Source organism: Excalfactoria chinensis, chromosome 3 (genome assembly GCF_039878825.1).
Source record: "Excalfactoria chinensis isolate bCotChi1 chromosome 3, bCotChi1.hap2, whole genome shotgun sequence".
Taxonomy (NCBI): Eukaryota; Metazoa; Chordata; class Aves; order Galliformes; family Phasianidae; genus Excalfactoria; species Excalfactoria chinensis.
Window position 1 is genome coordinate 46,968,063 of NC_092827.1, and position 121,896 is coordinate 47,089,958.

Sequence of the window (121,896 nt, forward strand, 5' to 3'; positions counted from 1 at the left end):
CACCTAGCTCAAGTCTCTACAATTTTCTACTCAGTCAGACACAGGCAGTAATTTGTTCAGCTGGTTCTGTGAAAGTGAGATGCCTCTAAAACTGCCAGCCCTTCTGTTCCCTGCATCACTCCAGCTGACCTTTCGCTATGCTTTTACTCCAGGTTATTGTTTTAATTCTGGAATGAAAAGCTGGTCGGTCAGATCTTGTTTCTTCATTACTTTGTGGTTTTTTTTTTATACTTCAAGCTCTGCGCAGTATGTTGGAGGGACGCGCTGCATTCACATGTTTTGTGTCCTTTCTTCACTTTTCTGAAATGAGTTTCTTGGCATGCAAAAGAAAATGTCAAAGAAAAGAGTCTCATTGTTTGGAAAAAAAAAAATAAAATTGCATTTATTAAGTGAGCAATTTATCCTTTTTTTCTCCTCTGAGTAAAGGTTACTTTTTTGGCCAAACATCATGTCATGCAAAAATAGGCATAGAAGCTAACTAACCTGCTTCAGAAATAGTACAGTACATATTAGGGCATTGCTACTAGCCCTGCCCTGGGCTTTCTAGGTCATGCAGTATTTTACTGCTCTTATGAGTCCTCATTTTCACAAGAGAAAGTGATCAACCATTTCAACCCTTCTCATCTGTGATATGCCTTAGACTTTCCAGATCAAATCAGCAGCTTGCTGGTTTGTTTACCACCACACTGGGTCTCAGATATTCCTAAGTTATCCATTGGATAATATCTCAGCAAGCATTGATGAACACAGGATTTGGATCTCCACTATCTCTTATGGCCGATCTTTCTCATTAAGGCATAAGCAGGATCTCCTTTTCAAAATAATGCAGGTTCTCAGTATATAAAATACATGCAGATGCCTGATCTGTCCATCCATTATTCTGCAGCTTACGTAACAAGTAAGATGTCAGTTTCTGCTAGTACATAAGTAGTGGGTTTAAGTTTTCAGTCAAACTGCTGTCATTAGACTTGGGACCATTTTGTTCAATTTCACTATTTTGAAATTTTATGAGGTAGAAAATAGGCAGCTATTTTGAAAATAAAATAAAATAAAATAAAATAAAATAAAATAAAATAAAATAAAATAAAATAAAATAAAATAAAATAAAATAAAATATTAACACAATATTTAATTTTCATACTTTTTTCCCCCACAATTAGTTGTTCTGGTTGCACTTAACTGCAAGCATGCCTGTGAGTCTACATCTCGTGTCTGCCATGTCAAATGCACTATGATCTAAAAAATCACACAACGTGTACAATCCAAAATGGTACAATCAGCTTTGCGTAATGAAACAAAATACACACATTTTTCCAGCTAACAAAATAATTCTGTGCACACTTTTTTCCAAGAGAACAGACTTTGTAATGAGTTAATATGAGCAGTTTAACTCAACTTGGCCTGTATTTATTTTCAGCATCTGTGACAAGGCTTAACAGCTTTCTCAATGTCATTGCTCACTGAAGTCAGAAGAAAATATCTCTGTACCTCAGATTTTTCTTTCTCCAAGTGGTCTCCATCTTTTCTTCTGCTTTTTTTCTGCAACACATTATAAATCACTAGGTTGGCCTACAAACATTTCTCTCTTCAGTTGATAATACAGGTGGAAAAATGCTGCCCAAGCTACTGCTGTTCCCATCTTCAACATTTTGTCTATTGGGTTTCATCTGAGCTGTAGCAATGGCACTTTGCTTGTTTGTCCTCCACTTGAGGATAGGCAAGAATTTATAATGCAATCTAGATCTGCTGGCTTCCTTGACTTTCTATTGAATGGTTGTGAGAATATGGTTACATCTACCAAATCTTCCAAGATTCATTCAAAAACATGAAATCTCGTACTGAATGCATTTACACTCAGAATAACATTCTCCATAGTCTTGTATTTCAGCTAGGTATGTTCCTTTCTTGGGAAATTCTGTCAGGAGTTAATTACCAAAAACCTGGTATTCCTTTTTTGTTTTTTTATTTTTGTTTGGGTTTTGTTTTGTTTTGTTTTTCTCTATAGTAGTTCAAAACAAAAATCCTATCATTTTACCCTCTTTTGTCCCCTTTCACTTTAACTGTGAAATAGCTCTGTCAACCTTAATTTAGTCACTACATAAGTTATGTGATGGAACATCAGTACTCCAGATACCTCTGCAGAAAAAATTCACTGTTATCTTTAAAATGTAAAAACATCCAGGCATTAGAAACAACTACTATCAGAAATAAACAATCTTTTGTCAGCATGCTTTTTGTTTATGTGCACATGTAGCTCTCTGTCCAGACATCTTAAATGTTCTCCAGATACTCAACTGTATTTTGTTTTATTTTAGGGAAGGAGGATGCTGTTTTTCAATGTGTCAGTGTATAGTGCTTCTATTTACAAAGAAAACCTCAAAAATGTAACTTACTGTCTGAATTTACAGGACACCCAAAATAACAAGTCAAGGTGTAAGTGGATTTTATTTATTTCTACCTGTGCTAACTCTGATGATAATAAGGGCATTTTAAATGTTAGTAAATCAACTGTTTATCAAACCATGTAAGAGATGAGGGGATAGTTCATACAGGAAGAGCTACGTACAATTTTTGAATGATTATCCCTTTCAATAGATCTTCAGTGATGTAATAATTAAGTGGTTGCCAAGAAATGATGCAAAAGGGGTCATTTTTTCCAGAACAGGGATACAAAACTAAGAACATTTGTCTCACAAGTTTTGCTTTTGTTCCTAATCTTTTTGCAATATTATTCAGAAATGAGTAGCCAGAAATTTGCACCTCGAAACTGGTTTGCTTACAGTGCTTGTAAAGAAGCATCTCTGCCACTGGAGATTTTTGCTTTATTTAATAATTTCCCTGCTAAGATATTCCTGCATGAACATTTTTCCTGTGCTACTTTTCACCATTACATTGTATATGGGGTTTCTTAAGGCCTCTGACATTTTTATTTATATTTTTTTATTTCTGCTTAGTCTTGCCAAAATAAGTGGTTTTAAAAGCTTTTAAAACTTATCTGTGTTACTGACCATCAAGCACAAATTGCTACTACTGGAAAGCATGAACATCAAAACATTTTGCCTGAGATGAGTACAAATCTACTTGTACCATACTTTGTTGCCTCTTAGCTAGGTACATGCATTCAAGTAATCAGAAACTAGGAGACAGAAATGGAAACATCAAGCACCTCTTTGCTGCCCTAAAAAATGGCAATTCTACTGAAATGGAGGAAGACTGTAGGGCAACACTTAATGATGGGAGGACACCTCTTCAAGAGCTTCAAATACCTCTGTAAAAATGAAGCATTGTGCCTCCAGAGGTTTCCAAATGTTTCCAAAGCATTCTTTACAATTCATCAGGAAGGCAAACCTCATATTTTTATGTTTAACCTTTGCAAAAGTGCCAAAGCTTTGTGCTAGCAGAACCCGTGGAACAGGGACCAAAACAGTATTTTAGTTATGACCAGTCACATTCTGTGAGATATACAGAAATGAAAGTAAGAAAGATGGGTGTGAAGCTTGGTCAGTCCAATTCACCATTCTGAAAAAATAAATCCATTTAGCTGCCCTTTCAATAAAGAGAGAACTATTTCTCTGCAGCAGATCACAGTTGATGACTGCTGATTATTTGTTGTGCCCAGTTATGAGCAAATGTGATACCCCACAGACTTCTTTTCTGCAAAAATGTGGGGAAGTCTGCTGAACATTTTTAATAACTTATAATTAAAGTTAACTTTGCAAACATAGCGTTTTATGTGCTAATGCCTGTGTGCCAGATGAATGATTACTGTAAATGTGTCAGTTAAAGAGTCCAGTGACAGCTCCATATGTGCTCTATAAAGAAATTAGTAAAGCTTGCCCTGATCAAAAACAGAGTGATTGACTCAATATTTCAGGAGCTCAGAAATATGAAGGCTGGTTAGAGATCTGAAATAGACTTAAGCAGATGACCTAATACCTTTTGTAATCCTCTCTGTACTGCATTGACATCCATGTCCTCCAGACCATTCTCTGTCCCTGAATGCACATGCTTACTTTGTATAAAACCAAATATTTGCTTTGTAGAAGAACAAATAACTTGAAGACCTCACTGCTACTGGGTTGCTTTATGACCACCTTTCTAAAGGAACTGTCACTGATGGGGACTGATGAATGATTGGACAGAGCTCCTTACGCAAGCTTCATGCAAAATCACATATCTCTGCAGAGGTGAGGGCTTTCTCAAATAGTGGTATGGCATAGGAGAAAGGTAACTCTGAAAGCAGTATCCTGTGCACTTAAAGGTAGGTCATTCAGACTTCCCTGTGCAGCTCCGCCACTCTCAAAAAGCACTTTCTGGTGGGAAGTACTTCAGACTAAGAGAACGCATGTATCTTCAGTCTCATTGTATTTCTTCCAACAGAAAGCAGAGATTTTACAAAGATGGTATTGTGTTTTGGGTCAGCTTTGGGTTAAGTTTTTGAAGTAGAGTAGGAGATAACATTAACTGAAATAGTTTGGTATTAGTTCCAGAGGTAATTCGTTTCTCTCATATCATCAGCTTCAAGTGCTTCAATATGTTATTAATTTCCAGCCACAGAGCATGGCCTTTTCAAGGAATCAGATGATGAAAGAGCTTGTGCATGTTGCTTTTGTTCAACAACAGACCTGTCTTTTATATACTTGAAGACATTTGTACGGCATAATTTATTTTCAGAATTCTCAGACTTTGCTTTTCAAACTACAGTGATCTCTTGAAGGTTAATTCTCTCTCCATCACCTCCTGAAAACCAATGATTTCTATTCATCTTAGCACGGAAATGAGAGACCATAGACTGACTATATATTCGTTCGCATTACCATGCATAGTGGGTTTAATTGAAAAAATCTGCAATAGCTGCAAGGCCTACTGAAAAGCACAAGCTCAGAACTAAGTTAATTCAAAGTAAGTTTCACAGCCATTTAGATTTGATACTGACCAGTCACCATCAACTAGTCAGAACCACCTTCTTTGTATGTATCTTAGCATTGGTGTTCTGGAAGCTATTTGCCTCCTGACCACTGAAAGACAGAAAAAGAAAAAAATTTGCATAATCAAAAGAAATGAAGAACTAATTAAAAGCCTCTGTGTTTCTAACTGGTGAGAAAACTCTAGCAAGTATTCTCCATTCCTGTGCCATGGCAGGACCTACTCACAAAACGCCCAGAACAGGCTCAGAACAGGTAGGAATGGTGCTTTGCTTGTCCTCAGCCTGTTTGAACTTATTTTTTTTAATCATGCATGCTAAATTAGATGAAGTAATCAGTTCTGAAGCATTACCATGATTCTCTTTATAAATGAAATAAGACTGTGCAGTAGGGGTAACAAAACACAGTTTACTGCCAATATGCTCACTAGGTCCAGAGTCTAAATAGGCAAATAATTTCTCTCTAAGGTATTGTTTTACAATGAGCAAAGGATTGTTTTAAAAATAAAATTAAAAAAAAAAAAAAAAAAAAAAAAAAAAAGTGGATTCACACTTGACTTCTGTACTTCATTGGCATGTCTTCAAGCACCACGTCTTCCATGGCTGTGAAATGAACAGCTGCTGCAACTATAGACTTGTGGCTTGGCTTGTTATGATTTCATGAAATTGCAACATTTTTCCAATAATGTCTGTTTCTGTGTTTGCTGATTATGGTTTCTTTTGAGATACCTCCACATTTTTATATCCTTCCCTAGCGTCTGGTATTTCCATATATTTACTTAGCTGTGGTGTCTCCTTATTCTGAAAATTGACTTCTCATCCTCTCTAAGCAGTACTCATGTATTCTAAAGTACAGTCAGTGTTTAGGTCTTTAGATTTATGAATTGTTGAGTTCTTTCTGACTCTAGCAACAAGTACTCTTCTGTTTCTGCTTTCTAAATTTTAGCATAGACCAGCCCTCAGCATCTGACTTCTGAAGAAATAACAGCAGCAAAGAACTTGGTTGTTCTGTTCTGTGCTTTCTTCGTGACTTATTTATGGTGACGGTTTTTTTGTTTGGTTTGGTTTGGTTTGGTTTGTGTGTGTGTGTGTGTGTGTGTAAAGTTACAGTAGCTTTAAAGACCTCCAAAAAAATGATGGTCCCTGAATTAAAGAGTGTATGACTCATAGTGTGAGAAGTATGACAAGCGATAAGCAACGTCAAAACATGTAGTAGACAAGTTGCTAAATGACAGAATCATAAAAATAAAGCAAAGGCAGTGGGTGAAATCTTGATTCTGTTAAAAACTGTATCATCACATAGGAAGCCTGAGGTTCCCTTTTAAGGAGAACAACATGACTAAAGCAATGTTGTAATAAAAATGCTAACATGATCCTTAAAATTATTCTAAACAGATAATTTTAGATAAGATATGGAAGTATTAATGCCATTGTACATAGCAGCAGTGAGGCTTTATCTAGAGTACTTAGTACTGCTCTGTTTACAAGAAAAAAAGTAAACAATTTTAACTTGTTTAGGTGAGCAGAATAAAAACTGAAGGAGTAAGTGTGCTGCCTAAAATATAAATTATTATGAGGACAAACATAAAGGAGACAACAGTACTTAGCCATTCAACTGAAGGACAGTAATGGATTATGGATAAATGTGCAGAAGATCAGCAGGACAAGCTGTAGACTATAAGTTGTAAGAGGCTACAAGCCAGCAGAGCAGGGATACTTTGCAAACTTAGCGACAAGACAGAAAGGGGACTATCATTAGGGGGAAATGGGAGGATAATTTTATGACAGTCTCTGCAAAATAAAGCACCGCAACAGCAGATGTAATTTCATCTCTGATCTAAATACTGGCGGCAACAGAATCACTTCTGAAAGCTTTCTTCTTTCTACATGGAAATTTTGCTCTGATGAGCTCTAAATGATTCCTAGATGAAGAGGCCACATAACAGACAGTTGTTCATAGTGCTGAGCTTAACCTTATGATCAAGTGAGAAACAAAAGCACTCAGTACACTGCAGAAACTGCTTAGCTTTTTGAAGATTTAGCACCTTCTAAATAAATGATTTCTCTGTTACTGTTCAGTCCTAGCCTGCTGACATAAAAGGTAGTGTTTTCACTGATGTCATCAACAAAGGGACAGGGCAATTTTTTAAATTATTAAGTACACAATGAATCAAGTGATTGATTCCACCGTTCATTATTATTTCAAGCCAGATGCAGTGTTTCATTCAAAAAACATTATTTCTTCTTCTGTGATAAATGTCCTGCTTCTGAACTCCAAATCTTCATAAAAAGCTTTGGTGTCATATCTGGGAAGTCCTACTGCAGGTAGCATTTTTGGGAATTTCCTAAGATCTCAAAAAATGCTTGATTGATCCAGTCACACATACACACAATTTCCTTCTCTTCCATTTGGAAATGAATTGTGATTATCAAAAAGAGCACCCTCTCACATTTTCTAACACTAAAGAATTCATTACCTTAGGAAAAATCATATAAATTACTTATGAATGGCAAAGACAGGCAATCATTAACATTGCATTTCAGTTAATTACTAAATTACTCCTAATTAATTGCTAAATTACTCCTAATTAATTCAGTTACTCCTACCTGAAAGTACTGCATAACATCAATAAGGAGATTTAACAGGTCTACAAAGGCCTGAATTTCAAAAGACTGGTAACATAGAACATCCTTGAAACTGAGAAGCCTTGTGCTGAGAATTTTGGTTCAGGTCTACCTCTGCTAGTTAAAAGGTGCTGAGCATCAGAGCCTGGGAGGAATAGGCTTAGCAGGAGCAGATCTGCTGGTGCACTGGTGTCAGATCTATACAACTCTGAGAGCGCTTCCCTTTTCATTACAAGAGGTAATCCCTGAACGGGTTTATAAACTGGTCAGATGTGATGCTGAGGGACACAATTTAGCAGTGGGTTGTTACAATTAGGGTAGTGTGGTTAGGTTGCAGTTGGACTTGATCTTTAAGGTCTTATCCAACCTGAACAATTCTATGATCCTGTGATTTTCCCAGAATAGGGCAAGGGTAAGGAGGTTGGCAGTTACTGAGAATCACAGATGATATTTCTAGCTTGCTTGCCTCAAGCCAGATAGATGGCAGCACCAATATTTCCAGAAAACCTATCTGTGTAATGATTAATAAGATTATAGTAAACATCCCAGAGGTAGAATTGTTTTTGAAAAATGATAAACCATTCCCATAAAAATATCCATAAAATCCTGAAGGTTGTGAGTAGTATAAAATTCTGTATTTTTATTCAAAGGAATAAAGATTGCGTTCACACAAAAACAGCAATTCATAATAAAGGCCAAGGGGGATGGAATATCTGAAAACCATAAGAAATATTTTTTTTAACCTATTAATCATTCAAATTGTTTCTATGTGCTTTTGAAGTAGAATCCTGTTTTCCAAACCTACGTTTTTCTGCAGTTTCCATTCTTTCCATTCTTTCTGAAATTTGGTCTTTTTTTTTTTTTTTTTTTTTTTTTTTTTTTTTTTTTTTTTCCCCTGGAATTACATGTATTTTATTCTTGGAACTTTTAAAAAAACTCCCAGCATTTGTGATGCAAATGGACAGAGGACAGAACACTCAGGGTAAATTAATAAGTTCATTTCATCTGAGTGTGCCACTGACTTAGTTCTGTCTTCATCACAGACTGCTGTGGTTTAACCCAGCAGGTGGCTTGGCACCAAAGTCATTCACTCACTCCTCTCATTCCTAGAGGCACAGGGGAGAGAATCAAAAAATTGTAGAACTTATGGGTTGAGACAAAACTATTTACTGAGATAGAGAAAATGAAGAGTGAAAATGACAAATATACATGACTGCATATAGCAAGTAATGCGCATGCAGTCTACCAATGGATGCCCAGCTACCCCCTGAGCAGTGGAAGGAAGTCTGACGAACTTCCAATACTTTCAAAACTTTCCTCCCACATGATGTCATGTGGTATGAACAGCAAGTTTACATCATCTGCACTAATTCTATCCCCATATCATCACCAAGAAAACTAAAATGTCATCAGCTTTATAGAGTGCTTCTGAGTAACAATTAGAAACATCGATGTGCTATCAATGCTACTTTTCTCCTTAAACCAAAACATAGCTTCATGCCAGACACTATGAAGAAAAGCAACTGTGTCCCAGCTGATACTAAGGCAGAGATTTAGGATAATAGAAGCATATGGCACAGAAACCATAGGGTGCTATGAGGCAATACATTCATAGGCATGTGGGCACAGCCTGAATAGGATACACAAAATGTATGAGACTCCAGATCTGAATCAGCATCTTTTGTTCCAGTCTTTGGAATTTTTAACCTTCTTTCTTTCTGAAGCAGGGAAGCTATCCATACATCACCTCTGCTCTCCTCTTCATTCTCTTCACTTTCTTTAGGCTGGTGGACTTCCCTTTGCGGGATGAGACCTCTTTTCAGAGTAGCTAGATAGTTAAACATTCTCCCACATTTATATTAGTCCTTCAGTAAGCTACAGCCTAAACAGTTTCACAGTTTTCCACACTTTCCACAGTGTCATTGGGGTTTCTTCAGCCTCCTTGCATTACCCTTCAACACCTTCAGATTTCCAGCTTTTCCAGTTTTGGAGCCCTGAGATGTCAACATATCTGTAGTCTCTTTTCTATTGTTTCTTTACAGCTGTGTCTACTTTAAACTTATACAGTATTTCTCAGTCATGTGCTCTATCTGGATATTACAACACCCATAGAAAACTAGCTTTGGCGAAGTTATAACCCCCATAAAAAAAGCAAAAGAACAGACAGAATTATGGGTTACAAGCCGAAAAGACATCATTATACCACCCGCATACCCCACACCTTACCAGCTTCACTCAGTAACTCATGAAATTACCCACTAATTGCTGGTTTAGCAAGAGTGCAACTTCTAGAAGGCTTGGGGCTACCTTTCATAACTGCAGTTTCCCTCTCCCACAGAGACTTTCATTCTAATCAACACGGAGCAATGAATAAAATTGGTTCATTTCAAGTATGCATAGACACATTGGTCTCATAAAGGAGAACACATCAAAATGCTTTTCAACAAACATAATAGCACAAAAAAGAAAGAAAAAAAGAAAAAAACAACACATTCTTTTCTTGCCTGTAACAATTCTGGACTTATCACTTCGACTTCTGTTAGACTTACCTCATAATTTATTGAAAAGAGAATTCATTCCAGTAATGAATTAAAGTATTCATAAGCACACTGGGATCCTTTAGGCTGAAAGACATTTCCATAAATATAACACATACGCTCCTAACAAGACAAACTGCTTGGATATATCCAACTATGTGCAGACAGATTTAGATGCAAAACAAATTTAATAAGCTCCTGTAAGTTAAAAAACAGCCCTTCTCTTCTAAACATAGTTTAAATTGGCATTTTTTCAGCAAAAGGCAGATTACCTTCTGATTTTGTCAAGAACAGGAATGGCAGTTTTCCAAAGAAGTGGTCATCCTAACTGACTCATTCATTTCATCTAAGTAAACTGTTCTGTTCTAAATTTTCACTTTTTTCTTTATTTCCAGCAAGACTCAGTTTGGCTTTAGGTTGATAGAACTGAGCTTGTGACAGCGTATACTCAAGCAATTAGCCTGTGCTAAGGGTTTTACAGCTCACCAAAAGTGAGCACAGTGTTAGAGGAATAGTCTTTGGGGATAGGTAGCATCTAGAAAGTAGCTTAATCTTCCCAGTAGCATAGAAGTTAAGGAAGTACTGTTAAGGAACAAAACTTGATGAGTTACAGGGCTGTTTTCCACTATACAAATGAAAGACAATAATTCATTTTAAAGATGTGAACTGATTGTGACTAATAGTTCTGCTAAAATTCCAAATGTAATTGAGGAAAAAAAAGTGTCAAGTTTTGGAAAGAAAAAAAACAACAGAAAGAAACCTCTTGAAATGCTGTTAATAAAAGCAAGAAAGTTTTAAACTGGTACCTCTCTGTACCTTTTTCCATTCATTACAAGTGCCCAGCAATGGAAAATCCACTGACAGCATTTTCCAGAACAGTCGTTATGCCTGCAAAGACAGGACTGGTAACATACAAGAAAATATGTTTACATGAACATATTTAAACAAAACATTGGAATTAAATCTTGCTCCTTGAAACAGTCTATTCCTATTCCGCTGTTCCCTACACTATATAGTTCTTCCACAGATTAAACATGCATGACAGTTGAAATGTTACTATCATGAGAAATCCACAAGATTCACATACCTGTCACAGATTAATAAATAAATAAATAAATAAAAGGGGAAAAAGAAAAAAAAAGGGGAAAAAAAAAAAAAAAAAAAAAAAAAAAAAAAAAAAGACAGACATGAAGCTGAAGATGAAAACCAGAGTGAAGAAAGAATTTTTCTATTTCAGGCTCAGCTCAGCCCCAAAAAACTTACCACAGGAACTTTGCTTTTCTGCTTCCTACAAGCTTTGCATGGGAGCAATTAGCTTAAAGCATGTGACTCTGCACAGCGCAATTCAAATAGCACAAAATGTGGAAGCTGAGAATTAGCTTGCTGTTCAAAAGACATATGTCAAAATCTCCTGGTTAATTTCTCTGCAGTTTTTTCCCCGTCCGGGAAGGTGTGCTGCAAGATGTTACATTCAGATACAGCATTTTTAATAACGTAAGTTTTCAGAACCACACACAGAATAGAAGGAGTAGCAAAGAGTGCACTTTTGGTAGTAAACCAGACGAATTCAGGGTACAGGGTTAATATGAGACAAACTGTAAATGAAATTGTATTCACATAAATCACACAAGAATAATGCAGGATCGTACTGTTCCAAAGGAAAATGAGAAACATCTCAAGTAGAGAAATATTCTTCAAATTGTACATTGTACATTGTTAGGACATCTGGAGATTCTTTGTTCTTTGCAATTCCCAGTTCTCTCCTAAACATCATTATTAAAGTGTCTAATAAAAACTTCTGGCAAGCCCTAAGTATTTCGTAATAGATTGTGCTATCTTATAAGATAATATCTTGTTAGGGTGTGAGGGGATGAAAAACAATATGTGGAAAAACATTCAAATCAGAGGAGTCAATACAAAGCAGAACAAAAGTAGGAAAAGTACTCTTTTTGCTCAGCTGCAGCATTCAGACAAGCTCCTAGAGGAAATGGTAGGAGCCTCCATGAGCTGAACAATGCTCTGAAGAATACACTGAGGAAAGAGCAGTGATGAGCTGAGGGAAAGATAAATAGATGCTCGGGAAAAAAAAGTCCAGACCTTACTTTCTGTATCTCTTATTTGATAAAGGTCTCCAGAAATATTCATGTCTTGGGAAAAAATAATGACAACAAATAAATGAATAAGAGCTGCCTATCGATTTTCCAGATTTGGTGAATTTTTTTGATGGTCTCTATTTTTCAGCTGCTGTGTTTCACTCACTGGTCCTTTAAATCATTTCAACACCAGCATGACTCTGTTGAAACCAGCAGGGTTACATCATAACATAGCATAACTAGGCCTACTAGTGTGATTGCTGGTTGCTAGACTGAAGGAAAAACAACTTTGTTTAAGCTTCACATAAGATCTTTTAATCACTATGTGAACTAAACTAATCCAAGAGACATCAGGCTGTTCCTGTGTTTGGAGGACATCAAGTGAGCTGTATTTATGGTCTCCCAGTAAGAGACGCTATTGAACTAAGACAAAAAAATGGCCTGGACATCACAGATCTCAAAAGACATTTATAATCCCATTGATGTAATAAGCAAATTAGTAGAAGGGGAAGCCAGGAAGAATCATCTGGCCATCTTATCTGCTCTTTTGCATGTCCTGTGCCAAAAAATGTCCTCCAGACTTGCATGTCTAAAATGGCATTCTTCATGCTTTAGTTAAAGCACGTTTACCCGGATGATAACTCGACAGATATTCAGATATTCACTAACTCCTCATGGTTACATTTCTGTTAAAAAATAATAAAAAAATTAATGTTAAAATAATAAAAAATAATACAAAAGAGATTGAGAGAGAGAGACGCTTTCCAGGAACATCAGTGCTGTACAGAGATAAATCTGGAAAGTGTGCCAAATCACAGATGACTTTTACATGCCAGCAATCAAGCTAGCAAAAAGTTGAAAATCTAAAAGATGGCTTCTGTCCTTAGCAAACAATGCTTTGTTGAAGGTGGATGGCACCAGGAGGCTTCCAGGACTGCAACTGTGAAAAATAAAATCCCAATTCAATCCCTGAACCAACATCTTGCTTGCAAGCTAAGTAATTCTCTGCAGCTGCTCAGGCTCCATGACACCAACTTATAATTTGGAGTTCCCAGAATTAAGTAGTTTGCTACAGCTGCTGACAGTCATGTGGAGGAACAGCCAGGGCTGAGAGATTGTTAAATCTGTAGAAGTGCCAGCCTTGTACCTTTCCCCAGCATTTGAAATCCACATGTAGATGTTGCATTGTTAAAAATCTGCGTTTCCTGGTCTGTTAAATCCATTATTTCTCTCTATGTATCTAAAGATACTAGCTTGTTCCCCCTACACAATGATAACAGATTTTTATGTTTCTTAGTTTTTCCAGGCACACTAACCCAAAATGGCAGAAAGCTCAGCCAAAGACAGGAAGACAACCTGAGTGCTGATATACTTCTAGTGCCTGCAGATTGTGTGATGGTTTTCTTTTTTTGTCTTTTTCCCTTTACAATAAAGACTGTAAAAGGCATTTACTTGTTTGATGGTACTGATTTCATTTCATAAGCTCAGATGCAGGGCAACTGCATTTTTAAAACGTAATATGTGATAAATAGGAAACTGCCACTCTTCCCACTTGTTTGGAACACTCATTACTGAATGCAGGCAAGTCTCTCTCCTCGAGCTTGCACAAAGTAATTACATATTATTGCATAAAGTTGTGTAAATTATTGTAAGAATGTGACAAGTGGCTTAAAGGAACTCATATCAGTAAGCTGCTTTAGTAAATCCTACTGTTCAAGTTCTGGTAATAGCCATGCTACAGTGCTCTATTTGGATTAAGGTATATGAGGCTGTATAAAAACTCAGGTAAGGTTATGCCAGGCTTACAGAAAAAATTCTGAAAAAGAAAAAAAAAACAAGTAATCAATTTACACAGCACTCTGTAGGAACTGTGTGCCAGGTCATTTTAATATGCCATAAAAGAAATTCAACCTAAAATTTGTCATATTTACTTTCTTAAATAAGATGCTTTTTGGAAGATCTAAAGAAAAATTGCAACCAAAAAAAAAGTAGCTCCGATTATTCTTGTATTTAAGAAACAATTGCATTGGTGGCACATATACTCACTTTTGATGACTCCAACAGAGTGATATGAGCAGGTCTGGCTCTCATAAAGCATCAGACTTACAAGCTTGTCCCTGCCTTGTTATTCCCTGTGAGAAATCCCAACTGTACAGCCACTGACAGCTTGTCCTGTGAGACAAGGATGGAGTCAGCACTGGCTGCCACTACAAGGCCTAGATCTTTATACCTGGCAGGTTTGGGAATGGAGAAGGTCTTCAGGATCTTTTCCTGCCCTCCACTGTCCACTCAGATGTGGAAACAGCTGTAGCTAGACAGGTGACACTATGAATTCTAGAAGATGGCCAATCTCAGTACCTTTTTCAGTTTCTGAAATTGAAATATTGCTGTTTTTCTGTTTATCAAGAATTATGGAAAAGAAGCAACATACAAGTACCTCTCAGGAACTGTGGAGTGATATAGGAAGTTTCTTACGTGCTGCATGATTATATTAACTGAATAACCTGAAGACTGCCCAACAGATTTTACTAAAAATCCTTGATAAAATCTTCATAAATTGTGATTGCATCCATAATTTTCTCTAAAGGTTGTTTTTATCTTTGCCCATTGATTAACCATAGGAGATTACCGACTAATCAACTTCAGAGTGAATTCAATATTCCTTAGTTTACAAAACATTCTCTGAAGATTTTGTGGGTTTTCAATTGCAAAGGAGAAATATGAATATCTGATAAAGGGCATGAGGTCCTTCTCACTGGCATGAAGAGCAAAGGCCTTCTTAATAGCTAATAGAAAAGAAAAAGAAGAAGAAAAAAAAAAAAAGAAGAAAAAAAAATAATGGAAAGAAAAAGATGAAATACCTTAAAACTGGAAATGTTTTTGGAAATTAGGTACTCAAAACTGGTGTATTGATTAACATGCCTAAAACTTCCAGATTTAGAAATTCTAAAGATGATTCTTTCAATCAGGTTGGTATTTTGGTTTTCTAAGTAAAACTGAGCTCAGATTGCAATCTGAAGAAGAAATAAATTTGCAGAAGGCTGCTAGCCAGGTGAATACGTTTGCACGTTTCCTGTAATATATGTTACATTTTATACCAAAGATTAGCAAGAAAACACTGACAGCTCTTCAGATCATGGCATGTGCAGTATCATTTCACAGTAAGATCTAAAGATGAAATTCTCCAGAGTCAAAGTTCATAAGGAGCTCTAAGGATCCTTCCAGGTGTTTTCATGGAAAATGATACAATGGAGCATAGAGATGAAAGAGCAAGTATATATTATTTTAAATCATAGCTTCAGGGCTTAAAGTTAAGCTCAGCAAGTACTAGGAGACCCAGCATGGATTTCAAAGCAAATGAACATCTAAAGAAAGTAATTTTTCATTACAGTCATATTTTACACAGTATTGACGTTTTTCCCCCCTCACAGTTTTCTCTTTCTGCACTATCACAATCTTTTCTTCCAATACTTCTTTAAGAAAAAAAATAATAATAATTCAGAAAATGAAAAAAAACAAAAAAAAACCAACAAAAAAAAAAAAACTTCTGTTTGTCTTTGTGGCCTCTTCATTTATTGTTTCCTGAATATATGCAGAATTCAGATATAATTCTGTTTGTAACTGGGTATGGCAACATTCCATGCTTTCCATTAAAAATAAAAACAAAAATAGTGCTGTAGAAATAGTAACTAATGCAAGGTTTCCTATTTCAGATGTGTGTTATGAAAAAGTGTAATAAGTTCCAGTCACACCTAAGGCCTAAGGTTTAGAGAAAGCAGGATTCTGAAAGCTCCTTCTGTGAGGATATGAGAGTTGTGTGGTGTTTTGTCAGCCACATATGCAAAAATAATACACTCTTCTGGACTTTTGAGAGAAAATACTTAATTTTTCATATGCTGTCCTGCTCCTTACAGACTGAATAAAAGAGAGTGGCATCTAAGAGCTGTTTGCACAACTCCTCAAACTTCTAGGCAGCCATGCAAAATTCTCCAAACTCAAAATGTACACTTCATAGTTGGACAGATAACTGTTACAGCAGGTCTGGTGAACTCTTGTTTGTGTATGCAGGCAAGGATTTTTCTTTGAAAAGCTCGTAGAAAAATGTAACTATGGTTCAAATTGATTTCAGTGAGCGCTTTATTGATACTTCTGGGTAACCGACTCTGTCTCTTTGATCACTATGGATACTTCCAAGATGTTAATGTTTTTTTCATATAGGTGGCAGGTAGTGTGAACATGAATATTATGGAGCTTTGTATTACACAGAAGAGACATACAGCCCCATAAATACACTATGTTGTTGGGTTGGTTTTTGTGTTTGGTGGGTTTGGGTTTTTTCCCCCAAATTGTAACTCTCTTTTTCTGTTATCAAATATTGAACAAATAGCATTCATTTCACCTGGCTAAGTTAACACAATCCAGTCTTTTGTTCAGTTACCAGCACAACCTTTTTACAACTGTTCCTTGGAATTTATAGATTTTTCCATTCTCAAGTAAACTTTTAAAAAGTTGTAAAAAAACAAACCTTTGAATAATTAGGAACTGAATGCCTAAGAAAAACTTCTTTGGAAACACTGAAGACAGAAACTATGATTTTATCACATTTTCCCCTGGGTTTCTGCTACCTTTGATGCCAGAAACAGTAATATCAGGAAACATCAACTCTACAAAAGGGAATACATAGAGTAGTTCTTTCCAATTCCACTTTTATATGAGTCAAGCACCAATATGGGGAAGTTTTATTCATCTACAGGTCTCAACATAGAAACAATTTTTTGTGTTCTAATTAAATGCTGGGTGTATTTCCATTACCATATTCTGTTTCTAATATTGGCAAAGTTATGATATACATAGAATATTATTTGGGTATAAGTAAAGAAGCATATAAAAACTTGGTTGCCCCAGATGGATGCATGTTGTGTTGTGGCAGACCATAATACTGTACACTGGTTAGCAAATGCATCTACCCAATAAACTCCACGCTGTATAAGAAGCTGTAGGTTAAAAGCAGAATGGGAAAAAAAGTAAGAAATCAAGAAATCAGAAACATATACAGGCACAAACAAGATATTTATCATCATTATTGTTGAATACCACAGTGTTTCAAATTTCTTAAAACCTTTCTGCTAAAAGACTCTGAAGCATTAGCAGCCTTTTAGGAATTAATGAAGGTGAAAGGCAAGGCCACTGGAAGGAAAATTGAACTGTTCAACAATTATGGAATTTCATCAAAGGTCAAGTACTGAATTGATGATATGGAAATAAAAGCATGAAGTTTCCATTCCAACACCCTCACCTCACTGCTATACATCACATGAAAGTTTTGCTACTTTTCATGGACATTCTGGAAGAAACTGAGGAACCTGAATAGAGAAAAGCAGAACCACTTGCAAGGTTTGTTTTTTGTATTTGCCTGCCTTGCTATATATATCTATGTGTATATATACACATTTATTTAATATTTGGAAACAAGATCAAGAAGAACTACCTGTAAAGATGTCAATTCCACATGGGAGTTGGAAGTCAGTGCTCTTTAAGATCTCTTCCAACCTAAGCCATTCTATGATTCTCAAATGTTCTTGCTTCAGTGTCAGCTGAACTACCTACCACGGAATTTTTAGGCATGTTACCAGAGTAACCAAAATAGAATCTACCAAAATAAGAGATACGTAAAACCACCTCTGCTTATGAATTTAACTTCAGAATATATATACAAAATCTTAGGCACAGCTGCACATAGATATAGATCTGTTTTTACATTCAACATCAGTTAAATTATCTTCTGTTTTCCCTAAGTATGTCTCACTGGCCACTTTCCCACTAATTACCCCTTCTATTGGCCTGATCTGAATATAAGAAAAAAAGAACAAGTCACATGAACTGAGGCTACTAGTGATATCATGTGACATGAGCACTGTTGCATCTCCACTTAACACAAAGAAAAGCCAAGGTCTGTTCAGAGGTAGTGCTGAGCAATCCAACCACATTTGCCATTTCTGCTGACAGAGAGCACTGCACCACAAAGTTACCCATAAGTCTGTTTCTGAGCAAGAGAAGCTGCATTCAGCACAGCAGATTGCTGTGGCTGACTGGAAGAGGATCAGTGTCAAGGGTCAGGAATAGAAACCTCAAAATGCACCACATATCTTGGAAATTCACAAAATCAAAATTTTTTCAAGATTAAGTGAGCCAGATCAGTTCCTTAATTGACTGTGGTTTGTCTGTCATCATTTTCACATGCGCCACGACTACTCCATAAAAAGTTGCCCATTAGAAAAGCAAAACTCTTTATTAAGGGGCAAGCCTACACCACGTATTTGAACATGGAACAAACAGAATCTATTTTCAGCTTTTAAATGAAGTCTAAACTGCCTCTTGTAATTTTCATGTTAAACAACAAACACAGAGTATTGTCCTTTGTACATTGCCAGGGCAATCTCCAGAACCTTCCCGTGGTATATCAAAGACTCTTGTTGCACATACTAACATGTATCTCAATTCACACACACACAAAAAAAAAAGATTAATTGTCTTCAAAACTGATGCATGGTGGCTGATTTAAACAACCAGTGCTTACTGGAACCCTATTAGAAGATACACCATTATCATTACAGATATTTTGACTGCAATTTACACACTTGGGACTCCAGTTGAATCTAGTTGAATTTTCTGTGTGCTCCTACAGCAATAAATTGACAACCTGTAGTGAGAGAGTAACTGGCATATAGTGTGGTGTCTCACAAGCAATGCTGCATTCAGCCACTGGTAATACATGCCAGCAGATTGCATACTCTTAGCTTAATGTGGCTTATTGCTATTTAAATAGGTATCATATGTGTAGTTACAATGCTTAACTGCCCTCATAAAGTGTTTGGGAGATCTGTGGGAGGAAAGGTCGTGTGATTTCAGGACTACTCTCCACAAACAAAGGCCCATTGCACAGCCACCTGTGATTGCAGGGGCCTGGTTCTGCAATCCAAAGCATTGCTGAGAATTCTGCACACTTCTAATAAAACAAAATCTCTATTTTTAGCTCCTCCAGAGAATATAGGGATACTGTTACTAAAAGGTAATATAAAGCAGAGGTGAATGGTGCAGCCGTAGTCTCATGTTTTTAGCATATGCACTTAGTGTTTTAAAATTATGCTACAGAAATCAGCACTGGTTAGGTAGCCAAACTGATCCTCACTGATAATTTAAATAACTTTGATGAAGTTACATTTGTCCTAGCAAATAAGATCAGCACCATCTCCTTTAACAGAGCAGATCCCCACATGGTGTTATTAGCATAGCTCTGAAATTACTAATGTTGACTAATGTTCCGTCTGCCTGTAGTTTTAGTCATAGTACTAAGGTGTTGACAGCTCTTTACCATCCAAATAATTAGGCTAATCAAGATATAAACTATTGATCCACTCACATTCATCTTTACTACTTTTTAGGAAGTGGTGTTTATTTACTGACGAGTGTAAATCAGTGACGTACCCACATGAATGACTTCACCACTGATGTCACACACCACTGAGTTTAAACAATGACGTCAGTGGCAACAGGCACTGACCAGGATGTGTGTGTGAGTCACACAGAAGCAAAAAACAACTCTGTATAAATATACATCTTTACATCATCCCTTCTCTCACTAGGATTTTCAAGTTGTAATGATAGAGATTCACGCAATCAGGAATATTTGTTGTGGCTTGTCATTCCTGAAAGTTAACTGACAAGGTGTTCTGCTTTGAAAAATATATAAATATATATATATATTTATTTTGGTTACTTGGATCACTGCCTGGACAGGAAACTATGAAACAGATGTCAGGGAGTTGGATGAATAATAGAATAAGTTTGAAGGGTGATTCGAGCTGCTAAGAAGATGACAGTTGAGAGGTCAGAGGCACAAAACACTTTCCACTTTCTTTCCATCAGAACTCAGAGCTTGAAGCACAAGCTGCATGTGATTCAGCCTTGTGGAGCTGGTGAGGTCAGGGCAGTTACTGTTTAGATCTATTCAGCCATTGTGAAGGTCTTCAGCAGAACCATCTCAGAAAGTAATCTTTAAAATAAAATCAAAAATGAAAAGTAGATTGATACATTACAGCTAGCTAAACTGTTTTATGCACTGTTGCACTGTTGTGCTATTACAGACTCAGATCTACCCAAGGGCCTGAGAAGCTATTAGCTACCCAGTCTGTCCCCAGCAGCACAGCCTTCGCTCTCACAGCTGTGCAACTTCCCCCTCCCTCTCATTTACAGAGGAGTTGCAGTTGGGGCTGTCCTAATGTTAAGTGGATATTGAATCACTATTTATGTTACAAAAGTAATCATAGGGTTTCACAGTCCAGATGAGGAACTTTCCCTCCCGGTACTTGTTCCTGGCCAAACCATGGAGGCACACCTCCTGCTCCCAAAGTGTTCAGCATAGGCTGGCAGGTCAGAAGAAAGGAATGTGTGAGACCATATTGCTGTTTCTCCTCATGAATTGGGAAAGAGAGGCACCCAGTGCAGAATTCCCAAGGGAGGGTTATGTGAGGATAACCAAAAAGTCCCAGTCTGTGGATACTTTGATCACAAAACCATTATTTTGGAACAGAAGTGTGTAAAACTGACAACTCTTTAACCAGGGGCAATCGGTCTGGGTTCTCAAGTTGATGAATCACGTGAAAAGACAAAAATGCCTCTGCTGAAGGATGATGGGACCACTTCCAGGTCCCCCCATCCTGATAATGCCGAGCAGCCAAAACCTGAAGAGTTGCAGTTGCAGTACTGCAAGAAGGGTACCCCAAATGTACACACTTCTTTGTGGGGTCATAGCAGTTGCCATCCTATACGAGTGTTCTGGGGAAGTGGTAGCTGCAGTCAGGGAACTTCTGTGACAGTATTACAGCAGCAGTAAAATGTAAGTAGCTAAAGATTCAGCTCCTTTGCTTTTATTACTCTACGTTGCAAGTTATCTGTAGGCAACTATTAGTAAACATGCAAGGGATGTTCTGTCTCACAATGAAAGCTCTTTGGTCCAGAAAGTGAGCACAGAGTACATCTCCATTTACTTGGCTAGGAGTCTAATGCACAGAGCCTAGACAATAATAGGATTAATCTACACAGCAACAGACTTAAATTTTCTATTGAAGGGAGTTGCTGCCACCTTCAGGCAAAATTGCGGACTAGCAGAACACCTACAGAAATAGAATATGTTCTGGAAAACTGGAAGTCCGAGTAAAAGGTGAGAAGCAATAAGTCTCACAATGCTGTATCAGTATTACTTAGTTACAGGTTTTAATAATAAAACAGTTACCTTTATGTTGCAAGATGTCAGAATAAATCATAGGCAGGCTTCCTTCAGAGCTTAACACACACGTTTTGTTTGTTTTTTTTTTTTCTTATTCTGTACAATGTGGTTTTGGTTTTTTTTTTCCTTATAAAGAAAGGTTTACAAAACGATTTAGAATACGAACATGTAGGTTCCGTGTATTGCTGCTAACCAATGAGAAGCCTTTCTCCTAAGGTGAAAGTCAATAGAAATGAGATTAAGAATTATAGGTAACTGAACTTTAGTTATTCAGGTCAGACTTGGGCTAAATTATGGAGCACAGACGGTTTTCTTCTTCATTACAAAGATGGCATGGATTTGTTCATGGCTGTATCTTGAATGAGTAAAATGAACAAGAAGAAAAACATTAAGTAAATTTTCCCTTGTTGTATGCTGCAATAGTTCGACTTCCCTGGGAGACCGCAGCTTGGCCAATTACTGAGGTGACACCAATATGGGGAGCAGTAAAAGGCAATTTTATTGAAGCCTATACACACTTATATATTCTATGCCTATCATGTACACCCACTAGGAATGTACATGTTACTAATCCTTATCGCAAGGAGAAGGGCCTAAGTGTCACAACCCAAGGCCGTACGCCCACTGGGGCTGCACAGTCACTAATACTTATCACATGGGGAGAGCCTATCACATTACAATCCGAGGTCGGTGCATTGCCTAATACAACAAATTTTCCCTAAAATAAACCATAGGAAAACAACAGTCTGTTTTTCCTTTTCACCTTTACTTCTGAGACACTCCACAGGTTCCTCTGATATTTCTACAGGTTTTAGGGATCTGGTGGAAACTCAGAGCTACCAAAGTTCAACAAGAGAAGATACCCCAGGTTCTGCACCTGGGGCGGAGATATGGCTGGGGATCATTTCAGCAGGGATGTACTTGGGGGTACAGGTGGCAGCAGCTCAGAGAGAGCCAGCAATGTGCCTGGAATCCAAGGGGCAAATTGCATGTTGGGGTACATTAAACACAGCACAGCCAGGTGGTCAAAAGTGGTGATAGTCCCACTGCATTTAGCACTGGTGCAGCCTCACCTTGAATACTGTGCACTGTTCTGGACTCCAAAATATAAAAAGTATTGTAAAGTCCTTGAAAATATATGGAGGACAGCAACAAAACTGGAAACAATGCTGGAAGACATGTACTGTGAGGAGAGACAGAACACTTAGGCTGCCCAGACTATAGAAGAAGAGGCTGAGAGGTGACATCACTGCTATCTGCAGCTCCTGGAGGAGGGCAAGCAGAAGGTTCTGCTCCTGGTTACTGATGGCAGGGCAGGAATGGTGCAGAAGGCACCACTGAGGGTCAGATGGGCATTGAGAAACATTTCCTTACCATGAGGGTGGTCAAACACTGGAACTAGCTCCCTAAAGATATAGTTCATGTCCCATCTTTGTCAGTGTTCAGGAGGCATTTGGGCAATACCCTCAATAATATGATGTAATGTCTGGTTAGCCCTGAAGAGGTCAGGCAGTTGTACTGGATGATCTTTGAAGGTCCCTTTGAACCTGAGGAAGCTGTTACCTCACCTTTGAGGCTGGAGTGTCCCCCCTCTGCCATTCTCTTGACAGTGTTCCTCCACTGGAGACAGGATCTCAGCACCTCACCAGATAAGGAATTACAGAGCTTCTGAAAAGTGAAGAGGGTGTGCAGTAAATTTACTGAAGTCTTAGACTGTATTTACTTAAAGTGTTTGCACAGAGCTAGCATTTGTCAATTAACTCTGTACAGGATAGCCCAGAGAACTCTAAGCTGCTCTTCAAGACAGAAGTATGTCATATCACAGATATGGCTGTCACCCTTTACAAATAGGTCAAAAAAATAAGCTATCAAGATTGTTCCAGTGGTTTAGATCAAGCAGGCCTCACTGTAAGCCACAGGTGATCAGCACCTTAGAGTCCACAAGATGGTACTCACAGCACTGCCCAGAAAGGGCCTGCTGTATAAATCCCGACACTGTTCCTGGCAGGCTTCAGAGAATTGTACTTAGGTGTAAGATCAAAGCACGGGGAGCAATCTGTGCCTTCCAAAGGAACATAGCCAAGCATCAATACTGGGTTTCTTCCTGAAAATTAGGATCATGTCTGCAGATGCACATGCAAGACTTTGCAAAGAACTTTTTATTCAGACATAAATACTTTTATAAAATATACAGTTTTTGTTAGCAGGATTTTTTAACAATGATTTTAACTTGTTCTCAGACTTCAGTTATGCTAAAAAAAAAAAAGTTAGCAGAGCAAAGATCAGGCTGCATGAAAGTCTCCCCCAATCTTTTTATGCACAGGAACACATCAAAGGGCTTCAAGGGTTTTAATAATGGAACTATGACAGCCTAAGGAATAAACAGAATTTGAGTGGACAGTTGCACAGGACTTAGAGCTTAATCTAGGGAGGCTGCAACTTGCTGAAAGGAGCCAATATTAAAGTAATTATGTATTTAAAACAATTACTATTTATTCTTCAAAGAGACATACTGAAGTGAAGTAACCCACTTTAAATTATTTCTGGTAATTACTCTGCACCCCCAAATTATATGTCTACATTCTCTTTGAACTAGGCTTTCCAAAAGAACCCTTGCATTTTTGCTTAAAGACTAACCTCCTTCTTGAATACTTCCTCTCTAACTTATAATTTCCTGCAATTGTAATATAAGGTGTTAAGCCTGAGTAAATATCTGTAATTTCACTTTTTCTATTTAGAAAAGAAATATGTTTAATAATGAACAATCACATATCATAGAAGCATAGGATGGTTTGGGTTTGAAGCAATTTTAATTTGACTTTACCAACTGACTTTTGATAACCTGGGAAATTCTGTGAAAGTATCAGCACATTCCTATTACAACTGCAGTAGCTCACCAACACATAATTGCACACAGCAAAGTGACTGAGCATAAATTTAAGAGGAATCACTGTTTTGTTTCTTAAGCACCTTTTGCTTTCCTTCATTTCTCTCTCACCTCTACATGCAAAATCTGATGGAAAGTAATTCCCAGTGTCCATCATTTCTACTGAGATACAATCACATTATTCTTGTGTAACAGAACCTAAGGAAAAAAACTCCACCTGTGTCTTCTCCTCAGTTTAAAATGATGTAAATTTTACTTCTATTTAACAAAGTTAATGGTAGCTTGTGGGGAGATTTCCGGTGCTACACTTAAGAATATATCTTGCTCATGCATACATGCAAACGTTTAAAAGAAAGCAGCAGAACAGACTCAGCACAGACTGTACTCATGGAATAGGGTCATTTGGGGCATCTGATCCATGCCAAGATCTAGCTTACAGCCACCCACATTGCAAGCAGTACCCACCCTTAACAAGCTGACAGATGTCCCATGAGCTGCAGTCCCTCTAGCAGTTTCATATTTGAACTGAATGCAGACCTGGTTCTAGAGGAAATTGTTTGGCTTTCTCAGATATGACGTTCATTCCAGCCTGCCTTGAATCAACTAGGTCTGTTCATCCTATCTGAAGATTAACTCCTTTTGCTCTCCACGCCTTGTTATACTTCCCATTCTCTTTGGTTCTATTTTGGGACGGTGTCTAGGCAAGATTTATCTCACATAGCTATGCACAAGCTCAGCTACTTACCTATTCTAGCTATATCTACTACTACATCAAAAAAAAAAAAAAAAAAAAAAAAAAAAAAAAAAAAAAAAAAAAAAAGATCAGCGTCTTCCTGAGGGAAATGTTACGTCTACCTCAGACCTTGTCTGAGAATAGGGAGATCTGCCCACTGAAAAGCAGCTTCCACAACACAGAAAAGCTTTGAATCAAGATTAAGGAGACTTATTTCTGTAATATCTTTGTTTTTGTTTTTGTTTTTTGTTTTTGTTTTGTTCTACTCTGATCCACTCTTCTTCATGAAAGCACTCCATGTCATAGAATGACTTGGATTGGAAGAGACCCCAAATATAATCAAATTTCAAACCCCCTGTCGCAGGCAGTGCCACCAACCTCCAGATCTGGTACTAGTCCAGGCTGCCCAGGGCCCCATCCAACCTCATCTTGAACACTCCTAGGGACAGAGCATCCACAGCCTCTCTGAGCAGCCTGTTAAAGCACCTCACCACTATTTCTGTAAAGAACTTCCACCTGACAACCAACCTAAACCTTCCCTCCTTGAGCTTAAAACCATTTCCTGTTATCACTGCCTAACCTTGTATAAAGTTGATTCCCCTCCTGATTATAATCCCCTTATAAATTCTCTTCTCCAGGCTAACCATGCCCAACACCCTCAGCCTGTCTTCATAAGGGAGGTGCTCCAGCCATCTGATCATCTTTTTAGCCCTCCTCTGGACCCTCTGCAAGTGCTCCACATCTTTCCTGCATGGGGACCCCAACCTTGACCCAGTACTCCAGATGGAGCCTCAGAGGCAGAGTGGAGAGGGACAATCACCTCCCTGTTCCTGCTGGCCACACTTCTTCTGATGGAGTCCAGTGTTACCACTGCCTTTATTTTAAGGTGAAAATACACAATCCATGCTGCTGGAGGAATTATGCACAGGGCAGATTGCTCTTCTAATTCAATTTTTAAAGCAGACTACTTCTCTTGGTCACCTGGTTTTCTCTCCAGAAAGTATCACATCTTCCAAGACTCTTCTGGGTCAAAAATTTCTATTTGGTCAATTTCTGGCTGCTCCTGCAAGGGTGGATGGTTACCAGCACCCTTATCCACATCCCAAGTTAGTCATGTCCTAGTGGCCAACTCCAGGCATCCAGGGATAGCAGAAGGTCATGCTGGTGGGCATCTCTTCCTGCCTGAGGTCACTGCTAATCTTAGAACACTGCTACTCTTCCAGCACTTCAGGCTAACTGGCTGCATCTCTTCAGTTTTCTATAATTCAAATTCCTCTCAACAACTTCTTGGGATGATCTTTCCCATGCTGTTTATAACTCATCTTATTTTCTCCACTCTGCCTTTTCCTTCTGCCTTCTGGAAAAGGATGCAAGAAAACAAATATTTTTCATTTGATTTTTCTTTCAGCAATACTGGTTTTTATTAGCACCACTTTTTTCCATTAGTCAGACGGCACTTATTAAGAATAACAAAACTCAGTGTTTTCCTTTGAAAGAAAGAGTTTTGCATAGAGCTCAGAGGCATCCTGCTGTGCAGAAAAAGTGTGAAGCATCCATCTGGGCACCAATGGAACCTAGGCCCCATGGGCTCCCCAACCTTCCCAGGGCACAAGAATCCATTTCAGCTCTCAGTACCATCAGTCCCTGCCACTGTTGCTCCACAGTAGGTCTGGTTTTCAGCCATGGCCCCACCAGTGGACTAGGCCATACCTTCCCTCTTCTCTGGGGTGCAAGTGAGACATGAGAGGAGCTGGTGGGAAAAGTACCGATCAATGTGCAGGTGATGCCACTAGAAATACTTTCCAGGTGAGCAACATAAGTAGGACTGCTGCTTCTCCTTTGGTACCATATCACACCGTATTTTCCCCATACTTTCCAGCTTTTGGTTGATTGACCAAGACCTAAAAGGAATTTCTTTTCCTCTGTTTAACTGCTGTTATTACCATGTTCTGGACAGAGTCCAATACACTGTCTGCTACTTAAGGAGACAACATTGGTCTACTTAAGAAAAGAACAATGTAACTCAGTGTCCCACACCTCATACAGTAAAGCCACCTAGGGAACAAAGTAATTGTACAAAGATACTTAAACTTACAGCTGGCAAAAAACGTGTACCTCAGGACATCATAATCCACAACTTCTATCCTCATATTTGCATTTAATAGCTCTAGGAGAATTTTCTACCGTTGATTCACCCAGTTGGTATTTTTGGCTCCTACAGTATTCTGAGTTCCCCTATTAAACTGTGCATGGCAAGAAGTACTTTTGTTTACTCATTCGCTGTTATCCTCAGAGCTCACAAAAAGGTAGTAGTTACCAAACAGCACAACTGGGGCTAGTTCACAGCTAGAATGCAAACTGCCCCAAGCTTGGTCTGCATCAAGGAGAGACAACACTTATAACATGCTTGTGAGATGTGGCAACTAATAGAATGTCCCCTTTCAGAGGAACTCTGTTCAGCTTAAAGAAAGAAATACTGAATTTTCAGACTGAAACATCAATTTTATATTACATCATAAACGAAGAGATGCATTACACCATCTTCCTATCAGAGGATGGAGTACTGACATGGATGCAGGCAGGAATTGAGATAAGATGTGCAGCTGATGTAACTGCCATTCTCAAAACTTTATCTCTTCAGTAATATCTCATATGCACATTGGAGAAGGGAGTGAAAGTCTCCAAAATAACATAAATGCAGAAAACCTCTTATGAAAATACATAAGCAGTTGTGTACCAAAATAAATTCACAAACAGCCTGAAAACTTGCAGACAAGGAAGGCCATAAGAATGAGTAATCAGCAAGAATACTTTGTGATAAGTTTGCCTAACACTGCAATGTTGACAGCAAAAAAATGAACTGGAATCTGTATAGTCCCAAGAACTAAATAACACACTAGGCTGATGATTTCCATAACAAAACTGTGAGTAATGTTAAGGTCACAATTTGAGAATAGTTGTGTTGTATCTTTCATTTTAGGCATAAAATGATTGTTTTCTTCTAGCATGAAAATGTGAAAATGATGTGGTACTTTAGAGCACCTGTTTATAATTGAGAAATATCACTGCTTCTCTCTAACAGTGCACGCTGGGTATACACTGCTCTAATTATTACTGTTATTTATTCATTGATTAAGTACATTTTAGGCTCATTTCCATAATTGTATGCCAAGAAGACATCTGTGTGAGTATCAATACCATATCAAGTGTGGCTAAAAGTGATTGCAGAACATACCAACATCCTTTGTAGACAACCAGGAAATTGGCACTGTACTGTCAGCTGAAGCAAAAAGGATGGCTTCTGCAGACTTCTCTCCTACTCAAAGAAAAGAAAAGTCAAAGATGCGTACTTATGAGTCTTGAGTTGCACAGTTCAGCATTTCCACTAATATTTAAGCTGCCTCAACATAAAGCATGCATAAGGGTTCAGTCAAGCTTATTTCTATGTAAAATGAAGTTCAGAATAACATCCAAAAACTTTGCTCCAAGGTCAGCAAGCAATGCTGTTCAGTTGCCATCTCCAGACCTAGCATATTTTAAATAAAGCTGATGAATATTCATCTGAGAGTCACAAGACATACATCAGTACTTCCAAAGTGGTGAGAAGGGAAGGAGTTCTCAGAATTGCTTGCAAATGGGATAGAGAAATTGTTCCTTAAGATACCACTCTGAGGTTTGGTTTGGAAGCTGGAAGAGCCATTGCCTCCTCAGAACATTCATATCATAGTACTTGAGAACTCATTTCATCCTTCAGTAAAACTGATTCCTTTGAGAAGCACTTAAGTACATATGAAACATGCTTGGCACTCAGTAAGTGCAAGCAGACAACCCCTACTTTAAAGTAAGAGAAAGACTGAACATCAGCTTTTACAGTGCTTAAGGAATTTTAAAAGTTTAACTCTAGACAAGTTGGGACAAAGACTCCTTTCTTATAAATAATTTTTAAAGCCCCAGTATTTCCCACTTGAATTTATTTTTCTCAGAACTCTTCTGGGGAAAAATGGTAATTTAATATATATGCATCAAGGGACTAAAAATATGCAGTTTAGTCACTTTGTAATCAACTTTTAGACAGTGTATTTTTCTTATCTTTATAAGAATTGACTTTTGAAAGAAATGCATTGTGACGACTGTGAGTGGAATACAGTTGAGGTAGTGGTACAAAGTGCCTTGTGAAAAGTACTCTCACCAGGATGTTCCTGTTGTCCACACTGAGTGACCTTCTTTTGCTTGCATTTATAAGGAAGATCAATTAGAGTGATTTATGAACAGAACTTTTTCTTTTCTTGTGTTTGTATAATCATGTTTACTCTGTCATGCTAAATGTGGCACCACATCTCAGGTCAGAGCTAGCTTCTAAGGTTTTCAGCAAAAGTTTAAATCTATCACCTAAAACTGATTTACTTGGAACAGCAAACTAGGAGCTAGAAGGTGAGACAGGCTTATCAGGGAGCTCCCAGAATCCAGACACGTGATCCTGCTGTTCTTCACTGAGGAATAACAAACGTTTACCCAAGCAGTTGCCTTCTCACACATTCCAAGACTGCTCTTTGCAGTGAATTTTATTTCCCCAGGCTACAATGCAGGCAAGCTCATTTGTGGAAACAGCATTTTTTTCCAGAGCCTTCAATCATAGGTGACTGACTACCTGCCCCTTTCCAGAGCTGACCTGCCTTCCTGTCTGCATAGGAGATAGCCAAACAGATACCACTCCTCAAATATTGCACTGTATTTGCTTTTCCTTATACATCTTTTCCTTGAAGGGACAGGTGAGAAAGAATCCATCCACTTGCACTACTTCAGAGCTTTTATATCTTTACTCTCACAAGAAGCACAGTAAAATGTCATCAGTGGAGATGTGAAAATAAGTAGCTACCTTGTCTTCTACTAGTCACTTAAGGCAACTCAGATAAGCTGGCAATGGAAAATAATACCATGGAAGGTAAATATACTGACATGTAACTTTCCCTCCAGAACATACCCTGACTCACAGACAAGGCATATATAAAGGAAAAAGAGTATAGATGGGCAGGAACAGCAATATTTTAGAGATAAGAAAGAGAAAGAAGAGAAAAATGAAACATTTCCTTTTCTACCCAAACCAACAAAGGGGAAAGAAGCAGAAAGGGAAAGATCCCTGTTACAACCCAGGAAGTGGAGGACAAATCTAGGAAAAGCCACATAGATGTCATATTTTAGCTTCTATGTACAAGATACTAGGGAGTTCCAGAAGCAATTTTTCAACATTAATTATCTTCTCTGAAGCAGATCTGCCCCCTGGGGAATACATCCAAACATATGTTGTGACAGTTAAAATAAATAAATAAATATTTTTAACAACTAACATAACTAAAAAGCCTCAAAATGGGGTCCAAGGGTTTCCCAGGTACAATAATGTAGACTGCAAACATAAGACATGCTGCAAAGGAAATAACACATTTTACAATTCTTACAGTAAAAGAAAAATTCTTAAAGAAAAAGCCTGTTTCTTTAAAAGGAAGCGTGTTGCTTGTTTTAAACAGAAATAACTGAAGTACCCATTTGTGGATACTGTATTGGCATATGTTGTGCTATACTTTGATGCCATACTGCTTTACTACACCTTTGAGCCATTGAGCAAACCTAATTACCGGCTGTTATCTATTTTGAGATCAAAGCAGCTTCAGAGTAAGAAAGAAGTTTCTGACCATCACTATTAACATGCAAATTTTTATTCTTAAACATGTTTCAGAACCACCCACTCCAAGTTGACTGTTCTGTCACAGCACAGACCATAGGAATAGCACATATCAGACACAGCAGAAGTATCTTCATACAGTTTCTTTATGAGAGCAATGAAAATCAACAGCCCTAATAGGTTCTATCCCAGCAGGAGGAAGCTTCTGGAGAGGTCTGGAGAGGAGGTGGGCCTTCCTGTGATTTCAGGTTAAGCAAATTGAGAAGAAATACTCAGGATCTACATGGGTACCCTTGAATGAAATACTTGGATAAACCACCAAACAAACAGAACTACAATTTACCATTCTGCCTGTATAAATATTCCATATGCCCAAAGACAAGCTTGTCAGTGACTCCACCTACCTCTGAGTCACTGTTTTGGGAGTTCTTGCCAGTGGAAAACACAGAGCAGTTTTTATGAACAGTAGCTAAACTGTAGCAAGCATATTCCAAACTCCTGTCAGTGACAGCACCTCCAAAGACACTATGAATATCAGTGATGTTGAGAATAGCGGGTTATGGATGTGGAATTAAATTCTGCGTCAATAAAAGAGTGATTCAGCTGCATGTCCAGTCATAATCATTCACTTACACAGGCACACTGACATCACAACATCCAGATGTTTGCCAAAAATCACAAACGCTACTTTGGAATGAGAAGTTTGTAACTGGGGTATGACACATATGTAAATGAAATAACTAAATGACAGAAAGCGGGTAAGTAAAACACGAATTAATTAAAGTTCTGCAAAACTAACTGTTCCATAATAGCTTAGAACTATATTTTGAACTACAGAACAAAATTTAGGTAACATTAAATCTTTCCTTGTTGTTTGTTCTCTGAGAACATACTATAACATACAAAAGTTTCAGGAGAATGAATACTAATGCTGCCATGACCAGTATTTACTTTTTTTCTATAGTTGGATATCATGCATAAGTGAGTATATTAATTTCAGACTGATATTACACTCTTATCTCAGCCGAACAGATCAGAGTTCAGTCCATGAGTATATAACTACCAACCAGATAGATAAACACACAGAGCATCTGCAAGCACGTTCTAGATGTCCTAGACACTGATCAGTGATCCAAAAACTGAGTAATTAAATCATTTAGCTGAAGTCATACAGCAGTCTAAGAGAGCAATTTTATCACTGTGAGAGGCATCAGTGAAGAAACAGCTACAGGTTATAACTCTGGATCCCTTTCAACACCTGGATCAGAACACTTCACTCAGAAGCACTTCTTTCACTTAACTTTATCTTACACACTCAGAATTTTGAGCAATATGCACAGCAATTAGAGTCCTTTGCAAGATGCATGAATTTCATGATTGCTCCAGCAGTAGGCTTTTTTTTTTCCTGACAATTAGTAAGACTTTCCTAGTTTTACTTCCACTTCCTTAAACAAATGAATCAAATCACTGACAAGTTAGCAGCTCTTTTTACTCCTTATTGTGCTTTGTTTGACTTACTGTATTTTAGTTGCTCTGAGGAAAACGACCTTTTGATTTTGTTTTAACCTAGCAAAATTCAAAATTAACCTCCACTGGTTTCTTTTGCTTTCTACAAGCTTTAAGCCTGTTAAAGTCAATATGTTCTTTAAAAAGAGACATAGGTGATCCAGATACCTTCTTCTAAGTGCTTTTCATGAATGCCACACACTGAAGTTACAGGACTGTCAGATAAACACTCTTTGAAATTTTTTGTTCTGAATCTGTAACAAAGCACAGCAGTGGCTCATTTCCAGCAGCTGTCTATCATATTCCGTTCTGACAGTTGTTTTCCAGCTACATATACATCTAGAATCTATAACTTAAACAAGAGGGAAAGAACAAAAAAAGATACTAGAAGATTAATGGTCTTTGGAACTATACCACCACAATCCCAGCTTCAGTTGCCATAAGCAGAAACACATGAACACATGAACAAAAATCAATATATCATGTTGGCCTAGTGACTGAATATGCTTTCTATAAACTTCAGAAGAATAGCACTAAGCTAACTTAGGCCTCTAAGCACCATGCTGAAAATCAAGCACAGCATATTAAAGAATCTTCTCAGAAATGCCTCATGATGCAGAACTTCTTCCCCAATTATTTATTCCCATAAGGAGTGAACATTATTCTCTTGAACAAAGAATCATTGCAAACTTGTTTTTGCTAGCATGACTGCACCAGTTGAGACGCCTGAGGGATGCACATTTACCCTATTTTCCATACAGCTAGCACTAAAGCTCTTCTCTGGTTTGCTATCTCTCCACTTGCAAACTGGACATGTGAGTGCACAAGGAATAAGGTTAGGTCTCATTCTTCTGTTTCAGAGGCAGTTTAAAAGAGAGTTATCTGTCATGAAATATGCTCACCTTCATCATGGGGGAAAGAAAGTGAGAAACAAAGAGCCAGAGAGGAAGCTCAAAGGCCTAAATCAGTCAACCCTGCAGCACAAATTCATAGGCATTGGAATATTTAAGATTCAAAGCATGCAAGTTAGTGGAAGGCTCTACTTCCCTTCCTGGCATGCGCTACCTTTGAAAACAGTAACAGTTACATAGTGAATACTGCACAGTATTCAGTAATACAGCTCCTCAAACTCAAGCTAAAAAGCATTGCTTAGTAAAAATAACAATATTGCATTGACTGACTTAAACATACTAGGAAATTCTTAAGTATGTTTGAGCAATTGGAGATCTTTTCTTATATCAAAGAATTCAATCCATATAAGGCTTCTGACAGACCAGAATGTTGGTCTTTGGAATCAGTAAAAATGCTTCTGATAAATTCTTTGTACTACAAGGCAAAGCATCATTACAAATATCAATAAACACATATAGGAAGAAGGTAACACACCCAACTGGTGATAACGGTCTACAACTGTAAAAAACACTCCTTCTCAGAAAGCAGCCTTCATCCACAAGACCCTTAGAGGCTAGCCCTTAAGTGAGCACCAGGAGCCTTCCAGTCATGTGGGAGGCACAGGAGAATTACTTGCCCCTGTGCTTCCTGGATCAGCCAACCTCTTCACCAGGTGTTCAATCATCAATTCAGGTCATGACAGAACGGTTCCCTTACTGAGAGAAAAAGAAAACATAATTAGATTGTATGCGAAATCTTATTCCTAATTAACCCTGCTGATGGAATCACACACAAGGTAAACATCCACAAACAAATTTAATCATAGTGACAGAGAATAAAATCCTTGCAAATGGATATTGATGTCCTGCCTTCTATGTCTCCCCAGATGTTTTTATGTTCTGTATGTGATGGCATCTGATGACTCAACAAGAGTTAGTTAGCAATTTAAAAGAACAGAGGTGTTCCTATGATGCAGCAAATCTTGCCCCAGTGGAAGTATATCTCTTTTTGCTGTGGTATGATACTTTGGTTCTGTCTGCTACTACTAATAGAGCAGAAAGAACAAAAGTAGTGTGCACATGGGTACATTATTTTCCTTTCACCTGAGTGAGACTAAGCAAACTAGAATTAAACTAGATGAAATTTCCATAGAAAATTCTCCATCTTTGCATGTGAATATTGTGACAGAGAGCCAAGAATACCTGACTGGTACTCAGCTAGAAACTGCAGCTTTGGATAGTCATGCTGAGTTTATACACAGTGGCTCACAATACCAGCATAGCAGGAAGACCACATAAAAAGAAACAACATTTGATTTTCTTTCTTGTTGTATTTAATTCTCAAAGACTTTCAGTGTTTCTGCTGTGTTTGATCTAAAGTTTAAAGATTTCCAGCAGTGACAACTTTTAATACTTTGCCTGTATGCAATATAGAGGTTGGACTGTATGCAGTATAGGGGTATATGTAGGTTTTATTGACTGCTCTTCTTGAGAAATGATAGAAGAGATTCATATACTATTTCCAGATTTATCTGCCCAGTACATCATGTACATTCTCCTTGCCCCAGTGCATCTTAGATTGTTCCCTGCTGAGTCTCTCCTAGGACTTGGGCTGCTGTGGGAGATATCGTAGGGGAGTATCTGCCCCAAATCTTCACTCTTGATTATTTGACTGGAAAAGGAAGAAGAAAACCAGCATTTTCAAGAGAGTGCATACCTTCCTTCATTCTACTTAAAAAGAAAATTGCCATAGTCTGTAATTGACACACACACACACACAAAAAGCAAACAAAAACAACACACGCAACAGTTTTCAACAGTTACTGCAGTGATTTTCTTTTATTTATTTATTTACTTATTTATTACTATCACTGTTAGTTTTCAACATCCTTGTAGTGAATTTTAACAAAAGAAAGATTCTGGGGTAAGATTCAAATTGTATGCAATGGCTCTGGTTCGCCCTTCTCTATAGGGTAGTTGATTGCCTCAAAGCAAATGAAGGAAAGACATTGGCCAGTTTGCTAAATAAAAAAGTGTTATGAGACTCATAGTTACATATTATTTATAGGAACTACACAGTACTGTTTTCCAGAGAAAAAATAAATAAATAAATAAATGTAAATTTTAAATGATGTTTTTATCCTGAAGAATCAGTGCAATAAAAGTAATCAGACTGGCACTGGAAATACTTTTACTTTTCATTATTCAGTTTGTGCTCCCAGATTCATATAAGTAAAGATTAGAAATTAGTAGATCCATTCCTGTAAAACTGAGAGTATTTTCTTCTGTGTATGAATTGGTCATAGCTTAAAATCTGTTAGTTTTTTCCTCTGTAGGCATAGCTTATCCCACCTGTAAAGTAACATTCCTGAGTTTCTTGCATGTGGACCAAGAAGGTTTCTTGTATAAGACCTTCAAGATGTCACATTTCCAGAAATTAATGAATTAGCCGAAGTTATATAAAGGGAAGGAGAAGGAGAGCATATGGTTCCCTTCAAACTTTTATATTTGGATTCAGAGGAACAAAGACTTGTTGAAGTAAGATGAAACACTGTCATATAAAAAGTCTAAAAACCATTTTAAATACCCCTGTAATCATAATCATGCTTTGGTACCAGTGTGGTATACAGACAGAAAAGGACTTTTTGTCACAAATCAAAGAATGAATAGGGAATTTTTGAGCTTACTTGTTGTAACTTAAATGTAAATTCTTTTTTTCTGAGTATGATACTATCTCACAGAGAATTTACTACTACAATCAAAAGATACCAAGTAAGTACACTGACTTGGAATTTTAGACTGAAAAAAAGGAGATGGAGATACATATATGAGAAGCCAATGTTTTATTTTTTGTTCCAGGTACCCTTAAGCAGCAAGTGATAAAAGAAAATTCTGTTATGGAAAAGTCTAAGCAATATCCTGGTATGAGAACACTGTAGAAACATAGAATGGCTTAGTTGGGAAGGGACCTCAAAGATATCTTGTTCTAGAAACAGACAGAGTTGTCATCCACTAGATCAGACAGTAGATCAGACTGCCCAGGGCCCTACCCAAACTGGCCTTGACTGTAATTTCATATGTACACAGCCACTGAGCTTTGTGTTACAGAGAACCCTAGAGCTAGTGGAAAGGGCAACTTTAATAATGTTTTTTGACAGTTTGTCTCTGTTTAATGCCTTAGATTAAAAGAAAAGAAAAACAACATACCACAAACAAAAGCTGAAAAGAAACCAGCCCAAATTCCAGCATGTGGCTCCATAATCAGACCCACATGTTCCTTTTGTAGGGCTGGAACCTTTCTCTCTTCCCTTCAGACATCCGCCACTAACCAGCTCTCTGAGGCACAATCTGGAGTGTCCATGCACTTCTGCTCCAGTTTCCTCATGTTTCCCAGTCTATCACCTCATCCTGCAAGTCACATTCTCTGCAGCCCTAAGCCTTTCTCTGTCACATTCCAAAAAATGTGCATTTTCCCAGTCCCTCTCCTTTGCTAAATGTCTTCTGGTCTAAATGTCAACTTAGAGACATCATCTTCCACTTTCAGATAACTATCCCCAAGCCCCTAAACACAGCATCTTCACAGAATATGCACCGGCCTCTGTCTTACTTGCCCTTTCTCCTCTGGATCCCAGCCCGAGTCAGTTTTTTCTTCTTGTTAATGAAGCTTTTGTCTACTCCTATCTGTTTTATCTCTTCTTTCTCTTTTTCCTACATAGTATTTTTCCCTTTCTGCATCTGAATCAGGTAATGTCCTTCTGCGGATTTCCTCATTACGTAAATGTAACCAGTTTCTCCTCCTCACCATATGACCTAGCTGGGGGAATAATTCTCCTCCCCTCCTCCCCCCCATATTAAACTTTCAATGAAGAAATACTTATCCAATATAATTAAGAACAGTAGAGCACAGCATTTTTATGCCCTAACAATGAACATCTAGGTAGGCTATTTGTTTTTGCTGGTTTTGGTCTCAAACAGGCTTTATTCTTGTTTTGCATGTGTCACCAACCATGTGACCAACCACTTTTGGACCACTGGCTTATACTTTCTGCTTTTGTAAAATTTCCTCAAGTTCTCCTGCTGTTACTGACTGGTAACAGCCAAGGCTCTGGCAACAGATTTGGAGACCACATGTATCTTGGAAGGCTTGAAATTGGTTTCCTTCAGGACTTTCACCATGTTCCAGCCTCTGTTGATGCCGTTGCGTCAACTCCTCTTCATCCTTCCTGTGCAGACAAAATGGCCTTGATCATTGCCATGATGCTGGAAGCAACAGGGCTCCAAGCACAAAAGGCAGAAGCCACATGAGAGCAGGACTCAACACAAGTCTGGGTTTACCTCACCAAGTTCATGTTTTCCATCTGTGATACCCACTCGTCTCCCAGCAGGGGAGGAGATGCAGTATAGTCAGTGACCACATAAATTTAGAGGTTTCAGAGTGATGCATATATGAACATAAGCAGAGATTTTTACTTCATTAAATGCTTTTTCCCAAATCACATTCTCAATAGTAGCCAAAATACTTTGATGGCACTTTCTACACATGCATACACAGCAGCAATCTGCCAGTTTAACTAGCTATTGAGAATCATCATCTTAGACAAAAGTAGAGCTTCATAACATAAAAGTGGAAGAGATTTCTTGGATTGCCCTGCAGGCCAAACCATGCATTACTCCTTCATATTATGAGATATTTAGGTTTATTTTTGCACCAGCCACACACGTAAAAAATACTATACTTCCCTGCTTTCTCTGCAGGTCTCCCTGAATCCAGGCAAAGAATGAGGGAGGCTGAGAGGAAGAAGCAGTGATGCACATGTAGGTTTAGGTCTGCAGCCGGGACTGGATGAATGCACGTCATCCCTTTTCCTGTTCTGGGGAGTTTCCCAGAATAGAAAGATGCTCTATGACTCCAGAATGGACTTTTCAGCTAAATGAGCATCTAAAGTTGGCTCTGCTGAGAGGAGTGACACATACCACTGACTGCCAAAACTCCCAAAGAGGACTTTCTCTTCACTGTGGAGACAGTTCACTATCCAAAACTTTTTCAGGAAAAAAGTAAAAAAGATAGAAAAAAAAAGAATACTTTCTGGGGTGAGTGGAATCTTTAATAAGTATTCTTAGTGACCAAATCTTCACCACTAATCTCTCTCACTTTGGTTTTAATCTAATAAAAACTGACTCAATAATTAATCTTTGTATTATCATATGGTTCATAATTGCTAAAGGTCATGAACTAAGCACAGCTAAAATACTTCACTGCAAGGGAAAATATCATCACAGATGTTTCACAATAAGCTGGAGGGTTTTCTTGCCTTTTTTTTTCCCTTCTTACTCCAGGTTATTAGAAAATAGGAAACTGTTAAGAGGAACATAGAAGCAGCAGCCAGGACATTCTGTTCACTTGCCCTTTATAATCTTTTCCCTGTAATGCTAGCATGATAATTGATATCAGTTATTTTCATAATTCTGCTAGCAATATTGTATGTATCGACCAGATTAATCTGGTCTGCACTAAATAATAATAATAATAATTTTAAAAAAAGAAAAGCATTTTATAAGTTCAGTAGTAGGCCAACTAAAAACACAAAAAAGTAAAGTCCTATCCAGAGAAGATGAATGACACATAACAAAATGAACGAGTAAAATGCATTAATTGACATAGCCACAGAAACACTGAATTACCATTTCCATCCTGGAACTATAGAGTTACAGAGTGTATATAGATATGAAGGTATATAACTGCAGTGTTACAAGAATGTTCTCAAATTCTGTTCCACATCACAATTGCAAAGTAATCCTGGCAAAGAAGACCTGTAATTATTTCTACAACTTTCTACAGGATTAACAACTTGCCTAAGTGAATTCTCTCAAAAATCTTTAATAGATTCCAGAAATTATAGAATATGAAGAGAATACAACAATGAATACAAAAATGTATAAAACCAAAGTTGGTGCTGAATGTCTTTACTTTTTCACTTATACATTGCATTCTACCTTTAATTATAAGAGCATACAGTGATATATCTGTGTTGTACTCTTTTGCAATTAGCCACATATGGATAATCTATTTCAGTATGCATATTGCTTTGTATATGCCATGCTAGACCGCAAAAGCTATTTATATGAAATGGAAGTATAAATTACATTTAAACAATATGCTATAAATTAAGGATAACAATAAGAAAAGCAGTGAATATCTGCTAGCATATTAGGCCAAAAACATATTCAGCCAACAGTTGTCTGGATGGAAATTTATATGCTTTTATTTAAGGTTTGCATGTAATTTAGTTAAACTGATACAAAAAGCAATAGAAAAGGTCATTTCATTTTACATAAAGCTTATCTCTCTTTGGCTTTTATCAATTAGGAATGTGTTGAAGCCTAAAAAGAGTTTGAACTATGTGAAAGAAAGTAAATTTCAGAAAGTAAATTTTGCATAATGAGCTTTATAGGCAACTTCTTTATTCTACAAAATAATGTTTACATTTTTGCTGTATGTTGTGGAATTTACTTGAATACATATAAACAGGAAAACACAGGAATACATATACACGTATATACAGGGGGAAAAAGAAAAAAAGCATTCTTTTTCTAATATACTGTTCAGTAAAGACAGAGTGAGGAATGCAAAAAGGTATATGAGAAACATAAATCCTAAAAAATTAATTTGACTTTAAAATTGCAGTAGAGTTGACAGTACAATTTATTTCTTGTAACATGCGTACAAGCTATAATACAACTTGTGAGCTCTCTAATAACACCAGATGACTGCAAATCACTACATACTCTGTAATCCACTGTCATTTTCAGCTACCTCAGATACCTAAGAAATAAATACAATCTTTAGAAACATACTGAACAACTGAGAAAACAAGTGAAAAATCTTAAACTTGTCTAAAATGTGAACAGTTCATGACAGGTTCCTATATTCATACTTACGTACATTTCAAAAACTAATAAAAATGCACAGATACACACACACCATATATTCATATAAGTGGCACGGCAGAAGAATTCAAAAGAATGCTATACAAAAGTCCATCTACATACAAGAAGGGGGAGAAATGCTGTGCAAAGTTAAAAACTCCTTTACTAGCTAGCATTTTTTGAATGAAGAGTTAAGCTTAACTAATCCTCAGCTTTTAAAATGTCTTTTGCTGGATAAACAAAATATTGGTATCACATAACTTTATTTGCTATTCTTTTGAAAACCCAGCTTCCAGTTGAAATTTACAGTGAAAAAGTAGAAAATTATAGGCTGATTTACAAATGGATTCTGATTTATTCTTCTGTTAAGCATGCAAATACACTACCTAAAGCTTTCTCCTTCTAGCCCTAGCCCTCATAAGAAAACACGGAGAGTCAAATGGATTTCAGGCTAGCACAGTCAGTGGATATTGCTCTCTATAACTACCAAAAAAGAGGTTGTAGCAAGATAAGGGTCAGCCTCTGAAACAGGGGAAGTTTAGGTTAGATATCAGGAGGAAGTTTTAAACCCAGAGGGTGGTGACATACTGGAACAGGTTGCCCAAAGAGGTTGTGGATGCCCCATCCCTGGAGGCATTCAAAGCCAGGCTGGATATTGCTCTGGGCAGCCTGGTCTGGTGGTTGGCAACCCTACACATAGCGGGGGGGTTGAAACTACATGATCTTTGAGGTCCTTTTCAACCCAGGCCATTCTATGATTATGTGATGATTCTCTTCACTCAGGTGATAGCGATAGGAGAGGGAATGGCCTCAAGTTGTGCCAGGGGAAGTTCAGTTTGGATATTAGGATGAATTTCATCTCAGAAAGAGTGATAGAGTGATGATGCATTGGGACAGACTGCTCTGTCCCTGGAGGTGTTTAAGGAAAGGGCAAATGTGGTACTCAGGATGTGGTTTACTGGGTAATATCGGTGATAGGTGGACAGTTGGTCTGGATGATCTTACGGGTCTTTTCCAACTTCGATGATTCTATGATTCTAGATACATTTCCTCAGAGTCATTCTCATTTGCCAAATATCATGAAGCATTTTCTGAGGAAGAAACTTTTCTGGAGCAAATAAATAGGAAGGGAGAAAAATAAAACAAAGGAAAAAACGCCATATATCCCCAGAGCAAATACATTTGTGTATTAACACTCCCTATTAATACAAGATAATCAATCTTTCAAGCTTTCTGCCCATCCATCTGGATTGCTTTGCAATCATTGCTTTGTGACATCCACCTCAGTAAGAAATGGAGCAAATCTGATGTCACACAGCTGAAAATCAAAACTTTAATCATGGTCTACCATGAAAAGTCTGACTGTAACTCAAAGAGTGAACTCCTGTAATAACAACAGGAGTGGTTTGATATTTAACAAGTCTTTACAGCTTCAGATCTATGCTGCCTGAAGGTCACAGAGCTCTCATTCAGATTCAGATCTGAATCCAGAAATCCCAAAAGCTCAGCACTAATAGCACTGAATACTCAAGCTTTCCTCCTGCTTACTTCTGAGATACAAAGTGGATATCTAAGTCAGGATCTAGGCAGAAATCTCTGCCTGTGGCTACAGAGCAGCCAAATAAAGAAAGGTACTGTAATTGCAATGCAGGTGCATTGAGCTCAGATTTAAAACATGAGAAGATTATATCCAAAGAAGTTTTTAAAATGGTAGTTTTATTAACTCAGATTTCTTTCTTGTTAGATCTCACAAATAAAATAGAAAAGGAAATACTGGTGGAATCATTAGCAACACTCTTTCCTTATATGCCAATTAGAGAAGCTAAGAAGGTGCTTTTTAAACAAAGGGATGCTACTGCCTGGCAGATGAGGCATAGAATTGAAACCATTTTTATTTGTGTTCATAAAAATATCTCTCTGCAGAGATATCGACCCCAGTGCCCTGGGGTCAAATTTGGATAACTATGATTTTCTGTATTTCTGAAATGTTGTTTCCTTCAAAGTAGTACCATGGAATACATATCCTAAAATGTTGCACAGTGTTGCTCTTTTTTCTTAAGCATCTCTTCAGTTCCTTCACTTTAATGACAAGCTACAGTTAAAAATGTTAACAGATCTTAATATTATTAGAGCATTTCTCACAAACTGTAATCCAGAGTCATCTCCCCACAGCACCAAAACCTATGATAAAAGTTATCTGAGGAAACAGTTGGGGCTGCATCTGCTGCAAGTCCCACCCTCGAGCCCTAGCAAATCTGCTTATGAAAATCCAACAAAGGTTGCCACTAGAATTCTCCAAATATCTCGTGATATCTTCTTTCTAGATGGTAGGTATTATCATGATATGATATATGATATATATGACATATGCACCATATATATCATATAGCATAATTTGCACTACAGGACTTGGTCTTCAAGATAGACCAGAAGCTATAGGCTACATTTCCTTTATTTTAACCCTTGATAGCAGTAGTGTGAGTACAGGCACTTCCTCCTGCAGTATGAAAAAACTTCTATTGGTGCTGTTTTTAGAGAACACGGTCTCAAAAATGTTCATGGCATGGGCAATCAGCCTGTGCTGCTGATTTCAGTGTTGCTGCCACCCACAGAGCTTCTAAGACCGTTACTTTACTGGGAGAGCAAGAATAAATGAGAAGGCTAAACAGACAAATATCAGTCATATCCAAAACCAACCACTGACTCTGATAAGCATTCAGTCCACATTTTATTGTTTGCATTGTATTTTCCTTCTGCTGCATTCTTGAGGGATAATTGTGTTTGTATTTGTCCTAATGATGTGATTATGTGTTGCATTTGCCCTTTTCATGTGATGCTGAAGGAGCTAATGGCATCCCCTAGGGATTAAACAAAACAGCAAGCAAATCCCAAACCAATGTGGCTACTTCTCTGAGAATAATACAAGAGAGAAGGGTAGAAAAATGAGAAAGGCCAAGCATCCTATCACAACTAGTGGAAATAACTGGATTTTATGCATGTAGGATCTCGTCAATGGAGTTTTGAACAGTGGAAAGATTCTGATTTTTCCTATATTTTTTAAAAAACTAGTTTGGATGTTTATTTAGGTAGTATATCAGCAATGATTTGAACAACAGAAATACTCTAATTTCACTAGCTATATCTCCAAATCCTAATTGTTTTTTAAGGATTTTCATCTGAGAAAGCATTGTATAAAAATCAATACTCTTTCTCAGCTTGGAAGTCTTAAAATCAAATCAAAACCTGCATTAAATAGTATTGACTCGATTCTCCCTTTTCTTTCCCGTATCAGGTGAATTGGAATCTATATTTCTATAACGAAGGATAATATAAGTGCCAATTAAAAGGATTTTCTTTGGCTTGCCTTCACATCAAGGCAAAACTGCATAACTGAACAGCTTCACAATTGAGGGGTTTGAGTTTTTTTAAATTAACAGCTATTCTATTTTTTTATTTTTTCAAGTGAACGGAAATTGACCTTCATTGTCTCTTTAGTCAGTCCAGCTCAGAATCAAAGAGCAAGTTAATTATAACCATTTAAAACTTAACAGTTGAAGCCTTTTGATGTAATATCACATTCATTTCTAATTAACTGTACATATGTCTTGCTGGTTTATCCAATAACTCTTGAAATGTGTCAGCATAAAACATTAATAAAAGCACGAACACTTCAGGATGAAGATTAGACAATCTTTATATAAGAAGGAACAGAAGGTGATGGAACAAAACTGACAATAGGACAAAACCCCCGTCTAACTGCTTTCCCTAATGTTCTTTAATATACAGCTTCTGCTGCATAGAGGCTCAGTGTCAGGAATGGCTTTTTTAGTTTTACAGGTACGAACAAAATACAAGTAGCTTTATGTTTCAGATTTTCCAGAGAACTACTGTATAATGTTTCAATTTTGTCAAGCATAAACATTTTCATTCTGTGACTGTTTAGGTACCCTGTCCTAGAACCTGATCATCAAAAGCAGTGAAAACCAGTCCAGTGTCCCACTAGAACAAAGAGAAGTCAAGCAGCCTCTGTCCTCAAATACTGTGATTGCACAGACAACCCTCTCCCCATGAGACTCTTCAGTGACAAGATTCACTGGGCATAGAGTTTGAGTTGGGTCATGGACTTTGCAATAAGAACCCAGCAAGGTGCTAGCAGAATCTGGGATCTTAATTTTAATTTTTCTGGCAATGAAGCTTCACTGTTTCTTAGTTCATAGTATATTATCATCATTATTCTTGCCTAACACCCTTTTTCCTCCACAGTTCATCTCACAAAAGGACTTTAGAACATAGTCCTAAATGCATTCCATATGGCTCTGAAAATGGCAATGACATAAATAGCAGAGCTGTATCTATCGTCCAGCAGATAAATTTGTGCTGCGCTTTGGGATTTTGGTTTGTTTGGTTTTTATATCTGGTGTGGAATGAGAAGAGCTAGTTGATTATTCACTCTTATTCTTCAGCTTTGTACTTCGTATCAGATTAGTAGACCAGCAAACGGCACTGGACACACCTGTCTGTGGCAGAGAATACAAGACTGAGTGCAATCTCTCTGTTCACAGTAGGTAAAATGCAATAATGGCCTCTTGGCCAACAACTGTAACAGTAAATCAGGGTAAGAATGACTACTGTGTGGGGGAATATAGAAACCAAAAACAAATGGCTGGAAACTCTTTTGGAAGAGTGGGTGCAAATCTGAGGAAGGATGTTGGAAAGACCAAACCATGAAAAGCAGGAGGAGAAGAAACTGTGTGTGTTTATTTGTTTCTTGTGATTGGTTTTGTTATTGATTTTTTTTCTTTTTTTTCTCCTTTTTTTTAATTTTTTTTTTCTAATTATAATTTAAATGTTATTCGGATATTACTGTGTGAAAAAAGTTCACAAAACTTATCCCTGAAGAAGATTCAGGAAAACTGAAATAAAGTTGTGAATCTGCGTTATTACAGGGGATGTATTTAATTATGAGCTATACTGTTACTTTGCAAAGGAAGAAATTGAATTACTTACCAGATAATTAGAGGAGTCAAGAAAAAAGGGTTTTCTGTATGTCATTTATCAATAATTCATTGTACTCAGTAGATAGGTACAGCACTTTGTTTTCAGTTCACTAGAATTCTTGCCCACTGAAAATTGTAACAAGTAAGCTTATTCTTGCCAAGGTCTGGGAAGAATCAGACAAAAGGACTTCTGTTGCATAATTCTGTATCCAGTTAGACCTAAAATAAAAGCATGTAATTGACCACAGAAATTAGTTTTGTCCTCAAAAAATACTGAAAGGAAATTCTGTTGCTGAGAGTGTATTGTATTCAAATGTTTTTGTTTTGTTTTTCATCACAGCCAGCTAGCTGTCATGAAAATACTTTTATATTTACAACGTTTCTCAGCATGAATGATCCCAAAAAGTTTTTGGTGTTGTTTTCATTTGTTTGTTGTTTCTTTTTTTCAAATGGGAAAATATTCAGTACTAAAATGCAGCCCCTTTGGATAGAAGTAGGCAAACAACTGAACAGATGGGATTTGAAAAGGCTATGCAACTATAAAATGAAGTAAATTATGGCAAGTGTTTATAAAACAAAGCTATGTACCATAAAAGAGCAAGCAGAAAAAAAAATTAATATCCATAAACTGTTTCTATTTTTAGGAGCTCCACTGACTGTGTTGTGCACAGTGAAGCAAAACTTAATTGGTATTCACCTGAGAAATTATAATCTTTCGGTCTAGGGGTCTGGGATATATGAAACTAAATTTATCGACCTTTAAGGTCTCCTTGCTTTTGGCCTAAACAGTTGTAAGTTGAACTTGGGAAAAAGTCAAATGTAGTTCTCCAACATGTACTACTTGTAGTCCAAGAAATTGCTATAACTTAGCAGCATATTGGCCATTTCCTCTCTGTAGCTGTACTGGGTATCTGGCAAATGTGTGGCATAATTTAGCTTTCACAGATCTAAACAAGCACACTAACAACTCACTCTGCAGGACTTTGAGGTTCTTTCCACTCTTTCAGCTCCAGCAACAGCAGCCAAAATACTTGCTCTTCATGTATGCCTTCATAGACACAACTAGTTTAATTTTGTTCTTGCTTCCAATGGATTTAAGTAGACACTGGAAGTAGTCATAGGAAAGCAGTTTCAATGATTTACAACATTCAGTTTTAGCCCAGTCAGCCTTAAGGGACTGGCATCAATCAGCTGTGAAATGTGATGGTCAGTTTACTGTGGAAGTAAAAGCTCAAAAACTAAACTAAAAACTAAAACCTTTTAAACACTGTGTGAAATCTTGTTCAGGGTATCACAACCAAAACAAAGCAGAGGCCATCGGCTTGCACTATCAGCAACTTGCTGCACAAAAATGAGTTCTACACAGAAATTCAGCAACTACGCATTATGAAAACCTGAAAGATCAAGATGATAGAACCGAACATTCAAAACAAAAGAAACCTGTATTGGAAAGGAGTTATACAGACATTCTTTATATTTAATGAATGTGAAATCTCCAGTCTATGCCCCCCTGTCATGGGTGCAGGTAGATTTTAGGTTAACCTATGACAAAGAGCTATGGGATCACAGAATTACAGAATCACAGAATTGTAGGGGTTGGAAGGGACCTCTAGAGATCATCGAGTCCAACCCCTCTGCCAAAGCAGGCTCCCTACACCACGTCGCACAGGTAGGCGTCCAGGCGGGTCTTGAATATCTCCAGAGAAGGAGACTCCACCACCTCCCTGGGCAGCCTGTTCCAGTGCTCCGTCACCCTCACTGTAAAGAAGTTCCTGCGCACATTCATGCGGAACTTCCTATGCTGAAGTTTCAGCCCATTACCCCTAGTCCTGCCCCATGAACTACTGAAAAGAGACCAGCCTCACCACTGTGATCCCCACACCTCAGGTATTTATAAACCTGGATCAAATCCCCTCTCAGTCTTCTTTTCTCAAGGCTAAACAGACCCAGTTCCCTAAGTCTCTCCTCATTGGGGAGATGCTCCAGGCCCTTCACCATCTTTGTGGCCCTCTGCTGGACTCTTTCCAAGAGATCCCTGTCTTTTTTGTACTGGGGAGCCCATAATGCTCTTTTGAAACTCTTAGTCTTTTCAAGACAATAAAAGACAAAGCTGGGAAAGGAAGTCTGGGGCCCAAACATCTGCTATTGCGCCCTGTCATATAGTTCTTCTCAGAAATGCAATCTGAAGCACTGTGGTTTGTGGTCTGTGTTACTTGCACTACCAGGTTATTCCAGAGCATCAAGCTCATACAGTTGGAAGCCTGATTCTCAATTCCTTCTTAAGCTAAGTGTAGTTGTGGTCTATCAACACTTAGTTGTTTTTCCAGAAACTTTATCACTTACCTTACACATTTTTCTCCCTTCTTAATATTTACTGCCATGGTGTCCTTACTGGCAACACAAATACCCTCTCTCGTCCTTTTTCTTCTTGAGCAAAGTGATGCTAACTTTTTATCTTTGAATAAAGGTGCAATATGGATCACAATGTATTCTTGAAGAAAAAAAAAAAAGCAACAACACAATAATTCAAAACCATGTGGAAAACCAAGTCAGATAAGTCCATCAGAGTCTAATACACTGTACTGGGTGTAAGAGACAAGGTTTTCCTAGTGGCATGGCCACAGCGCTACTCTCTCTGAGATGAGGCCAGGGCCTGCCTGTCTGGCAGGTGCTGGCCTCCATCTGGTTCACCAGATGTCTCCAATGAATCCACCGCAAGACAGAGATGAGCCGAGCCAGCTGGTGACACCTCTGGGAAGACGTATTTAGGAAAGGGCAGAAATCACTGGAGAAGGATGAAACAGATGGCGAACTAGAAAATGAGAGAATTGAGGCAAACAGCAACTAGAGCACCTGGTTCAGGAGGAGATAGGTGCTCTGTAGCAGAGGAGATACTCCTGAAGGAAATGCAGCCTTCAAGAGACCAACACCTGATTGCAGGAAAAATGTGAGAAGGAAGGAGCAGCAGAGAGAAACTGCTCTATCTTGACAGCAAATGCCTCATGTGCTGCTTACTGCCTCACTGAAATTATAACAAGAGGGAAGGAGAGGAGCCTTGGTAGGAGTGAAGCTGGGCTCAGGAATGGACAGGTGTTATAAGTTTTCCTTTTTTTGTGACTTTCCCAACACTCAGATCAGTACTCAAAATATTTATATTAATTGGTAAAGAATTTCCTTGACTGTATGTGAACTCTTAATCTCCTTATTCTCTCATTTTTTATATTTTCTTCCTTCTGTGCTGCTGCCAGGGCAACATGCAAGCAGTCGTGGGTGCTTGACTGTGTTCTGGGGTCAACCCACTGTATATAATCAAGTTGCATTTCTGAGGTAAAACAAATTTCTCAGACTGTCACAGAAAATCCATTTTAACTTCTAAACATTTCAGCTTCAGATTCTTGCTTATATCCATCTGAAAAGAGCCTGAAGAGAATAGTAAAGTCAATGCAGAGGATCCCCAGCAACAAGGATTTATTAAAGTCTCTGTTTTGGTCACTGAACACTATATGCATATCAAGAGAGACGCCTTACCTGAAAGCATATAAATAGCACTGGAAACAAATGAAAGGTCAGAAAATAGAAAAATGTGAAAGTAATATTTCTTTCACAAAATTGTAAGGAGAAAATGTCAAGGCTAGCAATACTTCTCAGGAATGACTCCTGATGAAGTATGTATCAGATGATCAAAGACTGCACAGATCAAAAAGATCTGGTAGATAAGACAAGAAAAAGCAAAGCTTGCAATCCTCAGAATAAGAAAGTGGAAGAAAAAGGTGTGTGTGTGGGGGAGAATAGCCTCCAAATAATGTCCATAGAAGTTTGACATTTTCAGATCTTTTAGATTTGCCTTATGGAGCTCATTCTGAGGTAAAAGAAGAGCAGTCTGCTGAAGTATTTTATTGGATCTCTGAGAACTCTTGAAGGAGTTGGGAGGAATCAGAAGCTTAGGAAATAAATAATAGTGTGTGAAGAGTGAAGCCAGCTTTAATCCTGTTTCAAAAATCAAGCAAAAAATAGATAATAATCCACTACCTAGAAGAAAAGCAGAGGAATATTTAAAGAACACATTGTTTCAATGCATTCTAATCTCCTTCTGGGGCAATGTAATATCTGATTTTAGCAAAATCTATGTTTTCTACTTGTTGCTACTAAACATAATTTGATGAAATGTCTATAGGATGGAAGAGCACTGGCAGATAGCCATATCCATATTTTCCAGTGAGACACTGTAGGAATGGAAAAATGACTGAAGTTCTGTAAGGGTGTTCTGGAGATGCAGTAGGTTCTGTATTTACATCAACCACATCAGTGATGGAGCACACTTATTACAAATGCCAGTAACACAAAGCTGAAAGGGACTGCAGCCATGTTAGAGGATGAAATACCAATTAAAGTGTTCGAATTCAAAAAGTAATTTATTCCTTATAAAGAATCACAGGCTAAATACCAGTTAACAACATCATGCTGTTGCAATAATTTAAAAAAAAAAAAAAAAAAAAAAAAATCAATATGCTAGACTTCTAATTAGGATCACACATTGCAAGATTTATAAAGGACTCCTTCTCTTCTGTCCAACATCAGTTTAGATCTCTGGTATAAAGTGAAGCTCTCAACCATAATTCAAGGAAGATGCAGAATAACCAGGTAATGTCGGGCAGAGTAACAAGACCAGTGAGAGGGTTAGAAAAGACCCTTGCTTAGGGAAGACAGACAAAGTTAGAAGAGAGACTGAAATAAACAGGAAAGTATTATTTTATTCTCTAGTGTCATTTTAGATGCTCTAATGAATCCCACTTGGCCTCGTGGATGCTATTGCCTTTCCAGGATAACATCCTTTAGAATTGTTCCATACTCACCAAGACTCCAGAGATAGCACAGGGCATCTAATACATCAGTAGGTTCCTTTGACAGTAGTTTCCTATGTGAGAGAAGATGACTGACTTAAATTATGCCATGGGCAAGAGACCTCAAGGCTAAGTTACTCCTGGGCAGCACGCTTACTCCCTAAGCTTCACTCACTTTTGGAAATGACTAATTTCATCAAAAAGTCTGAAATAAATTAGATTACTTGAACACTAGAAATGTTTCTTTTCTTCCATTCTCCACAAGGAGAGAGGACTAAGGTAAGTGTTGATGTGAGTGTATTATATGTACCTAAAATTACATGAAATTAATTTTCCTCCATTGTACAAATACTAACTCCCAGGTCACTCAGTATTTTCACTCCATCACAAATAATGGTCTTGATGTAAGAAGTACAGACTGAAGTTCTGTGACCAATGCTAAAAAGGTCAGACCATAAATCCCCTGTTTATTCTTATAACCTACTCTTTAAAAGCTACACCTATCTTCCGGTACACTATTCCAAGAAACTTCTTGAACTCTGATAAGAATCACCATTACAAAATAAAGATGTAATAAATAAAGAAAATAGCATGCCTGCCATGAAGGTAATATAATTTATAAAAACCAAAGAAAGGGAAATTTTACCTGGTTATTCACTCAACAAAGAAGGCAACAACTGCATGTTAATATGATTATACCTGGTATTTTATCTGTATATTGTGCTTTAAGTCTCACTGTGAAAAACATTCAAGATAAAATGAAGACAATATTTCAGTAAAAAGTAAAACGTTCTCTGTCTCTGAAAATGGAGAAAGTCATCCACAGTCACTGGCCATCCACCTAGGAGGAAATAATTCGAAGTATTTTCAATTTGTACATTTCGTCTTTGTTTTGAGGGAGGGAGAACAATATAGAAAAGAAAGCAAACAATTGTTTCTCTGCAGAAATTTGGTTTCAGCTTCCTCATATCTCGTTGCTTTGTTTCAGGTAGTGTACATAAGGAAAAACAGTGAGACTGTTGTTTGACTTTTTTCTCATCTTGTGATTCAAGGAAATAAAACCAGTACACCCACTAAACATTAACTTCTACTGGCAAGGACTTCTTCAAAGATGTAAATTCCTAAAGTAGTCTATATAAAAAATCTAATTGTCTGTGATCCTCGTTTGTGTTAGCAGGTCTTGGGTGATAAAATAATCACCGTTATTTTCAGGAGACTTTCTCTGCCAAGCATTTCTGGAATGTACTGCACTATGACTTGCACTGGGAGATAAAGCTGTGTATGTCTGCAATCTACCAAACGGCTTTATCCTCTACACTTTGATTCTTTGAAACTTTAGTAGGCTTACTTATGGAGAAAATAAATAGCTATTTGTTTCTGATGCTTCCGTTTCTGGCACGCTAAATGGTGAAGTTTATAATATTTACTAAGATCCTTGCAGCATAAATACAAAGGGAGGATACAAGCAGAGAAGTTCAGTGAAACAGAATGGATTATGCAAGCGAACTCCTTGCAGGTGTGCAGTAAAAAATATAGGATCTTCTAGCAAACTTGCATTTTGCATTTCCACTCTACATGATTCAACACCATCCATTATGCAGTGTCATATTCAAAGATAAGTTATGTCTAAACCAGAAAATAGCTGAAAGATTCACACAAGTGTTTACAAGGTTTATGTCATATTATGGAAAAATTCATGTACAAACAACTGTGCCTATTAATTTATCTATCATATCTCATATCTCCTGGATATCTATGGATCTGAACAAGGTCTCAAACTGGGTACTATTTTCAATATTCTGACTGCACATAGCTCAGTGTGAAACTGTATAATAGGCAATTTAAATAAAACTGATTTAACTCCTGTGGATTCTCTCACACCCACCTGCTCATGTCTCAAAGGAGTCTGACCAGGGTCACTTTGGTGGCAAGGAGGAGAAGGAACACAAGCTATTGAGTATTCATCACATCACTTGTCATAGAGCAGTGACCACATGCTGTTTTTCTGCTGTGATTTTTTTACTCTTTAGGGTTTTACAGGAATGGTAGCATTTTCTTTCCCACTGGATAGCACCTCTGTAAATTGTCAAGTAATATTGCTGATTTTCTCATTGTTCTTTTGACTTCTTTTCTGCATGTAGCTTTGTCCTTTATCTTATCTTGTCCTTTGTTTACCTGGTCCAGATGTCTTGAGAAGATGGAATTAAATGTGCTGTGATATTTGCCAGCTGGTAATCTGGGAGCCATCAACACAGGAAAATCTTTTCCATTTCTCTTTTCCGTTGTTGTTTTAGTTTTCTGGTACTTTCAGACCAGTCTTAACATCTCATTAGAAATCTCTACATTCATAATGATGTAAACCACTAGGAAAAGCTAATAATAAGTAATCTTATTAGCACCCTCCCTATTTATGCATAAAACAGCAGACCAAATCTCTTTCCTCACTTGAATGCACAATTCAAATAATACACAACAATCATGTATACCCAGAGAGAGAGAATGACAGGGTGAAAATAAGAGTTAAAATTCACATCCATTTCAAATATGGAAATTCTTTTGAAATTAAATAGAAGGCATAGAAGTGTTTATTCTGAAATTTTCAACACAAACACTTACTGTAATTTCAAGTATAGGATTAAGAAAAAAAATAAAAAAGAAGCAATCAACGTTTTTTTCATAACGGCCACTACCACTTACTGTAACAAAACCAGATGTAAGATGAACTCCATTACTTGCTTGATACAACAAAGCAGCATAAGGTAATCATACACATCCAACAAACTCACGATACATAGGCTAATTTTACTATTTCTAACCCTCTACTACAGAAAATGCAATGAGCATAGTCTTGTAGAGTGCATTTTCTTCCTGTGGCTGATAATTTATTGCATCTCATAGTGGTCAAGTGGATTAGGCAGAGTTTCCTTCGTCCTACACGTTAGATCAATAGCCATTTTCAAAGACAACAGATCAATGATGGACAAATGTTCTACTATAAAGTAAGAAATCTTATGAGGCTTTGTCCTGTACTCTGTTCATCCCTTCTAATATGAACATTTGCCTGGCTCCTATGGCTTACTTGCAATGCTTGTAACATTTCAGCATCTACAGATCTTCACAGCCTTCATAGTGATTTAAGAGAAAGCTTTTATTTTTTTTAAGTACAACTATTTTTTAAGCAGTGATATATTTGAGACAATTATGAAACCTATTTCATAAGGATAAAGGTGGGAGGTTCAAAACAGTCCGTATTGATTTTCAGTGGGCTCCAATTGCCTTAGTTTCTCTAGAGAATCCCAGCCTAACATATTCCAAAAACTTTTTCTTTCTTTACATATCAATTTATTTTCTGTAATGGGGTAAGCACGTCAGAAATTATTTTTGCAAGTTTTGACTTTATTACTAATTATCCATTATACAGAAATAAATCTTAAGGCAAACAATTTTATCAAGTAATCTCACTATGGGAGGGGAGGCGAGGAAGGAGGAATTATAGTCAAATATAGAAGGCAGTCAACTACAGAATATAGGTTTTCAGAGAGACTGCAGTGAGTACAACTATGAGGTTGCAAATGTTCTCAGTGTATATAAAAAGGAGCAAAGGGTTTATATAACAAAGTAGATTCAGCTGAGACATTAAGGAGATGAAAAAAAAAAAAAAAAAAAAAAAGGTCGTAACACAATGAAACACTGAAATAAGTTGTCAGGGGAACCTGTGCATCCTCCAAAGTCCATCAGGTATACACGCATCTTGAGGAGAAATCATCTTGATGAATGGAGTTGTCTGTATCCTCTCCTGGTACTTCCTGCCTCCTCATTCTTTCTACTAAAATACTAAAACAGAGCTAGATAAAGTGCTACATATGGGATCAGTGGAGGAGAAAAAGTGGCAATTCTGAGTAAGGGAAAAGGTCTGCTGAGTTATGGCATCCTTTATCATAAAAACCTCTTGGGAGGTGTGTTACATGCATGTATATCCCAGCAGAAAGGAGAAAGAGGATTGCTATCACGGAGACAAACTTATCTCCCCTCAGAGTGAAGGAGAAAAAGTTCAAGTAAGCCCATCACCACCTTAAGCTGCTGTCTCCACCATACTGTGAAGTCTTAGAAAAAAGGATCCAAATGCTGAAAAAGTCTCGAGGATCCTAGCATCCATGGTCATGGCATAGCTTGCAATACTTGATGTGGCAATGTATGATTTTGATCACTTAGATGATTAAAATTGTAGCATCTGCCACTGTGTGCACCCATATGTATCTGGAATGCCCTGACACAAGCAATACAGGTTACTCTTTGTAGAATACTATGAGCAAAACAGGAAATCAAAGGAATAGGGGAAGTGCAGGCATTAAGAAATTCTTATAAATTTAAGATTTAAATCTTATTTCAAACATGTCCTAGTACTAAAACTTGAATCAGGAACAGGTACTTGGTCTTCAAACGCACACTCTTTGTACTCCTTATTCTTCATGTAGATGAGTATCTCTGGTTACTTGAAATGACAGATGGCATTCATGTGGAAGGAAAGAGTTTCTTTTTTCACTGCTACCTCATTGTATATACAAAAACGTTGTTCTTAGATATGATGTGACTTGACATAAAGTGAGGCAACAGTAAAAAGAATTTTTAGAGGTTTCTTTCAGCTCGGGTGATTCCTGTCAATTTATACAACCACCACAAACCAAAATGTTTTATGAATAATTAGCAGGTTAATTACCCATAAGCAGTGAGTAATTTGTATTACCTATGTGGTTAGTTCACCACACTGAAACATGTGCTGATTGCGTGTCTGTGTTGCCTTACAAATTAAAGGATAAACCCTGCAAGGCACTGTCTGTCCCCAAGTCCTACTGTTACTCCAACAAAGCACAATGTCTAATATCAAAAGATATTCCTAACGCATAACTAGTGCTTGATGTATTTCAGATTGGATCACCTATGGCAATATGCTTTAGAAAATAAAACAGTCAAGTAAGACAAAGAAAAAAAAATAAGTAACTGAAACACACCGGACTAAAATTAAATATTTCTTGTTACATTTATAATATTTTCTTTTGTCATCTATTCAGCATTCATGAAATGACATGAATCACCTGTCTGAGGTGGGACAAACCTTAATGCAGGAGTGGCCATTGCTGCAGACAGTATGCAGGTCTTCTTGACCCATCCTTAGTGAAACTTGGAGAAATTTTTCATTTCATCCAGAAAAATATTCCCAGAGCTCCCCTTGGCTCTCTTTAGTATGTCTGTAGTTTCCAGTCATACAAAGACTTCCATATCCAATCTGTAGGTCAGCCAAGTTGGCTACCCTTTATTAAATAGACCCTTCTGACTAAGCCTGAAGAAATCTGTGGAGTTTTACCATTAGTCACAGTGAAACCAAGCTTTCCCCCTGTCATCACCATACTTTCAAGTTCCAGAAGGACTCATAAGGGAGAGACCATTCAGTGTTTACCCTGATCTAACACAGATATACCATAGCACTACACCAAAATGGTGTTCCTCAGGGAGGAAGCAGGTTCGCAGCTTGTCCCTGCTGCCCTCAACCTCAAGATACAGAGGACAGTGTGCCTCTTGAATTGCTAAATGGTGTGAGCTGAAGGCCCAGTCATGTCACCCAGTTGCCTCCTCTCTTTGCAGGTTATGCAGCCCACCTCTCATCCCATAAATGAGTCACTATATTGGATATATTTCCTTTAATTTTAATAAAGCATTGAGGTGAGCTACAGGACAACGTATCTCTGACCTTTGTCTCAACTGAAAATGAAAATTGTAGAATCATAGAATCATTTAGGTTGGAAAAGGCCTGGATAACCCCAAGTCCAACCACCAACCTGACCCACTAAGTTCCATCACTAAGCCACATCCCTTAATGCCACATTCACACACCACTTAAATGTATCCAAGGATGTGGAATCCGCCACTTCCCTAGCAGCCTGTTCCAGAGCTTCATCATCCTTTTCATGAAAAAATTCTTCCTAAACTCTGATCTAAACTTCCCTTTGTGCAACTTAAGCCTGCTTCATCATGTTCTATCACTTATTGCTTGAGAAAAAGAGTCCAACATACTCCTCACTACAACCGCCTTTCAGGTAGATGTAGAGAGGGGTGAGGTCTCCCCTCACTTTCCTAGGCCTTTCACCAGCTTTCTTTCTGTTCTCTGAACACAACTGAGCAACCAATTCAAATCAACATCCTTCTTGCAGTGAGTCCCAAAACTGAGCACAATATTTAAGATGTGGTCTCACCAATGCCACATACAAGGGGACAATCACTTCCCTAGTCCTTCTGGCCACATTATTTCTGATGTAGACCAGACACAAAAAAGGAAATTACCAGTAAGTAACAATGATTCAGAAGTAATTTTCCACTTTTTGGTATCCAAAAGCTATTAGCAAGCACCAGAATGCCAAGCAACCTAGGCTGCCAAGTCAGTCTGTATGAATGCGGCAGGAGGCAGTGAAATATCCTGAACTACAGTCCAAAGGAAACAAGTCTTGATGAATAATCATCTTATATTTCCTAATGAGGAACATATATTGTTTTTTCAATAGGCATAAAATAATTCCACCCCCTTCTGTTTTCAGCAAACTGTGCATAAATATCTTTCAGTAGAAAGTTTGTGTTTCCTTTTTTCACAAAACAAACAAGCAGACACTCAGTTAAAAGCTCTCAAGAATTTTCTTTTACATAGTCCTGGAGAACTGTCAGTAGGCAGGGCTATGATTCTAGTGCTGAGGATCCTGCATGAACCTATGCTACACATAGGTAAAATAAAAATTGCAAGCTGTAGTATATTATAAACATAAACTCAGTCGTTAGATTAGTGCTTGTGTAAGACAGTGCCCCAAATGCTGAGCAAACTAATATTCAACATGCCATAATCTTTTCATTCAATGTTTGCTTAACGTTGATTTTCCAACCCCATTTCTGAAATTATTATTTTCTGTGGGTGTGAATAAGACCTTTAAATATTATTTGAACTTAGATTTATGGGTGATTCATTTACCAGAAATTGTGTGAATTCGTCTTAGCTGCAAATCATCAGTATGGGATCTGCTGAATAAGTATGACTCCCTCTGCTCAAAAGCTGTGCACAAAATGCTTTCACTGTTATTTAAAGTTTCTTAAAACTGAGATTTTGACCATCGAAATGACGTTAGCACCACCTAGAGGCACATATAAAGACACTTATCCAGATCCATCATTTGAAAATGCATGGTTCATGCCTTTATTTTCAGAAGATTCCCTTTAGTCTATGTTTCTGAGGGTTATTTTGAATATAAAGTTATACTCCAATGCCTTTAACCAAGAGGAAACATGTATATATGTATATATATTTGAAAATAAAATATTCTTTTTGCTTATTTGTAGCCTCTAAATGGACAAAATCTACTCAACAATCAAAGAAAAGAAAAACTGCACCACTTAGTACTGTTTTACTATTTAAAACAAATGAACTCCTACTAAAACTGTAATCACTGTGTACCTGATTTTGAGCACGAATGATCAGATCTGTGAATTGAGCTCATTCTCATTCCCTAAGAATATTCCCACATGTAACCAGCACGAGGATCTCTTTGAAGCTTAGAAATATTTTGCCTCTGCCTTCTTGGCCTAAATCATGCCAATCATGACTCCCAGTCATACTGTATTTGTCAAAGTCTTCCATTTCCTACAGATGAGCTCTAATTATATAGAGAAGTTTTGCAGCTGATGCCCCAATGCATGACTTTGTGTTTCACATTATTATTTTCCTAATTTCTATCACTCCATTGCCAAGGCTATCTTATCTTTCTAGTACAGTTATTCAGTTCTTCATCCTCTTGAGAAAGTTTTGAAACTTATTTTGTCAGAAGTGTCATTCGCAGATGACTGAAAGGTTTTTGTTGTCACTCTGAAGTTTCCTACCTTTCTGAAAATGTACTCTTTTGAAGATAATGCCTTCAATGCTTGTTTATTTATTACATTTTATGTCAGCTAAAAAAAAGAATAAAATCATAGTTACCATATTCAGCTTTCCTGTAGTGTCCCAACTGCCTATTAAAAACTTTATAATAAAATACATGATTCTTCTTAGCTCAGAGACCCTTCCGTGAAGAACTCTGTTAGCTTTCATACTTCAGCTTTCACTAGGAACAACTGTGTCCCACTGATATCAATATAATTTGTTCTTCAACCCCGACTGTGAAATGAAATGCAGCCATCATGACTAACCACTTAACAAGATTTATTTTTAAAATAATGCTAGGTACTCAAGATATGCCTAACCAAACAAGACTTAAAGCACTCAGCAGATGCCTAACAGGACATGATAAGGCTTCTTTTAACTTTCTTTCTTCTGTCATTCTGTTTCAAGCCCAGGTCTGTATCTTACTGGAATTGTTTCTAGCCTTTTGCATTAGGATGAAGATACACCTCCTATTTGTTGTAATCTCATCCAACATTCTCAGTTGGAGCAGGTATAAGCTCTTTCTGTGCATGTATGAGTGCTAGCAGTGTGATTTTCTTTTTCCTTGCTCTTTCCAATAGATACTTACAAGCATGTAGCTTAAGTCTACCATCCCATTGACACTTAAATGCCTCACACATTGACGCGAGAATATATTCCTCAAGCAGTTTTGTTTCATCCTTTGTGCACTAGTGTCTTCCTGTACAGGTTGGGGCAGAAAAGCACATATAAGATAGCTAAATATTTATTGCAGGTTACAGAAAGTACACATTTATATTAAAGGTAAGGATGTGATATTTGGGTTCCTAATTCTGAGCACGTTAACTCACAGAGGCATAAAGGTTATCGAGGCACACCACCCTTGTTCTTCATCATCAACTCAGCTTGCCCTCCGGACTCTTCAACATTGTTTTGTAGCCCTCTTTTGGACATGCTCTGATAGTTTTATGCCCTTACATTGTGGCACCCAAACCTGCACCCAGTGCTGGAGGTGAGGCCACACAGCACAGATCAGAAGGCACAACCTCTCTCCTCACCTGGCAGCAGTGCTGGGCCTGGTGCACCCCTGAGTACAGCTAGCAGGGCACACTGCTGGCCCACCTTCAACTTGCTGTCAACTAGAACCCCCATATCCTCAGGGATAAAGCTTAAAGACTTTATGTCCTGTTTGCTACACTCAGGTGACTTGTTCTGCCATATGGAAATGTGTAAAATATGAAAACAGTGGCAGCACATACCATTCAGCATGTTCAGTTCTCTTGCTGGCTAGATTGGGTAGCCCTTTTCCTAACACAGAGGTTGTAACACCATCACTAACACGTTTAATTCTTAGCACATCCACAATATTAACTGCACATCCACTATTAACTTCATCACGCAGCTGCAGACAGAAAGGCGCGAGCCAGGCAGGCTGCACACAGGAACAGACAGAAAACAGCTTGGGGATAAACATACAGCAAGGCTGTGAGCTCCCAGGCACAGGAAGTAATGCAGGAAAAGCACAGTATCAATTAAAACGAATTGCCAGCAGGAGGAAAATATTAGAGGTTTCTTCAAAGAACTGCAATACTGAGGGCATTTGAGCAACGGCATACACCTGCCCGCCAGCAGTGAGGGAGCGATGCTCACACACTCTGCCAAGGGCAGCGTCCTTATACTATCTTGGTTTAAGGGCACGATTTCCCTTCGTCGGCACTTCCGCCACGGCTCAGTATGTCTGCTTTTCCGCCCCTCTCAGTGATGGGAATGGCGAGAGCTCCGCTGGGCGGCTCGTTTTGGTGTCAGTGCGGAGAGAGGCCGCTGCGGGGCGCTCTCCACCGGGCAGAGTAGGGTGAAGCGGGAGCCCAGCGGAGCCGGGGGCGGTGTCGGGCTGTGTTCGGGCATCGCTGGACGATCACCGGATCGAAACGTGGCCGCTGTGAGTGACTGGGGCAGACTGGGGAAAGGAGACGAAAGCATCTCGGGTGACATCTGCCGGAGGGCACTGGGGAAGAAGAGTCAGGGCTTCGCCTTTCTGCTCTGCTCCGAGTGCAGCCGCTATCTCTGTCTGCCGGGGGAACGAGCCGAGCTGCGCGGGTGGTCCTTGCCCTGTGAGGGGCTGAAGTGCGGTCACTTTGGGGTAGATGTAAGCGCTAGGGATGAAACGTGCCAACTGATAGAATATTTGCCTTTCTCATTCTGATTTCTTTTCTTCTTCTTGTTTTTCAGAACTTCCTTAAGGTCGGAGGTATTACGGCAGTTGCGGCTGATTTGTGCTGGCATTCGCAGATAACAGCTGATCACGGTAACGGCTGGTCCCGTGCCTTTGCGAAGTCTGCACAATGCGTGTATTCACTTCGATGTCCCCTGGAGAGGGATTGGGCTCTTCAAGTCAGGTGCAGCACAGCTTGACTGCACCCCAAGTGAGTAGGAGTTGAAGGGTAAATTAGTGGTTGGAGGAAGAGTAGGAATTCACAGAGAAGTTGCTTGTAGGAAGACATGTCAAGAACAGCGAGTTGTGGTTGATCTGTTAAATGTGTGGTTTGGGTCACTTGAGAGACAAAGATGCACTGTATGCTTGTGAGACACAGTTCTTGTAGCACATAGGACATGAGAACTGTGCTAAATGGGCAGCCTCTGCTGCGGGTCTGCTTGGCTTGAGACTTCAGACTTTTCTCTTTGTTAGGTTTTTAAATCTTGAATACTGAAAGGTGTTTTCTGGCTGTCACTGAAAGAAGAGAATCTTGGTTTATGTGGTCAGACTGTGTGGTTTTTGTTCGGTAACTTTCAGAACTGTCACTAAGTAAGGCAGGCTTGTTAACTGTTGCTGTTGTTCTTTATCATCACCCTTCTTTGTTGTTTGGGATCTATGTGTGTTGGGAGAAAAAAAAAAAAGTTACAAGTCCTCCCGTTCTTCCACCTCTCCTACTGATGGAGTCTTCTTTGGCCAAGAGGCAATGCAACGCTGCCTTTCAGTTGCTCTGATTCCAGATACCGCACCATGTGATGACAAAAATATAGTTCAGGCTTGAATAATACTTAGTGTTCAATTAAATCAACTGAAATTAGACATTTCAGTTCTAATAAGAGTTGTGAGAAAACAATTTGTCACTCATTTCTAAGATATTATGGTTCTGAAATTCTGTAAGTTGTTAAAAGATTCTAAGCTTTTACATGTTATTTTTGTGGATGATTCTGTAACTGAAATATATTAGGGTTCCTGAATGCATCTTTTAAATAAGACGTCTGTTATAAATTAGTGGTGCTTATATGTTCTTGTCTGATGTGTTGCTGTGGTAATTTCAATACAGAGTGTTGAAATATGGAATATGAATATGGAAATAATATGACAAGTATTGAGCGTTATAATCCATAACAGGTCCACAGGATAAATGTGAATTCCCCTTTAAAAGAGAGCGTGGAAAGTTGCCCAAATGCCTTTTTAGTATTGACATCTATCTGAATCTTTAATGCATCTGATTCTTTTGTCCATCACTCCTCTGTGTGCAGATTGTTAGTTTTGCCTTATTGGATTTTGTTGGTGTTTTTATTATTTTTTATTATTATTATTATTATTATTTTTCTGAAGAGCAATTCTCTTAAATGTCCTCAAGAGACTTCAGAGTATACCCCTAGTTTGAAATGATGGAAAATTTACACCAGATATAATCCTTTACAGTAAGGATGATGAAACACTGGAACAGGTTGCCCAGCGAGATGGTGGAAGCCCTGTCTTTGGAGACGTTCAAGGTCAGGCTGGACCAGGCTCTGAGCTATGGGTGTCCCAGTTCAGTGCAGGGGAGTTGAATTAGATGGCTGTTATGGGTCCATTCCAACTCAAACAATTCTATAATTCTGTATCTTCTTTCTAATTTATTAACGTGATATAGAACATTTTTGCATCTGAGAAGATCTGCTTAATCAATTATCAGAATTTCTTTTTGTTGTAATTGTGTTTTTGGCCTGGTGTTCCCCTCCTAAAGATTCTAAGTTTATTTCATGAGAACTCATCAGAGTTTCCTTTCTCTTTAGTTTTTCTAGAAAGCTTCTCTTTGCTCATTAGAATGTAATCTAAAAGCATCTCCATAAGTACATAAGCTGCTGCTCAAACCAGCAGGAACATTCTAATTAACTTATTTTCTGACAGATGCATTCAAAATGGTGCCATAGTGGCATTCTGTTTTCTTTTTTTTCCCACAGACTGTCTGAGTAATCAATCCAGCTTCTCCTAGTGGAAAAAAAAAATGTTCTCAATACTGTGGCAAGTTTCATATCAATAATATTTCTAATTATCTTAAGATAGCAAGACTCAGATTTTTGAGGGTTTTGGTTTTTTTTTTTTGCATTCAGCTGTTTCTGTCATTAATTTTTATATTCATCTTAACATAAGAAGTAACTTTTCCTGTTATGTTTTAAAAGTCATTGGCAGCCTTTAGAAATGATTATAAAAAGTCTAACTGCAAAAATATTTCTACTTTCGGAAAAAAAGAGAATATTGTGTAGGAGTGAGGAAAAAGAGTGTAGGCTTATGTTTATGCTGCCTAATATAAGCTTGTCTGATTATGGTAAAGTACAATTGTATTCCACTGTCCATTTCTGTAACATCTTCCTCCTATTAATTTATTTTACTACCAAAGCCTGCTGTCCTTCTAAGTTCCTCAGTTGTGGGTTTAGTTTTTCTTGACTAGAGGAAGAGAGTACAGGAGTTTTCAAGTGTTGGATTACTATGCTGGAGAACTTACATATTAGAGACTTTGTGTTTCTAGTAGTTTCTCAGTGGATATAAAGATGAGTAGTTCAGTTGACTTGCAGTTGATCTGGGCAGTAGTTACTTAGAGAAACTGAAAATAGAGCCTTAAGGTTTTGTTTTTGAGGTTGATGCTTTTGAAGGTGTGGTGAAGGCTTCTTGTTTGTTTGTTTAAATGACTTTAGAGTTTTGTCCAAACTTGAAAACTGCAATTATCATTTATACCTGTGTATTACCTTGGGCTATCAAATTTCAAAGCTGAATATATTGTTGTCCTTGCTAATTCAAGCCTTGACTCTTCTGTTTGTCCTCCTTATTTACGCAAAGAGATGCTACAATTCAACCTTTCTGTTTTCTTCTTTTTAGATTATTTTCATAATGTTTTGCAATATGAGGAGCTTAGCAAATCAAGAAGAAATATGGTTTTGACCACTCCTTTATGAAAGGAGAGTTGTTGTCAAAAAGGAAAGTAACTTAATCTTACATGTTCAGGTAATATCCTTGCTTTGTTCATTGTTTTTAAATATTATATTTCCATGTGGTCTTAGGAAAGTTTATGTGGGTGGATGTGTTCTAGTCTTGCTCTCTCACTGGTCACAGTCATCTCCTACAGTAAACCCTTACCAGGATTGCCATTTACTGCTATTACTGTTTGGTTATTCTGGTTTCTGTCAAGTTTGTCTATGGCTTCTCTATCCTGAAGCATTTGGAAGGCAGAACAGGAAAACTTTTCAAGATGAGCAACCTAATGTAATATCACTTTTAAAATGCCTAATGCTTTGTTGAAGAGCTGTGTCTTATGTGCAGCTGTGTTATGAGAATACATCTTCAGCAGAGGCTTATACCCTTTATTGTGAAATAAAGCTGGGAAATGTGAATTTGCCTAACTTGTTCTAGTGTGACTTGATGCTTTCCTCAGAAAAGTCTGGGCAATGAAAGCCAAGGAACCATTGAAAACTGGTATCTCACTGAGACCTTTTCAGGGCATATGAATACTTCCTTAAAGAGCCAACCACTAAAGCTAATTCAGAGTGCTGGGAAGGTGACCAGCTTGGAGTTTCTTTCTCCAAGTGAAGTACCACCTCTTTCCATCTATCCAGGTTGGGTTGCTACTTAGCTTATGCTGGCTCTTCTCTCTAAGAGAAACACAACTCCTGTAATAGAGAAACTTTCTAAAAAAATAAACACTGCTGTAAGAAAATTTTGTTTTCCCAGTTTCCTGGGAAATTCTTCCTGGTTCTGCTGCCTTCTTCCTAAGCATTGTGTTTCGGGCTTAAACAGGTAGGATACCATTCCCTCAATCAAAGTAGTTCCCTGAGTGTGCTGTCGTGTCACCTTGTATCTGAGAGCTTTCTACTTGTTGGCCATAGTTTGTGGGGTTCTTTTTCCTTGTTTGGTTTGGGGTTTTTGTTTGTTTGTTGGTTTGTCTGCTAATGACATTTCAATGAAAGGCTGCAACAGTTTTTGAGAGATGATGTGTTGTATTCAAGAGTGGTCACTTTACATGACTCATACTAAACCAGTATCCTGATCTTCGCTATCATCTCTTCCCAGACACTGCACTTGGTATAATAATATATATTGGACAAAGCTTGTGAAGGGAGGTAATCATCTTTTATTAGGCTGGCTTATAATGGGACAGGGTGCCAGGCAAGCTTTAGGTCACACAGTGACCTCGAGGGTTTATGTGCCTAAACATGCATCAGATCTTTTTTCTAGCTACATTAGTCTAATAAAAGGTATTACATCTCCATGGAAACACTGCCTGACTTGCAGTCTTGGTAATAGAAGGCTTCAGCAATGTGGCAACCATCATCAAATCTGACCAACATGCTATATACTGTGCACACTTTCCAGTCCATGCTGTGCTTTGTGCACTTATTTCAGCTGTGGGGTTCTTATACTCAAGATGTGATTGATTCTGCTTTGATCAACAGTCTTTCTGTTAAGTAAATTTTGGATCCAAACTTAGTTTGTCTGGCTTGAAATAAAAACTTTCATTTTGGACTGCCTTTGCTATCTTTCAACATTGCTTTAGTATATGTTTTAATAAATGAGATCCAGTTTAATAACTGTGGGAGCCTTAAAGGTCATTCATGCTTTGTATAATTTATCAGATTATTTGTCACATTTTGTTTTGTTTTAACTTATTTGTCTGTTTGTGAAAACAGTTACTTCATGGGTTAACCTTTATTGCTTTGTTTACCAAGTGAAGGGTACTACAAACTTGATGATGCCTATTTTATGTAGGATGTATCTCCTACTTGAGATAAGTAACTAAATTGAAAAGCAATTGAACTGGTGAGTTAGGTTGTATCAGTAATGATCTCTTAGCTTCCTATATTTTATCTCCTTACATCTTCACTGTTTTCATGAAAATACGCTGCTACTTCATGATAAAGGAAGATTCAAATAATCAGTTTGAAGAGTTTAGTGTTAATTACAGAACTTTTTTTTTTGTTTGTTTCTACCAATGTTGAGCAGTGCTGAGAGTTACTGGAATGTTTCCTTTCAGCTTTCAGTGGAAAAAGATCCTTCGCAGGGAAGCTCCTGATACTAACATAAGCAAGTGAGGCACGAACAAATCTGAGTCAGTGATTAACCATAGCTACTGAGTGATGCCAATACAAAATTTTAGATAGCTTAAAGTCATGTGATTATGTCTACTTCTCAGTGACAGATACAGGATTATACTGGTGTCATCTTGCAGATGTGAACTGTAGGGACTTCTAAGCAATATTATGGTTTAAGTGAATAAGAACATCAGTCACTGTGTGGAATTCTTTGCTTATATCCTTAAGCAGCTATTCTATAATTCTAGGAAAAGACTTAGTTTGGAAGGGACCTTAAAGATCGTCTGGTTCCAGCCTCCCCACCCACCAAATCAAGCTGTCCAAGACCCTATCTATCCTGGCCTTGAACACCTCCAGGGATGGGGCATCCACAGTTTCTCAGGGCAGTAGGTAATTTTTGCTAGATATAATCCAGACCTACCCCTTTTTAATTTAAAACCATTACTTCTTGTCCTGCCATGACACCCTCTAGTAAAGAGTTCTTCCCCATCTTTTCCAGAAGTCCCTTTTAGATACTGGAAGGCCTCGAAGGAGGTTTCCCTGGAGCGTCCTCTTCTCCAGGCTGAAGAAGCCCAGCTCCTTTAATGTTTCTTTGTAGGAGAGGTGCTCCAGCCCTGTCATCATCTTTGTGGACTCCTCTGGACTTGCTCCAACAGCTTTCTTCCTGTGCTGGGGGACCCAGAGCTGAACACAGTAGTCCAGATGAGGTCCCAAAAAAGTGTAATGGAAAGGGAGAGTTGTTTCCCTCGCTGCTGGCCACACATTGTGGGGTTGCTGTTTTTTTTTTTTTTTAGTTTAGGGTAGCAAAAGGTACAATTGGCTTTCTGAGCTACAACCACTCATTTTTAGCTGGCTCATGTCCAGTACGCCTAGTATCATTGCTGATTGTTAACTACTGAATGGTTAAAAACCCATGAATAGATCTCTGGTTATATTTTTCCAGATTGTTAGTTTACAGTCCTGTAGCCAAACTCTGGGCCTACAAAAGTTTGTTTGTTTGTTTTTGTTTTTCGTTTTTTTCTTTTTTTTTTTTAAAAAAAAGCTGCAACCAACAGTCTGTTCAAGAACAGAGTACAGAGAACCTCTTAAACTATTATTAATAGCTCTTCCCTAGAGTAACTGGTGTTGTAGAGCATACACTTGCTCAGTCTTGGCTGGAGCTACAGCCAGTCTATGCTTGAGTTCATAGTTTATATATAGATGTTAGATGGTATATTAATGAGCACAGTAGTTAGTCACTACTACTCAGCACATCCCAAGGAAGTTTGTTCTCTATATACTTAAAGATTTTTCATTTTCCCTTGAGCTTTGTCTCATTAATTGTTTACCTTAGTAATCACCACCACATTTCATAGTCTAAAAATAACACTGATAGAGATAATGAAACTCTTATAGTGCTTTTTCTTATTACCAGTGTAAGATTTAAGTAATCTTAGACACAAACAGTAAGAAATGTATGCAGCTGACAAGTCAGTAGCTTTTGATATCTTGCTTTATGAGATCTGTATTAATGCAGTTTTGGGGTAGTCAGCATTTAAAAATAAAAAGTAAAAAAAAAAAAAAAAAAAAAAAAGCTTAATTAAATCATGTCTGTTATGTTCTGTTGTATTTTTGAGATCAAACCAATTGAAAAAAGATAGTTTTATCATAACATCCTCAAATTGTCCTGTTTGACAATAATTGTTAACATCTACATATGGTGACTTTAAATTAATGTTCATATGAAATCTGTTTATTTCTAAGCATTCAAAATAATATCATAAGAATAATTTTACATTTACTGTATGTTGTGGTTAAACTTGACAGGCAGCTTGGCACCATACAGCTGTTTGCTCCTAGTAGGACAGGGGAGAGAATCAAAGATGGGGCAGGAAACTGAAGTAGATCTCATGAGTTGAAGTGAAAAGTACTTACTAAGACAGAAAAGGAAGAGAAAAATAAGTCATGATAAGTGACTATGATAAATATCCTTACTATTGTATATCCCATTAATTTATGTATACTTAGAAAACAAATTATGCACAGTGCAATTGCTCACCACCTGCTGACTGATGCTCAGCCTGTCCCTTAGCAGCAGCTGCTTCTCCCAGCCATCTCCCTCATTTCTTTAGTTCTACATGATGTCATATGGTATGGAATGTCCTCTTATCCAGTCTGAGTCAGCTGTCTTGGCTTCATAGTTCTTTGTACCCCCAGATCCCCTTACTGGCTGGACAGTGGGAGAAGCTGAAACATCTTTGGATCTGTACAGCACTGCTCAGCGACAACTAAAACACCAGTGTTTTATCAGCATTGTTTTCTCCTGAAGCCAAAACATAGCATCATACCAGACACTATGAAAACCAACTCTATCACAGCTGAAACCAGGATGATAAAAAAAATTCTGTCAGTGGGTTGACATCCGCCTGGAGGGTTTTGAGGACATGACTGGGTAGAGTGGTGAATGATACCATCTTGACTCCTGTTTCCTATTAAAAATTGGACTAGATGATCATTCAAAATCTCTTCTAGCCTGGGCTGTTCTAGGATGCTGTAGTTGTGCAGAGCTGAAATGGCATTTCTTGAAACCAGGAACCTTTAAGCACTGGAAAATATTTTAGTAGTCACACTATATCGTTATCACAATAATGTCAATGTATGGGAATTGTAGCCTTTTTATTACTTAGGAAAATATTAATTTCTTGAACTTGAATACTTGTATTTAGTGCTGCTCTTTAATGCTTTACCTGAAATACTGAGGAAGAATTCTGCATTTAATCTTTTACTTTAGTGTTATATGGGGTTGTAAGCAAGGATAGAACGTACTTAAAGAAAACTTCATTTTGAAAATCTTGGGATTGTTACCTGGGATTATTTAGTTGTATACTGAATTGTAAAATATCAGATCTGTTTTCTGGATTAGTTTGAAAAGTTTTATTCAATGAGAATTTATTGCTCAACTAAGTAGTATTGATTGAAACGAAGTTTGGAGCCTTTGAGGATGAAATGAGTTTTTTGAAAGACTGCAGAAAAAGTGTACCTTGGTGAAAATGTAGTAGGAAAAATAATGTGGTGGCTTTGTACCTCTGTTTGTCAGAGGATTACACTCATGTCAGTGATGGATATTAAACTATCGTTTTCTTCTCAAGCTGTTTGAGTAAGAAGGTTGACTATTTGCTCACCAAGGTTCCTTAACAATTGCTAACATTAACAGTTTAGTAACAGTCTAACAGTTGAACAGTTAAATAACAAAAAATGGGTCCATTGCAGTGGTTATGATCAAAATGCCACAAATCCTTTTCTTTTGAGTAGGAATTTTCAGAAATCCACTGTATCAAATTTCTGAATCCGTAAATGATGTATTAGGAGACCTATTCTTAGTCCTTATTGATGCTGATCTTTTAATATAGACCACCAATTTCTTACCAGTGACTGAAGTACAAAGCCCTCATAGGTTGCAATATCCACACTGAGATAAGGCAAACTACAGGAGATCTATCCATTCTGTTGTCCCTTTAGCAACGCTGAAGCAAGGGCATCTTAGCGCTTTGTGTTGCTGTTAAGTATCCTCTTTTCCCTGTTTGTGCCTATAGCAGTAGTCTCTTCACATTATTTGAACAACCTAAACTTCACTTGAATAATTTTTTGTGTGATAAACTAAATAGTATCGAATAAATCACTGAGTTGCTGTTGTTTCATTTTGTTCTCCAGACTCTGGATAATCACTGAACGCCAACAAAACTTATCATCTGGAATGAAGACAAATGAGGAGTTTTTCTGCTTTGAATCAGCTGTTCTTCTAAATAGTTCAGTATACTTAAGACCCTTCAGGTAAAATCTACAAAACCTAAACCATAGGTCTTTTATTTAAAATCTACCTTTCCTCAATACATGTCATTGATGAAAACATTCTTAAGTGTGTTTTTGCTGATGTTAGGTCACTTTGCCTGCTAAACTGCAGAATGATGATTTACTGAGGCTTTTTAATGTGGAATGTAAATCTATTGCATTTCCTCCCTTCCAGTTTTCTGGTGGGCTGCAGTTAGAACTGTTGAGCAAAGATGTCCTGTTTTGATTCTATGCCTCAATGACTTTGTTACAAAGGAGACAACTGAAGTTTATTGGCAGGCCTCTGTTTTGTCACCACGAGAAAAGAAAGAAAACTATAGAAAATGTGATTGCCTTCATGTGCATCTACTTGGAGTTGGTTACTGTAATAATGAAAGAACACTTCAGCAAGGCTGAGATTGAGAGCTTTTGCTCTCAGTCCTGAAGCTACCATTATTTTATAAAGTGGAAGAACAAATTAAGATATGCCCAGGGATGTGGTGGCACTAAATTAAAAGTCCTTCACCCAGTCCCACCCGTGCTGCTGTCAGTAGATCCTGTCTGTTGTGTGGCAAATTGAAGCATTTCTATTGCTTAAGAGATTTGCTCCTAAGTCACTTTAGCCCTCTCCCTGACCAGCAGATCATTAACTGACACATTCTAAAAAAATATCCATTTCTGATCGCTGTCCTCAGTTTGAATGCATGGGGGAGGGGGGGGAATGTGAGTGCTCACTATGTACATGCATACAAGCTATGTTCTTAGACCTATGTTGCCTGTGGTTTCCAGACTATTGAAGTTACTTGAGAACTACCGGAGGTAAAATTACTTTGCTTTGTGATAACAAAGAATCTTACAAGCAATTACTTTAGAGAAGAGTTTCCCTTGTTTTTGTTTTTGCTTTAAATACTGCTTCTGTTGTACAGCTTGAGATGGAATGTGTGTGTACATTGTAGTGTTAATGAAGACTTTAAAACAGAACTTTCAGCACAGGCTGATACTGCAGCTGCAGTGCAAGGCCATTAATTTAAGTTATGGTCCGTGTACAAACTGAAATTTGTTTTGCCAGATGTATTTCAGTTTTTCTGACACATCTAATAAGTTCATTCACAAGGATAACTCTTTAATTAGGCATATTATCCTAAAGTTTATGTAAAATGAAAGAAACTGAATTGTTAAATATAAACAAATGAGTTTTTACAGCAAATCACATGACTGGCAGAGGTAGCTGGCAAGTCAATGGTTTTTTCTAGGTATGAACTTTTACCATCACTAATGTTATTAGAACATATCTAAATAATGTTACTCGCTGTTGCAGCATATGGTGTATCAATGCTTTCTTTTTATTTTTAGTATGCCAGAACCATGTGTTCCTCCCTACAGCATGAGCTGGCTTTCCTTGTTCACATTCCTTGCAGTCCATCTGTCTATAAATGTTTTTAAGAACACACAGAATGATGATGCAAAGATACTTATGCGTTAAGTCATTAACAATAAAAAATCAGACCTGGAAAATTTGCTGTGCATTTGGCCCAAACGCTCCAACACTATGTCCAAAATCAAGTAACTTCCAGTTTTTAACTAAAACTTTTAATAGAAGCTTTTCATCTAAAATAAGTATTTGTCATATGCTGAAAGCATTTTTAGGAGCAAATTTGATTTTATTATTTTTATTTTATTTTTTTTTCCTGTAGAATGCCTAGTATTCTGGGTAGAATATTGGTGGAAGGGAGACTAAAAGATTGACGCTGTGTAAAACTGAGGGAAGACAGTGTAAAATCAGTCCTGTGTGACTTAAGAAGGATCTGAGTGTCTTGCTTTATTCTGTTTTTGCAAGTCATGGTGAAATGAAAGAGGCTAGAAGCAGATGCATGCCTGTTAGATATAATTGAGCTAGTAATTTATATATTCCGACAGGTGGTTGGTTTTCACTGGATAATCCTAGTTCAAAATGAAACGTTATTTTTGGTCTTGGTAGAATAAGCCTGTAGTTGAGAAATAGCACTGGTTGCCACCTTTTCCTGCATTATCTCAGCAGTTACTGATCTGACAGTATTAACAAGCTCAGAGGTGCCTGTAGCTCTGTCTCTATGGTTAGCATTGGTGAGGCCACACCTGGAGCATGTGTCCAGTTCTGGGCCCTTATTCAAGGGAGACATGGACATACTGGTAGGAGCTCACTGTAGCGCCACAAAGATGATGAGGGAACTGGAGTGTTTCTTTTATGAGAAGTGGCTGTTCAGCTTGGGTGTCATCCCAAAATGGGAATCAAACGTTCTAATCCCAGTGTGGCATTAGATTGCGGCATTCCTGTATTCCTCATGATATTTACTGGGTGACTAGAAAAATCAGTAGTCAGGTTTTACACTGAATAGTTAACATACACATGCAATACATTTACAAACATATTCAGTCTTGACGTTACTGCCAATTAACTTGACTTATCCTGGGACCTTGACTGTCTGGGAGAGAGAGACATAAACATGGATGCCATGATGTCTTCTCTCATTTTATTTCTGCGTCACACTCCTTATATACCATCCTAAATCCCGCACAGACACGTACACCCGCTAGGCAAAACCCGATGCACGCGAGAGAACCTGTACACACACCTACCTAAACCCCCTGCCCACTAACTCTTAACCTACAGGCCTAACACAGCTATTCTAGAACACTCCATCCACTCAGAACTACCGTATTCACTCGCAAATCCTTACAAAGACAACTTAGTACCCCAACAATTCTTTTCCAAGAACTTTATTAATATATGCTAGTGTCCTTCTGGGCATGCATGGTAGGGGCTTTCAGTGGTCCTAAACCACCACTTCCTCTTCCAGCTTCATCATGGTGACTCTTGACGGACCTTTAACCGTTTTTCCCCAATTTGGCACATTTCCATTGCTTGTTAGGCCATAATGAAGAACTTTCTGTCTTGGTGCACTATAACCAAAAGCAGTACATGTGAAATTCAAGAAAAAAGTCCTTACATCCTTGTGGATGCAAAGATAAAAGTAGTCTATAATGACTTTGGTGCTTCTGTGAAGCCAGATAGTTGAGAGAAACAAGGCTGCTCATACATCAACCAAAGCTAAGCTGGAAGTGTATTGCTACACTAAAATATTCGTCCTTAAACTAAACATACTGATCCCTATTGATAAACCAGGCTCTATGGTGGGGAAGAAGAGACTTGGGGAGAATCTCATCAGTGCCTGTGGATACCTGAAAGAAGGGTAGAGAGAAGACAGAGATAGGCTCTTTTCAGTGGTGCCCAGTGCCAGAACACAAGAGGTTCTCCCTGACCATCAAGTAGCAATTCCATACTGCACAGGTGAACAAGCCACTGGCACAGGTTGCCCAGGGAGGCTATAGAGTCTTCTTCCTGGGACATCTTGAAAATCCATCTAGATGATGTCCTGGGTACCCTATTGTAGGGGGCCCTCCTTCAGTGGAGTTGGAGTAACCAGATGACATCCAGAGGTCCCTTCCAACCTCAGCTATTCCGTGACTCACAAGTTGTGTTTTTAGCGGTGGACTACTTGGGTTTATTGAGCATACTTCAGAGTAATGGTTGCTCTGGGAGAGCCTTGCACTTAACCTGCAGTTAAGCAAGAATCTAAGATCTTGTGATCTGGCAGTGGGGAAAACTGGTGACAGAGCTAGATGTAGTGATTTATTTATTTATTTATTTTCCATTTATTTCTGTGCCAATGATCTGATAAATTGCCCTAGCAAGCTTTCTTTTAAGAGATGAGATAGGAAGTAGAACTGACCTGGCATTCAATGTCTTGTCAGCTCATGATGGCTCTTGTTGTTTGCAGTGTAAATCCTTTCGCCTAATTGCTGAGCCTGCATTTCATACATGCAGCTACAATTTCTTAATTTTGTATTTATTTTCTGTTGTCAGTATATGATATGCTTCATTTGATAAATCTTGTGTAAACAACTGTTCACAGCTATATCTCTGTAGTCTTTGCCAGTTCCAGATCAGTATCTGAATAGTAGATCAGCATCCACCCACAATCTTGAATATAGTAATAATTCTGTAACCTGTGTTTTCTAACACTGTGTGATTTTATTTTTCTTCCCCGCAGGGTAGAAGAGGTTTTGAAGTGAGACTTCTGTGCTGTTTGTCAGCTTTAAACAGCTTTAAACTTGTAAATGGGCATATTGTTCTCATCAACAGCTGGTCAGGGGTGAGCAGAAACTACCATATAACTGTCACAGATCTAGATTCCATCAAGAAAGAAGTAGGTGGAAGCAACGAAACTGGGTGAAGGTAGACAATAAGTCAGAACCCTTCAGCACTAAAATGAGCGCTGTATCCAGGCTTGGATCTTCTTTGGCAGATTGCTCAGGACAGTAAGTCTTATGTGTAATGTGTCATTCTGGCATATCTGTATCTAATTGTGGTTAACTCACCATTTTTTTTCCCCCAAAGTATGTCTGTCTTACCTATTTCTGCACACCCTTCCTCTGTGATGCACCTTTTTCTTCAAATTCTCGTGCTAGACCAGAAATATAACGTTGTCCAATTCGCAGGAGTTATCACAAATGGGCAGTCAAAGGATTAGGCTCAGATTAAAATCCTACTGATTATATGCTTCAAGTAGACTCAGAATGGTTTTTGTCAGATGTTTTTAACCTCTCCAGCTGTCCTGTTAGTGAACATGAGTCAGAAGCTGGAGTTCTATCCAGCTGAACTTGGAAGTATTAACTGTTAAACTGTTAGGATAATTTGTTTGGCAGTTTAGGGTGCATTACTGCGGTGACAGCAGCCTTTTTGGAATGCTGCCCCATTTTATTTATTTATTTCAATAAGAGAGAGTCTCTCAGGCCTTTGTTTTCTTCTGCACACTGAAAATGATATTTTCTGGAAGAACTGAGCTTACTGTGGGCTGATAATGTTGGTTTAGTTTGTTTGTTTGTTTTGAAGTGTTGATGGAAATTTCTCAGACTGGTTGTGTGAGAGCGTTTTGTACACTGCCTATGAAGAAACAAGAAATCGACACCTTGCACCAAGCACCACAACTTACAGCACCTGGTACAGGGGGTATCTCTCTTGTTCAGGGCTATGCTGTAATGTTTCATTTTGGAGAAATGAGCATTGTTATAAATATAACAGAATATGTAAATACCTGGGACCTTCTGACCAGTTGATACTTGGATTTGTGTATTTATTTTTTTTACTTTTGAACTTGTCATGGTTTTGTGCTGTTGCTGTCAATATTCTACATCATGACATCATGTGCAGTATGAACCAGCTTCTGGTTCTATCACTTGCAGACCTTTCTGTTGGGTGCCAGGTGGCACTTGGATGTTGTTCTGTAAGAGATTTCTTGATTCCTGCTGGAACTGATGTAGATACATCCAGGTATTACTTGCTGTGAAACAGGTCTTTCCCTGAAGATAAAAAGAGGTTATCCTTTGATTTAAAGAAATGTCCTTGTCATCTTCAAGGTTTAGGGTGAAGCACAGCTCAGTCTATAGGCAATCAAAATCTGTCTCAGATGTGAAGGATGAGGGGGATCTCCTGGGTCATGTTTTGGTCCACTCCATTAAGAGCTAGGGATCCTTATAATTAGCAGAGATGTATACAGCATATATCCAGACTGTGCTCCTATGTTCTCTCCTGATGTTCTTACAACAGAAGCTGATTTTGGTACAGCTGTCCTGCAGATAAGTACAACACCTCTTGTCACAGTGAGGTTAAAAGAGTGGTACAGAAATAGTCACCCTGTACAAAATGTAGTTACAGCCTGTATGTCTAATCTTTGCGGCCTTCCCTGCCATTGAATGTTTGAAAGAAGAGCTCTGCACTTAGTGGTCACCTAGCAACCGAGTATACAATACAAGAGTGTTACAACATCTTGGTTTAGCCATAGTTATGAGCTGCTATTGAGTGTCAGGTAATAGATGAAGTTTTTCCTTTTTCCAGTGCAAATCCACAGACATAATGGCAAGCTTTTGTACATTTAAAACAAAATATCAATAGATTTGACCCCTTATAATGTTATGTCGATAGGTACAGAAAAGCAGTGTTCTGTATTTGATTGCTCGTTACCCTGGCTGCATTTGAATACGTCTGTTTTGTTATGGTTTTAACCACTGCATAACATTACAACTACTACACAGTGATTTCATTTACTTACACGCTAACTCCTACAGCCTTCAATAGAAATGCACACAAGAAGCAGGATTTGGTGCTAGTTTTACAACATATTTAATTGTCCTCTTTAAACATAGAACTTTTACTATAGTAATCAGAAAATTTTCAACTGTTTTTGAAGAATTCTGAAGCCAGCAGGATTCTGAAGCTAGTGGTGAGGAATAGTTATGGAAAAAAAAATGGCCTGTGTAATTAAGATAATTAAGCCTATATGTCTCCCACAACTTCAGGTGTTTTCTGATACTAGCGTGGCAGGGTTAGTGTGTTAGGATTGAATTATGATGCAATGCTTGGTTTTAGTGTTGGAAAAAAATCTGAATTGGTCTAGAAGTATGGCTTTCATGACTGAAACTATGCATTCTTTTATCACACAACTAACCTCTGTGTTTATATTTTCTTTCTGGAATGTGCCCATTCAATGAAGATTGAGTATTCAGACAACATACTAAAAGATGTGAAAATGAATAACATCTATTAGGAAGCTGAACTGTGTTCTTCTGCATTCTATTTATTTACATTAAATGATTTCTTATAACCCAAGGCTGTGTTTTCTAATATATTATACTTGTCTGTTGATTAGCAAAATACCTGGAAAAGGGCTTAGCCTAGTTTTCATTCGACAGTTTCAATCAGGTGGGAAGCAAGAATCATCATGCTTTTCTTGCTTTCTGCCTTTCCTCATGAATCCATTGCTGGGAGGAGATAAACCTGAAGGTATTTGATCTAACTCATGCTTCCTTAGCTGCTCACTTTCACTCCTAGACCTTTCTCACCATTGAAATGGTGCAACTGCTTTTGCATGAGAATTATTTGAACTGGATTGCAATGTGTGTGTGTGTGTGTGTGTGTGTGTGTGTGTGTGTGTGTGTACATGCGTGTGTGTGTACATGCGTGTGTGTGTGCATGCGTGTGTGTGTTACCAACTTAAGGAAAAACAAACCAAAGAAACCCTTAAGATATATCTAGCTACATCCTGAGATTTGTTCCTCAGTGCTGAATGGAGAACCTTAATCATCAGTGGGAAAATGAAAGTAATCTTAATCTGTTATTTGTAATGTCCCCGAAGAAGAAAGTCAGTGGGATCTGATTGCAGCTCTTTTTATACTTTACCTCTCCCTAGCCTCTAGGCAAACTTCCAGTTGCTGGCTTTGTCTTGTTTTTTTAACACATATTCTCAATGTAATAGCCAGTTTTTGTGGGGAAGAACGTGTAGCCTAGCAAGGAACAGCACTGATAGCAATTTCAAAAGCAGCTTGATTACATTTGGCGAACTAAACAAAGATGATGACAGTTGCAATTGCAGTTGAAGCACAGATAGTACTTCAGTTTCATTTCAACAGCAGTGTGTGGTTGCTACAATGGTAATTTTAACCAAACTGGAAAGGGAAAAAAAGAATCCTACAAAAACCGCAGTGAGTCACTACTTTCTTCAGCATCTCACAATACAGAAAAACTAGCCTTTTCAGTTACATTTCTGGATATTGATTAGCTTTTCTTTTGCCTTTAACTTACAGGAAATTGAAAAAGCAACAAACAGGAGTGGATTAGACACAGATAAAGAAAAAAAAAGTTCTGCTTGTTCAATTTCAGGTAAATCATACTGAGATTAACCACTTTCGTTTGTTTTATTTTCGGTCTTGAATCTTTCTTAGTCTGAACTGGCTGAAGAGTGTTCTTAAATAGCCATTAGTGGGGTGGGAATGGCACACAACAGCCCATAGCCACAGAGCAGGTGGGTGTCTTCTGTTCAAATAGTCTCTCTAGCCTTCAAGAGGCAGACTAATTTAATACAATTTATTACTTATTATTTAATTGTAAAACTGTCAGTCTTTATTTCAACATAGTCCATTAGATATCTTGTGTGCTGAGTCTGCCATCTGCTTTTCCTGCAGGGTATGTGTAGAAGGAAAACCAATCAACAGATCACGCGGCCGTCCAAATAAAATGAACAGTACCTGAATCAGCTGCATGAGGACAGCACAAAACCAAGATGATACTCACTTTGGAAGAGCAACCTCTCAAAAGCTCTCTGAAATTTTGTGACTGCTTTGTCTTTTGCCTTCACTGTGATCAGTGTAGGCAAATAATTACAACAACTGAATTTGAAACATCATACAGTGCCTGAGAGTTAAGGTAGCCAAGAAAGATGTGGTTTTTATCATGGCAACAATACAACAGCCTTTGAATGTCACCTACTGCAGCCACAAAGAGCATTGCCTTGAAACCCGACCCTTTACCTTTGCCCTCATGTCATTTTCACTTGTTTGTTTTGTATTGTGCTACTTGCCTGTAGGCTACCGTGTGGAAGGTTGACTTAGACTTTACTCAGGGTCTGATGTCAGAGGAGTTTATACAGGCTGCTGCTATAGCCCTGTTCAACTATCCTGTGGGTACCACTGCAGTGCAAAAACTTGGTACTGAGAGAAGGCAGATGACATTTGTAATTGTAAAGCATTGCTGTATGGGGGTTATTCTTTGTGACATCTGTATATATGAACAAGTATATATGAAACTATATATGTATATATATATGTATATAAAGTATATATGAAACTGCTATGGAGCAAGATTCCATCTCAAGGCTGAGATATCTGCTGCCAAAATTCACTTCAGAGAGGGGCAGGGCAGCTGTGGGGCTTGCCCGTTTCTCTACCGTGAGAGGAAGAAACTGACTGCTGCTGAGATTTTAAGTACACATGATGTCACAATAAATAGCAAGCTATATGAGTAGCTGCCCAGCTTTATTCCGCTGGCTTCCAGCCCACTTAGGACGCAAGGTCTGACTACAGCGCGCCTTCCCCTTGCCGCTCCCCTTCTCCCTCTAGCCCCGCCCCTGCGTCTCCCCTAGCCCCGCCCCGGAACAGCAGGCGAGAAAGCCCATTGGCCCCCGCCCTCCTCTTATTTGCATAGGGGGGCCGTGTCCGCCCCAGGCCCCGCCCCTCACGGGTGTGCGGCCGTGCGCGCGCTGTTGTGGCACGTGAGGGCGGCGCACGTGTGCCCGTTATGTAAAGCGCGGGGAGCGAAGGGGCGGGGAGCTGCCTGGATGCTGCGCAGGCGCTCGTGCCGCCGGCGGCCGCGCATGCGGGACAGCCTTGTGCGCAAGCGCGAGGGATGAGGGGCGGGGCCGAGTGGCGCTGGTTGCCCTCCTCCCGCGCCCCTCCCCCGGTCAGACGGCGGAGGTCTCGAGCGACAATGAAGCAGGAACCGCAACAGCAGCAGCCGTCGGCCCAGCAGCCGCCCTCCGCCGGCGCCGGGGTGCCGGCCTTCCTCAGCAAGCTGTGGGCGCTGGTGGGCGAGGCGCCCAGCAACCAGCTCATCACCTGGAGCCAGGTGCGGCGGCGCGAGACACGGCCGTTGGTCGCCCCGCCCCGGCCGCGTGCCCCGCGGCTGCGGGAGGCCGGTCCCGCCCGGCCGCGGCGGTGTGGGCCCGGGGGCGGTGGGGCCCGGGAGGGGCAGCCGGGGCCTTAGGGGGCCTCGGTTGGCCTCGGTTGGGGCAGCGCGGGGCGGGAAATCCGGGCGCGGCCGGGCGGGCCCTCGGCGGGGGGAGCGACCCCGGCGCGGTTATCCGGGCACCGCGTGCGGCTGGGAGCGAGGAGAGCGGGTGGCAGCTCGGGGCCTGGGCCCTGCCGCCGGCTGCGGAGCCTACCGGGGCGCGGCGGGGGCGGGGAGCCGCCGCGGGGCACGGGCTGGGGCGGGGGGTCGGGCGGCGCGGCTGGCGGTGGCACGCGGCGTGCGCCGTGCGTTGACAACGGAGCGGTACTTTCCGCTGCGGCTCGTCCGTAGTGCGCGGAGTTGTGTAACGGCTGCGAATCGTGCGGAGAAGATGGGAGAACGGCGGTTTTACATCGCTCCCCGCCGCCACCCCGCTCCCCCATCCCGGGCGGGCCGAGCGGCCACGTGGGGTAGCAGTTCCTGCGCCGGCCGCGGCCACCTACACGCGGTGTAACTGTGGGGCTGCCCCAGCGCCCGGCCCGCAGCGGCCTTTGTTCTGGTGGCCCGGATGTGTTGTGCACATTCAATGGACGGAGCCGGGCGGGCATTACCTCTAGGGAAAGTCCCTGAGTGCCCGTCGGGTGCGAGCGCGGGACGGGAGTTGGGCTGCCGCTGCTTTCAGTCATCTGGTGTCGTGGAACCTGTAGTTACCCCGTTCTGATGTGCGTTTGCGTTGGATCGATCCTTTCAATTTAATATTCTTCCCTTTAGAATCCATTGTGCTCAAATACGAGCTGCGGTGGTGGATAATAAAAAACGCATTATCAGCTTGCGGAGTTTAGGAGTATATTTTAGTACTGCAAGGCAGGGAGTAACTGCCTGCTTGCATGCAGTGAAGGGGCTGGCATATTTAGTGCAGTGGACATCATGAACTTGTGATAAACACTGCACAGTCTTAGTGGAGGCACGGGTAGCAGGAATAATGAATAAAGTATATAGAAAATTGTTCCACACTGCTGTCAGTAACAACAGGACTTGAGAACCCTGTTCAGGTACACAGCAGTGCTTCACTGGGTTAAAGCTGGGCATTAGCATCTGTTTACAGCATCCATGTAAGAAACCGTCAGGGCAACAAGGAACAATGGCAGTATTTCCCTAATTATCTGCAGTAGGTTAGACATTTTTCAAGGTGATAATGAAGTTCGGTGCTGCACAAAAGCTGTGTGCTGGCATTACAGGTCCACTGTAATGTAGCACCACTTCAGAACTTCAACCGGTGAGTTAGGTTAACTTAAAATAATCTCTTCCCGTTTTCTTTATGCTGCCTCTTTCTCAGCAGGAGGTAGGCATGCATTACTGGGAAGCTGGGAAGATTTTCGTTTGTCAAAAGTGAGTTCCCACATCAGCAATCTTCTCGTGGTCTCATAGTTGGTTCTTGAGGCTTTACTGGGGAGCGTGTGGCTGCTGGCATCTGCGGGTAGGAAGCAAGTGAGGCTCCTCGAGCTGAAGGGCTTCTGAGAAGATGGAGTGTAAGGGTTGGCATTTGTCAAAGATGATAGGAGAGAGTATTGCAAGTAGATTATAGATAAAACCTCTGCCACTTTGAAGCCTCTAATTCTGGTTCTGCCAATTACTTGTCTTTTAGTTAATGGAGCAAGATTATTGAAGAACAAAGAACGGAGGCTTCTGTTTGTCTCAGTCTGTGGATGTAATTCGAGGATCAGTTCATTGGGTAAAAGATAGATCCTCAGAGTTGGCACGCAGGAGGAAGGAATTACTGTCTTGAGTGCTTTATGGTCATTTTGAAATCTTGTGGACAAGCTGAGGTCTTTGACAGCTCCATCTCGTCTGTGTCTTAACAAACTAGTCATACTTCAGTGCTGGATAGCAAAAAGGTTTTCAGCTGTGATTTGCAGGGTTGTTTTGTTTTGTTTTTGACCTTGTACGGTTTCTTTGCTGTATTTGTATTCCCTCTCAAGATTTTGAAGCTTGTAGGTTACAAAATTGATGGTGTTCTGCTGTAGTGAAACCGGTGCTTGTTGGTAAACTTGTCTTTAATTAATTTCTTGAGGAAGCGTGGAGAGTAGCAGTGGAAATGCTCTCCTTTAGATATGTATGGCAATGCAAATTGGTAGTTCTCTGTTGCTTTGCAACTGCAGTTATAGGCTTTTGTTGTGGAAAACTGCAGGCAAGCAGATCAGTTACGTCCTGCATGCACAAAGGAAACATTCCTATGCGGTGATTAATTCTGCAAGCTCAGAGTGTGTTCTACAATAGTCTTAAGTAGCTTTATGTCTCTCATTTTAGAATGGCCAGAGTTTCTTGGTGTTGGATGAACAGAGATTTGCAAAAGAGATTCTGCCTAAGTACTTCAAGCACAACAACATGGCAAGCTTTGTCAGACAACTAAACATGTGTAAGTTCTCATATTTTGTTTGTTTCTGTCACAGTTAAAAGATCCTGGATATGTTTAGTTATGTGTTATTCTCTTCTGAACGGTTCCACTGTGTTGTCGCATTTAGTACTGTCTCATCCTCAAAACTGATAGAAGGATGGTTGGAACAGTATATTGTTATATATGTAGTTTGAATTCTTTAGTGTGAGTTTTGAGAGATGAGTTTTTCTTTTCTTTTTTCTTTTCTCTATTTAAAGATGGCTTCCGTAAAGTTGTTCACGTTGATTCTGGGATTGTCAAACTGGAGCGAGATGGTCTAGTTGAGTTTCAGCACCCCTATTTTAAGCAGGGTCGAGAGGACTTGTTGGAACACATTAAAAGGAAGGTTAGTGAAAACTCCGTATATAAACCAACTACAGTAATTGTAAATGAATAGCAAAGTTCATGTCAAGTTTAATTGCGGGTTTGTAATTTCATGTGGAATTTTTATGCATGTTCTGATTTATTTTGGGGGCTTTGACTAGGCTGCTCTAGCTAATTTTTTCTTGTCATAGTAAGTTTCACAGGCAGCAAAAATAAGTTATGCAAATAGAAGATCTAACAGGTATATGTTAAGAGGGCAGAACACGCTTTAACTTTACCATCACTAATGTAATTATTTTTTATGTAGCTTGTTTCAGAACATAGCTACTGCAAGAAGTAAGCTTAATTCCCAGGAGAGCTGGAAGCAAACATATAAACATGTTTGTTGTGCTGCTATTACATTTCTGAAATTTGCTTTGCTGTTACTGAGAATCAGGTGCATAAGAGTAGATATCAAACAGAAATGCAGTAACTATGGTGAGAGAGATGTGCTTATTAGCACTGGGTTCATTTGAAGCAGTTAAGATGTAGAGTGCTGAGTACTATGCCTGGAGAATCTGAACGTAAACAAATGCTTATAATAAGAAAGGCTGATACAGCGTCTGTTGTAAGAAGTCTCTCCGTTTCTGTATTTATGTATTTGATGCATGGTTTATTAGTGACTTTAACTTGGTTATCAGCAGCATCATACTTGATCTTCAAAAGAAAATAGTAATTAACAATGAGTAAAAGGACGTGTTGTTTCTGGATTCTCATCTCTTAAAGGTTTCTTCTTCAAGACCTGAAGAAAACAAGATAAGCCAGGAGGATCTCTCCAAAATAATAAGTAGTGCTCAGAAAGTGGAGATTAAACAAGAGACTATTGAATCTCGATTGTCTGCCCTGAAAAGGTAAATGCTTTGTCAACAGCTGATACCTAAAATGGAGTAATTCTGGTAATAGATATTTGAGAACAAATATGGCATAAACGTAAGACCTCATTTTGATTTCTTAGTGTCTAACTTGAACTATTGTTGTAGTTAGATAAACTTCAATGAAAGATTTGCATTAAAATTGAATATTTAAATGCAACTAAAAGTAATAGGTAAATTGGTGTTTGAAGAACTATGTTTAATACTAGTTCCTTAATGCTGCTGAGGTGGAATATTCAACTAAGTTATTAGCATACACCAAATAAGCTGAGTTGCTGTGTTTAGTCTGAGGTAGTTTGGTTTTTGCAAATTTCTTATGTTAATGTTTTTACTCATTGCTTTTTTATTTTCCTCTTGCTGTCTTCGTTTCCTCAGTGCTGAAAGTACAGGACAGTTAATCCTTAGGAAAATTTGTTTGGAAATCTAACTTGGAAATTCATTAGTTACAACCAAGGATATGTAGAATCTAAGGTACAAATAAGAATTGAGTATTTTTAGGATACTATTATTTCCTATTTAATAATTGTTTTATTGCTAACAGCATGAGCAATGTGAGTCAGAAATATCTGGGTGTGTAGATAGAGCATGTAGATGAAGACAGGATATACAGAGATAAGCTCTTGTTCTGCAAGTCTCAGTACCTCAGTGGTAACTATCTCCAGGACTTCAAACTGAGAAAATAATTGCTTGCCTCTGTGGCAGAGATAACTTAAAAGTTCAGGTTTTGAGAAGTAAATGATTTCATTCACTTGGCATCTCCAGTTCTAATTACTGAAGTTTGAAGGGCAGACTTATTTTGTCTAAGAAAGGTCTTTATTAGAATCTGGCCAGTCTAGATTAAAAAGGCTCCTATTCACTCTGTTGGGTCGTATATGAATTTGCGTTGGAAGAAACCTGAGGAGGCCATCAAGTTCAAACCAGGCTCAGAGCAAGGCTGACTGGCTGAAATGATGTCTGGTTTCTAACGTCTGCACTGTTTGCAAAGATTATAAATGATGCAACGTTCAGTCTTTGACATCTGAGTTGTTGTTCAGTGAGTTTTAAATGATTTAAGTAAAACTGGATCTAAATCAGAAGACCCAATCTTAAGAATTGTGTACCTAAAGCTAGTGGGAAGATTGAGAATCCCTGACTGCTGTTGAATTTGTGGTGGAACTCTGTTTTTAAACTGTCGGACATTTTAATCCTCAAATTGCTACTAAGCTGCATCTTGCTGAGTATCAACAACTGTTAATGAAAACTGAGTTTAAGGTTCCCTAAAAACATGAAACACCGGTGGGGAGATTTTCATTGTTTTTTGGCTTACATCTTGAAAATTAAACTATGAAAGAGGGAAGGGTGTTATGTTGTCTTTCCTTATGTAGTGAAGCTTTTGATATTCATTATCTACTGATGAATGTGCTTTATGCTGTCAAAAACCACAAGATTCATGGGTATGATAACAAAGTTTTTGTGCTGTTGCAGTTCTGGACTCTTGTTAGTTCTGGAAGCAGCCAAAGTTTGTGAATGACAGTGTTTCAGTAAAGCTGCTCTCTCTGTTGTTCTCATCACCTAATGTACGCCTTTACTGGAATTAATTAAAGACAACCTATATTTGTGCAGAAAACTTGAGCTTGTTCTACAAAGATCTGTTCAAGATGGATGTACGGTTTCTGATAGATGGCTTCCCTCTGGCAAGAAGTGTGTGAGGGAGGGCAAATAATGTAATATAAATGATGAACTGCAATATTTTCTACAGAACACTATTTTCAACCTAGTCACCCCCATTAGTTGTACATTTTCACCAGTGAAAAACAGGTGCCTACATGCTGTGTTCATAACAATCTATACCTGCAGAAGTGACCCACTGTTTCACAGCTGCTGTTGTGCTGTAGTTGCTAGGAAGATGTTGCCCACACAGTCCATCTTTCATCAGCCTGAACTAATGGAAATCACAAGGCATCAGATCCAGACTATACAGTGGTTGCATTGGGACAATGCAGCCAAGATTGGCATTGCGCTTGACAGACTTCAGACTGTTGTGGAGCCTGGAGTTATATGTTGCAGGAGATTGCCTTCTCTGGCCTGACACTGGAAGTTTTACCCTTCAGTGTCTTGATGCATCAGTCAGTACTGGTGGTTCCAGGAAATCCGAAAGGATCACCCTTTTTCTATCCCAGAGGAGAGCGTGCATAACTTTACAGGCTGAGAGCTGTGTCTGGAGCTTCTTCTTTGATGGTATATTCACATGCCATTTCATGGACAGCCATTTTGACTTCAGTTCATAATGGTGACACTACATCTCATTAGTAGTAATGATGTGATCCCTGAAATTATCACTTTCAGACTCAGATTGGTACAGTAGGTCCTGACAAACTTTCATATGGTATTCTTTCTGTTCTTCTGTGAGCATGCTTGGGACACACCTGGTGCAAACTTTGAGATATTCCAGTGTTGTGACCATTGTTTCCAATGCACTCAAGCTTGCACTTGGTTCTATACTCAGCTCCTTGGTTGTAGTCTGCTGACTGGCATGGATGGCGATGCTTTTCATTACCTGTTGTGAGAGCTGTGCACAGCCATCCAGAACATGGTGTGTCTTTGATGTCACTGTCACCACCACTGAAATGCACCACCCACTGCCTCACTGTGCTCACATCCACTGTTTGGTCTCCATATAAACATTCAGCAAGTGTCAATGAATGTCAGTGGGTGCAGTTTTTTCCACGTGGAAGAATTCAGTGACACACTATTACTTCATTTGCACTTTCATATCAGATACCGTTTTGTCAGCCTGCCCTTCTGCTACCACCTGTTGCACAGCAACGAAATATAACAGAATATTGCTGGGAAGGTTCAGCATCTACTGCCATACCATCAACATCACCCCGGACATTGTGGGTCAGCGTAATAAAACAGGAGGCATTACTTTCTGAGCAGCTCTCCTAGAATGAAAGGACAGTAACTTAGGTGTTCTGTGCCCTTTCAAACACCTAATTCCAATGTGCTGAATTTGTAGTAAACATGTAATAAGTAATGCCTAACTTGGGGAAAAAGTTTTGTTTTCTGAGGCTGGAAGTTCTTTTCAGGATATTTGTTGTGTTTGGTTCTCCGTTTTATAATTGTTTGCAAGGATTACTAAATGATTTTCTTTTTGTACAATCAGTAAAACATTTCAAAGAGGTTTTATGAAATCAACTACTCTGTTAACAAAAATTAATAGTATGAATACTTCAAAATTCAGTTTGATCTTTAAATTATCCTTTTCAAACAGGGAGAATGAATCTCTTTGGAGGGAAGTGGCAGAACTGAGAGCAAAACACCTGAAACAACAGCAAGTTATTCGGAAGGTAGGGCTTCATTCAGACACTGTCAGTGGGCTCTTCTGAAGTATGATTACTCTGTCTTACTGTCCTGGTGTCAGCTGGAATAGAGATTATTTTCTCTGTAGCATCTGATATGTTGCTATATTTTAGCTTGAGAAAAACAATGCTGGTAACACACCAGTGTTTTAGTTGCTGAGCAGAATCAGTGACCTTTCAGCTTCTCCTCCTGCCCTGCCAGCAAGGGTGCTGGGAGTGCACTAGGAGCTGTGGGGGGACAGAACCAGTACAGCTGACCCAGACTGGCCAAAGGGGTCTCTTGTACCATATGGTGTCATGCAGAACTCTGAAACTGGGGCAGTTGGCTGGGAGGAGCAGCTGCTGATCGGGAATTGGCTGGATGTTGGTTGGTGGTAGTGAGTGATTGCTTTGTGCATCACTTTTTTTGTAAATACATACGTATGTATGTAGATGCGTGTATATTTTTGTTGTTACTGTTTTTCCTTTTCTGTCTATGTTAGAAATTCATTTCACTTAAAACTAACTTTGTATTTCTAATGGTATCAAGCCAGTAGATTATTGAATGGAAACTAGTGATAATGCATGACCTTAGCTTGACAGTTAGATTTGTGATCTACCAAAACTGATGTGAATTCAAAGAGTTTACAGATTCTTATTTTTTTTAACATATATTTACATTATAGTAATACTACAAGCAGCAGATAATTACTGTTTCTTTTTTTTTTTTTCATGTTGTACAGGCCAGATACATGCATTTAATTCTTAATATTAAAACATGTGGGAAGAGAGACTGAGATTTCAAAGGGGGAAAGGCAACTGATGAATATTACCAACTGTATGGGTCCTTTTTTCTGAATTTATCAAAAAGCTTTTCACGAACACAGTATTGATAGATACAGGTTACATATATGGCCAGTGTCCTTACATTGCTTATAAGAATTTTTCTTATAGTTGAATTCACTGTTGTTTTTTCTCTATACGAAATGATGGGTACAAATTTATTCTTACTGCTTGCTGTGTGAAAAAGCCTGTCTTGGGGATTGTGTCCTTTCTTCTAAGATATTGCCAGCACTATTTTCTGTTCTACCTTGGCTTTTAACACTTAGAGCAGTTCTACATGAATGTTACTGCATGCAGTAAGTGTTCAGTTGTTTTTGTGTAGATTTTATTATTGAAGTCTTCTGCTTTCAAGATATCTTGAGAGAAGCAATTATAGAGTAATGTAACTAACAATAGTATTCTTTTCTTCATAGATTGTACAATTTATTGTTACCCTGGTGCAGAATAACCAACTAGTGAGCCTAAAACGCAAGAGGTAAGTATGGTCTTGAAAAGTTGTTATCCAGTCAATGTACTGACATTTTTTCTTAAATAAAAAGTAAGAATTAGTTCCTAGATGGCTTTCTTCCTTTTCTGTGATTTAGGCCTCTACTTCTGAACACTAATGGGCCTACAAAGTCGAATGTATTTCAGCAAATTGTGAAAGAACCAGCAGAGAATAACCATCATGTAAGTATTACTTTATGCATACCATTTGTTATGGTGAAGGAGTGGAGGGGGCCAGACAGATTGTGGCTTTCTTAATAGGGATACAATTATTGAGAGCTTTCAACTTTTAGAAGTGGTATACCACATTTCCTTCAGAGGCAAGTGTGTTGGTAATTGCTATTCACTTTTGAATATAATCACATAGAGGCTTATCTGTGTTTAGCGGCGGCGTGGGAAAATACTGACAGCAGTTGCTTTTAATAGTACTGCTGTTAAGGATGTGTCTGTTACGTTGTTGTCCTCTTGAGTTAGGAGGCACAGTACATGAACAGGAATCCACCTGCAAAGCTGTACACAGCCCTACAGAATCATGTCAGGTTCTTGTGCTGCTTGAATGTCTCACCATTGAAAGATATATTCTGCTGTCTAAATAATTCTGGCTGGGGAAATTATTAGAATGAGTGCTCAGACTTGGGACTAGAATTACTAGCATTATAGTGAAGTATAAATGGCAGATCATGTCTAATAATAACTTTTTTTAGTATTTGTAGTTCATTTGTAGTCTTGCCTTTGTAGCTTTTTGTTGCTTTTGTTGTGTGACATTGATAGTACTTTATTTGAATGCCTTTATTACTTGCCAGATGTGTTTTTGTTTTTTTTTTTCTGCAACTGCTCTTTTCCAGCTTGTTCATTCATTTATATTTACATGTATAAATAATATATATTTCTATTTCTATCAAACATAGATCTGTGCAAACTCATTGTAGTCTCCGAGGTATAGGAAAACCTTCTACCTCTTTAGAATTGCAGTATTGAAAGATACAGTGATAACTGTCAGAATGTTGAAGCTGATTGTCCTTCTGTCTCCTCATTCTTAAAAATTATTCTCAGGTACCTCTCAACAGAACCGAGGGCTTAAAACAAAGAGAACAAATTTCAGATGACATCATTATTTATGATGTTACCGAGGATGTGGCTGATGAGGAAAATACCATGGTTGATGAAGAAAGTGCTCCCATTACACCAGAGACAAATGAAGACACCACTTCAGATTCTTCTAAGTAAGAATTTTTTAGAAGTCTACATAAAAAGTGGTTTCCAATACTGAATAGTATGCAGTAATTCAGGTGTCGGGAGTACTCTTGCACGTTCAGGAGCAGGATCTCCACATTCGCATTAGCTTTCCTCTGGATTTGTTCCATGATTGGTTGTCAGGGGTTTTAATATGTTGATAGAAACTAGTGAAAAGTAATCTGTATTATTACACTCTTATTAAATGTGCTGTTTGTCTAAAGACAGGATCAGTTATGTCTACTTATTTTTTTTGGTTGTGAACACAGATAGCTATTCAATTTCAAGAACTTTGGTTATTTTTGTTGTTGTTGTTGTTTGTAGTCCCAAGCATTTTGTGATTGCATTCTATCTTTTTGTACTTAGCACTATAGAAGTAGTTTGTCTTTTACCTATGAGCACTTCAAACTTGGTTCAGAGATTAAGATTCAATTTTGTTCCTTGGTTGCATGGTACTGATGGGACGTATGTTGTGCCACAAGGAATAAAATTTAAAGATTACTATCTTAATACCTGAATTTGCGCCATTGTGTTTGTTGAACTGATGTCTGGGAATGCATTCTCTGATAGAAAAGTTTGAGATAAGGTTTCAGTAGGTAACACAACTATGAAAATACGGAGGATAGCCAATTAAAACTGTTTTTCCTTGTTTTTAAGCTACCTTCCTTGTGTACATAACAAGCTTAATAGTCAACAGTGTTGACTGAGATTGTTCATGTTACGGCTAATCCAGAGTTAAATTGTGTTCCACCAGAAAGATGCAAACTATACACATGGTCTGTCTTGTTTGTTAGTCTTTCATGCTTTGTCCTACTTCATGTATAGTTCGCATCTACGTGCAAGCTTGTACTTGTTCTAATGCAAAAACATCAGAGTTCCTATGTACTCAAAATAGTTGTTATTGTGATCTAGCGCAACAGTATTTACTGGCTGAGCTGCATTAACTGTATTGAGTGTTGCTGTGCCATACCAGTGGAAAATAGATATGTTTAGAAACTCTGTATTTCCTGTTAAAATGCAGGAGGAAAGTTATTTTCCGTATTTTAGCTTGGCTGAAATGGAAAGTAACTAAAAACGTGGAAGAGTTCGAATTTAAATGAGCATATGAAATATTCATAATTTATTTGTCTTGTTTTACAGCTGCAGTCGTTCTCCTGATATCGTAATTGTGGAAGATGATAATGAGGAAGAATATGCCCCTGTAATTCAAGGGGATAAAAGCACAGAATCAGTTGCTGTCTCAGCTAATGATCCCCTCAGCCCCATCAGTGACAGTGCAAGTCCACTCATGTCAAGCGCTGTACAGCTGAATAACCAGTCAACTTTAACTGCAGAAGACCCGGTCTCAATGATGGATTCCATACTCAATGAAAATGGAGTAATTTCACAGAATATAAATCTTCTTGGAAAGTTAGTAGCCTGTTCTTTAAGTATCAGAAATTACTGTTTGAAGCCAAAAGAACTGAATTGTAACTCCTGTTAAGAACTTACTAGCTTTATTCTGGTAATGTAGTTTGACAGTGAAATGTTGTAGATAATACCATTTAAACTGATGTTGATGTCAGGATTTATCTGTAGGGTTTCTGTAGGCATATTGGATTCCATTAGAACAAGTGAGATGCAGTTGTATTTCTGCTCATGATAGCTATAGTCTAACATTAATGTGATTTCTCTTTTGGAGTATCTATCTTCCTTACTTGGTTTCTCCTCTTTAGAGTAAGGCTTAAGTCTTTCCCAGGAGTTTATTTTTAATGAAAAGCAGTTGTCATAGTTCTGGTGAAAATTTTTAGGTGATATAGTGTATCTGTGTAAAACTTAACTGTGATTTCTTTTTTCTTCCTTCTTTTAATTAATGTAGTATTACAATATTGTTTTTTTTCTTCCAGAGTTGAACTTCTGGATTATCTTGACAGTATCGACTGCAGTTTAGAGGACTTCCAGGCCATGCTTTCAGGACGACAGTTCAGCATAGATCCAGATCTGCTGTTTGATGTAATTTTCATAGAATCATAGAATGGCTTGGGTTAGAAGAATCCTTAAAGATCATCTAGGTCCAGCCCCACCAGCTGTGGACAAGGTTGCCATCCACTGGATCAGGCTCTCGAGGGCCCTGTCCAGCCTGGCCTTGAATGCCTCCAGTTGCAATGCCTCATGACCCCGAGTAGAAACTTTCCTAATATCTAATAGAAATCTCCCATTTTTTAGGTTTAAACCTTTTCCCCTTGTCCTGTCTCAATCAGATCATGTGAAAAAATTAGTTTCCCTTCTGTTTATTACAAAGGTCTTCAGAAGTATTGAAAGGCTACAATGAAGCCATCCCAGTGCCTTCTGTTTTCCAGACTGAACAAGTCCCAACTTTCTCCATCTTTGTAGGAGAGGTGCTCTACCTTTCAGATTGTTTTTGTGGCCCTCTGGTCCTTTTCTACCAGTTCCATGTTCTTCTTGTGCTGGGGGCCCCAGGCCTTTATGCAGTACTTATAGTGATGTAGAGCAGAGTGGTACAATCACATCCCTTGCCCTGATTCAGCTCAGGATACAGTTGGTCTTCCAGGTTGCAAGCATGTGCTGCCCCCTGTCAAGCTTTTCATCCACCAGAACAGTACCCCTGAGTCCTAATTTGCAGGGCTGCTCTGAAAGATTTCTTCTTCCAGTCTATATGCATCTGGGATTGCCCTGACTCAAGTGCAACACCTTACACTTGGTCTTGTTGAATCTCTTCAAGTTCTTGTAGGCCCACTTCTCAAGCTTGTCCAAGCCTCTTTAGATAGCATCATTTCCTTCTGTTTTGTCAACTGCACCATGCAGGTCTGCTGTGTGCAAACTAGCTGAAGGTGAACTCTGTCCCACTGCCTAGGTCACTGATAAAGATGTTGAAGAGCACTGGTTGCAGCTGCTCCTTGTGGCCAGCTTCCACCTGAACCACAGCCCTGTGGCTGCAGCCATTCCATTCCTTATCCATCCTTCAAATTATTCTCCAATTTTTAGGTAAGGATGTGGTGTGGGCTTTGCAGAAATCCACATAGATGACGTCAGTCGCTCTGTCTCATGCCATCACACCATCACAGAAGGCCACCAGACTGGTCAGATCTGCCCTTGGGAAGAAATGCTGGCTGTTTTGGATCTCCTCCTTGTCTCATATGTACTTAAAGCTTCCACGAGATTCTTGTCCATGATCTCCTTAGGCACAGGCAAGAGGCTCACCAGCCTGTAGTTCCCCAGATCTTTCCCCCCTTTCTTAAAAGTAGAAGTGATGTTTTCCTTTTTCTAGTCCAGGACCCTGGGATGCATGTCATCTAGCCCCATATACTTGAACACATTCAGTCTCATCAGGTGGTCTCTGACTTGCTCTTTACTTGCAGTTGGAGGGATTTTGCACCCTCCATCTCCTGTCCAAAGCTTCAGGCACACAAAATGTAGGAAGCCTGACTGCCAGTAAAGTCCAAGGCAGAGGAGTTGCAGAGTCTTTTCCATGTCTGTTGTAGCCAGTTCTCCTTTCTCGTTTATCAGAGGGGCTACACTCTCCTTGGCCTTTCTCTTCTGGCCAACGTATCTGTTGGACATCTTTGTTACTTTTCATATCCCATGCCCAGTTCAGTTCTGTGTACACATTAGCTTTCCTTATCCCATCTGTGCAGGAAGGTCCTGACTATGCTCTCTGACAGGCCCATATTTCTTGAGATCATGAACTCAACCAGGACATACTCACTACAGCCCACGCTACCTCCAATCTTAAACTTTTTAATAGGCTCATCTCCATTATTGAGCTCCATGTCAAGTGATGCTTCAACTCTGCTCAGTTTGTCTGATACCTGGAGCAGGAATTGGTCCTCAGTGTGTTCCAGGAACCTCCTGGATTTCATGCAGCCTGCTGCATTGCTTTCCCTGCAGACATCCAAGTAGTTAAAATTCCCTATCAGGATGAGAGCCTGTGAGTGTGACATTTCTTGTAGGTGAAGGAAGAAGGCCTCATTGACAGGCTCCCATTAAACAGACAGTATGAGGTAAACTTTGACAGCCACATATCTGTTGTTCCTGTCCTTAATTTTTACCCACTAGCTCTTGACTTGGTCATGACTGTTTTTAGAGGCAGTTCTTCATGATCTATTAACTTCGGAACAGAGAGGGCAACTCATCCACCCCTTCTGCCCTGCCCATCTCTTCTAAAAAGCTTATAGTCCTTGGTCGTAGCATGGTATTGTGTGATTTGTCCTACCATGTTTCCACGATAGCAATTAAGTCCTTATTTTTTATTTTATTAGGTATCTTTTTTTTTTTTCCTCCTTATTTCCCATGCTATGTGTATAAGTGTATCAGCCCTTCAACTGGACTATCAATCGTGTTACCTTGTCAGAGGAGCCCTCATGATTGCCTTTGGGACAAATCTGAGGTTTTCTTGTGCTGCATCCTAAAGTGACAATGTTCCCTGGCTCTTCTTTGTCACTCAAAAGTACATCCCTTCCCCCAGTCAGATTTAACTTCAGGCTCTGCTAATCAGCCCAGGCAGTTTACTGCCCAGAATGTTCTTGCTGTACCTGCTTAGTTTCATCTGATAATAGCTTTATTCCTAATCCTTTCAGCATCCTCCCAAAGGGCATAAAATCTCAATGTTTTGTAATATCCTTGTTGAAGCTTCATATGGTCCAGCTTGAGTGATTGGGAGCAGATAGTAATCTGGCTTTATCAGACTTGCCAGCCTCTTCTTGATGTCGTGAATGTGTGCCCCCAGCAGCATCAAACCTGTTTGGTGATCCACGTGACAAATGGGTGCCTCCATGTCTCTCAGTAAGGAGTCCAGAGTTGCTAGCACACTTTTTATTTTTTTAGTGGCACTGGTTCTGACTTGGGTCCTTGGTGGGACAGCCACATTAAGTTAGTGCATTCCTGGGTCTGAACCCTTCTCCATGCCCTCTCCTCTTTCCAGCCCCAGAGCCTCGTACCTGCTGCTTAGGGGTACTTTACGAGCCAGGTGAAAACTCCTGTAAGTGAAGTTGAGAGTCCAGTTTCACTCATTTTGCATGTTTATGTTGCCTGTCTCCTCCAGTTTGGGAGCTGGCTTAGCTGCTTCTTTGCAGGGACTTAAGACAGGGCTGTTGACTTGCCTGTGTCGCTGAACAATACTATAGGCTTCTCTCCAGTTCCTACCTGGTGACAGCCAGTGGCAGCTTGCACCCATGACACCCCTTTCTTCTATTAGGCCTTTGGGGAATCTTTCAGATTCTGGAACTAAAGGTCTGGGCAGCTCTGTTGCTTCTTGGGAGGTCTGTCTGGGTGCATGTGTTAGCCGGAGATGGTTGTGGCTCTGAAGTCTGGCTTTCTGCCTCAACCTGTCTGTTGCAGCAGGTGGTCATCATGTTTATTTCAATAGAGTGGTGCTCCTTGCTGTGAGCAGCAAGCTGCCATCCCTTTGCCAACTGTTGTGCAGTATCCTAACTGATGTGCTGCCTCTTGGTTGCTCACGTTCCCAGGGGACTTGCTTATAATGGGGGTCTTATGCTGCCGCTCCTGGCCCTGCCCATGCCTTCTCAGCCACTCTCAAATGAGAACTGGCAGCCCCAGGTGATTTTTGCCTTGTCCTGGGGTCTCCTCTGTTTCAGGACATCCCTTGCACACCACGGTCCACTGCTCTGCTGCAGAATGTATCTGTGCTGGAGCTCATTACCATGGAAAATGACCCAAACTTTCTGTTTATTTCAATATTTTTACTGTTTTGGTAATTATTAATTTGGTATATTAACTTGTGTGGATTGTTATTGTTTAAAATGGACATGGTTTTTTTGTTTGTTTGTTTTTGGGGTTTTTTTTGTTTGTTTTGTTATTTTTTTTCCTTCCATTTAGGTAAAGGAAAGTTATAAATACTTGTGTGTATGTGTATCTGGGGCATTGGTGAAACTGTAATACACAACTGCCCCCAGTGCATGCTGTAGTGATGACATTGGTTTAAACTTTTGATTGAGTAATGGTTTTTTTAGTGAAATAATGCTTGTATTTGTTGCTGCATGAGATCAGATACTCATAAGATTAATAATCTTTCTTTGAAATAGCCTCGCACGTTATCTGTCATCTTCTCAGTAAGCTTGTACTAGACAGGCTCTTTTATTTTACAAGTTTCTCTGACATTTCAAGTTATTTTTTAGGAGCATTTGTATGTTCTTAATTTCTCTTCAGGTTAATGTCAAGTAGAGTGATTTGGTTGGAAATCTAATCCAACCCTCTTGCTCAAAGGCCAGCATGAAAGATTGTGTCGCTTTGGGTCTTGTCAACACAAAGTCTGAACTCTCCAAAGGGAGACTGCACAGTCTGCTTGGGTGCCTGCTCTACTGCTTTGCTCTCTGTGAAGAATTTTCTTACGTCAGTCACAATTTTTCCTGCTGCAGCATGAAACTCACATCTTGTTCTATATCCAGTTATGTGGAGTTTGTCATCTCAGTAGCACCTCTTTATTAGTAGTAGAAAAGTGCACTTAACCACCCTTGTCTGTTCTCTACAGACAATATAAGCCATGCCTCATCAGCCCATTGTATGTCTCATGCCCCCTAACCATTCCTCCAGACTCTATAGTGTGAACATTCTCATACTGGGAAACCTAAAGCTGGTAACTCCCTGCAGCATGGTCATGCTGCTGGCTCATGTGGGGTGTTGTCTAGCAGGACTCTAATCTCTGAGGAGCCATTCCCTGTCTGTTTGGTCACTAACCTGGGTTGGTGCATGGGGTTATTGTGTTCTTGATCCATTTGTCTGTTGAACTTGACAGAGTAACTGTTAGCCCACTTTTCCAGCTTGCTCAGATCCCTCTTAACACCGGCTCTGCTCTCCTTTGTGTTGTTGACTCTTTCCAGTTTGGTGTTTCTTGAGAACTTGTCCAGGGTCTGTTCCTCATTATTTTACACAGATTTCTCCATGGAGCAAATCAAGAATGAATCTATTCCTAAGACTGCAGCAAACAATGTTACTCCAAGTTAGATGTGCTTACGGTTGTTTTCTTTGTGACTAAAGTTTTTGTGATTCCAAACAATGTAAACTCCAGATGTTTTCTTTGCAAAAGTGGTAACTGCCTGTAAATAAACTTCAGTTGTGATTGGGGGTGAAAACGTAGTTCAGGGATTTTTCTCACACACACAGATGTGACATTCTTGTATTTTTAATAGGACGTTGAGATACCTAAAGCTTGATATGTTTTGTCTTATTCAGCTTTTTACAAGCTCCGTGCAGATGAATCCCACAGATCATATCCCTAATACCAAAGTAAGTCTTAAATCCGTTGCTCGATGTACTCGGTAGTTGAGAGATGCAAACTTTTTTCATCCTTTTTTCTTTATGGGTATAATAGTGCTTTTTTGTTTTTTGTTTGTTTGTTTTCTTCATTCTTTCAAGACTTTCATAAGGATAGGAGAGCTGCAGGTGAACTCATCCTGCTTGTTAGGCTTTAAATAGGGAGGAGTAATGAGGAGCAAATAATGTCATTTAGAACCGTCAGGCCAACACCTGTGTGTATCACTAGTCTTTTTGTATTCTCTTAAATGTTAGAATTTGCAAACATACACTTTCTCAGAAGGTTTTCATCTGTGCCGTCTGGTGGGGAACATGTAGTAAGCAGCAGAACAACATACTAGCTCCTGGAGTCTGTCTTGTTCATTTGTGAGCATTAGTTCTTGTTTGAGTAAGTCTGTTTCCATTTCACATTTTTCTCTTTTAGGCTCAGTTAGTTCAAGTTACTGAAATCAGTGCCTCCTTTCACAGAATAGCAGGGGTTGGAAGGGACTGCTGGAGACCCTCTCTGCTAAAGCAGGTTCTCTAGAGTAGGTTGCACAAGAAATTGTGCAGGTGGGTTTTGAATATCTCCAGTGAAGGAGACTCCGCAGTCTCTCTGGGTAGGCAGTTCAAGTGCTCTGTCATCCACAAAGTAAAGAAGTTCTTTCTCATGTTCAGATGGAACTTTACTGTGTTCCAGCTTCTGCCTGCTGTCCCTTGTTCTGTCACCAGGTACCAATGAAAAGAGCCTGGCTCCATCCTCTTGACAGTTAACCTTTAGATATTTACATATGTGTATCCCCTCTCCTCCAAGTCCCAGGTCTATCAGCCTTTTTTTGTAAGAAAGATGCTCCAGGTTCTTAATCATCTTTGTATCCCTCTGCTGGACTTCCTAGGAGTTCCTTGTCTTTCTTGAACTGAGGGAGCCTGGAGCTGGGCTCTGTTCTTCAGATGTGGCCTCATCAGGGCAGAGTAAAGGGGGAGGAGAACTTCCCTTGAGGCTGCTCTTTTAATGTACCCTGGGATACATTGGACTCTGTGGTGATGTGAGCATACTGCTGGTTCATAGTCAACCTGTTGTCCACCAGAACAGACAGGTCTTTCTCCACAGTGCTTCTCTTCAGAATGCCACTAACCTGTGCTGCTGTGTGCAGTTACACCTCCCCAAGTGCAGGACACTACACTTGCCTTTGTTGAAGGTTCCTCTCCACTCAACTCCTGGTCTTGCTGAATGGCAGCACTGCCTTCTGGTATGTCAGCCACTCCTCCCAGCTTTCTATCATCAGCAAACTTACTGAGGCTGCATTCTATCCTTTTGTTTAAGTCATTTATGAAGATGTTAAACAACACCAAAGCCAGTACTGGTTTCTGGGGAACACTGCTAGCAGCAGTTCCCCATGTACTCTGCTGCTGATCACAACCAGTCCACCTCATTGTCCATTCATCTTTGCCACTCTTACTCGGCTCCCTTCTGATGATGTTATGGGAGACAGTATCAAAAGTGTTATGAAGTCAAGGTACACAACATCCACTGTTAGCTATTCAGTCATGTCACTATAGAATGCTACCATGCTGGCCAAGCATGATTTCTGCATAGTGGGCCCAAGTTAACTATACTACTGATAACATTCTTTTCTTCCACTTGCTTGGAGATGACATCCAGAATAAGATCCTTCTCAACTAAGGGGAATTCTTCCTTTTTTCCAGATTCTCTTCTAGGGTCTAGAGTGGCTGAGGGCTAAGCATAGCAGTGAAGACTGAAGCAAAGAATGTGCTTAGTAATGGTGTTTTCAGTGACCTCTGTTTACCAGGGCACCCACCTCATTCAGCAGCAAGCCATATTTTCCCTAGTCTTCCTTTTGTTATTTGATATACTTGTTCTTAAACTTTCTCATATAGATTTACTACCATGCAGGCCTTAGTTTTTCCACATTGCATACCTGCATGGCCTGACAGCATTCCTCTATACCTTCCAAGTGGTCAGACCCTTTTTCTGTAGACTTTCATCTTCCACTTGTGTTTTTCCATGAGCTCCTTGCTCATCCATGCAGGTCTCCTACTGCTTTTACTCAGCTTCTTAATCTCAGGGCTGCAGTGATCTTGAGCTTGGAAGAAGTGGTGCTTGAATGTCATCAGGTTCTCTTGGGCCCCCTTACCTTCCAATGCTCTTATCCTATGGAATGCCTCCAAGTAGACCCCTTAAGAAGTCTCTTGCAGGCCAGGATTACACTGTTTTTTCCCCACAAGATCTGAATTCCACTATGCTATGGTCATTGCAGCCAAGGCTACTCCCATTCCCCACCAGTCCTTTATAGGAACAAGGTCCAACATTGCACTTCTCACCTCCTCCACCACTTGTGTTAGAATCATCAGTGCTCTGCAGGAACCTGGGCTGTGTGTGCCTGGCAGTTCTGTTTTTCCAGCAAATAGCAGGGTGATTTGAGTCCTGCCATGAGATCAAGTGCCTGTGATTGTGAGGCTCTTTTCAGCTCTCTGTAGAAAGCCTCATTGACTTCCTCCAACTAATCAGGTGACTTGCAGTAAACAGCTACAGCGGTGTTGCCTGTATTAGTGTGCCTCTTGGTTCTTACACATAAGCTCTCATTCATCATTTATCCCTAGGTAGAGCTTTAATACATTAAGAGTTGTTGTCATATCAAGAGCAACAACTCCACCATGTCTCCCTGTTGGCCTGTCTTTTCTGAAAAGAACACAGGCATCCATGAGCTGTCATGCACAAATTCTGTGATCACAATGAGATCATGGCTCTGTGACATTAGACAGGCATCTTCTTTCTCTTTATTCCCTGTGCGTAGCCTGGTATGTGGGTGCTCCAGAGAAGAAAGGGGAGCTGAGAATGCTGGTTTCTCTAGAGGGATGCAAGAGCATCCCCCCTAACTGTACACACCCTTAACATGGCTTGTCTTCTGCCTCGTGTCATGGGAGGTGGAGGTAGCTCAGGAACATGTCACTGTTCTGGTTGGCTCGGCTTACTCTCAAAGCAGTTGCAGTGCTGTGAGCCCTTTTGGACCTGTTCCATTTAAAGCCTGCCTTCACAAATAGTGTTTCAAAATAGTTGGTGAGCTATGTTGTAGTGATATTGCAGTTACAGTAAAGAGGCTTTGAGGGGATGTTTTGAGATCTAACTGAACTTTATTTTCTAGATGGAGACAAAGGGAATAGAAACTACCAAGAATAACGCTGGTCCAGCTGCTTCCCAGGAAACACAAGTTTCTAAGCCTAAATCAGGTTAGTTGTAATAATTTTTTATAATGGTTTTAAGTGTTGAGCAAGTATTGTTCTCACTATTTCGTTGTTTATCAGATTGAGTGACACAAGTGTAGACAAGCCAACATTTAATGTATCTGCTTTTAAGGCTGCTTAACAGCACTGTACGAAGCTGATATTTTGTGGGAGAATGGGAATAACTTCATATAGTAGTTCCTTAATCGTTAACAAAATGACCATACAACTTGTTAAAAAATACCTAATAATCTTTTAATAAATTGTATGAGGTGTTGTTTTTGTTTTTTTTCATTCAACTGATCATTTGTTGGGAATTGTTTTTCCCCTTAGATAAACAGCTCATACAGTATACTGCATTTCCACTGCTTGCATTCCTTGATGGGAACCCGGGCTCTGCTGTTGAGAGTGGGAGCTCTGCAACTGAAACTCCTTGCTCTGTGGATAAAGCCCTGGAGGTGGATGAGCTCCTGGAGAGCAGCCTGGATCCTGAACCCACTCAGAGCAAGCTGGTGCGCTTGGAGCCGCTAACGGAGGCGGAAGCAAGTGAGGCCACGCTGTTCTATTTATGTGAACTTGCCCCAGCACCCATGGACACCGACATGCCATTTTTGGATAACTAATGTAATGGGAACTATGTACATAGTCATGAAGATGAACTATTTATTTAGAATATTGTTTGGTATGAGTTTTTTGTAAATCACTGTTTTATGTAACCAGATAGCGTGGAATCTGAAATACCTTTGCTATCCTACAAGCAATTGTTTAGCTACAGTTAGACAAGCTCTTAGACACGGTTGGCAATACCAAGTTGGACTGTTACAATACTGCTGTCAAATGCTTGGTATACCTACACATATCTCTAAATACCTGACGTAACCAAACACTTGTTAAGAATAAGCTTTGATTTATGGTTTCTTCCACTTCTGGTCATACATACAATGATGAAAGTTAGTAGTGTATGGTTAGGGAGCACTGACTTTCTGTATCTTTTTTTTTTCTATTTTCTACAACATTTTGTTTAATAAACATAAGGCTTTTTTTTGGGGGTGGGGGGGACCAGGACCTGCTGTTAGGCTTTTTTTTTCCCTGCTTGAACTGGGAACAAAGTGCCTGTACCTTGCTAAATCTTGGTTCTGCCTTACTTTCACTTCAGTGGAAGTGCTTATACATAGCACAAACTGGGGAAGAAGTTCTTTACAGCCGCCAGGCCCCTTGACTGCATGAGTACTTTAACTTGGACCATCTACTCTGATAAAATAAATGTTACGTAAGTAAGTGTGATAGCTTAAGAGTTGTCTCTTATTCCCTGTGCCAAGTGGATGTAAATTTAACAGCTGTGGTTTTATTGCCTTAATTGTACACATTTATTTATTGAAAAAGGGGCTCTTTATCTGCAAGTCTTGAGATTTATATATAAAATCCCAACAGCAGTACATTACCCAATGTAGCAATCTATATTATTTTAGCAGTATACATTACTTTTCTCCTTTGGTCTAGACGACTGCTGCAGAACCCACTCCTTCCTTTCTGCAGAAGCACCTTACCCCTATTCAAAACGTGTGCATTTACTGCAAGGCTTCCACACTCATTCAAGTTGTTATTCCACCGTTATTTCATAGCTGAACAGCAATGACTGCTGTAGGTGACAAGTTGACACTACAACAATCAAGTGATTTCACCAAGCACCTGATTTAGTATAAGAGTTAAACTGTAACTGAAGATCCTTTTTGCCCTCAAAGCTGTCACTACAGAGGTTAGTGAGAAGCTTCAGAGTAAGATGTCCCAGTAAAGTGATGAACTATAGAAAACTTGCTTATTGAGACATTCAGCAGCAGAATGACACTAGAAGCATGTTAAAGCCTCTTGAGTTTCTCTTTTTAAAGGCATGTTCTGGCCTCTTTTTTAAGAGTAGCTGAATTGATGCTGACACAACTGATTCCTTACCTTCCCTTTTTCATGAAGGACCAGTTTTAGTGTTCACAGGGACTGCAGTGGAATACCAGTTAATTCTTATATCAGGAGCTACAATATTAAAACAGTAGTTTTAAGCATTAAGGGGTTTCACTTAAACATAATTTGAGCTGCATTGTAATTCTGGTCACACAGGACCTCAAAATGGCCTGGGTTGTAAGGGACCTCAAGGATAGTGAATCTTAACCCTCCTGCCACAGGCAGGGCCGCCAACCTCCGTATCTAATACTAGACCAGGCTGCCCAGAGGACCCATCCTAACTGGCCTTGAACACCTCCAAGGATGGGGCATCCACAACCTCTGATCAGCCTGTTCCAGCAGCACCTCACCACTCTCACAGTAAAGAACTTCCCCCTAACATCTAACCTGTATCTCCCTCTTTCAACTTAAAACCATTTTCCCTTGTCCTGCTATTATCTACCCTTTGAAAGAGTTGAGTTGAATCCCCTCCTGTTTATAGGCTCCCTTCAGGTACTGAAAGGATGTGGTTAAGTTAGCTCGTGCTGCAGCCTTCTTTTCTCCAGGCTGAAGAAGCCCCTCAGCCTGTCCTTGTAGGAGAAGTGCTCCAGCCCCCCGATAATCTTTATGGCCCTCCTATGGACCCTCTCCAGTAGCTCCCCCTTTCTTGTACCAGGGACTGCAAACCTGGACACAGTACTCCAGATGGGGCCTCATAAGAGCAGAGTAGAGAGGGACAATCACCTTCCTGTCGCTGCTGGCCACCCCTCTTCTAATGGAACCCAGAATACCATTTACTTTCCAAGCTGCAAGAGCACACTGCTGGCTCATGTTAAGTTTTTCATCTACCAGGTCCTTCTCTGCAGGGCTGCTCTCAAAGACTGCTCCTTCCAGTCTTTATATATGCCTGGGATTCCTCCAGCCCAAATGCAAAACCTTGCACTTCGCTGTGTTGAACCTCATTAGGTTCACATGGGCCCACCTTTCAAGTCTGCTGAAGTCCCTCTGGATGGCGTCCCTTCCTTCCACCGTATCAACTGCACCTCTTAGCTTGGTGGTCCTGCTGGTTAAGTAGAAATGCAGTTACAAGTATAACGCATTTTAGTGTTTTGAATGAGATGGGTGCAAAGAACACAGAGACAATTTGGAAAACTTCATCCAGGCTTATATGTGATGCAAAGGGGCTGAGCTGACACCGGTATATTAAAAACTGGCAGTTTTTACTTTTCAACTGCCAAATACTTGAAAATGTCCAGGGAATGTAAGATTCAAACACGTTATAAGAACTATATTCTAGCCACGTGTTCAGAAGCAGCACGAGACATCAAAAATAATTACACGGCTTCATCCAAATTTATTTATTAAGGTAACAACATATTCCAAATTACTGCAGGCCTTTACTAATTCTTTCATTACCATCTCAAACTTGAGTGATGTGTCATAATTCTGCGATAAATGTCAGCATGAGTTATAATAAAAGCTTAGAAATGAATCGGCAACAAGAAGTAACAGCATAAACATCACAGTAACGGATAGTCATGACATCATCTAAATGCTCTAGGGTACCTCCCGACCAGACAGCTCAAGTCTCAGGTCATAGCAATTAAAGGAAAAACATAAATAGTGCAGCTTACATACTTCAATTACAAAGCAGCAAGCACAAAAGCATTTAGTTTTTTTGTAACTGCACAAAACTATACAGTATTTTAATCAAACAGATCTAATGTTTTACCTTTTGTCTAAAAGTGCTTTCTAGGCTGAACTCCATCTCTGGTAATGGACAGCAAATTACCCAAATCAAAATGTACAGCCTTGAGTTTCTTAAAGACTTCTGTTAATGCAAGCCTCCCCTAGATACTACAGTTTCAGTGCTTCTTCTGCTTCTATTTGAATCATTATATCACAAAAATTCCTTTGAAGCGCCAACAGCGTTCACCATTCGGCACCTTGCTAAGTCTGATTGTAATTTAGCCAAGGAAGTGTCACAAAACCAGCAATAAATTAAAGCACAGCTATCCCACTTAACCTACCTTTAAAATAAAAATACGTTGATGCATATTGTAAACGGGTGTCTTAAAAACATGCTTCTGAGCATCTGCTACCGGAATATTTTTTCCCCAGTCCTGTCTGCAATGGGACACATCAGACACAGCAGCACACAGGAAGATGTCATCCTCTCCACAATTTCAGATGCAGGTTTCCCCATTTAGCTAAAGGTACTGTGCTGCCTTTAGTACAAGGCCAGGCTTTTAGCACCAACACGATGCAATATGCCTTGTAAGTACTAACACGCACAATTTGGGGTCTAACGATGCTAACTCAAGATTACTTTGGAATCAAGGCAACACGGATTATCAAAGGCAGCCCCTCCTTCCTTTACAAAGCCTGATCTAATACTATTTTATTACATTAATTAAAACTCGCGCTTCATTCCCCACAGAACTATTTTGTATGATTGAGGAGTGGGAAAAAAACATACTTCCAAAAGGCCTTGATCTTCTAATGTTCCCAAAGCATGAGATCTAGGAATAATCCTATGAAAACTATCATCATAGCATTTCTCACTGAGCTCAGCTAGAAAGAGCCATTTAGTGAAGTGACAAGAAGACATGATTCAAGGTGATCATGCAGAGTAAAGCAGGTTATAGGGTATATGCTACACAGACAGCACGCGCACACATATTTACAACTACGCTACAATCCTGAATACTGTTTGTTTCAAAGACACTGTGTACTTAACACCATCTTCCCTGGAGAGCAATACAGCTCCCTTAGTCAAAGTCACGATTTGTAAGAACCAGCGGAGCAACCAGAGTCCACACATACAACACAATGCCAATCCAGCTGGAAGATATCTTCACCCAGACAGACGGCCATTTGCTGGTCATTGTCTCATAATTAGAATCCGGGCTGTTGAAAGGAAAAAAAAAGAGATGTTTGCAATTTTTGCTGTGCCATGGCAATCATGCAGTAAGCTACTACGCTACATTTGCACAGTCAATGATTTTCATGTCAGCTCAACACCTCACAGGATGCCTCCTCTTTACTTCCTCCAATTAGCTCACACCTATCTGTATGAAAACAGCATTTGCAAGTTGTGAAAAACAAGAGCAGCCCAAAAAGTACTGAGTACCAAGTACATCTGCAGAAAGAAAACCTGGATAGCATTTATGCTACTGGTAATGCATTTGACCCTGTGAAAAGATACACCCTAGGAGAACTAATAAGCTTGATATCACATTGCTTTAAGCAGAGCCACGAATCAAACCAAGAACAAGACTACCAAGAGTTACTTCAGAAGAAAACACCTTTCTAGTTATATTATTTTGGTACAAGTGGTTTATCAACAAATTATTAAGAGATCTTTGTTTTGAGTTCTGAACAGCATCTGCTCAAGCTGTTAACATCAGTAAACGTTATACAACTACAATTCATTCACATGGGTCACTGTACACACTTCTTAAATCCCATTCAGAGTCATATTCCTCCTAGCACATCAGCTGTGCCTGTTTGACCAGCCAAATGTAGCATCTTGCATGCAGACTGTTAAGTGTACTGTACTATGAAATGCAGATACCTGTACCAGTTGGTAAGTGTCATCATGATATACAGCGATGCCAGGAAAAGCATAAAATGGAAGAAGGAGTAGCTGTAAGTAACTCCATCCCTTTCGTTATCTATGGCACGGTGAACATCATCACCATCATCAAGTGAGCCGTCATTCCTGGGCATTCCATCCTCTATCAGAGTAGATTCATCACTGGTCAGCATCAGCTTGTTAACTTGGCTGTTATTGGATGTTCGGATGCTGTATTTGACAGGAAAGGATGCAGTACCATTACCCAAATGAATGTAATTTATCATCCGACAACCAGAAGTAACACAAAACAATGGAATATATATATATATATATATATATATATATATATATATATATATATATATATATATATATATATATATATATATATATTTAAAGCAATCTTACCTTGAATACAGAACACACAGCAAAAACAAAATGAGTCCTACAATTCCTTGCGCATCCCACCACTGCACTACTTGACCTTGGGTTGGAATGGTTGTGGTATTGTAACCAATGATGCTCAGCAAACTCGGGTTACAGCGCCTATCTGTGAGGGAAATTACATTAAAACTTACATCAAGCAAAACTGAACTAGTACTTAAAAAAGTGTATTTCCATACAGAACATAGAGTAATAGCAAGAAACTTTGTGACCAGTAAAGTTTTGAAGCACAGAATCTTGAATTTAAACCTACAGAGTCTCTATAACAAGCCAATGACAGTACAAAAATTTATACACATTTAAAATCCTCTATCTGCCCTGAGATACCCATCAAGTGCTTTACTTCTGCCATCTCATATAGCCAGAAGCAACCAAATACAAGTTCTCTGCATATTAAATCAAATAAACTCTACAGCTAGAAACCAAGCAAGCTAACAATATAGTCTACAGATTAGGTATCAGAGTCATCTCAGAGTTAAAAAGAATGATACAAAGTTAGTTTCTTACACCAACAGTTCCAAACTTAAGCACCCACACACAACACGTAAATGAAACAGCAGAAAGCAGACTACTTTTCCATAATTACTTCAGTAGTTACACTGACTCCGATCTCTGCCATTACACAGGAGCACAGAAGATTGCCTGCAATTGAGATTAAAGGCTACTTCCATGCCGCGGACAATTTAAAGCACTGCAATCAATATTTGGTAGTTTACTTTCATCAATAAAATTGCTGTAACTTATTTTTATTATTACTTTTTTAAAGACATCTGGTTGTTTGCAGGCAATAAATGTTTTAACAATACTACACTGAAATAATTCCTCCATTAGGAAAAATATCATAACATCTCAATACCAAGCAAGAAACATGAAACCTGGTATGGAGATCTCTTTGAAAGAAGTATTTATTCAGTGTTATTGCAGGAAATCAGAGCCAAGGGAGAAACTTGTGGCTGCACACATTATAGTACCTCATTCCAACACTGCCTTGCAAACAGGTGAATATAGAATTTATAGCTGAACTGTTTAGCTAAAAAGCCACATACTGCTGCTACAGTTACCTGGTTCGTTGGTCATAGCTGACCAAGTCAAATACATCGTATAGATGGTAATCACGGAAGACTGCAGCAAACCAGATCTTGGCTGAGATTCCTGTATGAAGTAGCCATGAAACAGCAGTTAGGCAACTCAAAAGTCTCAAAACAAAAAATAAATACAGAAAACTAAGAAAATAACAAAACTATACCTGAATCCTTGGCAGAATTGACATCACAGAAGCACCGATACACAGCAGCATATTAACACTGATGAAAGTCTTGTTTTCAGAACAACCTTCTGGATGAGTGTAATAAACGTAAAACAAGACAATAGCTACTAGAGACAGTAGATAATTGACAGCTGTAGCTGACAGCAGAGCTGTGAAAAAATAGAAACAGAGTTTAAGTGATTAGCAATAAGGCATATTAGAGCTGAAATAATATTGTAAGTTATCCAAAACCTGATGATTATTAACAGAATTAGAGAGCAGTTTTGGGCTCTGACACGTTGAAGGTAAATAAATCCCTCTAACTTGAGGTGTCAAAAAGAACATCTAAAATAAATAAATAAAATAAAAATAAAATAAATAAATAAAATAAAAATAAAATAAATAAATAAAATAAAAATAAAATAAAAATAAAATAAAAATAAAATAAAAATAAAATAAAAATAAAATAAAAATAAAATAAAAATAAAATAAAAATAAAATAAAAATAAAATAAAAATAAAATAAAAATAAAATAAAAATAAAATAAAAATAAAATAAAAATAAAATAAAAATAAAATAAAAATAAAATAAAAATAAAATAAAAATAAAATAAAAATAAAATAAAAATAAAATACAGCCCAAAGCTATATTTCATTTTCCAGCACTTCAACAGCAACCAAACAGACTAAGTATGAAGGAATACAGTTCTGTTACATACAATTTGGGTAAACGCTTATGGAGAAGAAAATGGAGAGCTATATCTCCAACAGAAAGAAAATCAAAATCTCAAAATTACACCTTATTAAGAACATTACAGAACAAAGTATCCATTGCACACAGACAGGCTGAGCTGTCTCCTGACAAGAATGAATTACCGCATTTGAAATTGCTTTATTAAAATTAACAAATCATCTCTCCAGTGAGATTACTTGTGCTCTCCTTTACTATCTTGGTCCTTCATTCAGCATATGCCTATATAGGGCTCACATGGCAAGGTTTTGGCAGTGGGGGATTACTGAAGTGGCCTCTGTGAGCAGAGCCCAGCAGCTGCCATGTGCCAGATCAGAACCAGCTCCAGCTACTCCAAAAGGGACCTGCTGCTGGGCAGAGCTAAGCCACAAGCAATGCTGGCTGTGCCTCTGTGAGAGCATGTTGAAGGGAGGAAAGCAAAACTGCTGTGCAGGACACAGCCCATGGAAAGCCCCTGTAGGAGTAGGCCTCAGGCATGGAGCCCATTGACAGAAGCTCAATATGGTGCAGGAGGTCTGGGTGAGCTGCTGCCTGTGGAGCCCTGCACTGCAGCCATTCCTGAAAGACAGATCCCATAGTACAGAGCCACACTGGAGCAGTACTTGAAGAGCTGCAGCTCAAGGGAAACCTATTCAACATCAACTCAGGAAGAACTGAAGAGGGAGTCCCTCCCTCCCCATAGGAGGGACCCAAAGTGGAACAGGTGCAGAGTGATCATGAAGGAGAAGCAGAAACAGCATTAAGGACTAACCACAACCCCTGCACCACATGGTGGAAGAGCAAGAACAGAAAGAACAGGGGTATGAAAAGTGTTTTCAGTTCTCGCCATTCTAGTCCGCTAGCAATAGACAATAAATTACATTTATCTCCTGATGGTGTGTCTGTTTTACGTGTGATTACAATCTATGGGTGATCCCCCTGTCTTAATCTCAAACTTTGAGCCCTTTTCCATCATGTTTTGTCCCCTCTCCCTTCTTATGAGGAAAGGGCAGCACGGTAGAGTTTCAGGATGAAATGATCCTATACCCTAAAAGAGGATAGGCAGACATAGAAAAGCTCACTGGACTTGCATTCAGTATGAAACCAGTTTATTTTTAATCAGTGCTAAGGTGGTTGTGGTTGAAAAAAAAAAAAAAAAAACAAAACAAAACAAAAGCAGAAACTTAAGAACCTAACACTATAACTGCCTCTTCTCTGATATGCTATACTGATTCCCTGCACCCAAGGACTAGATTTCATCACTTAGCAGCAGTTTCCTCTTCTCCTGCTCCTTCCACTTTTAACTTAGTATCAGAAGAACACTGCGACAGTTGAATTGAATCACACAACAACAAAATGATGCATAATACACAAAGTAGCTCTTCTGCTTTCTGGTAAAATATATTACTCAGGTGAATAATACATCCAACACAACATACAGTGAAATGTAAAAGTTCTTGTTGCAATACAATACCTGCATACCAGCATCTTGAGTTTCCTTCCTCCATTTTTTCAACCCAAGATTCATTCCAGGAGTGAGCAAAGTCAATAAGCAGGACCAGCTGAATAAGAATAAAGCAGAATGCTCCAGACATACCTACATAAAACCACACTATAAAGAAAAATAAAAGTAGTTCAGAGCCATTGATAATTTACCACCTTGTCTTCAACACACAGAAAGGTCTACAGTTCTGCAGCCACAAAAACTGTAAGCTCTCAGTACACAAGTTTTAAAACCACTGCACCTTAATCCAAGAGAAGGCAATATTCTCTTACCAGTAGTAAAAGGTCCCTCTGGGATGAAGAAAGCTCCAACACTAATTGCAAGAGCTGTTGCAAATTTAAAGAACCAGAACCTGAAGAATTAAAGGGAAGAAAAAAAAAAAAAAGAAAAAAGTAAGAAAAAGTCTGGCAACTACTGCAGTCCTATCTGCTTCACAAGAACTCAAAGTAACACAAAACACATTCTCAGAGGGTTCAGAGGCTGTTTTGTTGGTTTTTTTTTGGACTCATTCTTGTTTCTTCAGAAGATAAAATTCTTTATCTATCCAAGGTTGTTTTTTTCCTGCAGTAAATGATGTTAAACCATGCCAGATTTATAAGAGTTCAACACTAATTTCCCATAGACATCTCCCTGATGCTTGAAGCCAGGATGGAATGAAACTGTGAGATACATGCTCAAGGACAAACAACAAATCAGATGTCACACAGAGAGGAGACAGGGAAATATTTCCCACCAACGATTCACCACACACCTTAACAACATCCTGTGTAGTGAACTTCAAATAAAAGTACAGCAAACTTTCCCAGATCAGAATGGCACGGAGCTCCAAATATAGGCATGATAGCATCTATGTGTACTTCAGAACTGAATATAGCACAAAGACATGCACCACACTCCCACGATTCAAACAGCTGCGTGGGCTTTATATTATCTATCCCACCCTATCTTTTCCTCAAACTTCAGTCACCACTGCTTGATCATAACAAGCAAAAGATGAGATTAAATCTCTTCAGATGAGAACTCCTCAGAGAAGTTCAGTTGGGCAGAGAGAAGCAAAATAAGATGGGAGAAGTGCAGAATATGGGAAAACATGAATTCGCTGGGATATAGAAAAAAGTACGTATGAAAGTTGAACTAACTCTGAAAATGTATTGTAAAATGCATAACCCACTTAAACCAGCTTTTAAATCTGCACGGACATTTAAATGTCTTTATAAAAACAGTTTCAATTTTATGCAAAGTTCCTCTCTAATTCTATGCATTTTAAAGGGCCTTAACACTTCAACCACGCACAGTTTGCACGACAGCTAAAAATAAGACTTCTCTTAAAAAACACCTACAGTTGCTGTTCTTCTCTGCAAGTGAGTAACAACCCCCTGAATACATTATAACCGTGTTTGTTGCATTCCCGGTAAGAAAATGGCAAGTCATTTTGACTGCCGACAGAAAAAGCAAAGAAAGTAAATGTTGGCACTAGAGATCTTATCTACTAGGTTTGACTTGTAAGCAAGCGTGAAGAAGTAAGTACATAGGTGTGGGAAAACCTAATGCTCTGAATATTTCAGATCACTAACAGAACGATTACACCACAAAGTGTTAACTGAAGATGTATGTGTGTGCCCCCAGTGGCGCAGCGGTTTAAGCTGCTGCCTGCGGCACTGGAGGGCCCAGGTTCGAATCCCCCCTGTGGCGCAGGGGTAGAAGTGCCCCTTCGCTACACAGGGGGCTCGAAACCCGGGAGTTGGACTCGATGATCTCTAAGGTCCCTTCCAACTCGCACGATACTATGATACTATGATACTATGATGATACTATGTATCCAACTTAAAAATAAAAGCCCAAAGTTTCATAAAGCTAGCTTTATAGGTGTATTACTGAAGCAGCTACCTGTTACAGGAGTGTTGGCAGGTAGCATCATTACATATGTTACTGGTAATAGTTAAAGAACATATTTTTTCCTTCTATTCTAATGCTGATGCTGCACTGGTTAAGAAGAATAAACTTCTGTGGGTTGTGTAATACCAAAAACCTGTATCAGATACTGCAACTCCAGACAAGCCTATCAGGAAGACACCAAACCCCTAAGAAGTTGTCTTCAGGTAGAAGATTCTACACCACATATACTGTATTTTATTAAAACAAAACAAAATCCCTCAAAGCATTCACAACCTGATTTACCTTCTTTTGCTTTTTAGAAGTATATTTTAACAGTTTTCTGTGACAATACTGGAAGATATAGGGGATACTCATGAACAAAGCAAAGGATAGAGACTGAACTGAGTCATTGCTTCTAATGCATCGCCAAATATCCCAACATTGCATCTGATCTTCAGTCTGATCAGAAAAGAAAACTGAAGAAAAGATAGCAGGGAGGTAAACATTGTTACGTATTTATACAACTATATTTAAACTCAACAGCAAACGTCAAAGTTAAGTGGAATCTAATTGTTAGAGAACAGATAAGGCTTTTAAATCCTTCTATACATGAAAAACATCTCAGAACTAGAACGGTAGCATTATTCCTTTTTTGAATTACATCTTCTTTGGACAAAAGAAGAATCTCTACTCTTGGGAAATGCATAAACAGATTACCCAGTGCCATAGCTACAGCTCTCAAAACTGGCTGTCACGTGTATCTTCTTCTTTCACAAAAATGAATCCATTCTGAGAACTCTAACTTTGAATGCCCTTTACTGCAGTAACACTCCTCCAACTGCTAAGAAATTCTTTTGCTTGTGGAACAGTACATTGGACCAGCGTGCATGGCTGCAGGCTACATTTCTACAGTAGCTACATCTCACAAGCAATTTCCCACAAAGCCCACAGTTAAGTGCCCATCTCAGTTCTCATTTCTGTACCTTACCCATTATGAACTGCTGCTCTTGGATCATTGCTGCTCTTCACTTTGATCATCAGCAAGGAGAAGAGAAGAAAGAACATTGCCATACCAAAGCACACGCGGTACACTGCTTTGTAACCAACTAACACATCGCAGTTCACGTGGCCATGAACACCAGGAATAGTTGTTCCCATCCCTCCATCGCAAAATCCAGGAATCTGTAACAGACACAAGATACTTCAGTGACCTGTAAAAAGCCCCCTGTGTGTAAATAGGTGGTAGCAATTTGCATAATCTTACAATAGTAATGAATAGAATATTAAGAACTACAAACTCGGCTAGAAAATAAGATACTGCTGGGCTGTACAGCTGTACAATTAAAGCTGAAACCAGAATGTTAAATGCATTCAAGGGGAATAAAAAAACATGGATGAAATGAAATTTTCAGAAATAAACACCTACAGACAACATGTGGGGACAAAGGGGTGGAAAATGAAAAGATGCCTAACTGAAGTTACTGCCTACCACAACAAAAAGAATAGAAAAGAAAAAGAACAAGAAACAAAATGAAGACTAACAGAACTACAGAGTGTGCAATCAAAGTTCAGAAAAGCTATAAACTCCCCAGTAATTAAAAGTTGAGGTTATCCCTCCATTAAGTTCATTCACAATCTTCATATAAATAAGACTCTAAAATCCCCTAAGAATGTCCTACTACCCTTTGTAAAAAATATTCTTGCTGTACATTTGCAATTAATATAACATTTTAACTAGAGTAGCACAACCAAATAGAAATTGTAGACCGTGTTCGTTTCTCGCTCATATTCTTATTAACAGCAGTCAAAATCAATTAAGAACTACAAACATCTTGGTAATATACAAAAAAACCCACACCTATAAATATAAATTACGATTTCCTGTTTGATTAAAGACTTTTCTTATCCAAGCAATTAAAGTGCAACTTTACTAGTAAATAGTGCTATTTATGTACACAATGATTCTTCCACAAGTCCTTTGTTTACTTGACCTGTAATCAAATTAATAGTGATTGTGAAGCACAAATGGCAGAAAAATTATACATTTCTGATCAAAATCCACGCTCTGAGGGATATCATATACAATTACTTCTGACATTTGTTCTACCAAACATGTTAGCAAAGAAGTAACCTGACCTTTTTCAGCTGCTCTTCCATTCCTGGAATTAACATCACACAGGCCACGCTCACACCGAGAAGCAAGAAGAAGGCATAGATCAGCCTAGTGATGGTGGAGTTGTTTCCACTGGGACAGCACCTGCAGAGCAGGCACGGGGCACTTCCACACAAACATGGTATCTGATGGAGATAAGGAAAGTAAAACAAACACTTTTAAAAAGCTTTGCACTCCTAGGTTTCAGTCAGGCTGCGCAGATTATCAGAAGTTAGGATGGAAAAATCACTCAATGTTACTGTAGGCTAAGTAGATGCAACATGTTACAGGGCCTCCAAACACGTCCTGGTGGTGCTTCCTAATGCACCACTGTACAGTGAAACTACTTCTACATCAAAAGCAATCATTTATCCATTCAGCCTGGATTCATGCTTACTTGCTCTCTTGGAATGCATTACATTTTTTTCATCTAATTAAGATTCAAGGATTCTTTCAGCCTAGCAAAAACATCCTCCCCTGCACAGCTGCAGAGATAAAACATACACCCCATAGAAAGAAAAATGTGAATATAAGTGCCATCTAGATATGCCTTCGGTATTTACAGTTGGGCTGCAATCCTTACTGAGGCCATAAACATCAGTGCAGCACAAAAAACAACAGGTAAAATAAGCCTAAAGCTTAGGCTGTTATTTATTGCATTTTTAGCAGCTACTTGCGTCTGGGTATCATGCAATTCTGTTAGTTGCAATGTAACAAAAGTTAGTAACAGCACAAATAGTACAAAGGCACCGTATGTATTATCAGCTCTCCCAAATATCAACAACAGAAACAAGAAGAAACGTACAACAGTTGTAAATACTATGAAAGAATCACAGATCTGTTACTTGCATTCAGTGAGTTTTGGTCTTAAGCAAGGCACTACTGGAAGAAGGGCGCAGATTAACAAAAAGAAACAAAAAGCTCCCCATACTTCACTCTAGCAGTGCTCAGCTACTTGTTGAGAGACAGCTTAGGGAGCAAAAGAAGGGTAAGGGTCCACAAATAAACATAAATCAGAAGAGGGAAAATTAAAATGTTTTGCAGTTCATTCCCCCCATTAACAAACAAACTGTTTTATGTAAAATAAACCAAAGTATGGGAAACCCCAGTGAGTAGTTACAGGTAAGTTTTGGAAGCCACACATTATTCACTTACACAATAAACTTTACCAATGTAAGACTATAGTGTCCCCTGCTATGGTTGCCTTCATTACACAAGACCTGCTCTGACTGCACTACAGGAGAACATGTAACCTCTTATAAAGGCACTAAATAGTGGCAAAACTCACCTCTGTTTGTGTCAAAATGAAACAAAAACAACAACAAAACAAACAAACAAACAAAAAAAAAACACCAAAAAAACACATAGGCATTAATCATCACACAAGGGACACCCAGGCACAGGCACATGACCAGTACACATCAGTCAGCCAGGATGATGAGTATATGGCAGAGTTCTTAATACTTAGTCATATGGCAAACAAAACACCAGTGGTCTGCCCTGCAGGAAGGTAGCAGCACACCAGCAGACAGCCAGACGACTCCAGTACTGGAGCCATTGGCCTTACAGTACTTGAAGGGAGCATATAAACAGGAGGGGAAACAGCTGTTTATGAGGATGGATAGTAATAGGATAAGGGGGAATGGTTTTAATTAGGAGAAAGATTTTCACACAGAGGGTGGTGATGCACTGGAACAGGTTGCTCAAGGAGGTAATGGATGCCCCATCCCTGGAGGCATTCAAAGCCAGGCTGAATGTGGCTCTGGGCAGCTTGGTCTAGAGGTTGGTGACCCTGAACACAGCAGGAGCATTGAAACAAGATGATCATTGTAGTCCTTTTTAACCCAGGCCATTCTATGATTCTATGACTCCTGGCAGTCGCCTGGGATGCCCTTGGGAAAAGGCTCTGATTTTCTGTCCTGGCAGTATCAACCAGACCCACCTCATGGGTCTTCAAAATAATTCCCTTATATTCTTTTTCCATATGCTCTTGTTCAAGGCTGGAAGAACCAAAAATGTTTGTTCAACTCTACTACAGAATCGTTTCTGAATCAACAAACATCATTAATTTTGCCTTGCTATAAAAAGCAAAACTAGGCCATTCCCATTATAACGAATCCAGTATGTAAATGACTGCACATCACTCTGACTTTCACCTCCTCAGCTCAGTATCACCGCAACACAATGTGAAAGAAGATGCTGATTGCAAGCAACTACATTAAGGGCAGCTATGCTAAGTAACTAGGAAACAAATGACAAGTATTTGCTTAGGACTTATCAGGACTTTTTGGAATACTACTACATTTATGGTATTTCCTCACCAAAAATAACCTCCCTAGTGAAAAATATTCCTACTCTCTATACAAAACATTACTTTCCTTATCTAGTTCTATACTTCAACAAGTTTTGTCTGTCTTCATATTTTTAAATATATTCTTGACTAAAAGCTTGAATTTGCCAGAGCAGGACACAAGTCTATGTTCATTTGCTGCAGAAAACTTGGTGGGAAGACTGTCAGGCATAAACTTGTCTAAATTATCACTGTTAAATTGTTTATTAAAGGCTAAGTAAATGAAGCAGCTTACTCCTGAGTGTTAGAAAGGGAACACACAGGAGTGCACATAACTTGGATGTTTCTGTGGACTCAGAGGAGCTGAAAGGAACACTACTGCATCCACCTCACTCAGTAAAAAATATGCCTCAACTAAGACAATATTCCCTATTTGACTTCAACTGTCTGAGCACCAGCTTTTAAAACACCTTGCCCGTGAACAACTCATTCTCACAAGCACATCTCTGAACAAGAGACATCTCCTGATTCTATTAATGCACATTATCTGCTTCTACAGGAAACCACGTTACAGTCCGAGTCTCTCCTTCTTCAGAGGAGACAATATGTATTATTTTATTGGATTGCACGTACTATTATTAAAAATCCATCTAACAAGTAGTAGACTCCAAACAGAACAGGGAGCAAGAAGCAATCTGCCCACAGAATGCAGTTTACCAGCTGAAAAGATAGTTTGTACTGATTTCTTTCCTCCTATATGCAGAGTTCTCCTCATAAAATACATCACGGTACAAACAGCAAGATAATACTGCGCAGATCAAAGCTTAAAAGTATCTTTTCAGGTGAAGTTCAGCTTACACACAGATGCAACAAGCTACTTCAGAAAGCACTGCAATACAAACAAGACGCAATGGAGTAAAAGCATCAGGACTGATTGTTTTAGGCCACTGGGATCAGAAACCTTTTGGTGAGATGACAATGCTCTTTAAGGCTTCACCCTACTCCTAGTTCATCCTTGCAAAGACTGCCTGTGCAGCACAGCACCACACTGCACAGTTAGAACAAGAAGTAACTATACAAAATAATCTCAAAGAAACAAAGGATGCCAAAGTCAGTTACTCAGAAGAGCCCTGCACAGCACACCTAACCCTGCAAAGCATTGTGAGCAGCACTGTCTCTGCAGCCAGAAGAAGAGCAGCTTACCCAGGCTGGCACAGTCTGCATCATCAAACTCCATGACATCTGGCTCCTCTGAAACCTCCCTCCTCTTTCAGAGCCATGAACTCTTTATACAGATGTATTCTTAATGACTGGGGATACAGACAGACTCCAGCTGTACAAACTACTGCACAGACATTAAGCACTGATTAGTTGTGTTTTTAACCATGTAGAGAAAATTGGTACTTTAAAGCCACCAGGAAAAAACAAACAAAAAAACCACAAAACAACAACAACAACAAAAAAAGGATTTGTTTCAGGTGCTTTAAAGAATGGAATTTTCCCATAGTAAATCTAACTTAGCCAAGATTCCATTACTGTGTAAGCCACTGCACTTAAAAGACCAATATATGATCTTGAAAACATTTGTCTCAGCAGAAATTAACGCTCAGAACAAACAGCACATACACAGGATTCCTCATGCGCTACGAACACCAATTACCAGGAAGGCTGTTTATTCACTTGAAAATGCAACATGTATTAACTCAAATATTTTCATTAAACTAGTTATTGCAACACTTAGTGCTTCACAACAATCAGAAATGTTAAAGCAACTACATTCAGCTATTAATTAAAGCCTACCTGGCTTAATCCATTAAGTGGTGTTTAAAATGTTAATTAAAGAGAAATGAACGCTAACAGCACCTCTTTGGCAAAACACCATCAGTGTTCCAGCAGTTTATTTACGTGTATATCAGCCCAGCAGCTTATTTCATACCCACTAATTTACTGTCTCTATGATCATTTAACTGAATTTGTACAGGAGATTAAGGAATTAAATTATCACCACTCTACACATCACTCTAGCAGAAACAAAAATGAACTTCACATGCTTTGATAAACTACAGTGCAAACATAGGAGCTTGGATCTATGAGAGGCTTTGTTAGACCATTAAATTAACTGCATGAGTTTCTGTTTAAATGCACACAACTTCATGTTCTCTAAGTAGAGAAAAAGTACAGCCTTTTTGGTGAGAAAAATTTAGTTTTTCACAATCCCATTGACATTTTTATGCCAGAAGTTCGTGGATCCATAATGCACGATTCTGAACCTTGTACAAGGCCTAGATTTAGAAAGATGGATCACTTAAAGACAAGACAGCAATAGCTCAAGTGGGAAGAAAACTGCCATAAAGGATCTTACAGACTTTTGTGTTTCCCTGTATGATGCTAACACTTTTAAGCCCACCTTCAGCTATTGTTCCCAAGCAGTAAGAAGCACTGAGCAACACTCAGCACGGCAGTGACATCATCACAGCCTGCTGAGCAACGAGAAAAAGATGCCTCGACAAGACAAAGATGCTACAAAGGGCGGAGCTGCCCAAGACAAAGCCGTAAGAAAGACGAACTAAATACAATCACCAGGAGCAGAGAAACGCTCAAGTTTTGTATTTCCCAAAGCACAGAGCAAACTTCATCAACACTGAATGAAATTTTGACTGCTTTAAAGGGTTACGAGGGCGGCGGGGAGGGGGCCGGGAAGGGTTGTTATCAGACCCCATAACGCCTTCCGAATGACAACGCAGCCTGAGAAACCAGCAGGGACCAGGTGGCCTGCTTGGGTATCAAGCTCGTCTACGCTCCATGCATCTCGGCGGGGGGAGCCCAGAGAAGTTCGAGAAGGGGCTCAGAGGGCGGGATCGAGGACCTGCCCAAGACAGGAGGAGCTATAGAGGCCGCGGCCGCCCACCGAAGGTCGGGAAGCAACAGAGAGAGCCACAGCTTCCCCAACACCGGCAACACGGACGGGCACTACCCCCGCCGCTGAGAGACAAAGGCCCCGGGAGGCGGGGGCCGCTCTGGGCCTGTAACAGGAGAGAAAGATAGGGAAGAGAACACGAAGAGAAAGCCACCGCGCCGCCCGGCCCGCCTTACCCAGCTCGCCATGGAGCAGAGGCCCAGGACACCGCCCATGGCTGGCGGCGGACTCGGACTCCGACTCCGCCAAGATGGACGCGCACCTCCAACTGCGCTGTTTACCCTTCGCCGCAGCACTTCCGGCAGCTCGGGAGGCCGTGTAGCGTCACTTCCGGAAGGCAGCAAGAGGCGGGGCGGTGGCGGAGGTTGAGCGCGATGCGTGTGTTGGCTCTTTGACGTTCGCGGCCTGCTGTCCGGCAGTGCTGCGGGGCGGCCGTTCGGGTCAGTGAGATGGCCTGAGTGCGGTGGGGCCGGGTGTTCTAAGCCTAGGTGTACTTGAAAGCAGAGATGTAGTCCAGAGTTGGCAAGTTAAACCCCCTCCATAGCAGTTGCTAGTGCTGTGTTTATCGTTTCCAAGCTTATACCACAATTATTTAATGAGTTAGAGCTGGGCGGACATAGTCAATGGCTCACGTAGCTGAATAATATTTCCAGGTAGACTCTGTAAGATTTTCATCATACCTAATTTATTAGTGACTGTATTACTTAATGTCACTAGTACTAGTAAGAACTTCAGAAATAAAAACGGTTTATAAAATAATGGGAAAATGAGGAAATAGAAAATGTAAATTTTAACAGCATGGTTACTTTGTTTACAAAAATACGACCATCTCATTTTGTCCAGCGTGTTTTAATATCCAAACACCTTTCCCTGACCACTCTCTTCTACCTCCTCTACCCAAGCAGCACAGGGGAAATGGGAACAGGGGCTGTTGTCAGTCCCTAACACTTCATCTCTGCCCTGCTCTAGCAGGGGGGCCCTTCCCACAGGATGCTTTCCTTTCTGAACTAATCCTGCACGAGTTCTCACGGGCTGCAGCTCTCCAAGTACAGCTCCAACATGGCTCTTTACCACGAGGCCCATCCTTCAGGAACTGCTCTAGCACAGGGACATACCAGCAGCAGCTCCCCCAGACTTTTTGCTTATTGCCTCTTGTCCTGCTGGCAGGCACCACAGGAAACAGCCTGGCTCTGTCTTGTTGATACCCTCCACTACCATGTTTGTCTACATTAATAAGGTCCTCTCTCAGTCTTCTCCAGCTCTCTCAGCCTTCCCTCATAGGAGGGATGTTTCAGCTCTTAATAATCTCTGCCAGAGACACAATCAGCATTGCTCATGGCTCAGCTATGGCCAGTGGTGCTTCCCTTTTGAAGCTAGCTGGATGTGGCTCCGATCTGACGTGGGGCAGTCACCAGGCTCTACTCATAGAAGCCACCCATGCAGTCCTCTGCTACCAAAACCTTGCCATGTAAGTCTAATAAGGCATCATTATTATTTTTCTTTTTTTCTTCCTTCTTCCTTTCTTTCCTGCTTTAGTATCCCTGTAATCTGTACTCTTTCTCATTGCAGAAACCCCTGACAGCCCAGTTTCTACACAGACGAGCTTCATGTCTTTTACTTCAAAATATTAAATCACATCATTGTTCTCAGATTATCTCATTATTTCTGTTGTCTTATTTGCGGTATCTACTGTGGAAAGACAATGAAGCATTATGTGCACTTCAGTGAAACAAGTCCTCCTTCATCACAAATCTTTTCCAAGATAGTTGTGTGAGAGCAATCTGCTACAGGAATTTATCTTCTGGAATTTATCTGCAAGTGAAATGCAGCTTGCCTGGCAGCTATTAATCATACTGTGAAATCTTGGTTGTGTAGAAACTAGTAATTTCTCAAAATTGTTCTTCAGGAATTTGAACAGCTCTATTTTGGCTGCTATGGAAATACCTAGAATTCTGTTTACCTTCAGCAATGACGATAAGTACTTTCAACTATTTGCTATCATTCCATATGCCGAAGACCTCTTGCAGCATTTCTGTGTTTTCGTGATTTCTTTATTTTCATAGCAGTGTTTGCATTTTATTTATTTATTTATTTACAGCTTTCTATCGGATGCATTTTGGAAAATGAGTTTGGAATTTTCCAAACCAGAAACCGCCAATCTATCCCACGGTCTCCATCAACTCCCCCAGTGAACACCAGCTCTGCAGAGTCCAAAGCTGCCCTGTGGGGAGATCACAGCAATGGCCACACACACTTCAACGTGCAGCAGAAAAGCCTGTTTATAAACCTTTTTATAGACATAGATAAGCCTTTTTATAAGCTCCACAGACATTTTGTCTGTGGTCTTTATATCCTTAGGTCACTGTGAGGAATGCAAACTATACAGAAGAAGATACAATATAATTGCTTATATTTTTTGTAAGGCTTTTCCAAATCCATAATTCTTTGTTAAAGGTATTGAAGATGAAGGGACTTCAAATGCACAATAACGCAAGTGCAGTCTAGGATGGGAGGGAGATTTATGGATGCCAGCTGTAGTGAGAGCATGTTCAGATAGCATCTCTCTTCTGCCCCCGTTCTCTGCCCAGGGACTGCAGAGCCCAGATCTATATGCTGCTTCAGTAAAAGAAAAAGAAAGGATTGTGAGAAGGAACAGCCCCCGGAGCTGAGGGAGGCCCCTGCAGGGATCGCGGCCGTCTCTGAGGCGTGCCGCCCCTAGGGTGCACTGCGACACCGGAGTGGAGGCGGCGCCCAGCCGTGACGCACGGCGTGTGCGCGGCAACCGGAGTGGGCCGGGCGGGATCAGCGGGTCGGGCTGAAACAGGGCCCGAAACAGGGGTATGTGAGCGCTGCTCCAGGCGGCAGTTGTTGTAAGCTCTAATTAAATGAAAGCTACAAAAATCGGGGTTTGACCCCCTCAGTCCTTTAGAATCGTAGAATCACAAGGTTGGAAGGGACCTACAAGATCATCTAGTCCATCTGTTCTCCCATTACGTAGCTACAGCAAACCACTAAACCATATCTCAGAGCTCCCTATCAAGACGTCTCTTGAACACTGCCAGGGATGGCGACTCCACCACCTCCCTAGGCAGCCATTCCCGTGCCTGACCACTCTCTGAGAGAAAAGTTCCTTCTTAGGTCTAAACCTCCTCTGGTACAACTTGTGGCCATTTCCTCGGGTCCTGTTTGTTGCCTGGGAGAAGAGGCCAAGCTCCTCCTCATCACAACCTCCCTTCAGGAAGTTGTAGAGTGCAATGAGGTCTCCCCTGAGCCTCCTCGTCTCCAGGCTAAACAATCCCAGCTCCCTGAGCCGCTCCTCATAAGACTTGTGCTCCAGACACCTCACCAGTTTAATTGCCCTTCTCTGGACACGGTCCAGGTCTTTCTTGTAGTGAGGAGCCCAAAACTGAACGCAGTACTCAAGGTGCCTCACCAGTGCTGAGTACAGAGGGATGATTACCTCTCTGCTCCTGCTGGCCACACTATTTCTTATACAGGCCAGGATGCTGTTGGCCTTCTTGGCCACCTGGGCACACTGTCAGCTGATGTTCAGCCAAGCATCGACCAACACCCCCAGGTCCCTTTCCTCTTCACAGCCATCCAGCCACTCTGCCCCAAGCCTATAGCACTACATGGGGTTATTGTAGCCAAAGTGCAGGACCCAGCATTTGGCCTTGTTGAACCTCATCCTATTTGCCTCAGACCAGCAATCCAGCCTATCCAGATCCCTCTGGAGGGCCTCCCCTACCCTCAGGCAGATCAACACCACATCCCAACTTGGTGTCATCTGCAAATTTACTGAGGGTACACTCAATCTCCTCATCTAGGTAATCAATGAAGATATTAAACAAGATGGGTCCTAGTACTGACCTCTGGTTGACACCACTTGTAACGGGTCACCAGCCAGACTTAACTCCATTAACCACTACCTGCTGGGCACGGCCCTCTAGCCAGTTCCTTACCCAAAGAAGGGTATACCTGTCCAGGCCATGGGCAGCCTTTTTTCCCAGGAGAATACTGTGAGAGTACATGTCAAAGGCCTTGCTGAAGTCTAGGTAGACTACATCAACAGCCTTTCCATCATCTACCAGTCTGGTCACCCAGTCGTAGAAGGAAATGAGGTTGGTTATGCACGACCTGCCTTTCATGAATCCATGCTGGCTGGGACTGATCCCCCGGACACCACACACATGCTGTATGATCTCACCCAAGATGATTTGTTCCATAACTTTTCCCAGTACCGAGGTCAGGCTGATGGGCCTGTAGTTTCTCTTTAAATCAAAGAGCAGTAAATTCTGTGATAACAGACGAAGATATCCAGGCTTATGTCTGTTGAGAGAGAGAAGTGGAGCACAAAGAAAACTGTGTTAAGAATGGGCATAACATCCTTGTTTCTGGTAGTCTGTGCCAAGGCCCATACAGGAGGGATCTGAAGTGTCTGGAGCTCAGAGGGCATGATTTTTAGGGACTGGAACAGATGCAAATCTGATTATGAGTCAAAAAGATAAGGCTGTGAGATAAATGCTTATCTTTATTCTCCTCTTACAAGTTGTTTTCTTATTCTATCAAACATTTATGCAGATCAAAATCTAGTGTTGCAACGGATT

General features: G+C 39.4%; 2 protein-coding genes and 1 long non-coding RNA gene across 5 annotated transcripts; 2 read left to right on the forward strand and 1 right to left on the reverse strand.

Annotated features, from left to right (window-relative positions):
* The first annotated feature begins 59,691 nt into the window (after positions 1 to 59,691).
* On the forward strand, positions 59,692 to 77,703 carry LOC140250347 (uncharacterized). Of its 2 annotated transcripts, XR_011903145.1 has the most exons (7): positions 59,692 to 59,792; positions 60,083 to 60,276; positions 62,967 to 63,092; positions 68,864 to 68,983; positions 73,072 to 73,339; positions 76,661 to 76,736; positions 77,039 to 77,703. It is a non-coding gene; the product is annotated as an uncharacterized lncRNA (long non-coding RNA). The 2 variants fall into 2 exon arrangements; XR_011903146.1 differs by lacking the exon at positions 62,967 to 63,092.
* A 463-nt stretch (positions 77,704 to 78,166) lies between these two features.
* On the forward strand, positions 78,167 to 99,910 carry HSF2 (heat shock transcription factor 2). 2 transcript variants are annotated; one of them, XM_072332067.1, is made up of 13 exons: positions 78,168 to 78,476; positions 80,886 to 80,994; positions 81,231 to 81,358; positions 82,102 to 82,226; positions 85,501 to 85,576; positions 86,824 to 86,885; positions 86,995 to 87,079; positions 87,950 to 88,119; positions 89,270 to 89,539; positions 90,016 to 90,121; positions 95,318 to 95,371; positions 98,542 to 98,626; positions 98,954 to 99,910. In XM_072332067.1, exons 1-13 carry the CDS (start codon positions 78,258 to 78,260, stop codon positions 99,241 to 99,243), a joined length of 1,779 nt encoding a protein of 592 aa, XP_072188168.1. In that variant the 5' UTR covers positions 78,168 to 78,257; the 3' UTR covers positions 99,244 to 99,910. The 2 variants fall into 2 exon arrangements, with proteins under 2 accessions (XP_072188169.1, XP_072188168.1); XM_072332068.1 differs by lacking the exon at positions 95,318 to 95,371 and having other exon boundaries at positions 78,167 to 78,476.
* Positions 99,911 to 101,883: 1,973 nt separating this feature from the next.
* Positions 101,884 to 117,625, reverse strand: SERINC1 (serine incorporator 1). Its single transcript, XM_072332071.1, has 10 exons — positions 117,466 to 117,625; positions 112,067 to 112,228; positions 110,919 to 111,112; positions 108,328 to 108,407; positions 108,026 to 108,163; positions 105,823 to 105,992; positions 105,638 to 105,728; positions 104,541 to 104,682; positions 104,130 to 104,360; positions 101,884 to 103,462 (listed from the first exon to the last, which is right to left on the reverse strand). The coding sequence occupies exons 1-10, from the start codon at positions 117,502 to 117,504 to the stop codon at positions 103,324 to 103,326; spliced, it is 1,386 nt and encodes a 461-aa protein (XP_072188172.1). The 5' UTR covers positions 117,505 to 117,625; the 3' UTR covers positions 101,884 to 103,323.
* Between the last annotated feature and the right edge of the window lie 4,271 nt (positions 117,626 to 121,896).

Excerpts from the sequence above, each read along its gene's own strand:
- HSF2 (XM_072332067.1), top strand. The coding sequence starts at position 78,258 with ATGAGGGGCGGGGCCGAGTGGCGCTGGTTGCCCTCCTCCCGCGCCCCT. Across the intron at positions 78,477-80,885 it reads AGCTCATCACCTGGAGCCAG|AATGGCCAGAGTTTCTTGGT; the intron begins GTGCGGCGGCGC and ends CTCTCATTTTAG. Across the intron at positions 86,886-86,994 it reads GTGAGCCTAAAACGCAAGAG|GCCTCTACTTCTGAACACTA; the intron begins GTAAGTATGGTC and ends TCTGTGATTTAG.
- SERINC1 (XM_072332071.1), bottom strand. The coding sequence starts at position 117,504 with ATGGGCGGTGTCCTGGGCCTCTGCTCCATGGCGAGCTGG. Across the intron at positions 111,113-112,066 it reads TGGAAGAGCAGCTGAAAAAG|ATTCCTGGATTTTGCGATGG; the intron begins GTCAGGTTACTT and ends TGTCTGTTACAG. Across the intron at positions 105,729-105,822 it reads CAATTCTGCCAAGGATTCAG|GAATCTCAGCCAAGATCTGG; the intron begins GTATAGTTTTGT and ends TACTTCATACAG.